This window comes from Chionomys nivalis, chromosome 8 (assembly GCF_950005125.1).
Source record: "Chionomys nivalis chromosome 8, mChiNiv1.1, whole genome shotgun sequence".
Classification (NCBI taxonomy): Eukaryota; Metazoa; Chordata; class Mammalia; order Rodentia; family Cricetidae; genus Chionomys; species Chionomys nivalis.
Window position 1 is genome coordinate 44,328,785 of NC_080093.1, and position 144,179 is coordinate 44,472,963.

Here is a 144,179-nt window from a genome sequence, read left to right on the forward strand (position 1 = left end):
TCTAAACAAGAGACATACTATTCCAAACCCCTCCCTAAATCTCATATTATCAACTTCCAGGTTGTGGTTTGTGTGATTGATTTGGATTTAGGTATATTAGCTGGGATGTCCGGAATTCTTCACTGAATACCAGGTTTTTGTTTTTGTTTTTGTTTTTTTTTAAAGAAATCGAGGATGTTTGGGGTGAGTTGCGATGTAATGGAGCTGCTATACATAGTATAGGAACTAGGGGCTCCTTGAGGAGGAGAAAGATAGAAGATATTTCTAAACTCTAGCTAGAGAGTGTCAGTCTAAACCTGCGGAAAAGGGAGAAAAGTCCCTCACAGAAGTGGACATGTCTAAGGAGTTGCTCTGACTGCCTACCATGACACTGGCCATTTATGGAGAGATCACAACTACATTACTTAGAAGTAAGATATTGCAATGCCCTGTCTAATGTCCATAACCTTCTGAGTAAGAATGTCCACTATTAGGTTTCCACCTTCCAAGATGCCCATACATGTTTTACATTGGCAAATGTTAGCCCAGAAAATATAGGAATGTGGGGGAAATAGTTCTTGGCACTGTCAGGCAGTAGAAATACTACTGCTTATAGATAAGGAGCCCCCATGTGTTACATACACACATATACATAATCACAAGTTATTAATTTCAACATGTTGGTGATAGAGATTATAATGTATTTTCCAACTTCAGTAACCACTGATGCCAAACCATTTGTGAATTCTCTATCCCACAAGTAATGCTCTAAAAAAGATCCAACAGGCCGGGCGGTGGTGGCGCACGCCTTTAATCCCAGCACTCGGGAGGCAGAGGCAGGCGGATCTCTGTGAGTTCGAGACCAGCCTGGTCTACAAGAGCTAGTTCCAGGACAGGCTCCAAAGCCACAGAGAAACCCTGTCTCGAAAAACCAAAAAAAAAAAAAAAAAAAAAAGATCCAACAGTCAGTGTTTCTGTCAATCTGAAATGGGTGACTTTTCAAGTGCTAGAAAAGCCTGCTTAAGAGTTCCATATTAAAATTGGGCACAGATATGAAATTTCCAATTCTTTTCTACAGTAAACTCCCATGTTTCTACTGATGCTTGTGTTCTATCTAGAAATTCCAAGTGACCTTAAGACATTTGTATTTTCTTTTGACTCATTTTATTAATGAGCCTATATTTTGAGACTGGATTTCAGGTATTCCAGGCTAACTTCAATCTATCTATCTATCTGTCTGTATGTCTATCTATTTATCTATCTATCATCTGATATATAGCCAAGGTTAACCTTGAATTGTCTTTGTCTTTGCATTTGTGCAAGAGTACCTATGTCTGTGTGGTATGCGTGTTTATCTTTGGTTTGTGCCTAGGTACATGATTGAGCATATATGTCTATGTGGGCAAACAAGATGTGTTGTGAGTGTGCAAAAGCCGTAAACCAACATCAGGCCTCTCATACATTCATTCTTTGCCTTAGTTTTTGAGACAGTTTCTCTCCCAGGACCTGCAGATTACTGATTTGGCCAGGCTGACTGTCCAGCAAGCCCTAGGATTATCTTCTTTGGCCTCTTCTGTAGTCGAATTACAGGCAACATAGGGATCAACTGGATTTTTCTGTTTACTAATTATACAATTCTGGTGTTAATGCTCATGCAGCACTTTATGGACTGAAACATTTCTCCCACCCTGGAACTTCTGCTCCTCTCACAAGTTCTTGAAGTTCTGACCCATCTGCTTCCCTCTCTCAAGTGCTGGGATTACAGGAATATGCCATTACATCAGGTGCATAAGGGGCCAGGAACCAAATTCAAAGCATGCTAGGTAAGCATTCTACCAAATGGACTTAATACTCAGCTCTCTAAAGGCTGTATTTTTTCATTTATTTTATGAAAACCAGATTTCTTCATGACATTTTTATGTCATGAAGTTTTGGTTTATTCTGCCTACCATCCACTCCTCTCTCCACCCATCTTACTTGGTCTCCATCCTACTCCCAGAATTCCTCCTTTTCTTTGATGCCATGTTTTCTGATGATCTCCTTGACCATCTCCTCAAAGCTTTTGCAGATCTTCTCTGTCCCTTTTGTCTCAAGGGCCCCTTTCTAGTTCCTGCCTCGAACCATGTTTACTTCCACCCAAACTCACATCCAAAGGCTTTCAATGTGGCCTTTTGCTCAGTTCTCATTTCTGCAATCATTCTTTCCAAAATATTCATTCTATTTCCCATGGTGTTTGTCATAAGTTCTTCTCTAAGTGTTAAAGAATAACAAAAATTTTGAATTCAGATTTTGAAAATTACTAATCCGTGTACATAGCATGACTTAAAAATCTTAATTATGACTTACAAAAGAATATAATATATTGGTGATGGGATTGCACTGTCATAGACACTTAAAATGGGATTATTTAGTCCTCATATATGTGAAACTCATAGTCCAACCCTTTCTTTGAAAAAAGATGGAAGTGTGATCAGGAAGCAATCTGACAATCATACCAATGGGTCAGAGAGAATATTTTTGCTGAGGGCAGGCAGCTATGATGTGTCTCAGAACCTACAGAAGTCAGAAGGACTGAAAGCGGTGGTGTGGGAAGGTTGAGAGCAGACGCTACTCACCAGCAATTGCGTCGATTCTTCACTCTGCCAGAGCTGAGGTACATGCTAGAAATTTCTGTACAGCTGGCAGTAGAGAACAAACTAACAACACTTTCTCACAATTCCCTTTTTTCCTCCAGATGCCCAGCAGAAATGATGTCAACAAGCATGAAGTAGTACTTGAAGTTTGGAATTCGAATCTGAACAATAATGAAAAACATCGATGCATGTTTCCCTTAAATGAAAGCTCCATCTAATTAGAGAACGCTGTACTTGCAGAATGGGGTAAAGCCATTTAGATGAAGTAACACTTTCAGAAGATGTAGAGAATCATTTTAATATGATCAATGTTGTTTATAGATACAACAACTCAAGGGTATATAAACCTGAGGCTGCCTTTGAAATGGCTGGTTTGCAGTGTGCACACTTCTATATAAAACTTCTTAATATAGTGGGTATTTATGTTCTCCAATGAAGGAATCTGGAAAGCTTCCTTCTGACATGATTGGATACTTTTATAAATGCCAATATAGACTTCATACCTTTACTGACTTTTAGTATTCTATTCTTTACAATATTAAATAGAAAAAAATGAGAGATTAGTTAACTTGTTGAATGAAGACACAAAAGATAGTCACAGTAATTAGAAAACTAACAAGTAGATTTCATTTCAGATATTTCAAACTGATCTAGGGAGTGTTAAAAAGGAAAAGATATTGACAAGTGGACCTGTTACCACAAGTTGGTAATGGGCTACTCCAGAGGCTAATGAGTGAGAATCACATGTGCCGAGATAGCCTGGGCTCCAGAGTATGCTAAAGGCCAACCGTGAAATTCTACCCCAAAATCAGAAATTAAAAGTGGGGTGGGAATGTGATTCAGCCGTAAACCATTTACCTAGCATACACAAAGTCTTGAGATTAATCCCCAGTGAAAAATACATATTAGAATTCAAGTCAATAGTTAAGATTTTTCCTCATTGTTTTTTTAAATTAGAAACATCTTAATCCTTACTGAAAATGCTCAGCTCATGAACAACGTACCTTACAAAACCCTTTGAATTTGTTATTCTAAACGCTTGGGATGCTGCATCTTCATAACTGGCTGAAAGATTCCTACTGTCTGACAAGGTTTCAAACTCCTTTGGTAATCTGAATTTTCTTCCTTTTATATTATCTGTGGCACCAGCTTCTACCGCCAGTAGAATGTTCCAGGTTTTCTGCTCATTTCTCTCAGCTCAGCATCTACTATCCCATAATTGGCAGGTAAGAAAGTCACTCACTGTCTGCCGCATTCTTCCCATCACATTCAGAGCTTTGAAAACCAAAGGCTGACTCTCAAGCAATTAATTTGCAAGTAATAGAAATCAGGGTCTTCTGTACTTACTACTCTGAAAGACAGAAACAAAGTGGAGGACATCTCGCTTCTGCTCCACTTCCAGGCAAGCTAAGTCAGAAAGGGTGAGTGTGCAGAAATCACTGCATAAATTACCTCAGTGTCCATGTGTAGCAGCCAACTTCATTCATAACTGGAGCGCTAGAAGCAGCAGTTGGAGGATCTGGCATTTGCTTTGATGCTGAAGGAGGCTGCTTTGATAGAACCTGTTTCCTAACGACTCCCAGGTCACCACCGACCTTATGTTCTCGAACTTAGTGATGCCACTGCTGCCCCCTGAACCCACTGCTCTGTGCATCCTAAATCCTTCCTGCACACGATTCTTCATTTTGTGTTTTATCAACCTGAACCTGACAGTTAACAGATAGTTGGACTGTCTCAGTATACGCATGGTTCTTTATGAAAGAGACACCAATACCAAATGATCAGCCTTAAAAACAGACATACCATGATTTGAACTGAACAAATTCTGCACACACACACACACACGCACAAATACACGAACACACACACACATTTTGGTATGAAAGAGGACAAGGTGGTCATGGTGGGGTACATGGGAAATGTTAGAAGGACAGAAGAGAAAGAGAAATGGTGTAATTACATAATTCTCAAAAACTAAAAAGAGTGAAAGTAAGAAGGGTACTCAGCACAGTAGTGTAGGAGCAAAGAGGAGAATCTTCCTCCTCCCTGCCCTTTTATTCTTCTTAGTCTTTTTGTACTATAATTTATTTAACTCAATTGCAAAACATTATGATTTCAACACGTAGTAACTACATGTGTTTGGATATCCCATGTTTTCATACCAAGTTCCTTTCTATACAGTGGTGTATTTTTGTATTTATATCATGTCTCAGTTGATACTAACACATGGCAAATGCTTAGCAGCATGTTTGTGACCTGTGTTTCTGAAGTGGACACCATGCTCCTCATCAGGACTGAAAACATCAGCAGGCACTCGGGTTCCTTTGGGAAACAGATTCATGATAAGTGAATTTGCTCTGAAGGCACCTGTTGCTTCTTCCTGATTCTCAAAGCCTTCGCCTGCCACCTGCAAGCGCTGTGGCTCTCTCCTTCCTGGAACTCACTCACATCCCTAGCAACAGTGATTATCTTCTCCGCAGCAGATGTCCTTGTAGGACCCAGTTCCCGAGGACTCCCGCGGACCAAGTTCCTGCCCGGGGCACTTGCCTACTTAGGTTGAGCTGGGGCAGGGACCCTGGCACCCTGGTTCCTCCCCTTAGCTCGCTGGTCAGATCAGCATCAGGCCCTCCACCCACAGCGGGGGATGTGCAAATACGAATAAAGAAGAATCTTACAGAGGAAAGGGCAGTTCTCCTCTGCTGCAGCCTGGCTGAAACTCTCAATCTAACAGGAAGTAGGCTGCTCAGGGGCCGGGAGTGCTGTGTTGCCTTTCGTGGTAGCGTCACCCGTTTCCCGCCATCAGCAGATGGCACAAGCGCAGCCAATGAGAGCTGGGTACACGCCCTCCCAGCCGGCTATATTTTAGCGCGCTTTTCAGACCTGAGCTGCTGTGGCAGACATCTTCGCAGTACTAGACGGAAGCACGACCAGTAACTGTGCCGCTTGGAGAGAAAGCTTCTTAGGTGAGTTACTCTTAGTTTGGGGGCTGACTTGGAGGATTTATTTGCGGTGGAATAATGCAGAAAAGCCTCATTCAGATGGGCGTCAGGGAGACAGAGAAGTGCATCGGTTCGAGAAGAGAGCAGAGAGCTAGGCCCCACTTGTGCACTATTGGCGGGAGTAAAAGAACTCCAGGGAAAGCACTCTGTGGTGTTAAAACCTGGCCTCTGTAAACCTGGTGGCTCACTTTAAGAAACCTAAAACAAATCTCTCAGGATCTAAATGTGTGTGTAGTAAATATTCACAAATATGTTTTCTTGAGTGGGCCTCTTTCTAGAACAAGGATACAAGACGTAAGTGACAAAAGCTGATCTCGTTCTTAAGCATGCCCAGTTTATAGAGTGAAGCCATCGGTTCTTGCATAGCAGTCTACTCCCATCACCTGACGTATTCTCCTGCTCTTTAAATCATCATTAATGCTGGGGACTGTTCTGCCAGGGGACTACAAAGTTGATAATGTAATCGTTATTAATTCTACTACCAGTCATTCTTCATAGACGATATCATAAAACAATTTGCATCACAAGTTTTTAATCCTGACCTCTAAATCCTAGGTTTGATGCAGCCTCCAATCCTAACCACTCCCCCGATTAAAGCCTGAGTTAAACAAAAGCTCAAAGTCCCACAGTGCTACACACTTTCTCAGCCTAACCATGTTCTTCTCTCTCAGTACTGCTACCACTGTGTGAAGTGATTGCTCTCATTACCCAAAGAGCAGTAATCCGAGGTTTGTTTTATCACCAGGATTCCGGGAGCCCAACCTCAAGGACCTAGGAAGTCAACATCCACAGTACCCGTGTGTGCTATCGAGACCTCACTTCAACCTTTGTGGCCACTCTCAGTCCCAGAGGTAAGAAAGCAGACGTTTTATTAGTCATTTTGCTTCTGCTGTGGTTTGTGGCTATTTTTGTTTCTACTGATAAAGATAACATTTAAGGAACCTTTGCAATTATATAATCTACCTGTAAGCAGAAACATTGTAGTTTGTGTCTGTCCTTTTTATTTTTGTTTGTTTGGTTTTGTCCTTAAGTCAAACAAGTCCACAAAGAGCAGACCTGGGCTCTTGGGAATCTGATACTCAGGCTGGCTGTGTGTGCTGTGAAGCTGACCATAGAGTGGAATGCTCCCTTCTGAGAGCATCTCTCCCAGAGAGACTAGGACATCATTCTTCCTGAGTAGTTGAGGCTGGGGTGGGTAGGTGTGTTAAGAAAGGCCTTTCAGGTTGGCAAGGGAAAGAAAATAGCCAAAGTTTTATTTAAATTTTTCTTTATTTTGGGAGGCCACAGCAAAGGAAAATACTTGGGGTAAAACTTATTTAAAGCAAATGGAACATGTCTTTAATTCCAGCACTTGGGAGGTAGAGGCAGGTGGATTTCTAAGTTCAAGATCAGCCTGTCCATAGAGTGAGTTCCAGAACAGCCAAGGCTACATAGAAAAATCCTGTCTCTGAATTAACAAACAAAAAAGAAAAAAAAAACAGTACATTTTCTAAATATCATTTTGCTTGCATCTTTTCAGAATTTTTATAACTCTTGCTAAATTTTGTTTATGTTCAGGGTACTATCCAGTTTTCCCTTTCCTATGTCCCTAGAATCTGTTATCACTCTCCATCTCTATCTTCAGTGAAGATCAAACTTCCTTACATAATTATTACCTTTATAGATTATAATATAAATGTATCATTTCCCCTTCTTTTTCTTCCTTTCAATCCTCTCCTCTCTCTCTCTCTCTCTCTCTCTCTCTCTCTCTCTCTCTCTCTCTCACACACACACACACACACACTCTCTCTCTCTCTCTCTCTCTCTCTCACACACACACACACACACACACACACACACACACTTCAGGTTGCCCTCATTTCAAATTCTTGGAATACTGAGAACGGGAGAAAGTCTTTCCCATGAAAGAGCATCCCAGCTGGTTATCCGAAAGCAAATGGTCAGCCCTGAAAACATACCCACAACTAACAACATATGCTCATATACATTCAAAGGTTAGCTTTAGCATCTCTGTTAGTAGAACACACTATTTATTTTCCCTACTGGAAATTTCTTTGTGGGGTATTGTTACCAACATTAATGTCCTCTCTGTTTCAGGATGTGGCCTTGGGCACTTCACTTTTTTTTTCAAGATACTCTGTCTGAACAGACAAACAAAACCATCCAGATAAATCTTGTATTCCGTGGTAGTTCTGTTGGTCAGCCATTAGAGACAATTTCTGTTAAGATTCCGATAGTTTCTTATGATGCCTGATATATAGTGATTTGTTTTTACTACTTGGCCCATTATGTTTGGTGGATAAACTATCTGCTTGCTAACACCATCCTGGGGCATGAAACCTGAAGAGGAAAGATATCATTTGGGACTTTGGGTCATTTTATTTCCTGAGTACACTGTGAAGACATTACTGTAATATGAATGTTTTTGAAGTTTCTGCTTCAGTTGAAGCATCTGATTAATTTCCAAGCCACCATGAGCTATAGCAAGCAAGGGTCGCAGAAGGTCCTTCCCGATTTAAGGAACAACATGACAGTCAAGTACCGTTTTTCTCCGGTATGTGTGTAAACATTTGTGGATTTGTGGGATGTCTTCAGAGTAGACTATAGAACCCTAGATCCTAGGCCACCTAATCTTCCTGCTAAGACAAGGACTCATTAGTATTGGAAGTATTGCATACACTAAATTGTGTGGTTGCAGAAGCTGGAAGATGGCATCTAATCCCCTAGAGCTAGAGTTACAGACAGTTGTGAGCTGCTATGTGGGTGCTGGCAACCAAACCTGGGTCCTCTAAAAGAGCAGTGCGAGCTCGTAACCACGAACTGTCTCTTCAAATCCTTGAAACAAAAATTTTTGCAAGGTCATATTCAACATGTTAGATTAAGCTGTAGAAATAACAGAACTAATAGTACTTAAGAACATGAAAATCTTACCCCGAATGTGGCTAATCTTCTGAATCCTAGCAATCTACATTTACATAGTGCTTTGCAGTTTATAAACATGATTTTCCATATGTCTATCCTTACCCTACCTTTATTAAGTGGGTGAAGGCGATTCCACCTCCAATTTCTGTATGTCAAGAAAGGAATGATAATAAAAGGCTGAGAAGACCAGTCCTTCAGCTTGTTTCCTCTTGTTCAAGTTCTAAAAAGGTTGATGATTCAAAACATGAGGCTTTCATTTCTAGGTCTATTTTTTCTCTATCCTACTCTATGACAGAGCAAGTAAGGAACCACACATAGTACCTGTCTTTCCCTTTCAAAAATGCCAAACAGGCAAAGTGCCTCACACCTGTAATCCCAGCACTCTGAAAACAGAGGCAGAGGATTGCAAGTTCCAGGCCAGCCTGGTTTACAGTGTCTCAAGTGTACAACACAAACCCAAAAAAATTGACAAAGTGTCTACATTTGTCCAAGAAACCTGCGTAGAAGAAAGTCTGACACAGCATTCCACGAGGTAGTGCACAGATATTTCTGACAGCATTTAGACTGAAGAACTGGTTTCTGAGATCATGTAGGTCATGCCTACAGAACCATTCTTTTGTATGTTTAAAACAGAATGACAGTTATGACAGATGACGACAGGCTTAATTTTTACAATACCCCACTACTGCTCCTTCTATACCCGTGAGTATACTGCTGGCCAGTGAACCCTCGCCAAGATAAATGTGATGTAGGACCACGGGGATAAAAAGCTTTTATTTTTGTTCACTTTTGCTATTTGATTATTAACCTTGGTTCTCCCTTCCTTCTTCTTCCTTGAATCTTAACATAGTGGCCTATAAGAATAGAAGATATGGGTACAAAGTTTACAAATATCATGAGTAGTCTAATGGGAAGAACATTAGAGTATTTACAGTTTAGATTGGCTATTATGTGACATTAGGAAACACACTTAGAAGATAAATTTCTGATCCTCAATTTCTCCACCAAAAAGAAAGAGAGGCCATGCATAGGATTTGTGAATTTATGTAATAAAGGAAATACATTGAGTTTTTTGCACAGTAGTAGTGATGGGTGAATTAATGTATTAATTTTTAACGAGTATGTAATTAAGTTAAGTAATGATCAAGTTGTTTAGCTTTCTACTGCATAATAAATAAACCATTAAATAGCACTTGGACAGATGGCTTACTATGTAAAGCGTTGGCAATAGAAGTGTGTGGGGCAGAGTTAGAATCCCCAGGTTCCATATAGATTGAATGGGAATGGTAGCCCAGCTGTAAATCCAGCATACAAGAGGAAGGGTAGGGGAGCCCTGGAGCATGTTGACTAGCTAGATTGGTTTAATCAGAAAATTACTCAGACTCAATATATAAAGAGTAGAATGATCAAAGAAGACACCCAGCTTTCACCTCTTATCTCCATATACTGTGGAAACATGTGCCCACACACATAGGACTACCCAAAAAACACACACACCCAAACTCCACAAACAGATGCAAGCACAAAGAAAATAAAATAGAAAATAAAAAATAAATCACATTACCATATTCCTGCTAAATTTCTTTAAGGAATTCATTAAAGCTGGGCATGGTAGTGCATTCCTGGTTTCTGAGCACAGAGAGAAGGAGGAACGAAAATTGTGAGTTTGAGGCCAGCCTGGGCTAGATATTTTATTCCAGAGTAGGCTCAACTGCAGAGCGAAATCTGTCTCAGAGAAACTGCAATAAGTGACTCGAAAGATGGCTTGCTTTTTAAATGAATGGACCGCTCTTAAGGAGAACTAGAACTCATTGACCAACTCTGACATCCTGAGGCTAGAACTGGTTGGAACTCTAGCTCCATGGGATATGATGCCCTCTTCTGGTCTCTGCAGACACGGCATTAACATGCACTGCTTCCATCAGCACAAATGTTCTGTGCCAGGAATTTTCTACCAGAAACTAGAAAATTGTAAGTACAATTCGTACCCAGTAGGTTCCTCAAAGATCCAGCTATCCTTCAAAAGAAAACAGAAAACACCGGGCAAACCAAGATTTCTTCACCCTTTGTCTCAAAATCTCAGGCTTCTTGTGTCGTCTATAGATCTTACTCAGCTACCAAGTCCTAACCAAGCTCCCACAGTAGCCAGACCAGCATTCCAGGGCTACTCCTTGTTTCAGCCCAGGTTTACCTTTCCCCTTCAATCTTATAAAGATTTTATGAAGTGATTTTTATCACTACCCAAAGAGCAATAAGCTGAATTTTTTTAACAACAGATTCCCGGGAGCCCCATTTGATGTTACCAACACCCAGCTAGAACCAGTACAGGGTTCTTAGATCTTCTCTATGGGTGTCTACCCTCAGAGGCAAGGAAAAGGACTGTGTGTGTAATAGTTTCAGTTTTCTTTAGTTGAGCTTGGCAAAAGCTGAGCAAAATGGGTAAATTGTTAAGGATTTTTTTCTCTGTCTGTCCTGGAGCTTGCTATATAGACCTGGCTAGCCCTGAATTTACAGGGATATCCACCTGCCTCTGCTTCTTGAGTGCTGGGATTAAAGGGGTGCACCACCATGCTCTGCTGAAGTCTTTTTTATTATATGATTACATTTTGAAACACTTTTGTTTTTGACAGTCAAAATGAGCCCTTCGTTAGCAACCCAGGAAACAGCCAGGCTCCTCTCTCCCACAGTCATCCAAAGAAGTAAACTGAGGCATGGAAATGCTGAGAGGTGGCAGGAGGGTGAGCAGAGAAAAAGCCTGGCAGGTTGGGAGGAGAGAAAATAACCAGTTGGATATCATAGAGAAACTGAGGAGTTTGTGAGATAGTTTCCTTCCTTTCTAAAAGTTAGAAGTAAAATGCAGAAAAAGGAAAAGCAGTAATAACAAAGAAACACACCGATTGGCCAGAGTCAACAATTTTCTAAGGGTTTAGTTTCCTTCCACCCACGCTCATATCCCCTTTCAAGGTCCAGGATGCTTTCTCATTGGTCAGACTTTCTTTCTGGGAGATAGCTGATTGAGTTTTCTTTCTAGAAGAGCTGACCTGAGCCAGGAGCTGGTGCTGGCTGTGAGCAAGACATCAAGAAGATAGGTGAGTGTGCGGGCTCCACAGGTCCTCTCCTGGGTGGGCGGGAGCTTGGCAGCACTGGAGAGCTGGGCTGGAAAGAAGGGAATGGGTGCTCTTAAGCACTGAGCCAGAAGTGTAGTTCACTTGGACGACCAGGAAAGCAGTTTTCAGTGACTGCTTCTTGTCCCACTGGGTCATGGAAGGAACAATGTGAAGGGTTAGGGGAAGGCATTGAATAACTGTTCGTCTTGCTTCTGAAAACTCTGGCCTGGGAAATTGAAACAGAGAGCGAGAAATCAGGCAGCCAGGAAGCTTTAAATATCTTTAAGATTGGTCAGGAAATGGTGGGGGAGGGAGGAGGGAGGCAGAATGAACTAGAAGTACGAAGGGTGGAGCGTAGAAGGATGGAAATGAAGAAGGGTGAGAAAGAGTGGCCAGGAACAGGAGAGGGACAAAGAGAAATTGTGGCGGACTGACAGGGAGCTGTAGGTGCTGGGGGCTGGAGGGTGTTGCAGTGGGGCTGGAGAGGGGACTTTTAACAGGTTCTGTTACCTTGTTACTTAAAGAAGAGACAGCAAGTTCTTTATTAAGGTCAGTGGAATTTCAGCTTCTCCCATCACAACAAAGATTGGTTTAGGATACCGGCAAGCATTGAATACCTTGCTATAATATGGTTCTATCTGAATACTGGAAAAGATAGGAGATGAGGAAACAGATATGGAGTCTTTGCTTAACCTCTTAACTCTTCCTCAAAAACTTGTGAAGGAACTGCAAACTTCCCATTGCTCTCTGTGTTAAGGGGAGCCCACCAGAGATGACCACTCAGTCTATAGCCAATTGAAAGTCTTTATTCCAACCCGCTAAGACTAGCTTCAAGTATTTGGGACCTAAGTGTAGTAGCCTAGAGCATTTAGACTAAGGGGCTTTTAAAGAAAAGAACCACAACCCGATATACTGTTCAGCAGCTGGAAGAGGAAGTTTGCACAAGCTGGCAATTTAACAGAAGTTAACAGAAGTTAAGATAGCTTAGCCTTGGGTCCTAGAATAGTTGGGTAATTTTCCATAAAATTCTTCATCAAAGAGACCAGATTTGAGTGAAATCTAAAATGGCCTCATCAGTAATACAAGATGGAGGAACCTCTGCACTGCCTTGCCCCTCACATCAGCTCACTTTTTTTTTTCTGAGGGAGTCCATTAAATGAGTCATCAGCAAAAAACAGTAATTCCCAAGATGTCTGACTGGCTGAGTAGGAAACTTGTGCCCATTTCCCCACTTACTTTCTAACTTTTACTTTCTCAGAATCTCCTCTGTTCTAAGAGTGTCCTTGGTTATGAGTATTGATTACAGCACTAGCAGTGGTGTGGCCAGAGCAATCTGTAACATATGACCATTGCCTGAAGCCTTCACCTACATTTTTATTAGTGTTTATTTACTTAGGGTATTGTTTGTTGTTTGCTTTATTTTGAAGACACGGTTTCTAGTATAACAGCTCAGGTTGTCCTGGAACTCCCTTTGCAAACCAGGCTGACCTCAAACTTAAAGAGATCCACCCGTCTCTGCTTCCTGAGTGCTAGGACTAAAGGGGTGTGACACCATGCCAAACTACATGACATATTTTTAATCTTCATAGTAGTACTCAATGTTGAGTCTATATCACTCACCTTAGGGTGAGGAAGAGGCAGAAATTATCTATTGTGCTCTCGGTCAGGAAGCTGTGGTTGGCAGTCTGAGCTGAGCCCATACTCGTTAGCACTGAGACTGCTGTGCATTTTTTCATAGGGCGTCCTTGTCATTTACAGTTGCTGCTGCTTTTCACAAACTGGAAACTAGGTCCTGAGGGGCTTCATAGATTTCCATCATGGCTCATTAGTCATAGTTATTGACAGAAACCTAGCCCTCAGATTCCACAATGGAGGGGTTAAGATCATGGATACAGCCTTTGGATGGCTCCTACTTGATGTAGTTCATCAGTTACACAGCAATGTGAAGAAGAAACCCACGGGTGACAATTCTTGAGACAATTGTTCTGTTCTTTTCAGCAGACTAATATCTTTATTATAAAAGACTGCTAAAGTGCACAGTTATGTCATGTTGCTGGTGTGCACTTATAATCCCAGCACTGAAGATGAGACAAGATGATCACACGTTTGAAGTCAGATGGGGCTACATAGCAAGATCCTGTTTAAAAAAAGAAATTAGGGTTTGCTCTGTGGTTAAAAGCACTTGCTGTTCTTATATGGGATGAATTCATTCCCAGCACGTATATACTGGCTCAATCACCTATACCTTGTGTTCCAGGGAATTGTCCATTCTTTTCTGGCTTCCATGAGCCTTGCATTTAGGTGGTGTAATGCTTACCCAGGCAAACACATGCAAACAAAAAAGATAGATGATAGATAGATAGATAGATAGATAGATAGATAGATAGATAGATATAGATGATAGATCCAAAAATAGTTAACTAAAGGTGGTTTTTGTATCTCTGCTTATTTTTATTTGAGTAAATAAATTGGCATTGTGAATATAGAAGATAAGGTCCTTCATGTCTAGAGATGGAAAGTGACTTGGGTTTAAAATGTCATGATGACTCTGTTGCCTATTAAAATGAAAGACAAAATAAATGTTCAAAAAGACAGAACACTGTGTGATACATATTTGGAAATTCACAATACCTTCCTCTGTCTTTTCTATCAGAAAATGTTCTATTTTATGGCTAATGTGGGACTATCCTTACCCATTGCACAAGGTAGCAAGAGCTGTATGACGTCTTTGGGGGAAAGCCTTTGGAATATGTCCTCGCCCACCATAGGTCTCATTCCATTCAATGAATGTACCAGAAGGGTCTGCCTTCTGCTGGGTTTTGTCCAGATGGTGAGGTCTTAAAGAAATATAGATCCTTCTGATGGTATTAAGTATTAATGAAGGTTTCAATGTTTAATTCAAAATGTTTTCTATTGGAGAGAGAGCAAAAGAAAGATACAGGGAAAAATACATCTTTGAACAGAAAAAAAAATCCAAAAAACTAAAGCAGTATTTAAACAATCATTTTGGATATTTTTTCTAGATCTCATTTTGATATTTCTCTTATTTCTTTTGTCTTTAGGGTATTGACAAGTTCTTCACCTACTTATTCATCTGCAAATTTACTATAGCTTTACTACCTCCATCTTCAAGGAAGACCAGGGCTTAGCATCAAGGTAAGTAGAAAACTTTTGAATTCCTGGACTGCAAGCTGCTATGTGGGTTCTTTGTAATTGAATTCGGTCTCTGCTTCAGTTTCTAGGCTTGGGTATGTCTTATCTCTTGTCAATGGTATACTTTCCCGCCAAACAAAATCTAAGGAAAGCCTGTTTTTCATGGTAATTGTGGGACTAACAATTAGAGGTCATTTCTGTTAAATTTTTAGGGTAGTTCTTGACTCAGAATGCTCTCGCTCTTTTTGTTGTTGGGGTGATTATGCTTGGTCAGTTGCTTCCTAACTTAGCACACTGGGGCAAACAAGGCCAGAATTGAAGAGGCAGATGGGACCCCAGTTAATCATTTCTTCTCTGCAGATTCTGCCGTACATTGACTCATTTTCAAATTAGTGTTTCAGGTGAACCATCTCTTTCATCTTTAAGCTACCATGAGCTGTGAGAAGTGCAAGTCACAGGGAGACCATTCTTCTCGGGTATGCTGCTATATTCTGCTATGAAATATTTATATAATAGAATTGGCCATTCTTGGTCCTAGATTGCATAGTTCTTCCTGCTAGGAATCTGCTTCATTGTGTATTGTGAATTCATCCCCATTTACCTGTTTCTTCTTCCTTTCTTTTCTTTTCTTTTTTCTTTTTGATTCTTTCTATTTTAGTGCACGGAATTGGAGAAGACATTTGTATATCAAGTCTAAATCATATTAAAGTGTTTTTTTCTTAAAGAAATTTTTTTTGTAATTTTGCCTAAAACTATAATAATGATGATAGTAAAAATGTCAAATGCAATCTGTTATGGTAAAATTTGGGGAAATGAAATCAATAGTATTTCACAGCATGGAAATATTCTGAGTGTAGATGATTCATTCAATCAGAACAACATATATTCTTAAACTACTTGAGTTTATAATTGTTTTGTATATTGATTCTTACTGTGACCTTGTCAGGCTGATGAGGAAGACTGTGTTTCTTATTTGCTTATGGAAAGAAAGGAGAGAAGGGAGTTTCTGGAAGGAGAAGTGAAGACTTGTTTCAGTTTTCTGATGTGAAATCAGAATTCTTTCTATTCTGTAAGCTTGGTTATAACAATGACCCTTTTCTGTGTCCATCCAGCTTTCTGAATATATCAAAGAAGTTGAGTATTGAAGGCATTTGAGGATACTACTTCAAAGCCTCTGCCTTGTTTCTTCTTATCCAAGTTCCATAAAGCTAGAAGACCTAAATAGTTAGAAAATTCATGCAAGCTTGGATCTGTCTCTGTCTTACTCTATTATAGAGAAATAATCTGATAACCACATACACTGCTTCCCTTTCCTTAAAAATTTCAAGCCAAGCAAGACCCGTAATCCCAGCACTCTGTAAGCAGGAGGGAAATTTTCACATTCCTGCTGATTCAGGGAGGTATAACATTCCAAAAACCAACAATAGCCACAACACCACAAATTCACAGGGAAAAGTACCTAAATTGCCCCCAATGTCTTCACATAATGAAAATCATTTCCAGCACTCCACACAGCGTGGCAAGAATGTCGCTGGTGAGAGCATTTAGATTGCAGATAGACTTCAGGATAATTTCTAGGGGTGGCCCGAGTAAGTTTGTTATTTTACATTCTTTTTAATCTCTAAATCTGAGAATACTAGTGTCATCTCAAATGATAACAGGAGTGACCTTTACCATGCTCTGTCATTGTTATCATTGTTATCAATTGCTACCAGTGTATAGCACTGCTGCAATGACTGTTGGCATCATTTTCATGAAAACATGACTTAGGGAAAATGAACTTTTCTGACACAGGAGGCAGATGCTTCCCTTTATATTGTTTGAGTCAATCCTCCTTAATCCCCACCACCACACTTTCCTGGTTCTGGAGATAACATCCTATAGAAATGGAAATTGTGGATACAAAGTTTACAAAAGAAGAGTGCATAGAAGAGTGGGAAATGATTGGAAACTGGGTATTAGCCTTCACTTGTTCAGTTCTTTGCTGGTTATTATGTGATAACAGGTAAGGCACTCATAATGAAAAATGTTCAGTATATCACTATGTCTATCAAAACATAAGAGAGGCCATTTTCTGTCCTACCGACCTATATGATTTTGGTATTGATGTAATGGCAGAAATGGTCGGTTCTTGTATGTTAGATGCTAGGGAAATCAATGTATCTATTACCAAAAATAACTATCTTTATGAGAAAATAATTAGTTAAATAATGATTTTTTATTGTTAGCATTGAATACCTGGTACTAAATCATTGTGCTATACTGTTTCTAAATTTAAAGCTTTTTAAATTAAAAATTTTGAAGTATGGTATGGTGAGGTGTCTCTAAAAATCCAGTCCTAGAAGACACAAACAAGACAATCATATATTTGAGGACAACAGGGACTAATTGAAAAGTTCCAGGGATGCTTAGAGACATGATGAAAATCTATAATAGAAAAACAATAACAAATAAGCAAATGGATACAATTGCCAGTGCAATATACCACTGTAATTGGCAAATATGGAAATTATATTGTTTAAAATAATAAGCAAGACCTGAAACACTGTATCAGGAAGTTGGGAGATTTAAAATATCTGGATAACACTTCTTTCTCCTTTATTGGTTGGGAAATGTACCATATGTGATGTCAGGAGATTATCTGACTGATTTGATAGGAAGCTGAGCTTGTATTTCGGATCCCAAGTTAAACTCAGATTATTTCTACTCACTGATCTTCTGAGGTTGGTACTGAAATTCCCACAGGAACTCTGTGAATACACACTAAAAATGGAAATATTATACTATCTACCATTTATTTTTAGGTCCCCAAAGAAGAGAAGAGTGATGGCAATGTTCATCAAATTGAGATGGAATCTAGAAAAAGAGAAAGTGAGAAAACCAACCCCCACAATCAATGTCCACCTAAGAAATATCGAAAAGATCAGCCTACTTCCTCAAATAAGACAATTAGCATCACCATAGATGGAAATCTTGAGACCACTCTCAATGCTGTCAAAGAAGAGATAGAAAATCAGCAAGGCAAAGAAATGCGGGGGTGTGGCAAGGAAGGAATCAAAGGGTACATAAACCTTGGCGTACCAGAAGTCAGCCACATGGTCATTACACTCTCTAACACTGAAAGTGAGCAGAGAGAAGATAAGCAAGTGTTTGGTTCGCAGCACCAGGTGTGTACAGACTCCATCAAATTTTACATTCATGCAGCTGGGAAGAGAAACGAAAGGATTTTCAAGTGTAGAGAACCTCACCAAGAGGGGGAAAAACTCTGTGTCTATGGCCTCAAGGGAGAGTCCATCAAGGACACTCTGAGGAAGGATGGCAGGTTTAATTCCTTTGTAGAGAGTGACCATTGGAAGCTCATTAGTGACCTGGACACCATTATAGAAAACACTCAGCCAATTGATGAGTTGGAAGGCAAGCTCTTTCAGGTTGAGGTTGAGAGAAAAAAATGTCCCCAGGCAGCAGATTCCACTGATTTGGAGAAGCCATCTTACTATGAGTTAAAAGAATACATTGTGAACATGTACCCCACTTTAAAGAGAGAAAGTGAAAAAATCAGAGCACACATCAAGGAAGAAAGTGAAATACAAAGTGAGAAAGCTTCCTCTTTTGAAATGCACAAAGCCAACTTTGAGAAATTGACAAAAAACTCCACCCCAACTAAAGTGCTCAAACTTCTCTCCCAGTTCAGTGATTCGGTTGGGCTCGTAGTTTGGAACAACAATGGAAATGAGGGCTATGCCACTTGCTTCGTTTTTAAAGGATTGTATGTTCTTACTTGTATGCATGTGATAAATGGCATCGTGGGGAAAGACACAGAGCAAAGTAAGTGGGCAGAAAAAATTAGTCAATGTGCAAAAGTCGTTTTTGATTATGAAGAGTTCCAGGCAAATGAAGAGAACTGCTTTTCCATTGAGTCTTGGTTCATGATCTATGATGACACACTTGACTATGCTCTCTTAAAACTGGAGGAAAATGAACAACCAGAACCTGCAGGGCTGTTTAATGGAATAGCTCCTGTACCGTCGAGTGGATTAATTTATGTTATTGGTCATCCTGATATAAAACAGAAGCATAGTGATGGCTGTGCTGTGGTTTCTCAAGATGAGCTCATTCAGAAAAGAAAAGCAGTGGATGACAGTAATCCTACACAGTATATCTATATGTACACCCAAAGAAGTTTCCAAGAAAAAGTCCATGAACCTGGTGTGTCTACCTGGAATAACGTTTTTTATTGTGGGTCTTCGGGATCTCCTATATTTGATTCTAAAGGATCACTGATAGCCATGCACACTGCTGGCTTCATTTGTGAGTATGAAAGTGGGGTTTCCAGTATCATAGAGTTTGGCTGTGCTATAAAATCCATCCTCACCCATATTAAGACAAATCATACCACGTGGTATGAAAAGGAATGTGTAAATCAACAAGATGTAGAAATGAATAGTCTAGAGTGTTGAGGACTGGAGAGAACTTAGTCTGTTTTCTTTTTCCCTTTTAAAGAACAACATTCGGCCGGGCGATGGTGGCGCACGCCTTTAATCCCAGCACTTGGGAGGCAGAGGCAGGCAGATCTCTGTGAGTTCGAGACCAGCCTGGTCTACAGAGCTAGTTCCGGGACAGGCTCCAAAGCCACAGAGAAACCCTTTCTCAAAAAACCAAAAAAAAAAAAAAAAAAAAAAAAAAAAAAAGAACAACATTCTTATTCTTACAATTATACAATATATTCCTATAATACCTTTCTACAACGTATTCTTCTTACATTATACAATATTATACAATGTATATTGATCATACCCATCTACTGCCATCTTCTTTCAAGTCTTCTAGGACCCCAATCTCTATCTCAATTTCATGGCTTCTTTTTTATTTTTTGCTATTAATAAGTTCCTGAGCCCGATTTGTACTGCCCATATGCACATAACTATGTGGCCACTCACTGGGGCATGAACACCCTACCACCACCATGTCCCCAAAAGAAAGCGACTTTCCTTGCGTCAGCGGCCATCTACTGTCAATAGCTGCTCAGCAAAGTGTCCTTGAAGGCCCCACTTCATCCTTGCAGGACTTTTGATTGACCTTGTTTAGGTAACCATGGCTTCGGTGAGTAGGCCTGCAACATCCCTGTCATGTCTAGATAACACTTTCCACAGCTCTCCTCCCACTCCTCTGACTCTTTTGTGTCCCCTTGACCATGAAGTTTCATGACCTGATCAGGGTTGATACAGATGGCCCATACATAACTGAATACTCAACAACCGAACGTCTTCGTAAGTCTTCTCTAATTTTGAGTATAGCACAAATGTCCCCATGCCTGTAGCCTATTTTTCACTTTTTAAAAATATAAGATGCTCATTAATTCTTTTAAATCTAAAGCATGCATATAACGTATTTTGATCATGTTTGTCTCTCTGTTCCTCTTCCTAACTTCTCCCCATAACTTCTCCCAGATCTACGCCTCCCAACTTAATATCCTCATTTTTCTTTGAAAAGTAACATTAGTCCAATTTGTGCTACCTATATATTGTCGGGTATTGGGACATGTACTGGAGCATGGTTGAACTACCAGAGCCCAAATCCTTAAGAAAACTAACTTTTTCTTCCCAAGTCAACTGCCCAAAGCTTCTCAGTGAAGGGTGGGGTTCCTAGGTCCCTTCCCAACCCATTCCAATGGAAAATTAGATGATAATATCTACTTTTATAATGAATCTTACTTAAAGACCTTATGATTTTTTTGGGAGTTCATTAGTTTATACCAAGTGTCCCCTTTCTGTTCCCAGATTTCATCCACACTTAATTTAGTTATCCTCTAGGTTTCTGACGGCTTTTCAGAGCTGCTGGTTTGGATGCCCTGGCAGTTAGAAAGAGAACTGATCAGGCAGTCTTTAGGATGCCCCTGTATTGGAGTCACCTGAGCCTTTCTGATGAGTAGACGGAGGTGTGAGTTCTAAGGAGGCCGAGCACAGGCAGGTATCATTTTCATACTATCACATTCACTTGATTCGTGCCTACTCATGTCACCTGGCTGAAGTGGTATTTGCCAGGTTTCTCCATTGTGAAGACATACCCCTTCTTCTCTTTCCACTTGCGGAGAGTGCTGTGGGAAGGAAGCCGCTATGCACAGTCTTTGTTTAAGGAGTGGGGACTGTTTCTCCATCCTGGAGTAGGTATTCCTGAAGTATCTACATAATCCATTGGGACGATTCTGCAATGGGAATTTCTCTCTTATGCACTAATTTACACGGTTATTCAGAAATATCAATAAGAGCACAGAAACTGTGCCCTATTGTTCTCCCTGCTCCAGTTTTCTGCACTTGGGTCCGTGCATGCCTACCTCAAGGAATGCACTGTACCTAACATAAATTCTTTGTCTGAATTTGAACCCAGAGTTTTATGAATACTAAGTGTGTCTGTAGTCTGCTGGCCCCCAAGAATTTTAAGTAATATATTCTTTTCTTTTGTATCTGTGTCTCCTCTATTAAGGGAAGAAGTTCTTTATATATGTGAGTGTAATAACCTGGATAGATAGATAGATAGATAGATAGATAGATAGATAGATAGATGATACATAGATAGGACCAAGAAATATATATGTGCAACAACCTGAATAGATAGATCTATAAATATTTGCATCCATAACCATATGTATCTACAATAAATTACAGAATTATCATGAATGTCATCAAATCTGACTCCTAACTACAAAGACAATTTCTATCTCTTCTCAGTCCACCTCTATAAATTTCCATTCCAACTGTGAAAAATATGGATCTTACCATATCTCAGTCATTTAGTTAATTGATTAATGAGTATATATATAGATAAATTCAGAGGTTATATAGACAGACGGATGATAGATAGATAGATAGATAATAGATAGATGATAGAAATATGTATAGGTATAGATCATATGTAAAACATACATATATACAAGTATAGATATATAGATAATATATAATAATATAGATAATAGCTACATAATATATAATAATATAGATAATAGCTACATAAGTAATTACATAGATACATAGGTGATAGATACATAGGTAGATACATAAATGCACATAGAAGGTGTGTAGATAAATGCATATATGTAAACTCATAAATAGCCAATACAGATAATGTATAGATATAAAACCAGAGACATAAAATCATAGATACATATAATAAAGACTTATAATACTTAGATATTGTAGCTACACACACACACACATAAAATAGATTCAGAGCAACAGCATATATGGTAAAATTGTTTGTCTGTACTTGAATGAGGAATAACATTTTGTCATCTAAATAATGTGCTCCTGTGCAGTTCCTTTTGCCTTAATCTGACATATGTGATTCTCTTCTAAAGTTGAGATGACTTCTAGCCATTCCACCTACACCTGACACACACTAGGTAAGATTGCTTAAACGTTTGAAGTGGTTACACAAAAATAACTTCTGGAAATCCCACATTCATGCTGTCCTGTTAGCCTTTGAATTCTGAATGATTTTGTAAAATTGTATAACTTAAAGTTCACAATGTGACGTTTACTGGATTTAGCAGATGTGTACTGTCCCATGCTTGTATAGAGCATGTCTCTATTCATTACCACATAGTGATACATGGATTTGCTATAATTTGTTTAGATGTTCTCTTTTTCAAGAGATCTCAGTTGCTTCCCGTGTTCAGTGATTATTAATAAACTTCTACAAGTCTCTGTGTTTTGGTTTTTATATGACACACATTTTCAACACTGTTGGCCAAATACCAACCAACCAAAGAGTATAATTGGAGTCTACACTAAGAAAATGCTTAGCTTTATAAAAAAAATACCGTCCAAAATTCTTTCAAAGTAATTACTATTTTGTATATTTCAGCAATAACAAATGACAGAAGTCCCATGCCCCAACCCCAACATTTGGTATCATCTGGTTCTGTGTTATGGTTTATTTGATTTGGATTTGAGGCGCAACACTGGGAAGGCTGGAGGCTTTCTGAGGATTACAAGGTTTGTTGAAGAAGTTGAGGCTAGTTTAGCCTCATTCATTCTTGATTAAGGCTAGACATTACAAGAATCAGAGGCTCTTTGAGTGTGAGAGGAGCAGGAGAAGAAGGCTTCTACAAAACTGCAGCCGGGGGATGCCACCCTAGCTCCCTGGAGCAGGGGGAGATTGTGACAGAGGTGTGGATGTCTGAGGATTACATGCAAGCTAGGAGACACCTAGCTTTTGTATGTATGTATGTATGTTTTTTAAAATGGGAGTTTAAATGGTGAGTTGAAATTAGGCCCTCATGCTCATACAACAAGAGTTTACAAACTGAGCTATTCCTCGGCCCTTGAACTTCCAGTCTTTCTGCTTCTTCACCAGTACTTACCTTCTAATCCTCCTAGTACCTACCTTCTAGTCCCTCCTAAGGGACTAGAAGACTGTGCCACCACGTGCAGTTTGTGAGATGCTGGGATCAAGTTCAGGGCTTCGTGTATGTTATGCAAACATTCTACCAACTGAACTGCATATCCCAGCTATCTCTAAAGGCCTGCTTTCTTCTCTTCTCTTCCCTTCCTACCTTCCTTCTTTTCACAAAATAACAAATTTTCCAATGACATTTCATACATATTAAGTTTTGGTTGATATATCCCCACAAACCTCCCTTCTCCCTGCCCTGTTGCCCTATGGCTTCAATATTTCCCTTTGCTTTCATATTTTGTTTTCTTTGAAACCTATTTTTATTTCACACACATATGGTGGTGTGTATGTGTGTAACCAGATCTATTCAGTGGCTGGAGGGTGGGGATCAGAGGGCAACTTTGGAAGTGGTCGATTTTCTTCTTCTAACTTTTTCATTCCAGGGTCTGAACTAAGGTCTTTATGTTTGGTGACAAGTGCTTTGAGCTACTGAACACTTGACAGGAGTCCTCATACCACATTTTCTATTACTCTCCCGGCCCTCTTTCCTAAAAGCTCCCCTTCTTAAGGAGCCCTTTTCTGGTTTTCAGATCTCTGTCCATGTTTATTCCCACGTAATACACAGACAAAAAATTTAAATATGGCCTTTTTCTCTCATTTGTCATTTCTGTCAATATTATTTCAAAAATATTTAGTTTTACTACTTTATCGCTTTATACATTTCATGCAGAGTCACAAGCTTAAGTTTTTACCAAACTTTTTTATCCTTATATGATTTTTAAGAACCAGAAAGTAAGTTGAATTACAAAATTTGAAAACAATCCCAAACTGTGTAACTCATATCACTTAAAACTTTTATCTATAATTTTCAAAAGAAGACAACAACAACAAAAACAAAATCAAAAGAGGTAACTCGTGCAGCATGTTTATACGGTAGGCACTTAAAAAAATACTTCACATGTTTCAGCTTGGAGTCCTCATGTGTGTGTTCCTCAGGAATTGGGGTTCCTTGAGGAAACTGGAAGGAAGTGTGATCAGGAAGCAATCTCACAACCATAATAAAGCATCAGACGGCACGTTTGTTTACACTGCGGGGAGCTGCTTGTTTACAAACCTCAGAGACAGTGGAGGAGTACGTGAGAAGGGGCAGTAAGCTGGGAAGGAGCTAAGACTCACGCATTGACAAGCTTACAGAATCCTCTCCCTCAGTTCTGTTTTCAAGATGTCTGCCAGTGTATGGTGAGGTGCTTCTCCTACTCTCTCCCATCACCAGAGGATGTATTCTTGGAACACAATCCAGAGTGCGACCATTGTGGCACTTCGTGAAATACTAGGCAGAACTCAGCCAGCGGATTGTTGGTGTTTTCACTTCAGATCACGTATTTTTAAAATGACCCATGTCCTAACATTAATGTTAATTAGTTAATTAAGCTTCCTAAAGTCACCCAAATCAAATCCTTCTCTCAGCGTTTTTCCTCACTTGAAATTTTACACATAGAATTGAAGACTGAGTCGCCTAATGCAGTCTCCCAGGGAAGATGAAACAAGGCCACATTCTGAGTTCCCACTAGGAACAACTCTCCTTCTCCTTGTAGATTTTGTAATGCATTCTTTGGATTGCTTTGATGGTTTGGTTGATGATTTTACTGTTTAAGTGGCTTTCATGCATAACCCTAAAATTTTGTCTGGTGTTCCTAACAAAATGATGACTTATCTACCTTATAGTGAAATACATATGTGTTGAAACACCTCACTGTCATGTACACATGCCCACCCAGCTGCACACATATAGCCATAATTAAAAAGATAATAAATATTAATATATAAATTAAAATTTTAATATATAAAATATGTATATTGACATATGTATAAATACATAAATAAATCAAGATAGCAGGAAGGAAGGGATTACATCAGATAGAATCATACCCACTCTGAGGTTTTCCAGAGTTCTAACCCAAGACTGTCCACTTTAGGCTGACCTATGTGGATCTTGTCTGCTGAACCAGCAAGAATGGGGAGGACTATTATCTAATTCTGTAGATAACTATACTGCAGCTTCAGTGTACTTTATACGGGAATGTGACAAAGAGAGCAATGATCCGAGGATGGTTGTTGGAGTTCAGAAAAGGCATGTAAATAAACAGCAATCAGCACATACTAAATATTAACAAGAGCAGCCCTTTCTCAGAACTTTCTCAAGACAGACCAATGTAAATGCAATTACCTGGCATGGACTATAGATTATATCTGGGGAAGCACAAAAGAAAGGCAGAGGGTCATAACCAGACTCAAGCTACACTGCCCAGATTGGGTTCTATAGCTATGTTCTCACATCCAACACGAGTAAACTATGTCTTATAAATTGAATTTAGATGTTTATCACAGGAGGCATGAAACCACATCCAAAAACAACCAGGAGAACAAATGCACCTGAGGTAAAAGGCACTCTGTCTTCTCCCCTGGATCCTCTCTCACAGTTCCCCAAGGCCTTGTTCACCACGTTCCAACATCAGTTGTAAGTGAGCTTGTTTGGATAAAGGGGATTTGCAGATATAATTGAAGATCTAGAAATTAGAATGCCATGAATTAACTCTGTGATGATAAACCTAACCGAAGGCACCCTCTCAACTACAGGAAAAACAAGAGAGACAGAGGAAGTCAGGAATGAGAATGGGGTAGAGGTGGGGTTACATCCTGATGAGTCTGCCCTAAATTGAGAATGCTGGAAATGCATTCTGGTGCTTGGGTGCCAACTCTGGGGCAAGGAGCTAAAGAAGGAAAGAGCCTGTTTCCCTCTCCACTTGTCCGTCTTACTGTACCCTAGCTGTGCTTTCGCAGCATCTCTTCTGTATCCTCTGGCCTGTGCAGGGGCATTGTTCTAAGCTTCTGATTTTTCCAGTGACCCACTTTGGGTAAAGAATCAGAAGTCAGCTGGCTTACTTGAGATTTGCAGTAGGGAAGGAAAGCAGTAGAACTTTGCAAATGGGACCACATGGATGGATTCGAGTTGCTGTTATGGGATTATGTGCGCCACTCCTCCATCTCAGAAGACATCCTCCTGTTCACCATTGGCTTCCTGTGGATGTGTAGATCATCCACTGCCTCTCTGTGAAAACTCTAAAGTGGAACCCAGCTACAAAGGAAAAAGGGAAAAAGGCTGCAAGTACATTCACATATTATTTATAGCACAATATCGCCCCCTGCGGGAGATAATCAGTAAGTACACTCTTTAAAAAGAGCCACCCTCCTGGAGAACAACCTGTTGAAGCTGACTCCTTTTTTCCATGCATTCTTTTCTTGGTATGAAGGAATGCATCCTCACTAACTAGCACAAGGAGCATTCAAAAGGCCCTTAGCAGTTAACTTATTGAATCTACTCTGAAAAGAAAAAAAGGAGGATATAGATATGATAAAATAAAAAGGTAGGTTATTGAATCTAATTTTAAAAAGCAACTACTAGTTTTAAATATTTTACATTGAAGTATACCTTTATATATTATATACAAATTTTGTCTATTGATACAAATTTGTGATTAATTTTTTAAAACATACTGTACATATGTTTCTAATCTTGTTCAAGGTATTATAACCTATATAGCTCATTTAACAATGTAATGCAAGTTCTAGTTCTTTAATGTTATTATTAACAACTGTTTAGGATAATAAGGAAATGCAGATTAGTGATTAATCATCTTCTTCAATTAAACTTGTAGTCACATTAGGTATGTTTTCAAGGTCAAGAAGAGATATTTTAAATAGACAGCTCATCTTCAAACACCTCCAAGATCTATAGAATATGGCATTTAAGATGTTTTTTAATAACATAGGTTCTTTTTTAATGAGACTTGTCTGCTTCTGGCAACACCAATCTACTTCAGAGGTGATAATAGGCATCAAAGAAACTCCACATGGAATTTACTTTCTTTGTCCCAAAAGTAAGCCATTGAGCAAGAAAATGCCCTTGCCTCAACTGCTGACAGTATATTGTTCTAATTGTACAAGCAGGACACCAGAGAGAGTGACTGCCAAATCTTGTCAGCGGACAGCCCTTCAGAATATCCTACTTCACAGAAAAAGTCTGTCAAATATTTCAGGCCTTTGGCCAAAGATGGATGCCCCAAAGTTGCAGAGGAACTTTGGGTGACTGTCCAGGAAGCCAGCTGTTTCTGCCATTTCTCACATTTTTTGTAAATCGCTTGCTTGCACTTCCTGCTTACTCAGTTAATAATATTTTATTATTGGATCTCCGAGGGAGTTGAAGACTAGATAGTTATAGTTTTCCTTGTTTATCAGACTCAGAAAAGAAACTCACTAAAGAGGTGTAAAGTGTAAAAGGTTGAGAGACATTAAAAGATAATCTGATAATGCAAATTGGAATAGAAAGTGAATTAGGTACAACCTTTTTGGACTCATTGAGATAGGTTAGATATGGAGTATTTTCTCTGAATTTGTCAAGTGCAAATAGACTAGACATTGTTGATGCATTTATTGCCTGTATATATTGTATATAGTTATTATACTTACTGTATATAGTTTTTCTTATAGTTATAGCCTTATTTTTTTATTTTAGACAAGAAAGGGAAAATATAGTAGTATAGTATTTGTGTTTTCATAAATAAAGCTTGCCTGAAGATCAGAATGCAAAGCAGCCACAATAGTCAATCATACAGGCCAGGCAGTGGTGGTGTGCCCCTTTAATCCCGGCACTACAGAGGAATATAAGATGGGAGGAGTCAGATCTCATACCCAGTCTCAGTCTGAGGATTTGTAGAGGCAGAATCACCCATTTTAGTGTGACATGGAGGTAAGAGTCAGTGCCTTGCCACTTTGCTTTTCTGATCTTCAGACCAATATCTGTCGCTGGGCTTTTATTATTTGTTCCACACACATATGTGTGAGGTTTTTTAAATCTAGAATATTTTCTAAAGCTCCAGGGCTTCAATAGTAAGAAGAACACAAAAAGGAGCCTAAGACATGAACAGATATTTAATCAAAGAAAATATGCAGATGGCAAATAGTCACCCAGGGACCTGGTTTAGCATCCCTACTATTCAGCAGACATGGGGAGAGGTTACAAAAATTACACACCTACCATAAAGGTTAAAATAAAATACTCTGGCATTACATGATACCGATGAGGATGTAGAGACATGACAAATACGTTGTTAAGAGGAAATACAAAAAGGAAAACTGACATGGTTAAAAAGTATATATGAATGGCGCAGCTACGGCAATGGAGCTTCCTGTTCACTCAAAATCCTGTATGAGAATTTCATAGAAGTTTTATTTATGATAGTCCAAACTATTGTGGGTAAACAGAAAAACAAACTGGCATACTGGTACCATTGAACAGTATTTGTCAATAAAAAAAAGCACATAATTGATAAACATTAGCTCAAATAAATTTTCAGAGAATTGAGCTTAGTGTAAAAATCCAACCCCTCAAAGACTAGGTGCTCAAATTTCCATTTACGTAACATTCTTTTAAAACAAAACAAAACAGAAAACCAGAGGTTAGAGAGGTGACTCAGTGCCTCATAGTAGCTGCTGCTCTTTCAAGGGACCTGAGTTCTGTTTCCAGTATCTGTGTCAGGGGCTCACAACCGTCTAGATCTCCGGCTTCTGGTGTCAGATGCCTCTAGACACTTTTGGCACCTGCACTCTCTTTCTCTCTCTCTCTCTCCCCCGCTTTTCTCTCTCTCTCTCATACACACACACACACACACACACACACACACGCATAGAGACACACAGGTGTGCACGTGCAAGCACAGAGACACACATACCTACACATATTTAAAATTAATAAAATGAAATGTTTTTAAAATCACAAAATCGTATACACGGAGAGTGTGTTGACGACAGTCACAGACAGGATGACAGTGGAAAAGAAATGGGTGCGTTTAGAACAGGGCAACATGGAAGAAGTACAAGCTGGGGGATTTGCTGCATATCGTGTGCAAAACAGACAATGTATAACACAAGGATAGACCAATGAAGAATCATGGCGTAACATGAATATTTTAATTGTTGTTACCAGTAATAATGCCTATTATTGTTTTGTACAATTGGATATTTATAACTTGATAAGCAAGAGGTAAGGAGATACCTGGAATAGCTCTGTCTCTTCAACCAAGGGCTTCTATCTGGCCTTGTTATCTGGGGTCTCACTTAGCTGGAACCCAGATTTTTGCAGTGAGGATGCCATCAGCATTGCTTAGGTCCTTGGGCAGAAAGCTATATGTGAGTAATCAGATGACAGCCTCTGTGAGTAAGGAAGCCCAGCGGACTCCAGCCGCAGCCCTCTGATTTCCAGCTGCCTGGAGCTAACTCCTGTGAGCCAGACTAAGTGCCCTCAGACACCTCCCTCGAATGGCAGATTGGATGCAAAGGAAATGCTTGCTGCTGTTTTTAGCCACTAATTTTAGAGTGGTTTATTACACAGTGATGGATGATGGGGAAAAGGTGACGGTTACTTTAATACTTCATGGGAGAAAAAAGTTTATATTCTTTGAAATTTGTGGGAGCAATGATGGCATTCCAAAAAGCATCACCAAACTGAACAATTCAAGCCTGATTTTATTCCATTAAATCTCAGGGAGGTTTCATTATTACCACCATAACTCCAAATTACATATTGAGTATGTCATTTGCTTAAGGAGTTTTATACCACTGATAGCTATAAGATGTAATTTTGGTGATATATATATATATATATATATATATATATATATATATAGTTTGGATGTTCAAATGGAATGCTGTTTGAATTTTAGGAGTTTGTGGCCCAGATTAGCTGAAGTTGGGATATCTTTGAAATACTTTTAGAGTACCACACATATATAATTATTATTGACTTATAATTAGAAATTATTACTTGAAGACTGGAGAGATGACTCAGTGTTTAATTGCTCTTCTTGAGGACCCAGGTTCAACTCTTAGCACCTACATGCCAACTTACAACAGTCTATAACTCCAGCTCCAGGGGACTCAAAACCCCTGACAAAACACTAATGCATAAAGCAACAAAGAAACTCTTATTTGAAAATACTATTTTTGCAAGCATATTTTTGCAAGTGTATTTGTGCCAGTTGCTTGTCTCATTTCTATAATAACATATCTGGAAGAAGGGAGGAAGCGCTACTGTTTGGTCAGTTCCTAGCTCAAGGTACAGTTCATCATGTCAGGGAAGTAACTGAGGGAGCTGGTCGGGTTGTGACGAGTAAGGAAAAAGAGAGATGGATACTGGCACTCAGTTCTTGTTCTCCCTTATGTCCCAAACTGCAGCCGGTGAAATGGCGCTGCCTATAGTTACAGTTCCCATCTTGATTGACTTGGCTCTAGCTAAGTCCTTACAGGCATGCCGGGACGGTGTTCTCCTGAGTGACTCTAGATCCTGTCAGGTTATCAATCAGTATTAAATATCTCATCTAATTACTGATGGGAACTCCTCTGTGTATTCACACCCTCTAGCAAATTACCCAGACTGCGAATTCTCTCCTTAAAATTCTGCTATAATCCCTGCTGTGTTAGGATGGCAGACCCAGGAAGACTATAAGATGGACACAGAAAGTAGGGGTCTATGCTGGGCGGTGGTGGCGCATGCCTTTAATCCCAGCACTTGGGAGGCAGAGGTAGGTGGATCTCTGCGAAGTTCGAGGTCAGCCTGGTCTACAAGAGCTAGTTCCAGGACAGGCACCAAAGGAAGGAAGAAAGAAAGAAGGGAGGAAGGAAAGAGAAGGGAAGGAAGGAAGGAAGGAAGGAAGGAAGGAAGGAAGGAAGGAAGGAGAAGGGAAGGAAGGAAGGAAGGAAGGAAGGAAGGAGAAAGGAAGGAAGGAAGGAAGGAAGGAAGGAAGGAAGGAGAAAGGAAGGAAGGAAGGAAGGAAGGAGAAAGGAAGGAAGGAAGGAAGGAAGGAAGGAGAAAGGAAGGAAGGAAGGAAGGAAGGAAGGAGGAAGGAAGGAAGGAAGGAAGGAAGGAAGGAAGGAAGGAAGGAAGGAAGGAGAAGGGAAGGAAGGAAAGAAGGAAGGGGGTCTATTTATTTCTTTCTGTTTCCTGTTTATCTTTCAAGCAGTTGGATATTTCTTAATACTTCCTTCACACACACACCCCACGCCTAGTTTAAGTGTGTTCCACCTGGGAATTCCTAGTTTATCTGTTCAGGAGTAGTTTTTTGCTTGTCTCCTCAAACATAAAAAGAGCATATGAAAGTCTGAAAAGGCAATTCTAAAAAAAATTCACAATCTCATTACCAATATAAAATTATTCCAAATCCCATCTTCACTTTATCAGAATGAATTCATTGTACATGAGGTTTCACCCACAGAGAAAGGAAGTGTGTGTTCCCTGACAAGGTTAATATGTAATTCTCTTAGAAATGCTAACCTTTTTTTTTTTGAGACCTGGTCTGGATATGGGTATTCTCATTTTCTTGCTCAGTCTCTCAAGTGCTGAAGTTACGAGTGTGGGGTACCATGCCCAGCAATAATGTGCAATCCAGATCTCAATCCCTAACTTTAGTCAGAACGCACTTCAGAATATTTTCCTCTTTAGCCGTTAATGATCAAAATAAGCGAGTCTAGCTTGTGTTTGTCCTGCTCTCTCCTGGTTGATTCACAGAGACACTGCAGGATGAACCAGTTTAGCCTGTGCGTCCTAACTCTAATAGAAATAGTTCTTGCTCTCATTTGGCTCTGGCTCTCAGTGGTCACCAGTGTGTGGCCTTTGACCTGTACATGAGGTTTCCGACCAGCAGGGGGCGAGAAAGCTCTAGCGCTCTGGTGCGAGCGGCCAGGAGGCGTGGCTTCTTCATCCTTGACCGACAGCTAAGGAAGGATGCAGGCGAAGATGAGGTAATAGCAGGCAAAACGAGGAGGGCGTGGGGTTGTTCGTGTGTGTGTGTGTGTGAGTGTGTGTGTGTGTGTCTGTGTTTGTGTGCGAGTGTGAGTGTGTCCGTGCGTGCGCAAGCCGGAAAAAAATGCGACCCTCGGAGCTCGCGCCGCGGACTCAGTAGGCGCTGCGCTGAAAACAGAAAGACAGACAGAAAGTTCCATTTTCGAAGAGATTGCAAAGTTAAGGCCCGGTCGTGGCCGCTGGGGTCGGGATGGCGCGCGTGCTCTCGGCACCCGGGGACTAGGGAAGCGTTCGCGGGAGCGAGCTCGCCCTGGCGCACTGCCGGGGAGGGGCGACTCCTTCTGGAAGGCACTGAGCCGAGCCGCAGGGAGGGGGAGCTGTGCCGCCGCGGTCGCCGCGCTCCGCACGGAGAGAGGGCGGAGGGCGTGACCGTGCGGCGCGATCCACGCGGACGCCCGCGGAGCCCGAGGCGCAACTGGTGCGAGGCGGGTGCAGCGCCGCTCAGGCCGCGCGCCCCCGGGTGGCTTTGCAAGGAGGGGCAGCGAGGGCGCAGGGCCGGGCCTTTGCATGAAGCCGCTGGACCCTTCGGAGCAGCGGCGGCAGCAGCGGCGGAGCCCGGCGGAGCGCGGTCGGAGGCAGGCGGCCCCGGGGTCCGCGTCTCGGGGCCTGCGCGGCTGCGGACTCCCCCATGGGCCGCTGCTGAGGCTGCCCGCGGCGGCGGGGCGCAGGGCGGGGGGCGCGGTCCAGGCCTGGAGGCGGCGGCGCCGGAGGAAGCGCAGGAGGCCGGGTCCGGGAGACGGGCAGCGGCGCGCCACAGCCCCGGGCTCGCCATGCTCCTGGCCTCGGCCGTGGTGGTGTGGGAATGGCTGAACGAGCACGGCCGCTGGCGTCCCTACAGCCCCGCCGTGAGCCACCACATCGAGGCGGTGGTGCGCGCGGGTCCCCGCGCCGGGGGCAGCGTGGTACTGGGCCAGGTGGACAGTCGGCTCGCGCCCTACATCATCGACCTGCAGTCCATGAACCAGTTCCGTCAAGACACGGGTGAGCCGCCCACAGCCCTTGTCTATCCCGGGAGCTACCGCCCTCGTGGTCGTGCGTTGTGGGCAGTTTCTCTTACTGGTGCCAGGGATCGGTGTTGAAGGCAGGTGCTTCCCTTCCCTAGATTCTCTCAGGATCCCATGACCACCTCCAAATAAATGTCCTTCCAAGTAGTTTAAAGTGTCTTGATTAAGCAAACTCAGCTACAGCTTAACAGCAGGAGACCCCTTTATACCCCCTTTCAGCCCCTAGTGCCTCTTTGTGCAGGACCTCTAGGACTTTGCAGCCCCCCAAGCAATGCTTAGCAAGCAAAAACATTGCTGCAGCCCCTTGGCTGCTCACACCTTGGCTGACCCTGCTTTGTCTCAGACACCCTCGTTGCTACCACATGTTCCCCTTTTAACCTTGCTGTCTCTGTCCCTCCTCTGTGAACCCAGCTTTCCCAGTGTCTACTCCTGAGTGTAAGACTTGGGGAGACAGCGATCCCCTCGCTCTAATTGCAGTCTATTGTGTGGAAGTGTGGGAATGTTACTGGGAAGAGAGAATGGAGCCAGGGGTTTCAGGGCCGGAACTTCCTGGATGTGGTGGCATCCACAGACGCCTCTACTTGTATACTCCAAGTACTGAAGCAACAGGCCACAGCAGATGGAGAGAGGAGGGGGAAGGACTGGGCTCTGGAATGCCTGGCAGGGAAGTTGCTCCCTTTGTCCGTGGAGGAGGAGGGAGAGAGTAGGTGGAAGGCTGAGAAGAAACTGTCCCCAGTTTTGTTTTTCTTAAGTAGCATACAAGGGCCACTCTGGCCTCCCAAGGCACTGAACTCTCGTCTTTACGTAAAAACCAAGTTGCCAGCAAGACCACAGGAATCTCCCAGCTGTGCAGCCTTTAGCCTGGAATGGAACTGCAGAGGTTAGAATATGGGTTTGGAGCCAGGAGGGAGAAGGAAATCACAGTTGCTCTTTCCCCTGGGTCTAGTGTGTTCAAGTTTAATTTAACTGATGACCTGGGACAAGTTCCTGTCTCCAGAGAGTAATCTTTTTAATTGGGGGTCATTTCTAAATTCTGGCTGGCCTTTCCCAAGGGGGTAGCTGCAGAGCCTGGAGAGCAGGTGTGGTGGGGAGGGAGAAGGGGAGGAGGGCCCTGTGGCTCAGGGAACAGCTGCTGGACAGGTCCTCTGAACTTCCTAGGAAAACCCTCACATCCTGTGTTCTAATTGGAATTGTCATGGGAAAGAAGTATAGTTCCCCCCTCTCGTTATCTGCCGTCACAACTCTGAAAAGCCTGTTTGCCAAAAACTGAATGACCCTGGCCAGTGGAAGAAAACTTTCGGGGGGGGGGGATCAATGTTCCAGAAGTTTCAGCATCTGGCGGGCTTGAGCCTTCATGGAGAAAGTGGGGAGGAGGAGCTGAGAGGAAGAGAGGACAAAGAGGAATGCAGGGAGGTGGGGTAAGAGGATTAAGTGTAGGAATTAGATGCCATTGTGCATTGGGTAGAGGACGCAGAAGTAAGGCATGGGGACCTCAGATGCAGGGCTTGTGTGGGGCTGTGATGGAGGAAGCAGCTGAGCCCTGGAGGTGGGATCAGCAGACCACCTGACAGGGAGTTCCAGGCCTGCTCAAAATAAAACAGCAAGTTTAGCTCTTCTATTTCAGACTAAGTCTTTGCAGCATATGGAGAGCCATTCTAGCCATGGGCCGGCCCCATCCCCTGCCCCACTGTTAGGAAGTCAGAGGTTTAATCTGCATTGGGGGCTATTTAAGATGGACACAGGTCTAGGAGCAGTCATGGCCTGGACGTTGTTCTAGACAAAGTAAAGTTCTAGAGGACCTGGGGTGAATGACAGTATCTCCTTCCCAGGTTTTGGCTGCTGGGGGCTCTTCTTGGGGCACACCCTATTGCCCACTGGTTATGGCAGTCACTTAGTTTCTTCTGTTTTAGGTCTGAAGCTGAAAAATAGTCACGGTCCTCGGCAAGACTCTGCCGCTGAGCTGTTTCTTATGCCTCTGAACCCCTTTCAAAAATATGATCTAGGTATTTCCTTCAGGCTGTCCTCAAACTGGCCAACTCTCTGTCTCAGCCTCCCAAGTGCTGGGATTGGTTACAGATATGCACCACCTCCTCCAGCCTGAATCCTTTTAAAGTTTGCCTTGTGTGTTTCATATCCACACTGCTCTGGCGTCATCCCTCTTTCCTGCATCAAGTTCACTTTCCTGGGCACCTCTCTCCTCCATGCCAAGTGCTAGGCTGGGATGCTAAAGGCATCCATAAGGCTGAATTCCTAGAAAGGCTGGGCCTGCCAGGGAGCTTGTCAGTGCAGATTAGAATTCCTTCATGTCAGCGCTGACCCCCTTCTGCTGCCTCCTGCGTCCACACAAGAACTCGGTTCCTCTCAAAGAAGACCATTGATGAGACTGCGACATGTTAGGAACTTTAAGCCACCAGCTCCCAGGCAACCTTAGCCAAGCCCTGGCAATGTTTAATTAAATTACTCACTGTCCTCAAGCCACACTGTAAAGCTGGGAACCAGAAAAGTCCCTATAAAGCCAGACAAGCTGGAAGTCCCCTGCCTGGAGGCAATTCCTTTCCCTTTGGTTGTCTTGTTTTATAGGCATTTGACATGAGAGCTTTCTCTTTTCAGAGTTGTATGCCTGGATACCTAGTGAGCTTGGTCTCTTCATTCCTTCGAGCTCTTGACTGCATCCAGACTGTCTCCAGGGAGATGGCTAGGAGGGTTGCAGACACCCATCTGCCCACTTCTGTTTGCCCTGGGTTTTCCTTCCTCAGACTTTTGCAAATAGGAGCTGATTTGCATTCTAGGTTACTTTTCTCTAGGCGTTTGGGCTGGAGAATATTTAAAAAGGTAAGGAGGGAAGGGGTTCTGGACCAGTCTGTATGCTTTAGTAGAGTCCTCTCTGTGCAAAGTCCTCTGCTGTCATCTTCCTTTTCTTTTGTAGTCAGTCCTTCCCATATCTGTCGCCGATTGAAGAGAAGCCTTCAGAGTCCCTTTCTTCCAGCATAAGTATCTGCACATGCATACCCGAGACCCCCGCACCAACAACAATGCTATTGATAATAAATTGACACAAGAGTGAAGTATTTCCAGCGCAAAGCTTTTAGTGCTACCTGTCTCTTTTTATCTTTATGAGAAGGCCCCGATGGAGTGAGTGGGACTGCGAGATCTGACGGAATCTCTCCTATCGCATACTAGCTAGTGTGGACACAGGAATGGAGGGGTTAGACATAATGGTTACCAAGTGGGCACTAGAGATGCGTCATGCCAAGATAGTTGCACGGGTGTCTTGTTTCAGCTTCACGAGGATTATATGAAGACTACTCCCGTTTTATGGAAAGAGGAGCAAGTTGAAAGAGCTTAAATTGCTCAAGAGTTCAAGTTACTTTGTCAGTGACAGAGCTAAGAGTCCAGTGAAGTATTCCATGTATGCTTGCTGCATTTGTGGGCATTGTGGACTAATTTCACGTGCAGTGTAGGTGTGGGGGGCCTATCAGGAATAGAACATCCTGGAGCGTTCTACACTGAGGGTGAGCTGAAATCGTGCTGGTAAGAGAAGCTGAGAGTTTGACAGTGTAGACTATAAAAACACAGGTGTGGGTCACATGTCAGAGATCTCAGCCCATGCCTGGAGCAGTCTTCTAGTTCCCAAAGACAAAGCATCTCCAATGCTTTGAAGTGAGAAGACCATTTTTCCTTCTTTTCCTTCCTCTTTGGTTTGTGAACATCCTCTGTGCCTAATGTATTGGAAACCTTCTCCCTGGGTCCTCACACCATAGGACCCAGGTAGATGGAACTTCTTCAGATTGTCTAATCCACCTAGAATATTCCAAATAGAGAAGTCTCTAGGAATAAAATATCATCTTCTCTCTTCTCCCAAACTTTTTGTTCTGAGGTTATATATTTTTGATGACTATCCTATAGGGCTAAACCAAATTCAGCAACTTTCTCTCCAAAATCCTAGCTCATCTTTACATTCCTCTGTTTGCTATCATCTTGTACTCTCCTTGTGGTCAACCTCAGGATTCTTTGACTCATCCTCTTATTCAGAGCCGGAGTGGCTAATATTTCCAGGAATGCAACATGTGTGCCCCTCTGGCTGAAATTTTGATATGGATAAAGAGAACTGGATTCCCAGACCAAGGCTCTTGGGTCTTGGGGTCATTGCTGGGTCCCTGGAGGTTGTGAGTAAGTGGCCTTGAAACCTCATTTGCAGAGTGTTCAGCTGCCTGTGCCCAAGTCCTTCCCAGTCCTCTCTGTAGGGTCTCCTCACCTCTTTTTGCTTTCTCTGACACTTGTCCACCCACTCAGAACTGATCAGGAGAGCAGCTTTGGTCTTATCACTTAATACTCTTCACTAGCTCTTCCTCATCGTAAAACAAAGCCCATCACAGCTTGGTGTTCTAGACCTTTTATGCCCTGGCTATAGCTTGGTCCTCTGTGCCGTAGGTTCTCCTGGTAGTTCTGTGGTTTTCTCCACCCCGCCTGTTCATGTGGTTCCCCTTGGAAAGAAGCCCTTTCTTTCCATTTGACTAGTGAAAGTCTCACGTCAGCTGTCATCTGTTTCTTCAAAAGTTCTGCAAGCCATCATTACTTCGGTAATTAATCACTATATTAGTGACTCCCTCAGGCTCGATAAATGTCAAACCTGTGGGACAGAGCTAGGGTAAACGGTTTGATGCTCTGCTCGCTGTCATCAGATTGAGGATCTAGGGAGAGAGGCGGATCCGCATCTAAGGAGCCACTTAGGTAAATATGCAAACTGCACGCTGAGATCAGTGCTGTTAAAAAGTGGGAACAGGATTTGACTTGGTCACAGAATTTTCATTGGGGTGAAATGAGTTTTATTTAACCTGAAAGAGCCAACAAAGAATTTGCTGAGTGGTTAGGAAGGAGGACCTAGCATGGTGAAGGTTCCCAGAATCAGAGACCAGCAGCGGGAGAGACTGAGGCCAGCCTGAAAGAACTACGTGGAGAGTATGTGGGGGGGAGGAGCTGTAGAACTGGGGGGAGGAGCTGTAGAGCTGGGGGAGGAGCTGTAGAGCTGGGGGAGGAGCTGTAGAGCTGGGGGAGGAGCTGTAGAGCTGGGGGAGGAGCTGTAGAGCTGGGGGAGGAGCTGTAGAGCTGGGGGAGGAGCTGTAGAGCTGGGGGAAGCAGGGGGTTTTGGTCCTGGCTGAAGAAAAGAAAATTGAAGGAAGATTTAAGCAGAGAAAGTGTCCAGTCATTTTTCCTGACAACTGGAGTTCCCTTGATGTCCTTTTGGCTCATTTTGCATCATAAACGATCCCTCCCACATTTGCCTTCTCACTCCCTTTGCACGCTGCTTGCTAAGGAATGCCGGAGTTTTGCATTTTCCATAGCAACTAATGGAATGAGGAGCAACCTGCGATCAGTGAGTAAATCTGATAGTAGCCAGAGTGTTCAGTCAGTCATGGCACAGTTTATGGTGTTTTAATAACGCCAGACCTTGCCTTAGGGAGTGGACTACAAAGAGCCACACAGCCGTATCCCTGCCAACACTTAGCACCTACAAGGAGAGTAAGCCTAGACATCTAGTGTAGACATCTGAAAACTGTCAGTCCAGTTCTGCACCTAAAGCTTCCTGAGGTGTGGGGCTGGGACTAGTGAGCGGACAGTGGCCTAAGAACTAAGAGAGAGGGTTGCAATAGGTGAAAATTACAAGGGCTTGCCGGTAGAAATGGAACTGCAGTGGAAGACATGAGGATTAGGTCTGTATCTGACAGAGATAGTGGAAAATACAAAGGATAGAAGAAGATAAACTAGGAATGTGTGTATGGAGCCAGGACGTGGCCTAGGGAGTTCAGAGACAATGTTCAAACTTTTACAAGATTGGTAACTTTATTGGCTAAAAATTAATTGATCAAACAAACAAAGTTACTGCTTTTTAAGTGTGTTTGGAAGCTCTAAACAAGTGCATTGCCCCTGTTCCCTGGAGGGCATTTTCAAAAGTGTCATTAAACTCTCTGAACTTAATTTTCTTATCTGTCAGTGGTTTATAGGATTGCCATGGAAGTTGTGTCTGTGAGCAACCAAGAGTAAAGACTGAATAGGGGCAGGGTGATTTCATATTTTTTCTTTTTCCCCTGTGTCTTCCCCCTACACACACACACACACACACACACACACACACACACACGTCCTCTTACCGCACTATAACATCTCAAGGGTGAACTGCAATAATAATCACTATTTGATTGAGCAGTTGCTGCATGACAAGTTCCTGCCTGTCTTCAAATCCACCTGTTACAGCTATGCATAGACCTAAGAGGTGGGGAAAGAAGACTTCCCCCCACAGCAGGAAGGAACCTCCTTCATGGACCCTGCGCTTTGTTCCCCAGAAAGCAGACCTGCTGCTGAGGAAGGAAATGGAGGCTAACCCGGGAACTTCCCCCTCCATCCTGATACCCTAGGGCCCCTAACAGAGTCCTGGCCCTGAATGGAGAATTGTTCTGCTTCTCCCTCCTGCCTCTGAATGTTGATGTTTTGGGTTATTAAGGGGCTTGGAGATGGGGTGGGGAGTAGGTTATGACCCTGGCAAAGGCCTGAATAACCATTGTTCCTTTCTTTCCCCCTTGAATGGCATTCTGTCCCCGTCATGGTGTCTCCCTCTGGATTGGGGGAAGGGGTGGGTGAGAGGCCAGGGAAGGGGAGCCTTTTCCCACCACAGCCTCAGATAGAGTGTAAGCTGGCAGATGCAGGGACCCCTAGCATCTCAGAGCCCCTTCAGCCTTTAGCCTTGATGTTGATGCCATGAAATGAGTCCTGGTTGGACACAGAATTTGTTATTAGGGTGGGAGAGGAAAAAGGTGTAGAGATTCTGGAGTCAGTTCTCTTGTGGGCCTGCTGGGTCATCCCTGTGATCGCGTTATCTTGTTATCCCCTTGGTTCTTCCAAACCCATAGGGAGACTATTAAAACGAAGAGGATGCTATTTTTAGAAGGGTTGAGTTTCTTGGAAGAAAACCTTAGATAATTATGAAATTATTCTCATGACCATTGAAAATGTTATTACTGCTGATAAAAGACTCAATTCCCGGGAAATAGGTGAGAGTTCTCTCAAGATGATGCCCTATCTCCCAATAACACGTTTTCATCTTAACTTTTGTTTTCGTTTTTTATTTTGTTTTGTTTTTACATTTATTTGTTTGGCAGAGTAGGGGATGGGTTGAGCTGCGGCGTGTGTGTGGAGGTCAGAGGGCAACGTCTGGGAGTTAGTTTTCTCTTTCCACCATGTGAGTCCTGGGGTCCAAATTGAGGTCATCAGGTTTAGAAGCATGTTCCCTTCCCCTGAGCCATCTCACTATCCCACTTTTTCCTTCTTTTTAAATGTGCTCCAAAAGAGCCATGGTCAGCTTCATTTTCACAACTCCTGACCTTTTAGATGGAAGCAAAGTTGTCTTTTTCTTCTGGACTTCTATGGCTCTGTGTTTTTTCCTCCATAGCCCTGGGTGCAGGGCTCTTCAGAGGGGCCGGGATGACATATGAACTCTTCTCTGCATGAGGGCATTTCTCCCCCAAGTGAGAGTTACCAGATGGTCATGGAAATTCTGGCACCTTTCTTTAGTGTTTGTTTGTTTTTTGCAAAAACTCCCAGGGAGAGTTGCCTTATTCTTCTGAACAAGAGTTGACTGAGGTATTCTGTATTAGCTGGAAAGTGAATTGATTTGTCTCCAAATCAATATACCTGAACCCTGAGTTTGGAGGTCCATTCTGTTGCCTGGCAATGCTTCCTGTGCCCTCCATGTGGCTTCATCTGCTTCTACCTTGGAATGTTGTAGACTCCTGAATGAGTCTTATTCAAAACCCTACTAGGTAGTGCAGGGCCTGCCACGCAGTAGGACTGCAGTTATGCTGACCTGTGACTCTAATACACATCAGTGGTGTTCTCCACTAACCCTGACCCCTCCCTCCTCTGTCTTCGGCAGGGACCCTACGTCCAGTTCGCCGCAACTACTACGACCCATCCTCAGCCCCTGGGAAGGGTGTCGTGTGGGAGTGGGAGAATGACAATGGTTCCTGGACACCCTATGACATGGAAGTGGGTATTACCATCCAGCATGCCTATGAGAAACAGCACCCCTGGATCGACCTCACTTCCATTGGCTTCAGCTACATCATTGACTTCAGCACCATGGGCCAGATCAACAGGCAGACCCAGCGCCAGCGCCGCATCCGCCGCCGACTAGACCTCATCTACCCCATGGTCACAGGCACTATGCCGAAGGCTCAGTCCTGGCCAGTCAATCCTGGAACGACCACTTCCCCCCCTGCACCACCCTGTTCCTGTCCACAGTGTGTTTTGGTGATGAGCGTCAAGGCTGCTGTGGTCCATGGGAGCAGTGGGCCCCTTCAGCCTCCAGGAACTCGCAAGAACATAGCTCCCTCTGGAGTGGGCAAGCTGCCCCCACCACCTGGCCCTGTGACGAAGCCACTAAATACTTCCAGCACCATGCGGGGCCCAGGGAAGACGGCTCCATCACAGGTGATCCAGAGACAAGTCTCTAATACACCAGCTGGGGCAACTGCAGGCTCCCCCACCAGCCCACAAGGAAGCAACAGGAAGCCTGGAAGGGTGGCATTGGCCACCTTGAATCGGTCCAACCTGCAGCGACTGGCCATTGCCCAGTCCCGGGTGCTGATTGCCTCGGGGTAGGTGTTCCCATGGCTGCCACAGCGCACTTACCCACCTTAGAGGTAGCCTGTGACTCACCTGTGGGTCAGACAGCAAGATGGACTGGCTAAGACATGCATGCCTAGTCTTGTCAGACTGAGCTGCCCCTGGTAGGCGGAAGCCAGCCTGGTGTGAACAACGAGCGATTTCACATTAGGGCACCAAGAGGTCTGGATCTAACTGAGGTCTTGCCTGTTAGTTGCCGTGTCTGAGGCACGACCCACATGTGAAGCTCTGACTTCATCATTAGTAAAACTGCAAACATACCCATGTTACAGTCCCAGCAAGTACAGATGACGGTGCTAGGAAATCTTAGCTGGCATTAGTTGAGCTTCCACTGTGTTTTGGTTTAATGGTTTTAGCTTTTCATTTATAATCTTTATAATGACTGGAGACATTATCCCATTTCACAGATGAAGAGAATCAGATATGTGGCAGGAGTCTGGCCTTGCAGCACCCCCCCCCCCCCCCCACACACACCAGGTATTCCCATCCGTACAGGCATACAGTAGGTGCCAAGCAGGGATTGCTTTTCCCATACTCCATTTCAGCATGCTTCTGACATGCTGGGGCTGTTGTAGGCGCCATTAGTGTTTCTTACTTTCTTGATATCCCTCATCCACCAAATGGGAGTGCTCAGGTCCCTACAGTGCCCGCAGCAGTCTTTGCGTGACCTGTTGACTTCTTGTCAACTCATAACACCCAGCCACCTTCCTTTTGTCCCCAAAAGCCTGGCCGTGCTGCTGTCCTGTGCCCGTGGTTGAGATGGCTTGAAAGCTGCAATGGGTCCCTAAGACTGAAAATCCAGGCTGCCCTGAGGCAGGGCCATAGATGCTTAGCTGGGTCTCCAGACATCTTAGCATAGGGAGGTCTTAGCTCGGGGGAAAACACGCAGCAGAGGGAGGAGCACTAGGCTGAAACAGTCTCTCTTCCTGCCTCTCACTAATGGAAACCCTAGGATCTTTGCAAGGACCAGTGTCCTTGTGTGTCAAATGACAATTCCCGGTTTACACAACCTGCTTATGGGATCATTCTGAAAACCTCAATGGATTGAGTTGACTTTCTGACAGGTCCCAGGTGGGCTTGCCGCTATTATCCCATTTCTGTCACTGTTGTATTCCATGTATGGGCACTTTGCTAAGATTTACCTTTTTTTGGAGGGTCACCCAGCTCATGTGGGGCAGAGAAGTTGGAACACAGTATTGTGCCCACTGTTCCGTCGTTGTTTTGGCTACAGCCGCAGTGACTCAGAAGGCAGCGTATAATGCCAGTTGGAGGCATGGAAGGCTCATGACTGCCTCTAGGGTGATGGATGGGACGGAGGGCAAGAGGTGCCTGGATCCTGCTGCTCCTCAGCTCCTCTCTCCTGGATTGCAGCAGTGTGCTAGGCACTCTAGCAGAGTTCGGGGGTGATTGCTGGCACACAGGAGGAGGCTCTGTGTGCACACGGGAGCCCTTGAATGTTGGGCTTGAACCCGAGTTCCTTGCTGTGCTACTTGGAGTAAGTTTTGCATCCTCTGTCTTTAGTGTTTTTGGCTGTTGAGTGACATAATAGTACTTTTATCCTTGGATTGTCTGAAGGGTTAAATGAGGCCTTCAGGTTAGAGACTGCACAGAGTCCCGTGGGGGTTAGCTGCAGATGATGATGATGATGGTGTATCTAATGGCTAAACACTTGTGTTGTTACTGAACTGACATCAAAGCTGAGCTGATCCAATTTACACCTTGTCTCTGTCCCCCTTGAGAAATGTCCCGGTGACCTCATGCCATCACGGAGACAGATAGCCCTTGAGCTGCAGTGAGTCTGAAGAGGTCAACAGGCTTCATTTCTTTCCTTTATTCCTCCACCAAACTGCAGAAAGGAGTTCAGTCCTGGCAGCACACTTTGAAAAGGGCTATAGAAATGAGTTGATTTTGCTCTGTCTTCCCGAAAGGGAGCCCCCTCCCACCTCTGTCTGCCTTCCAGCCCTTTCTTCTCACCTTTTCCCACCTCCCACACCGCATTGCCATCTTCTTTTCCAGCTTTTCTTGGCCACTAATGAGCGTGTATTATCCGCTTTGTCTGGCATTGCCATCAACCTTCTGTCATTACACAGCCCGTCCCCATCCTCCCTGCCTATGACCTCTTCAAACAACTTTCCCACAGGAAAGAAAAAGAAGATCAGGGAGGGCAGGCAATGTGGGATGAAGAGAAAGTCTTGGCAGGGAACAAAAGATGCAGTGAATTATTCAGACACAAGCAGGAGGTTCTTAAAAGGGGTGGGGAGGTCTGTGCAGGGCAGCCATCACCCCTCTCCCCTCAGAGTCCAGGTTTCTGTACCTCCAGTTAGGCATAGTTTTTGGTTGCCTTAGAGACAAGGCCATTGTCCTTCATGAGGTTTCCTGGTTTGGTGAATACGTCCGAAAACACAAGCTTTCTCACCATAGGGTCTGCAGGGATATCCCCTCTCCCCAACCCCATTCACGCCCCCTTCCCTGCACTCTGTCAGCTCCTCTCTTTCTTTAGTTTTATTTTATCAATGGAAATAAAAACTTGGACCCTCCCATAACTGGTAACAACCCAGGATGTGAGAAGCGGGCTTGTAATTGGATTGCTGTTTCCTAGGAGGGGCTCTGGCTCAGAGAGCTGAGGCCCCAAGGGCAGAGGACAGGTTTTCTGGGGTTTTCCTTTTAACCTGGAATCATGGGGGAAGGGTAGGCAGGTGTTGCCTGCTCACAGTCCCCAGCACTACTGGGCTTTCTTCTCTGCCCTTTATACCTGATACCCTGTGCTCAAGAATGTGAGAAAACTGGATTAATAAAGCAGGAAGTGGCAGATAGCAAGTCCTTTGACGATTGGAAAATAAAAGTGTAAACAGTTGCCCAAATTTGCACAAGGCTCTGCTGTTTACCAGCTACTTGACCTAGATCCTACAGCCTCATGGGGACCCCGAGGGAGCAGACATTTATCAGGTCCCGTTTACAGCTGAGGTAAAGGCAGACAGATGTGATCACAGAATACAGAGGAGCTGGCCAGCACTGCCAAAGGCAAAGCAGGCTGAATACAGATGGGGCATCCACTGTCCATTTCTCCCTCCCTGTCTGGTGTTGGGGAAAGCACACAATCCTGGCTCCACTGCTGTCCACGTTGCCCGTTTCCTAACTCACCGGGCCAGGTTGGCCCCACCGGTTGATACAAGTGTTTCTGAGTATTCAGGGGTTCCACAAGCAGACTTCCCCTATCTCTCTTTAGACCCCCACACTCCACAGTTCTTGGGCTGCTCTGAGGAGTGGAGTATTTCCTGGTTGACCAGATAGCATGTGGAAACCTGCCAGTCCAGTTTGTGGGAACAAAGGTGGCCTTTGTCCCTCGGATCACAGTATTTTATCAGCTGAGGTGGAGGCGGGCTGGGGAGGTGGTGAAAGGGGGCAGGTGCAGGGCTGTAGTGTGAGTGCTGCCCCCCGGTGGGCAGCCAGGGAACATACCACAGGAGGCAGGTTCTTCAAGCCTTTGCACGTAGAGTCTGGAAGGTGAATCTGCCTAGAGGAGGTCCAGGGCTTTTGAGTCACCTTCCTCTCAAACAGTTGAAGGGGAAATTGCCCAGGGGACACATTCTAACCCTAGACCACTGAGGCTCGAGCAGTTAGCTGACTTCTTACTGTTTTCAGTGTTTGGTCATTTACAGAACCTGGAATCAAGTCTACTCCTTTTTCCCTGGTCTAGTGACTCTCATTTAAAGACATCTTTCCCTCCCCATATCCAGTCTTCCCTTATTCAGGGAGCAGTTCAGAAAGAAAAGTAGCTTTTTGGTTTGGCCAGATATATAAACAACATTGTTTTATGAGCTTCACCGCATCTGTCTTTGTGGAAAGTGGCTTCATCATACTAGGCCTATGTAGGATAGAGAGACCTGGCTGTTAGGCCTCTCTTCTGTCCCAGTGATGGCTTTGTTCATTACAGCATGGGCTAACAGAGTGCTTGGCATTATGGGAGGCAGAGTGGAAGGCTCTGAGCCACATACTATGTTGCAGTCTTAGTCTGGTTTTCCTAACCTCTGTGTGCCCAGCCCTGTTACCTTTGCAGGGAGATTGACAGTCATGCCTATTACATAGATTGTTGGGAGAATTGTGTGGGTTTTTTTGTTGTGGACAGTTATGGTTGCCCCCTAGTATGATGGAGAAAGAGCTGCTGCACCCCCAACATCAAACATAATTGTTCCAAAGTGGGTTCAACAAGTTCTTTTCAAATAGACCCATAAATAACTATTGAAGTCTTCTTTCTGAATTCCCAGAACAGCCCCACCCCAGCTGGATTCTCAGGCTGCCTGGCTCCCAGAGGTTTCTCTCACCAGTCCCGCTGGCTTCTCTAAGCCAGCTGTGGAAGCCTGGGTGGCAGAAGTCCCATCTCTGTGTGTCCTGTATTTTCTCTGTGGGTGCTTTCACTGTGGGCGGCCTGGCTTTTCTCAGGCAGCTGTGTGGGCTCCTCTCCAGAGCTGGGGAGGACAGGACAGGGAGCAGAGGAGATTCAGCTTGTGTTTATAAGTTTCTGGGACAAGGAGAAGTGACATCTGTTCAAGCAGTGGTTTCCAAGTGCTGGACCAGGGATTGCAGCATCTCCACTCTGAGAAGCTTTGTTGGGGCGCGGGCAGATGGGGGGAGAAGGGGTCAGGGGAATGCAGATTCCTGTGGTGCATGCATTTTGGGGGAAGGGTTATGGCTCTGATCTTGGCTAAAGGTCTGTTTTAGCCAAGGCTGAGTGTAAGTGGAAATGGACAGAAATTTAGAAGAACATCTAGGTAGAATAACCGACATTTATGAAGGTTCTCAGGCAGGAGCGTGACTGGCAGGAACTAGGATCAGCAAGAACAGAGAGTAAAAAAACGCCCAGGAGAGACTGGAAGAAGACAAGGAAGTTAGGGCAAAGGTGTTGGCAGCTAGCGCAGGACCAGGAACCCTGGCATTCACTGGACCCATTCTACATTCTCAGATTCTAAGTGGCGGGTGTTGTGATCTGAGTTCACTTTTGAACCTCTTACTTCCCACTGATGTGTGAAGAACCTAGTGCACTTTGGTAGGTTTGAACACTGGTTCATTTTGTTATGTTCGTCAAAGCCATATTACATATGCCCTTTCTTTCCACAGGGTCCCCACTGTGCCTGTGAAGAACTTGAATGGGTCCAGCCCTGTCAACCCTGCCTTGGCAGGTAAGAACTAGCTGACCCGGGCTGGACTGGCTGAGGATGAAACATCAGTCATGGAATAGCTAATGGACACCCATTTATAAAGAGGAGAGAATTTGGATGCTAACTGAAGAAAATGGGAACTTAGGAGTTGAACAAGAAGACTTGGGGTGGTGCTAAAAACTGAGCATGTCAGGGGTTTTATGAGGATAGCTCATGTAATAAAGTGTTTGACAGGCAAGCATGAGGGCAGAACTTTTATTCCAAAATCCCTGGTTTTGGAAAAAAAAAAAAAAGAAAGAAAGAAAGAAAAAAAAAAGCAATTTGGGAATAGTGATGTGTGCATATAATCCTACTGCTTGAGAGGCAGAGATAAGCATATTCCTGGAGTTTGCTGGCCGCCAGTCCCCTGGTCCAGGCCAATGATATCTTGACTCAAGAAACAAGGTGAGCATCCTCTCTAAGGTCCAAGGAACATCATGGAATGGGGCAGGGGGGGAGGGGTGAGAAGAATGGATGTGGAAGATAGAGAAAAGGCTGTACAATTCTACCTTCTCAGTTTAGTACAGACAGCTCAGTTATGATCTTACATTAGCTGTGGCTGCCTACATGGGGCCTGCATGAGAATGGGCTAGCCATTGGTCAGGCGTGGACTGGGGAGGGCCACAGAGAGAGCCCTGCATGTCCCTGTTGAACAGGTGGCTGTTGATAGATTCTGGGGGAGGGGGAGTTGTTGCCCTCAGTTATGCACCCCACTGAACTCTAATGGATAGTTCTGTACCCACGGTCACACAGAAGTCCCTGATCAGAATTAGTGATTCCCAAAACAGAAAGATGCAAATGTGGGACCGAGGCTTTTAGACCAAGTGAGAGGGAGTTAAGAGGTGGGGGTCAGAGCAAAAGTACATTTAATTCATAATTTTTAAGTGAGATGGTCGGCCTCTGAGGAACAACTTACAAAGCAGTCTTCCAGCCTTTACCCACCCACACACCCAAGCGTGCATACAACTGTGTATGTGTGTATAGGGAACACATGAATTAGGAAAACTGCTCAAGAGGAGAAGAGTGGGTAAACGGGAAGGGGGGGGTGTGGGAATCTTGGGACCACATTCTTCAGCGCTTCCTCACCCCTGCCCTGCCCCTTCCAGGAATCACCGGGATCCTCATGAGTGCAGCTGGATTGCCTGTGTGCCTCACTCGGCCACCAAAGCTGGTCCTCCACCCACCCCCTGTCAGCAAGAGTGAAATAAAGTCCATCCCAGGGGTCTCTAACACAAGCCGCAAGACCACCAAAAAACAGGCCAAGAAAGGTATAGGCCTCTTTTGATTAGATACATGGAGTGAAAGTCTGGGCTTCCAGTCCTGTCTCTGTCTGCACTAAGGTCAAAGTCATGGCTTACTCCCCTGGGCTGTCACTTCCTCCTCTGCCAAGCAGGCCTCATTGGTAGATTTTGATGAGTCAACCAAAGTGGGTTGCTTGGGTCAGAAAGAACTACCTGGAGACACATAAACATGAAAGGCAACAGTAACAGAAAAATAAAGACGTGAAGTGTTGTACAAAGACAGTATGTTAGAAGAGACACAAAGCTGGAGTCAGAACAGAAACCCTTAATCAAGAAGTCCTAACTTTGTCACTAGCTAGCTGGGTACAACTGTTTTCTTGTCTTTGTAGTGCCCAATGCCAGCAGGTATATCCTGGAATGTGCCCGTGAAAACAGAAAAGCAACCACTGTCTTATGTCTCTCTGGGCCTTAGGCCCAATGAACTCTCCTTCACAAATCTCTGTGTCCTGTTTGTAATCCAGCTACTAAGGGAAAGGGTGCCTTCCTTGACCACAGAGACTCTGGCTTGATTCTGTGGCTGATCGTCCTGCTGGCTGCTCTTGGTTATGAAATAATGTACTTCTCCTCCCACACCTCCATCATACAAACTTCCTGTGAAATTTGAGTCAGAATGTCTGTGTGTAGCACTTAGCCCAGGGTCTGGCAACAGGTAACAGGCTCTCAACTAATAGAAGCCCAATTCTTTCCAGAGAAGCAGGGCATTGGTAGGGAAGGGCCTGCATCTCAGCTTTTGGCTGTTTTTGGCTGAACTTCCTCAAACCCTTGTTCCACTTTCCCTGTCTGTTTCAATGTCCCTGCTCCAGTGAACCCGTGTGCCTTGTTCTTCGTCCAGTCGGTCAGGGTAGGAGTTTACACTTCTGCCCTCTTCCTGGCACTATTAATAGCACATACGGTCTCCTTATGCTGGCCGATTGCTGTCGGGCTGTACATACATCAGCTCTTCAGTCGTCAAAGCACCCGCTGCAGTAGGTGCTATCAATTGTCCTTATTTTATGGGTGAGAAAACAGCTTGCAGACATCAGGGGAGTAGCCTGAGATTTCATGGATCTCTTTGCTCTGTGATGACTTGTAGACCCATGCAAACCTATCCTCTGCCTTTGGGTTGGTCAGCTTACTTCTCAAATCCAACTCCTGAAGATCCTTAGTTCCTGTGGCCCTTAGTATGTTTCCCAGAGCCTTAACCTCTCTCCACTGCTGGGCTGCATCTGCTGGCAGCAGCAGCACTATCTGAAGCCAGGGAGGATTGTCCTGAAACTGGGGGTCATAACTTCCTGCTTTCCCATAAAAATAATTTCAGTGTGACACCATGTTATACAGCTGAGCTAGGGCTTAACGAGTTGTAAGAGAAATGCAACCCGACTTCTAGTGTTTGTGGAGCGATGCAAAGTGTTTGCATTTCTGTTTTCTCCAGGGATCATTTGGGCAAGTCTAGGCTTCTTGATTATCAGGAAGGAGAAATATAGTTTTATCTCAGTTATAATGTGGATTTACTGAAATAGACATGTCACAGAGTGGAAGGGAGGAGGGCAAGACAGACAGGAGCAGCTTGTCCCTCCTCAAGCCATTTGGATTGATCTGGGACAACCTCTCCTCTGTTCACACTCCTTAAACTATTGCAAAATAATTTGACCTCCTTTTCTCGTGTGTATTGGGGGGGGGGCGCAGGGAGGAGACTAGAGGTCAACCTCAATATCATTCCTCAGATACCATTTACCTTGTTTTTGAGATAGGGTCTCTTACTTGCTTGGGGCTTTCCAGTTATGCTGGTTTGCTGGCTGTCAGCAAACCCCAGAGGTCTGCCTGTCTTCAGTTCCCTATCTCTGGAATTATAAGCATGTTCCACTACACTGGCTTTTTCATCTTGTTTCTGGGGACCAAACGTAGGTCCTCATTCTTGCAAGACAAACACTTTACTAACTCAGCTCCTCCCACCCCCTTTTCTCTGAACTTGCACCTCACTCTCCTCTCTGAAGAACATAGAATGGCAAGGCTGGTTGATCCATCTTCTCCGTCTTGGTGACATAGTGATTGTCCTGTCCCCATAGGTAAAACCCCAGAGGAAGTGTTAAAGAAATATCTGCAGAAGGTCCGGCATCCCCCAGAAGAGGTGAGTTCAGGGGACATAGGGTAGGGTTCACTTTCTCAATCACCAAGTGCATGTCCTCTGTCCCCATGTTCCGCAGGATGTGGCAGATGCTGTGTTCTCAGTCCTGGCTGGCACAGATTTAGCTGATGCCATCACTTCAAGGTTCAAGGTTTCCAGCTATAGCCACGGTTTAACTTGCCCCATTTAGCAGAATTCTAAGTGATTCTAAGCTGCCTTCCTTGCTTGTCTGAGTTTAAGCTAAACAGTGTGCCAAGCCATGTGAACTCCCTTTAGAATGGATTTGATATAGACCAGTGATTCTCATCTGAAATGACTTGCTCCTGAGGGAACATGTGGCCTTGTGTGGGGATTCCCTGGGTTGTGGCGATTGAGTAGGGAGTGTGTTGCTAACATTTAGTGGTAGAAACCAGAGAAACTTCTAAGCACCCTGTGAGGCCTGGAACAGAACCCACAGCAAAGGCTTTCCCTGCCACAGTCAACAGTCATAGATTTATTTAGATACAAGCCCCCTCTAATTTGAAATATAATATCCTTACAGACATGCGGCGTAAGCAAAGATTGTCATGGTATCTTTTGACAAGCAGCTGGAAGACACCAAGTAAGGGCAATGTAGCATCAAGATTCTAATGTAGTCAGTGAGCCCAAGTTGTCAGGTATAAGAATTATTTGAGGAATTTCTCTGTTGTGTAAAGCAAGACAGCACTATATTTAGAAACACTCCCCCCGCCCCCCACACACACACCAAACACAGCATCCCTGATTTGTGGACTTTCTAGAAGAGGAGTGAACCACTCGTCTGATGCCTGCCATCATACAGGAACTATTATACTCTGGTTGTCCTGGCTGGGTAAGAGTTGATGCCTCTCTGTTCTTCACCTTCCAGGACTGTACCATCTGTATGGAGCGCCTCACAGCCCCGTCTGGCTACAAGGGCCCGCAACCTACAGTCAAGCCTGACTTGGTGGGGAAGCTGTCCAGGTGTGGCCACATCTACCACATCTACTGCCTGGTGGCCATGTACAACAATGGGAACAAGGTTAGTGTCTGCGGGGGCGGGGGAAGTCAGCCACGGTTTGTTCCTAGGTGTCCTTGTTCTCCCGTAAAATGGTGTAGATCATGTAACAGGTACTCCAGGTATGTTTGATACTTATTGCTGTGACGAACTTCTGGCAAAAGCAGTTTAAAGAAGTAAGGGTTTATTTTGTCTCACAGTTGAAGACAGCCTTATGGTGAGGAAGTCGTGGTGGTGGGAGGAGCTTGAAGGAGCTGGTCCATGTGTAGGTAGGAGGCAGAGAGTGACGAATGCTGGTGCTCAGCTCACATTCCCCTTTTTATCTAGTTCAGAACTTCCGCCCATAAAATGGAGCTGTTCTCATTTAGATGGCTACAGCACATTCTAGAAACATGTCCCTCACAGACATGCCCAGAGGTATGTTTCCATGGTAAATCTAAATCTCATCAGGTCGACAAGCAGGATTAACCTTCCCATCAGGGCAACAGGAATGAGCATTTTCCCGGTTTTCTTCTTTGCTGTTTTCAGGATTAATTAGCCCCCACATTGCAAAACCTGTCTTCATTTTCCCTTTGGGCTAAGCGTCTCCTCATCTCCTGTTTGGGTTTTATGTATGGTGGTCTAGCAGAGGTGAGCTTTGTCCATGAAGATTCTTTGGAAAATGGTCCACAGCTGAGTGACGTGGGTTCCCATCAGTAAAGGGGGCCTTCATCACAGTGCCGCACCCAGAGTGAGAATTTGTTCATTTATGACACTGTATGTGGACTCCCAATAGCTTTTATTCTTCATGCGAGTGACTTAAGTTGAAATTCATCTTTGAACAATGGCAAAACACTTCGATTGTCCCAGCAAAGGCATTGTCAGTGTACCTGGTAATCCCTGCTGCTAGCATCGACTGTTGGAGGATGAGGCTAGGCCTCTTCCACTGTCTCCCACCATAGTTTCACATATGTGGGTGCTTCCCTAAGTGACAGTTTTCCCTTTTCAGTACCTGGGCTATTTGAAGTCATTGACTTGCATTCTTGCATTCTGGACCCACCATCACCCGCTTCTTTTGGGTTTGAGAACTACTCATGTCTCTGGACTCATCAGCTCACAAGTCTGAGATTTCCATGGTGTCATTCAGCTTCTTACTCACCCAAGAACATGTCTGGATTTTTTAGGGGTCTTGTGTAGTGGGGATAAAACAGTAGCTGATCCCTGCCCCGTGTGTGTGTGTGTGTGTTCACATATACATGAGGAGGCTGGAGGACACCCTCTGGTGTTATCTCTAGAACACTACCTACCTCTTTTGAGACAAGGATGTCTTGTTGCTCACGAATTAGGCTAGGGTGGCTGGCCACCAAGTGCCAGGGATCCTCTTGTCTCCATCTTTTCAGCACCAGGTTACAAGTGAATGTCCCCACTTCTGGCATTCTAGGGATCAAACCCAGTGACTGTAAACAAGCTGCTTTCCTTCTGTGCCATCCTTCCAGAGCAATGACTACTTCACAGATGTTATGACTGTTATTATTAAGAATGCTATCTCTGTTTTATTATGGCTCTCATTTCCACCTCTCATCTTTACATAGGGTTGGATGGCTAACCTTGTCATCTTGCTTGGTGTCCAGATGTCCTTTGTCATTGGTGAAGTGAAAGAGTCCGTGTCCCCTTTCATAGCCCAGGGCTGAAATCTTTTATGAGAGCTTGACCATTTCAGAGATCTTTTGGAGATTTTGGGGTGTCTTAGCACATTCATTCCCCTTCGGATGACTCTCCCCAGACTGCCCAATCACTTCATGTATGTCTGGAGGGCTCCAAACATGTTTCTCAAGCATGCCCTTTGCTCCCCCTCTCAACAGTACTTTGAAGCATTTTTATTCTCTTAAGCACATTGAAGCATGGGAGAGAATGGACTCATTCGCCCTAGGCCTTAAAGCAAATTAAGGCTAATGGAGAAAGCGGGGCCCTGGTTTCAGAGGGTGGTGACTATGAATATTAACTGTTATTTAAAGCAACCGTTGATGGAAACGTGCCTAAATATCTCTGAGAGTGTCTCATCTCCTTATTCCTAAAGACTCCAGGTATCTGTCCACCAGGGCCTTGGCCCCAGCTGACCAGCATCATGTTCTGCATGCATGCTTGCTGCCCATGCTTGCTTCCTTCCCAGTTACTCCCCTGCCTTCTCTTGGAACCTGACAGTTCCCTATGCTGCCTGGGACCTCTTGCAGGTTATTATCAGCCCTACCAAGTGACTCTTCACCAGATCCTGCTATGAAACCACAACCGTTTACATTACTGTTTTCACAACCAACATTCAAATCAGTTTTTTTTTTAAAAAAATTGATTTATTATGTATACTGTCTTCTGTCTGCATGTACTCCTGCAGTCCAGAAGAGGGCACCAGATCCCATTATAGATGGCTGTGAGATGCTGAGAATTGAACTCAGGACCTCTGGAAGACAGCCAGTGTTTTTTTGTTTGTTTATTTGTTTTGTTTTGCTTTTATTTATTTATTTATTATGTATACAATATTCTGTCTGTGTGTATGCCTGCAGGCCAGAAGAGGGCACCAGACCTCGTTACAGATGGTTGTGAGCCACCATGTGGTTGCTGGGAATTGAACTCAGGACCTTTGGAAGAACAGGCAATGCTCTTAACCTCTGAGCCATCTCTCCAGTCCTCAAATCAGTTTTTATGGCTATGACAGAAATACATGGGAAAACAACAGAAAATGAAGGAATGGTTTTGTTTTGAGTTTTTGTTGTTTGCTTTTGACTCACCATTTCTGTGGTTGACAGAATTCTTTGCTGTGGGTTTATGATGAGGCAAACCATGGCCACAAGCACATGAGGTGTGAATGGAAGAAGTCTGTCACTGGGGCAAGCCCTGCTTGGGGATATCATGTAGCCTCTGTGTGTGTTCTCCTCTCTCCCTCCCTCCCTCACCTCCCTTTCTTCCTGCCCTTCACACCTACTGGCTGCCATCACATCCTTCCACTTAATCTAGCCAGTCACTCTACAAAAGCTCCCCAGAGAGAAACCAGTTCCTTAACCCATGAGCCTTGAGGGACAAACCTGTCATGACCTGCTGTGTGGTGTAGGGCAGAGACTGGGGAGATTTAGGGACTTCACTGGAATCCCAGGCCCTTGCTGGTGGCAAGTACTTCCCTCTTGATGTCCCTCAACTTCCTTTTCTCTGGGGGAATCTCAGTTCCTTCCCCGCTGGAGCCAATTTATAACTGTTTCTAAGAGCCTTGTTTTTTTTTGTGTGTGTGTGTTTGTTTGTTTGTTTTTGTTTTTTGTTGTTTTGTTTATTTACTTGAAACAGGGTTTCTCTGTGCCTCTCTGGCTCTCCTAGAACTAGCTCTGTAGACCAGGCTGGCCTCAAACTCAGAGATCCACCTGCCTCTGCCTCCTGAGTGCTGGAATTAAAGGCGTGCACCACCACCGCCCAGCAAGAACCATTTTCCTTAAAGTCACTTTTGTTCTTTTCCAGCACAGGACCCAGGCATTAGTCTCTCCATGGATATATGCACACTGATAGCATTTAAATATGACATAGGCTAAACATTTTCTCTACGTATCTCACTTAACTTTCATTAGCCCAGTGAAAGAGGAAGTTTATATTTCTTGTTCTGCAAGGAAATGGAGACAAATTAACTTGTCCAAGGCTACAAGGTAAAGTTGAGACTCAAATCTAGGAAGATTTACTTTAGAATTCATACTCTCAACCTTTACACTTCTAGGCTGCCAGTTCTGACTCAGTGGGCCTGATGTGGGGTCCCACAGTTTCCTGGGTGAGTCCGGAACTCAGCTCTAAAGCAGTTACCATGTGTTCTACCCACATAGGTATTAGTTAAATCGCAATTCCCCGTGTAGGCTTCCTGACCTGGTTAGCGCTTCCTCTCAAGGACCGGTGTCTCATCTGTGCGCCTCAGCTGCTTGTGCCATTTTCTTCCTTATATTTTAGAGAAAGCCAAAATGGCCTAGGTAGCTTGAGAGGGCTTCAGGCCTGTTCTCCATTGGGTGAGTTTTGTCTCTTGAGACCTTGGTCTCTGGTGCCTTAAGGGGCTGAAGGAAAGGTCATGACAGAAGCAGTTTCCTAATTTGACTAAAGTGCAGCTTGTTTCCTTAGGATGGGAGTTTGCAGTGTCCAACATGTAAGACCATTTATGGTGTCAAGACAGGCACCCAGCCTCCAGGGAAGATGGAGTACCACCTCATCCCACACTCCTTGCCTGGCCACCCGGACTGCAAGACCATCCGAATTATCTACAGTATCCCACCTGGCATTCAGGTGAGTCCACCCTTGGATGGTGCCGTTTATGATTGCAACTTTGAGTGTTTGTGGGTAAAATGTTATACTAGAAAAAACCTCCTTCCCATCCTTGTCCCGGCCCTGCGTCTCACCCCCCTGGCTCCCCCTTCACCACCATTGTTCTTAATTTTCTGTATCCTTCCAGCATTCTTTGTATATACTCAGTGCAGACCACATCCTCCCCTCCCGTATTTGCACAAAGAGCTACATTTAGGTGCATTGTTTCACACTCTGCCTCTTTCAGCTAACAATATGGACTTTAGATTTTTTTTTTCTGTGTTCATACAAAATGTCCTCATTCTTTCTTATGTCTGTGTAATAATCCAGTGTATATATAATTTATTTCAACATCTCCACTCGCTGTTTAGATTGTGGTCTTCCGCTACAGCAGATAATGCTATCACTAATAACCTAGTACGCTGTGGCCACGTCTGTAGGATAATTTCCTGGAAGCAGAATTTCTTGATCAAACAGTTATTTGCATTAAAAAAAAATGATGGTTGTGCTGGGCTTTGTCTTTGGTGGCATCTCTTTCCTCTCTGGTTCAGGAACATTCTGGGTAATAATCCCATGAGTCAGTGCGATGTGGCCCTTCCCTCATACAGTGGAGCCTTTCCTCGGTGTTCTTGGGAGCAGACCGGACTCATCCCTTAGCAAACATTGCTTAGCTCACCCTCTCTCACTCCCACCTATGTCTTCCTGCTTGTCTTTTGCCTGACAATGTTTGCTTGTGGGTTACGCCCAGGTGTGTTAGGTACAGCTGAAACAGTGTTAGAATTGGTTCAGCCTTTGATCCTTTGAAGCCAGTGGCCAGGAGGCCAGGAGGACGGTAAACAAATACATGACAAAGTGCTTCCAATGTAATGTCATGAGGAAGTAAAGCAGGGAAGTGTGATAGTTCACAAAACACGCATCTTCCCCGGGGCACGTGGGAGCCAGGAGCAAGATAGTATCCTCTCCCTTCTGATCTGGAGAGCAGAGACGGATCTGCACCACTGATGAAAGTGACACAGATGGGGGTGGGGGGTGCGGGGCTTCAAAGTCTTATGACCCCGGGTCCCACTTCCTGTCTTTCAGCTGCCTGTGTTTTTTTTCATCTCTACTGCTGGGAATCTGCTAGGCAGAGAGCCAAGTGGGGGAGATCTATGTGAGTGCACATCTCAGGACCCACTAGTACTAAAGGGCGCAGGACTGGCTTCCTGCTCTCTGATTGGCTGAGATGTTAGGGTGAGGAAGAGGTGCTTATGTGTGGTCTCTCTGGAAGCTGGGAGGAAACTTTCTGGTGCAGGGCACTCTCTAGTGAAGCCATGAAAGACAAAGAATTGTCTGCATCTGTACTCTGTCGATTTTTATCTGGAGGAGGTAACAACTGTTGAGAAAAACTGCATGTTTATGAACAGTAGAATATACTCAGGAGGTTGGGAACTGAGACTTATGAAAGGCAGGGAAGAAGGAACCTGATGAAGTTGTAGGGGACAGGTCACGAAAGGCCTTAAATGTGAGGGCCACACACGGAGACTCGCTATGAGGAGCCCCTGGAGACTGCTTGTATGATTAGGGTTATGAAGCATCATGTAAATTTGTAGTGGCATTTCAATTGTATTTAATAAATAAATCTTGCCTGGGGATCAGGGGTAAAACAGCCACACTGGTCAGTCTTACAGCCAGGCGGTGGTAACACACACCTTCAATCCCAGTTATCTGCACTAGTTACCATAGAAACCGGGCAGTGCATGCCTTTAATCCTAGTGGTGCACACCTTTAATCCCAGAACTAGAGAGGATTATGAGGCAGGAGGAGACAGCTCTAAGTCATATTCTCATTCTGGATCACCACTGAGGTTGAGGTAAGAGCCAGTGGCTAGCTGCTTTGCTTTCTGGATCTTCAGGCTGAACCCCAATTTCTCTCTGTGAGTTTTTATTAATTGTGCATCATTAGTTGGCATTATGCTTTAAGAGGCCAGTGTGAGTTAAGAACAGGAGATGAGAAGAAATAAGACCACTGCAACATTTCAGGCTCCCCCGTAAGGGGAGGGCCAGCAGCGTAAGAAAGCAAGCTGTGGTTGGCTATTGTTCAGGAGAGACTTACAGAATGATTCTGGGGCAGCTGCCGGAGTGGTAGGGAAGAATGGATATGTGGGAGTGGGCTGGCAAGATGGCTCACTTGTAAGGATGCTTGCTGCCAGTCCTGACTACCGAGAGCCAGTCCCGATAAACCAAGTTCAGTCCCTGAAATCCATGAGTGGAAGGAAAGAGCTGACTCCTGCAAGTTGCCCTCTGACCTCCATACACCGTGGAACACACACACACACACACACACACACACACACACACTAAAAAGAAAATGAAAAAAGCCCAGCAGGGGTCAAAAGGTCAAGGAGGTGGGGCATCCATTGAGAATGCCACACTTTTAAGTATCCAGAATCAAGGGAGAGAGAAAGCCTCTGCAGAGGGGCCAGTGCTGCCTATTCAGGGCCCCAGCACCTCCAGTAACACTCTGGCTTGTGAGAGGAAATAATCTCTAAACGGTCAGATGCTCTGCAAACTCACTACTGAGTCAGTGGCAAGATGTTCAGTGTTGTGTCCCTTGAAGGCTTCAGGGACAGTGCGGGCTTGGGCTTCGCTGAGCTGAGATCTTCAAGCTCCACTTTCACTGCAGAAAGTGAGTCCCTTTGGGAGAAGCTTTGGGCCCGGCTGAGGCAGAGTCGTGACTGCTTTACCTGGCGACAGGCCCAGACTGCACAGCCTTACTGGGTCAGTGCCACTCAGGCTGAGCTGGACACACACGCAGCAGCCCCAGGCATCAGAGAAGCAACTAGAGCTGTCTGTGGTCAGGCTTGGTCCCTCAGTGAGGAAGCCTACCTTAGAGGAGTGTGGCCGTGGGAATGCTGCTCATTTGTAGAGATTTATTCTGAATGTGAAGTCATGTCTGTCAGACTCTTTTACTCCGAAGGAACTTCACTGCTTCCTTTGGCTCACAGTGACATTTGTTTATCTTTTAACATTTTTTTTTGTATGATCAAAATAAACTGTATACAGATACAGCATTCCAAAGCAATAAATAAAAACATACTTTAAAAATTTTTAGTGTTTTTACTCTTTGGCATCTTTTATACATGTGCACACTGAGCTTGAGCATTTTCAATCCCTGTTGCCCTCACACCCCTCCCTTTCGACTACCAAAATCCTTCCCCCCCCCCCGACAGCCCCTCTCCTTTTTCTGAGCCAGTGAGTTTAATTTCATTCATTTGCTCACCCAATACCCAGCTGGCAGGCGTTTATCGATCTGCGGGAGGGCGTGTGCCAACAGCTGTGTAGCACTGTCAGTATTGTGTGGCTTGCACTCACAGTGAGCTTTAAGTAAGATTCTACCTCCAAGGGGTCAGGAATGTTCGGAAATGATAGACGGGCATGTGTATAGGTGGAAAGTTGTCATATCAACCTCCGTAAACTTCTCGAAGGGACCAGTGACTCTGATGGGCCCTGTGATAGCTCTGTCAGTGTCGCACAATTTAGAATCACCCAGCAAGAGAATCCTGTGAGGGACTGTAGAGATTGGTTTGGTTTATAGATGTGCCTGTGGGGGATTTTCTCGATTGCATTAGTTGAGGTGGGAAGACCTGCCCACTGTGAGTAATGTCATTCCCTAGGAAAGGGGGCTCTGTCATGCAGAAGAGCAGAGGGGGTGAGACTGCTGTGCATGTATTATGTTATTGCTCTGTGCTCTTGACTGTGGGTCATTGTGACTGCGTGCTTCAAGTTCTCGCTACTTTGACTCTCCCACAAGGATGGACTGTAACCTGTAATTGTGAGCCAAATAAGCCCCCTTTCCCTTAAGTTCTTTGGTCGGGATATTTTGCCATATTAACAAAAATGAGACTCAGACAGACACTAATTGGGAAGCCTCTTACCTTGTTCTTTTTTGCTGTAGCTATAACAGAATCTCTGAGCTGAGTGATTACTTTTTTTTTTTAAAGAGGTTAATGTAACTCATGGTTCTAGATCATGGGAAGTCCAGAAGTTGTGCCTGGTAGCATTGGGCAAATGGGAGCAAATAGACAGCAGATGTGTTCCGAAGAGGACACAAGGAGCCGCCTTGCTTTGTAAGCAGCCTGCTTTCACATCGGTCAGTCCCCTGAGAGCAAGACGAGAACTCTCCGAAGAAAGGCATTCATCCCCTCTGACAACCTCATCGTCTCTCACACGCCACAGCTGCCCACAAGGCGCAAAGGAGGCCAAATTCCAGCAAGAGTACCCTGGCGTCTGGGTTCAGACTCCGTTCTCTGTTCATGTCTTTCCCAGTCGGTGTCCCGAGATGACTTGCATAATAAAGTATTGGGTGATGATAGTTTAAGTGCCTCAAGATTTTCGGTCCTGAACATTGCACTCGATGTTGTTGAATAAGGAAGCAACACCATGAAGACCAAGGAGAAGATCATGGGAAAAACTCTGACCGCATGGCTTGTAGCTCAGAGAACTTTATTATTTTGAGTAATTGGTTTGAAAGTCCGGTGCACCTGCCTTAGAAGACATAGGATTAAGTCAGTTTGGGCAAAGGCAGTAACATGCTTCTGTGGGCTGTGGTCTTCACTATTCAAAAAACAGTAGAATAGATGGTATTGGTACTGATGCTGATAAAATTTCCTGTGCTCTTTCTGAAGATGGGCCCCAAACTCGCTGGGCAGCACCCCTTAAGGGAGTGCTCCAAATCAGTCCTGCCAAAGGGGAATTCCATGTTGTCCAGCAGGGAGCTAGCCGCTGCGGGCCAAACTCAGGTCGCATGATGTGTGACAACTTAGACTGAGCATTTTTTTTTTAATTTGTTATTATTATTTTGGGGGTGGGGGGGGTTGTCCTCTGCCTGAACTCTGTGGCTCTTGTTATTGTCCCACCAAGCCTGAACTAGCTTCTCATCAGAAACGTTTTGCAAGATGCCTTTGTTTTCTTTCTGCTTTCAGGGACCAGAACATCCAAATCCTGGGAAGAGCTTCAGCGCCCGTGGCTTCCCACGACATTGTTACCTTCCAGACAGCGAGAAAGGGAGAAAAGTAAGATGTTCTATAGTAGGGATGGGGATTGATTTTGTTTCTGCAATGCACAGAGAAGAGGGACCTGGTTTAACTGTGTATATGCTGTAATGAGGTCATATTGGAGTAAACCATAGGTAAGAATTGGTATCATTAGGATGTTTTATTTGATTTTTTAAAATCTCTGTGTGTGTGTGTGTTACATGTGTATGATATCTGTGGGATTGCAGACACGCATATTCCACAGTGTGCATGTGGAAGTCCAAGGACAGCTTTCAGGAGCTAGTTCTCACCTTGTGCTTTGAGGCAGGGCCTCTCTTGTTTCTTGCTGCTGCATCGCCTACTCCAGACTACCTGGCCTGAAAGCTTCCAGGTGATTCTTCTGTCGCTACCACCCATCTCTCCACAGCAATGCAGGGATTATGATGTGAACCACTGCATCCAGCTTTTAACGTGGGTTCTGGGGATTCAAACTCAGGTCATCAGGCTTGCATAGTGCTTTCACCCACTGAGCCATCTCACCAGCCTGATTAGAATACTTTTGCAGATAGTTGGGAGTGGAATGGTTTCTTCTCTCCTCTGAGTAAAACTGGCAATAATTCACCTATGTTAGGATCTTTATCTAGAGCCCTGCTGTTTAAAGCTGGTCCTGGGGAAACACTAGTGTTAACTCCTAAGAGCATAACAGAAACTCAGAACTGGAACCTATTTCATCTTCTCGGGAAACCTGGTTGATCTAATCTGAGCACTCCTGAAAGCATGAGCAGAGTGTTCTGGGATCTTTGTTGGTGGGAAATTATTTTGTTGGTTTTCTGGATTCCTTGTAATTCATCATCAAGACTTCTCAATATTTTAGTTGGAAGGACTGGATTTCAGAGTCTTTCCTGATGTCAAGAGGGCTAAGAACATTAGTCTTGGGGATGTATTGGGGAAATGTAAGAGGCATGGGTTTTTAGTCAGCCTACTCAACACATGTCTGTCTTTCTACATTTCGAGTGTTAATGGCTATGTTGCTGTGGTGGGTTTAAAGTTTGAGCATATGCAAGCATGTTTGAGTTCCAGCAAACTGCCACAGACCATAGAGTGGTTCATAAACAGCAGATGTTTATTTCTGTAGTACTGGGGTCTAGGAGGTCCAAGATCAAGGTGCTGGCAGAGTCAGAATCTGGCAAAGGTTCACTTCCTGCTCATAGACAAAGCCTCTTCTCTCCATGTCCTCAACAGGGAGAGAGGGCAAAAATTCTCTTCCCAGTCCCTTTTTATTAGAGTGTTGATCTCATTCATTGGCATTAATTTTTGTGACTTAATGAACCTCAAAAAGCTCCATATTCTAATGCTTACTTTGGAGGTGGTGATGAGAAGTTCACATGAATTTAGGGGGTGCATAAGCACTTACCCCCAGACTCCCCATGTGTCTTCCTGTTTTGGAAGCCATACTGAAGAGTTTCCAAGAAATGTAAATGAGACCATGGAGTGGTCCTACAGGACCTCTGACAGGATTCCAATTGATAAGGAAAACGCTAGACCACAGGGATACAAGAAGGCGAGATGTCTTCACAGTAAACAAAATGAGCAGTTTGAGAGCCCCAGAAAATAGGAAGATTCCTGCTCAAGCTTGTGTACATCCACCCCTTAATTCTGGCTTATTGCTATTTTAAAATTCTTATTTGAAAATATGCCTGTGTAAAAGAAATATCTCTGTGTGTGCAGCCTTTACACCCAATGTAAATTGTCCTGGAATTATTCATTCTCAGCTGCCCAGAGGTTTCAACCCGACTCCAAAGTGGAGGCTTCCATTTCCCTCTTCTGTCTCATAATACGCCCTGTCTTTTCATACTGCTTCAGTGTCGCAGGCTGTGGATATGTTCTGTCCTTCCAACGAGGAAAAGAACAGTTTGTAACAAGGACAACACCAAGAAAGATGCACGAGAGCCCTGTCCTCAAACTGAGAGTGAGAATTAAGGAGGCAACTGTTCTCCATCAAGAGACAAATTTCTGTGCCTCAGCCTGAGATCTGCAGCTGAATGTCTGTAAAGTCTGCTGTTAAGACTGCAGTCATGGGCTGGGAGTGTGGTTCAGGGGGTGGAATACTTGCCTAGAATGTGGGCAACCCTGGCTTTCATCCTCAGCACTTATAACCGAGCACCTTACACTTGCCTGTAGTCTCAGTGCTGAACCTGTTAAGTTTGAGGCCATGCAGGGATGCGTGATATTGTCTCAAACAAGCACCAGAGTACACCCGCGTGGCTGAGGGCTACCCTCTTTCTAGACCTTCCTCTTTGTGTAACGGCAGACCTCAAACCCTTGGAAGCCAGGCTGTGCACAGTCACTATCTTGAATTCTTGCTTTCAGTGACCAAATACAGCTCATTCCTCCCTGCATTGCCTTCCCCAGCCTCTTACTCCTCTGCTAATCCTACAGAAGGCTGCCTCATTTTTTTCTTCTTGACACCATGTCAGTTATCCCAAAACAGTTTCTGGCATAACGCGCCTTTGTTTAAAAGTAGTTAATTTTTCAAGCAGCACATGATGCTTCAATGGCCTTTCCCTGTCTTCTTTACAAGGAACACTTGTCTTGACTTAACCTAAGTCCCCACCGTACGGGATGCATGTAAACCATCTCCTCTCACCTAGTCCTTTAGCAATACTATTTTAGTCAGCGCCACAGCTCCATGGTCCTAAACTTGGGCTTTGTTGCGGGTTTTTGCAGCTGCCCCATACTTTTTGTTCCTTCCTAATGGTTCAGTAAGAGACCCTGTCCCAAAAAAGAAAATGGGTGGAGAGCCCTCCAGTAAAACACAGCTCTTCCGGTGGTTTCTGAGTGCACACATATACAGTTGCATGTTCCCACACATGTGCATATGCTTACGCCACACATGCACACAATCTTTGGGGTGGGTGATCCTATTGGCATTTTATAGATAAACAAATTAAAGCTCAGAAAGATGTTTGAAGTTGTCAGAAAGTGACAAAACTGAGATTCACTATAGAATGCCCAGATTCCAACTTCAAATCTCTTTCTCTTCTTCTGGGTTACTTAGAACATCACAATGAAGGGACAAGGGCGGTTGGGGACGTTGGGATGAATCCACCATCTGAAGACCAATACGGAACAACTGCCTGTGGTCTCTCCACTCTGTTGCCCTAGGTTCTGAAGCTGCTTCTGGTGGCCTGGGATCGCCGTCTCATCTTTGCCATTGGAACCTCCAGCACCACGGGCGAGTCCGACACTGTTGTCTGGAATGAGGTGCACCACAAGACAGAGTTTGGCTCTAATCTCACTGGCCATGGCTACCCAGATGCCAATTACCTGGATAATGTGCTGGCTGAACTAGCTGCCCAGGGTATCTCCGAAGATAGCACTGCCCAGGAAAAAGACTGAGGTGGGGCGGGGGGAACTGGGGGACTACATGGCAGGAAGTGAAGAGAGTCCCATGGAAGTTGATGCCATGCCTCCTGACTCCCTTGTTTTCTTTCTTGTTCTGTCTCCACCTCACACCCCTCTTGGTCACAGAAGGAACTAGATTAAGGTGATGCCATTCATAAACTTTATCCAGTACAAACAGGATGTGGGATGAGGGCCACCCCCCTTTGCCCCCATGGAGTTTTCAGTGCCGGGAAGGCAAGAACCTGCATCTCTTTTTTTCCCCTAAGTAGGGGATGTGGTCAGCACACTTAAGGTATGGGCAGTGTCGAGGCACCCCATACCCTGGCCTTGTGAAGCTGAGATCCCGTGCCTCAGCTGGCTTCTTGCTGCTTCCTCTCTGCTTTGATAGCAGAGTTTCTGCTTTTGTTTTTTCCTCCACTGGAGTGAGGGAGCTCTCACTGTGCAAGACTGGGGAGAGGTATAGACTGCGGTGACATCAGAAACTGGATGTCTTGGTGTAGGTTAAAGGATGTGATTCATGCTAAGAGGGCCAGAGTCAAAAGCCTCTGGGAGCATGTTCAGCTCTCAGTGTAGTCCCTGGCTTCTCTGGGCCCTGCCCTCTTCTTCCTCCTGCCATTGACCTGTTCATAGGCATCTGGTTCTCTCACGTGGATGGAAGGACTCAGGGATTGCTCTCTGGGGTGGCATCGTGTGATGCTGTTTCCAGCCCCTGTCTGATCAAACCAGAGCCTGCATCCCACTGAGCATCTGTACTATCCTCAGGGAGGGGAGCCCACAGCCTTCTTCCCAACTCATCTCAGAACCAGCTCAGTTTCATCAAGTCACTGTGAGTTGGAGCCCATACTGGTCTCTGTGTTGTCTGTGTAGGCACATATGTTTGTGTGGGTGTGTGTGCATCACTGGGCTAGGTTGTTGGGAAAGTCCCATCATGTCTCCGAGTTCTCTTTCACAGATCAAATCCCAGTTCTGTTGGGGATCCAACGTGAAGGTGTGGCCCCTCCTTTGAGTTTTCCCATCCTTTACCAGCCCATCTCATGATAAACTTGCCCCCTGATGTGCACAGACCTGCACATGGAAAGATGTGTTGATGCAAGAGCTAGATTGACCCTTCTCTTTCTTATTAATATTAGATCAGAGCCAACCTCCATCCAGTCTTGTTTCTATAAGAGCTCAATTCATCTCCATGCAGATTTGCTAATTCAAGGCCAGAGATGCTACTGGTCCTCTTCTTCAGCTCCCATCTAATACAGGTTGACCAAAAGCATTGTGGTGGGAACCTCTTTAGTTCATTCCTAGCATGGTTGGGAACACATTGGAGTCTTCTCTAACCAGCATCTGGGTGTTGTCCCAAGATCCAGTCTGTCCCCAACATCTTCTCACCTTTGACTCCATTAAAGAATGGACTAGGTATCTGGTGAGAGAGAATGAAGAATCAAAAAGGGAAATCAGTGTCCTCCTTGGAAGTGGGTTCTGTGAACTGTGTTTGGGGAAAGTTCCTCTGAATACTAATTCGAATTTATATAACTCATGTTGTGGATTTGATGTGTATATGTATATGTGTATATATATATACGTATATACATCAAATATATGTATATATATTCATATATAACTCGTAAGATTTGAAAGGTTTTGAGGCTTGAAGAAGAAACAGAGAGAGGAATAAAGCAAGCTTCCACAGTGGTACTTAAGTTGTAACTGGAGTCCACACTTTCACAACACCCTGCTCCAGACATACCTCCTTTGGGGCCTCCAGCATTGTTGATAAGGCTGTGGCCAGGAGAATCAGTCCAGTTCCCTGGAACATACTGGTACTGAGTTTTCTTTCACTCTACAAATGGCTAATGGAACTGTAATTGCTTCCCACTAGGGGGAGCTGAGGTAGGGGAAGTGTTTGGCCATCTTATTCCAAGGCCTTCTATCAGTGGGAGGCCATTTTGTCTTACTAGAAGACCATGAAGGAGACTGTTGAATTCACTGAGCTTGGGGAAAGTTTCTGCCACAATAGAGAAAGAAGCATCAGAACTAAATGGAAGACATAGCTCATGGAATTTAAAGTCACACCCATGCCTTTTATCAGGTTAACATATTTCAGAAATTATCAGAGCCTCATTCAGGGCTTATGTAGTCATTTTTGCCTTCAGTGCCCTTGGTCCCTAACTGCCCTGCTTCTTGGCAGCAGGGATAGGAAGATAGATGGGAGTCCATGGGTAGGAAAATGAGGCAGTGGGAAGCAAAGAGATGGAAACAGGCTCTGACTGTGGAATTGGGCAGTGGGGGATGTTCTCACAAGGCAGAGCAGAGGGGTAGCACAAGGCAGAAGAAAGAGAACCCAAGAGGACTTCTAAGGGAGCGATTGTTCTAGGGGGGGAAATGAGAGTTAGTCTTCATGCCTTCAAGAATTCCTGCAGGGGACTTTGGAATGGCTGTGCTTCATTTGCTTTTGCTCTGAAGGGCTACCTCACCCTCATCTTTCAACTTTCTGGGCTGAAGGAAACTTGGAAATCTCAATAGTGTACTGTCAGTCAAAGCGATTGCTTTTACCATGTTCTTTCTCTTATGCCAACCTAAAAAGATACAGAATGGATTTCAATGAGATTATGTCATGGGCACCAGCTACATTGACTACAGTTTTTACCCCGAGAAAAGCTCCAATGTGCTCTGCTGGGCCAAGCAGGGGACCCCATGCTTTTCCTTTCACAGTCTCAGCACCAGCAGCTATGTTCTCCCTGCCTGGAACTCCAGGGATGGCAAGTGGGATTTGTCACACCTCATGAGACGCTGATCTCTTGCAGTTCTGTGTTATATCTGTGGTTGTCTGTGCCTTTGTGTTCCATTCCCCTCTCCTTTCGTAAGACTCAGACTTCTCTGTGGTTTTAAACTTGGTCAAAAGTTACCAGCCCTGGTATTGCACTGTTGTGTGCATGAGAGGGTGGAGAGAAAGCTGCCTTGGCTCAAGAAATAATCACTGCCCCCTTTGCTTGTTGGTGGTCACTTATATCTCAGTGGGGGTTTCCGGGAGAGGGCTGGTGAATGTCCAGAGGTCAGGTGTTCTGTTTGTAACTGCTGTGCTTTTAAGTTCTTGGTGTAGCTCTACGAGAGGACATCGCCCCCTGGTGCTCATGAGGTGTATTGCAGAACAATAAACTGCACATGAACAAGCACAAACTGTGGTTACTCTGAAGGGCCTGCTTTTGTAGAAGTGCTTTGGCACCTGTCTCAGAAGCATGTGGGTTACTTCCTCTATGTGTGAGCAACCTCAGTCCGACTAGTTAGATAAAGGGAAAACCCCTTTATTTTCTAAAACTTTCCACAGCCCTTCTACCCACACATTTGACCTGGCTTGACTCTAGGCTCCTCTCAAAGAGACAAACCACATGGCAAGGGAAATGAGTGTATGAACTTTGGATGGGGGGAGGTTATTCAGAAAATGGACATTGGCTTCCTGTGTGTGAGGGGTTGTATGTGGGGAGTACATATGTGTGAGGGGATGGATGTGTGTGTGAGAGAGGATTATGTGAGAGTGCATATGTGTCAGGGGATGCACGTGTGAGAGAGAAGATGCTTGTGTGTCTGCGGTGGGGGATGCATTTGTGTGTGAAGGTGTGCTGGAACTCACATACTGAGGTCAAAGGTTGACATTAGATATCTTCTTCTGTCTTCTGCCTTATAATTTGAAGGAGGGTTCTCTCAGTGCATCTGGAAATGACCGTTTTGGCTGGAATAGTTTGGCTGACCAGTGAGCCCCAAGAGTCACCTGTCCCTACCTGCCAGTTCTGGGGCTACAGAGTCATGCATCTTCTCTCTCTCTCTCTCTCTCTCTCTCTCTCTCTCTCTCTCTCTCTTTCTTTCTTTCGGAGCCTCTCCTGGAACTAGCTCTTGTAGACCAGGCTGGTCTCGAACTCACAGAGATCTGCCTGCCTCTGCCTCCCGAGTGCTGTGATTAAAGGCATGTGCCACCACCACCCGGCACCATCATGCATCTTTTACATGGATGTTGGGGATATACTCAGATTCTCATGATTGAATAGCAAGCACTTTACTGAACAGTCTTCTTGTTCCTGAACACTGACTTTCACTGTCAGGCAGTTTTTTTCTCAAATAATTATTATTAAGCATCCGAGTAATCACAGGAACACAAAAATTAGAATCAACTGTCCAGCCTCCTTTGTCACCAAACTGTGGCTCCATCTCTGAAATCTTATGGAGTGTGACTTTCTCAGAAACCAGCCCTGGTGTTTATATAGACCCCAGCCTTAGAAAGTCAGAACCCAGCGGAACCCCAGAGCCCCACCCAGGGCTTCGTGAAGTGGCTTGAACCCCAACATTCTGGCTTCATACAGATGAGCACCCAAACAGAAGGTTGCTGAGTACACATTTTAATGCATATTTGCACACATTCTTGTTAGTAGAACTACATATTTATAGAACAGATAATAAACATTTCCATAGGAAGTTGGTGCCTTGGGTCTAGGAGTCTCCTGCTGTGCTTTGCTGTACAGACTCAGTAATCCTTAAGGAATTCACAGAGGAAAGTCAGCACTTTTAAACTAAAATCTTACCTTGACCGAAGCAAAACTCACTCAGAAATCCACAAGGAATGGAAGAAAAAGTTTTAATATTGAACATTTTAATACTGAAAAGGGCAGATTTGGTGAAAAGGTTATGGAATCAACCCCCCCCCCCCGGCTGGGCAGGAGGGAGGGCAGAGTTCAAATTCAGCTGTTCAAGTTCATCTCAGCTGGAAATGAATGAGTCATTCTTCCCACATTACCAGAGGCTGAGACACTCAAAGCTCTTCAGAAGGCCTACTGTGTGCACAGCCCTTGACTGTAGACAGTGAGGAGAGAACAGGTCTTTCATAGAAGGTAGCTCACTGGTCATGTGCTGTAATGAATAGGTACACAAGTTCTGAGGTGGCTGTGAAGTAATTTCTATGTTGTAGAGAATTAAATCTGATATTAAAATTGAACAAAACCGCAACTATTGTCCGGTGTCAATCATGTACCCTGCCAGATGCCCCATGGAAGTCATCCTGCAGCTGAAATAAATGTCACAGGTGGTTCTGGAGGCCTTTTGAAGTTAATGATGTAAGATTTTTGTTTTGTTTTTAATCACATCAACCCTGTTTCTATCAGTGAAAAACAGCAAAGCCTAAAGGGGTGAAAGATGATGCTTTCTGTATAGTTTTAATTTTAGGGAGGAAGTAAATGCTTAAATGGGGACTTATTTTGACTTTTGCATTTTTCACCCCTAGGAAAATAAAAGCTTCTTTTTGGAATATAGGGGTATTAATGTTTGTCTGCCCCACACACGTGATGTGAAGATGGGAAGGAGAAAAGTAGAGAGGAAGAATGAAGGAAAGAGAGGGAGGGGTTATATTTTTGAAACATAAACATGAAAGCATATGCTTGATCTATCCAAAGTACAGCACCATTCAGGCCCTCATTTATAATGCTTTTAGTTGACAGATGGAAGAATTCAATTCTGGAATAGTGGCTTTGTCTCCAGAACCCCAGTCTTTATCCTTAGTTACTTGTTTCCCTATAGGTCCTTTATCCTTCACTCCCTAACAGAAAATTGTAAGTTAAAACCTTGTCTGAGGACTTGTTAACACTGTTCAGAAGCCCAAGACTGATCTAGATTGAGTCCTAATTCTGGGGGCAGTTGGGGAAAGTGGGAGAGGACAGTCTGTATATCAACACAGACTCCTTAAAGCTAAAAAGTAGTGGCCACTGAGGCCTCTGGCGGCATGTCAAGGTCACGCCTGCTGCATGGTTTGTGAAACCCAGAGATCTTCTTTAAAAACAAAACAGAAGTAATAAGGTACTCAAAGCATAAACCCCTTCTGCTCACAAACAGGAAAGTCTTTCGAATTCAGACTAAATTCCTAATCTCCAATCAGTCTCTTCACATCTCTACTTTGCAAACACATGCATTCAGGTAAAGACAACCATGAGAATGGATACACACCCGCTTCATGCCTTGGTCCCAGTCCATCCAGCTTTTTCTGAATGAAGCATCCCCCTCCCCCCACATAGCCTTTTAAACAGCCCTTTTAATTTCCTGGTGCAGAGGCCTAAACAAGAAGTCCCACAGCAGTAATACCTGCTTTTTGTGGCAACAGTCACTTCAGTACTTAGGAAGGCAGACATAGAGAAAGCCGAGTAAAAACCATGCTTGAAGCTGTGGCTGGAAACGACGAGAGACTGCTTTCTTTGATGACAATCAAGCTGGACTGGGATCCTGTCCTCTGTTGGAGGCCGATGCATCTGTTGCTAAGCTTTCAACCAAACTCTCTCGCTCATCAATTGCCTGGTATTCCTTCTTCTTGTACTTCCGGGTGCTATAGATGGCCAAGGCAATGACAACTCCTAGTGCCACGATGACTGCCAAAGTGATTCCAGCAGCTTCTCCTCCTGACATACCACTGCTGTCCCCATGGATAACTGTCATGGCTCTATGCAGCTCCAGCGGCTCTCCCAGCTTCCACTGGTTGGTCTGGGGGTCTTTAATCCAGGATCTGGCAGTCTCACTACTGGTCACTATGACGGTGTTGGTGGCAGCTTGGCTCATGAGGGGTGGTTTGGTGTAAGGTGGGAGTCTCACAGGGAGCAGAGCCCCTCCTGTAAAGACCCCAGCCTTGACACAGTAGGACACTTGGCACCCATCACTGATAACAGCTAGGTGTTGACTGAAGCCCCCAGGACATTTCTTTAGAGATGGTGCCCCTGCGTTTTTGGATGCATTGGAATTAACCAAAGGGTTCCCCGTTATACAGCTAAAGAATCCACCAAAGGGGACTGAAAACCTGTACCCCAACTCATAATCCAGAGAAACACATACCTTGAGATTCTCAAAGAGGCTCAGTGGAATATACCCAGCTGGGCATGACTGTGCATTTGTCTTTGGGTTGATGTTCTTGTCAGTGAAGACTCCTCCAAAGAGAAGTCCTGAGTTTTCAGGTACCTGGCCAGTGGCTGCACACCAATAAGCCCTGAATTCAGCCTTGGCCACTCGGAACACATCTTCACACACTGTCTTGCAGAAGATTTTGAGGGTGCACTTCTTTTTACATTCCAAGCGACTGTAACCCTCCTCGTGGGTCTGAGACAGCAAATGGACAGGGGTGTAGCCAGAGGGACAAGAGAAAGCACCAGTGAGCAGATTCTTCTGCTCTAGGTATTGGCAGAGAACATCTCCTGACAGTTCAGTGCATTCCTGGTAAACACCACCGAAGGTGAAATTGGTTACTTTCTCATCACAGGAGCCGTCATCCATATTGGCTTGAAAATCGAAGTTGGGGGAATCGACATTTGTGCAGCCAGGGTGGGTGTTAAAAGTGTAGTAGTGTCTTATAGCGGTTTCCACTGTCTTCGACAGCTTCTTCACCAAAGGACCTGGCAAGCCAGGCAGCTTGTCAGGTTTGATGAAGAAATGCAGAGGCAAACCCTCACGGTCTATTGCCACCAAGTGGTTAGTGATGCCCTTCTGCCAGGTTTCTAAGGTGATACCTGGGTAGAATGGAACCCCACCCATGCTCTGCATCCTGGAGTTGGTTCTGTTAGAAAGATAGCTCTTGGTCAAAGCATTCTGGGAGGTGTAGTCTGCCTCAAGTTTGAAGTTCACGATGTTTAAGAAGGCAATCCCAGCAGAGGCAGTCACTGCGTTCTTGCTGTTCTGGTTGTCCAGGAGGAAGGAGGACCTTATGTGGTCCTCCTGAACAAGTGCGGCCCCAGCATCCACACTGGTGATTACGTGTGTGCCATAGTTGAGGACCAACAGTTCTGCCAGGTAGGTGGCCATCTTTGTCTGGTTTTTCTCTAGCTGGTCACAGATGTCCATAAGTGCTTTCATAAACCCCAAGCTGAGTTCTGAAGTTGGGCTGTTTTTGACAGTGTAGACCAGGTTTCTTACCTGAACCCTGGTGGTTACAGCTTGGTCCTTTACTTGAAGGTTCTTCATCCTTTGGAACTCAGAAGAGAACTTGCCGTTGACTTTAGAGAAAAGGGAGAGTTCTGTGTTGATGGAAAATGAGGTGGTGCTCTGGTAATTCACCCAGGAGTCCAGGATTTCTGAGTTCATGTCCAGGTTGCTCTCTTTCTGAGGAATAGTAAAGACTTCATCGGGGATGATGTACTGTCCGTCTTCTGTGGTCTTACAGTTGGTGTATGTCAAGTCCATCACCCGTCCCATGTCTATGTTTCTCAGATTATCCCAGCCGCCTCCTGGTAGGACCTCCAAGACAGGTAGTTTCAAGGTATCCTTGCATGTTTGAAATCCAGTCTTAACTGTCTCTCCAAGAGGCTTGTCTGTTTCTGCATGTGCTGTCATCATCCAGATGATGACCATGGCCATGAAACGGTTCATGGTGCAGACAGTTCCAGCCATGTTCATGCCCCAGGCATCCACCAGCCAGACTGGAGAAAGCAGAAAGATGGGAAAGAAAACTGTTGCTGAAATAGAAATTTCTATAGTTCTCCTAAAACCATCAGTTCCTCTTTATGCTGCTCTAGTTACAAAATAGAGAAATGAAAGCTGGTTGGAATATTAGAGATCATTAGGATCTTGTAAAAATTATTCTATACTGGATAAACAAAGATACCCTCCTTATCATTTAGTTCCCTGTGTCCCCCACCTTGCCTTTCTTTGACTGAAGTGACAGATAGCCAGTAAAAGACACCTACCTCTTCTCTATCAGAAGGCTCTGGTCTGGTTTGACTGGTTTCAAAAGTGCCTGACTGTTGGCTCTTGTAATCACTTTACTAGTTTCTTTTTACTGGAAATGCCAGTTAGTAGCAACACTGCCCTTATTTGCATACCCCGCCTCTACTAGACAGGGTACTCCATGTCAAGGACAAATCATAAGAACCTCCTTGGCACACTGGAGTCGAAGGCTGTCCTCTGAGGAGAAAAGGGAAAAGTAACTCGGATACTTTTGTTTTGTGAGATCTCATTGTTACAAGTTACCACAATCTTGCTTTGGATGTGGAGTTATCTGGAGCTGAGCTCAATGATCTAGAAAAGCATTCCGTTTGCCTTATGTTGTGAAACCTCAGTCTGAGCTGTCCTGAGCAGTCTGTGTGACGGTGATGGCTCCCACACTGGGCTGTCTTTCTGCTTTCAGATCGAAATATTCCAGAGGAGACAAAGCCACACTATAAATTTTGTTTGGCTCAAAGCATATAGTGTCCACACATTTGACTGCTTTTCCCTGTGTATGCGATTTTAAAGTAAGCCATAGCTGACCAAGCCTTTAGCTTTTCCAGCCCATTATTGAGTGTATATACTCAGAAAAGCTGTTATTTATTACTCGGGTTAAAAATATTAACATTCATTTCTTATATTTCCAGGAAAACGTACCCTTAGGCGTTTTCTTTTCTTGTTCTCCCCCCTTTTGGCAGGTACTGACACCAGCTCCTTCAGATTTATAATTCAGAGAGATGTGTTCTTTCCCAGTGATCAAGTATCGGGATTAAGGGAAGCTCAGATGAATTACATAGTTGGGAAAACTGGTGTGGTCTCAGTACATTTTGCTGGCAGCCAGGGACTCCATAACAGATTAAAAAGTTTCACATGGCACCCTCATGACTCCCCAGATGATTCTATGAACAGGATACAAGGCTAAGACTTTTAAAACAGAATCCTGTTTCAGCCACAGGTTGGTACTGTCACCTGTGTACAGACTATGAAGATCCCAAGGAACTGAATTTTCTCAGGCTGCCAGTGAGACAGCAGAGAACACTTTTAGAAGGGACAAGGCTGCCCTTAACTGACTGAGTTTCTATAGTCATTTTTCAGGCTCCGGTGGTGCTCTGTAAATTTAGAAAGGCCTCTCTGTGGGTCCGTTTATGCCAAGGTGTTTGAGGAAACCAACTCACACCAACCTCCAAAGATGACTGAATTTGCAAACAATGTCCGAGCAGTCCTAAGCTGGAGAACACAGCCCAGCCACTGCAGAGGATGCTCTGGTTCATAAAAGTCGGGCTATATACACCTCAGAAGAGAGCCCAGAGTTGAATGTTCTTTAGTACTTGGCAATAACTCGGCATTTATAATCCCTTTGTTTTTAATTGTTTCATGTACACTCTTTTGAAGAAAGGCTAGCCATTTCTCCTTATCCTCTCTTTTCTAGATCTCATGGAGAGCTAGATTGTGGTTCTGTGGGTGCAGGGTATTTTGTGCAGGTATGAGGACCTGAGTTTTGATCCTTAGAACCCACCTAAAATGTGGGTACAGCAGTGCATGCCTGTCTCCTCATGCTGGAGGATCCCTTGAGCCTCTAGCTAGTAAGTCTAGTCAAGATGGTAAGCTTCAGATTCAGCGAGAGACCCTGTCTCAAGAACTGAAAGTGGGGAAGCAATTCAGGAAAGATCCTGATGTCAACCACTGACCTTCACATGTACCTGCATGAGTGATTTTATCAACACATACACCTGTATATCACACTCGCAAACACACACACACACATACACACACACACACCTGTTGGGACCTTGATGTCCTGAAGGGAGAGGACAAGCAAAGTAAACACAGACAGTTCTACATTCAAGTCTCTCTAAATTACTAAACATTCTACCACTTTTTTCATCCTTTTTACTATTAGCACAGTTTCCCACTCAACATTACAAAAAACCTGAAGAAATTATACGACAATATTCTACAGCTAACACAATTTTTTCAAACTGTTTTGATTTAATGAGAGATCATTGTGTTATCATGATGCGTAAAAATGTGACTAGACCTTCAGCGTGACTCCAGTTATGAACAAACAAAATTAGAGGCTTCAACACCAACCCCCTGACAGCAGTTATATCTGCTCAGGAGAGGTTTTTTTTTAATCATATTTTTAAATTTTCCAGCGATTCTTTGGTTTTCAACAAGGGAATGTCTTACCTATTTGGGTTTTTTGTTCGTTTTGTTTTTACTGAGTATTTGCTAAGTACCAAATAACTGGATATAATTTTGTACTAAGTAAAATAATTTGGGATGTAAGGATATATACTTTTAAAATTTGTTTTTGTGATTATAATTAAAACATCTCTCCATTTTTTCCACTAATTGTTATAATATAATGTCTTGTGTTTATGTTTTCAGGACTGACCATTTGGCACTGACAAATCAATTGGTGCTCCCCCCTTTTTAAACGTTTCCAATGATTTTTGGCATTTTCCTATGCTAGGGGCAGTTTGAACACATGGATTTATTATTCCTTTGCTCAAGGAAGTTCTCTTTTTAGTTGGTGGGGAAGCACTGAAAGGAGAAGTGAAAATGGCAAGAATCTGGGACACAACCTCCACTTCTATGCCGGGGCTGGAAAGTGGGGCTCAGAATAGGCAGGTGAGGATTTGACTGCTGTGTCTCACCCCCATTTTTCCTATCTTACTCCTCCCAACAATTTCCTTGCTTTTTTATGTACTTAAATAGGCATGCAAACACATGTTCTCTCCAGATGGCTGCCTGGAGGGACTGAGGACTGAGGCTAACCACTGAACTCTGACCTCTAGCAGAGAGAGGCAGTTCTCCCATAGAAGGTATGCATCCGCGGTGCAGAAAATCAATTTCGCTTCCTCCAACATGCAGCAAGGGGGAAGTCACAGAGCTTCTCTCTTCCCCAATCTGAACAAGTGTGCCACTTCAGACACTGTCATGAGTTAAGCCGTGATTCATGTCTGAGGTTCACTTCTGTGTGGGCTTGGAGCCTGTCCAGGTGTTTGTGCCGTGTGTGTCACCAGTGGCCTAAGGTGGTTGCGCTAGCCGGGATCAGCACACTTGGTTTGTTAGGGATCTAAGAGACAAGCCTGAACCCTGACACACAAAGGATTGCTAAATGGAGCCAAGAGCCGTGACTTGTGCAGACCCTGGGGTAAATGCTGGTGAAGACAAAGGACCTGGGTGGCACAGAACACAGTGAGATATATATAATATATATCATATATAAAATATATATATTTAATATATATATATATATTAAATATATATATTTTATTTCTGACCAGTTGACTTCTAACCTGATATTCTGAGCACTGCTTTGTCATCTTAGAAGAAATTCTTTGCACCAAGTTTGTCCACTAACCACAAAAAACAAGAACTCACAGTGTGTCATGCTCCCCTTTACTCTGGAGGGCAAAACCAGAAGCTCCGTGGGAAATTCTGCATAGTCATAGTCAACGTGAAGCCAGAATTTGGCAGCCCAAACCATTTTCTTCTGTTCTTTTCCTGAGACAGGGTCTCACTGTGTAGCCCTGGCTGACCTGGAATTCTCTATATAGGCCAAGCTGGGCTTAAACTCACAGAGCTTCACCATATTAAAACGGGAGGAAATTTCGATGCAGTTTATTGAAGCAGAAAGTACAGCTCTCACCTCAAAGAGAAAAAGACATAGTTTATTCTGGGTTCAAATATGAGTGACCTGGAAATAGATCCAGATTAGCCAACATGGTAACAATTTCATGAAGTTTTTCTAGAGAAAGAACGAAGACATTTATTCAGGAGTCAAGGTGTTTCTAAAATGCTTTGGGGGGAACACCAGGTAGTGGGCTTTGGCAAAGCTGCAAAGTCTGGGCTCTAAGGCTCTGGTGCTGTCTGATGACACCCTTTCGGTTGGTGGAAACAAGGGGTCTGTTTCTACCTTCCTTAAAGGATTTTACCTGATAGCCAGAAGGATTAGGTCAAACATGAAGACAAGCAATAAATGACTGTTAAGGAGACTAGAGATAGCTCAAGATAATCTGACTCTAGACAGGCAACTTTGCACTGCTTACAATTAGAAAAGTCAGTCAACTATGTGGGCTCCTCAGTGCCACCAGCTCAGCCTTTGTTCTGGGAACTTCAATTTACTGTTTCTGGTTTTGACCAAATGTCACATTTTTGCGTGGAAAGGCCAAATACGGTGTCATGCCCCATGGGGCTGGGAACACTGATGCCTAAGAGCTTATATAGACGAGACTGAATAGCCAGGAAGGCAGACTTCTAGAGAGAGGGGGAAATAGTTGGTAAAGCCATGAAGAGAGAAATCCCTGGTCATGTCAAATCCAGCCATCACGATCCAAGTCTGATTTTTTCCCTCTTTTTTGCCTTGTGTGTCTGATACTGATTGTATGTGATACACAATAGACATACTACACCTAAAGATAAAATAATTAAGAACACAGGTTAGCCCTAAGATGTGATGAGGGAAATACTTACTTTAATCAATTGAAAACCTTCATTTAAAAAAATTTCTTTTTACCCACCATGAGTGTGTAACTGCCCAAAGAGTCAAGAAGAGAGTGTTGGGTCCTCTGAGTGACGTATGTGCTGAGAACTAAGCCTGGGTTTGGTGCAAGACCACCAAGTGAATGCTTCTAGCTATGGAGCTCTTGCTCCAGCCCCACAGAATCTCCCTTTTAAACTTGATTGATTTTCCTCTTGTGTCTACAGCTGTTTGTACGATGTGACATGCTTATTTGATATTTACAATATTTGGTCTGCTTCATTTTCTTTCAATTTCAGTTTTCTGTTGACAAACTTGATTTTACAGCTATAATCTCATAAGGAGTGGCCTGTCTTAACTTTAGAAAGTATTGATCTTTGATCTGAGTTGCTATAGTTGTACCTTGTGGATAATAACTAGATCTATCTTTAATATCTTGCTATTGTGCCAGATTTTAGTTTGAGAAAGGAAATAAAAAGTCACATTATGGAAGACATCAGTAACAATGTACTTCTACTTTAAATATTTTTTTTAACAAATGGCTATTCCACATACCAAATATTATCAGTAAGAGGGATAGAAACAAGAGGTCAGGCATGCTAGAAAAGAGGATCCAGAAGTTTTGTAGGTAAACCAAAGATTATTTTTTATTTTATAATCAGAAAGAAAAATGTTGAAGTCACTTCATAATTTTTCTCTCTTTTATTGGCAAAATACTTTTTTTGTGGGACTGAAGAGCATGCTCAGTGGTTAAGAGTACTAGCGGCTTGATGTGCCAGGCTTTGTCCAAGCCCATGGGAGGCCTCCCCCTTTTTGAATGGGGATGGAGGAGGACTGGATGGGGAGGGGGAAGATGGGAGTCCAGGGGAGGGAACAGGAAGAGAGAAGGGAGGGAAACTATGGTCAGTATGTAAAATAAAATTTAAAAAGTACTAGCTGCTCTTTCAGAGGGCCTAAGTTCTTTTGCCAGAATGCACATGACCGCTCGTAACTGTCTGGAAATCCACTTTCAAGGACTCTGAGTCCCTCTCTGACCTCAGTGGACACTGCATGCTTTTAGTACATTTACGTAATATAGGCAAAGGCTTCATACACTTAAAATATGTAAAAATACTGTTTAATTTTTTAAAATCCCTTGCTAATTATGGTATAAGATACCTTAAATAATCCATTCAAAATATGTGTTGCTAGTGTGTAGCACGAATAATAATCCTCTCATTTTATATTCCCTGGTATTAAAGGCACATGACTCCCTAGGACTGGGGTTAAAAGCGTTAGCCACCACCACCTGAATTTGTTTCTGCCTTGATCTTGTGTAGTCCAGGGTGGCCTTGAACTCACAAAGCTTTGTCTGACTCTCTCTCTCTCCCAAATCCTGGGTTTAAAGGTGTGTGTCACCATTACCTGACCTCTAGTGGCTTTAGCTTTGCCTCTGATCTTCAGGCAAGATTTATTTATCAAAATACAAATAATATACCACTGCATTAGGGAAATCCAAGAGACATAGATTATTGCCATTGACCTCAATTATCTTCCAGAAAAGGAAGCTAAGACTCTATTGCTAAAGATACCACATGTGCTGGACACACAACTTAGAGGAACTGATATGGATACGACCTGAAAGACTCCACCCTGAGGAGTATAAAGCTCTTACAGCAGTAGAAGGCACTGCAAAGGCTGACAGGAAAGCAGTCAGTCATGCATAGCTGTAACAGTTACAGACCACAATGATCATCATTGCAGGATATCCCAAAAGGTCCAATAGTGGCACTTATGTCATGGAGGCAACCAGCAGTCACCTGATATGACTTAAGGCTCACTCAATAGGAGAGAATTAAGATCAGATTTAAGGGTTTTGAGTCAAAATAGAGGTCCTTACCCTGGTGGTGTTCCTTTTGGAAGATTTAGAATAAGTAATCAATGAGAAAAAAACTAACTAAAAATTTAAATCCAAATTATACATAATAATGAGAGACACTACTTTAGGAAGGTTATGAAAATTCTTGAGTCTTTTCAAACTTTGTAACCTTGACCAACTACCTGGTCCCTGGTGAAGGCATGGAACCTGAAGGGGAGTTTTTTCTCTTGGTATTGTGACACACTTTAGTTTGGGAAAAGAAAAATCACATTTCCTCTTTTCTAGCTGAATCCTAAATACTTATCTTTATACCCACAGATAGGTGTAGCTCTCATTCCTCATCTAAGAAGCTTCATTGTGCAACAGGTAGAGACCATGACAGAAAGCCACAACTGGACAAGACACAAAAAACAACTCTAGGGAACCCAGCAGCCCCCCCACCAACCCCCCCCCCCCGTTGATACACAACACTTACACCTCAGGCTTGGGGACATTACAGAAGAGGGAATGGAAAAGCGTTGTAAGAGTCAGAGGGCCAGGACGGCTGCTGTAAGATAGTGTCTCCCAAACAGGAAGTAAAAGAGCAGTGGGAGGAGGGTGTGTATCTGAGAGAAGTTGGGGGAAGTATAGAGGTGGAGTATGATCAAATACACTGTGAAATTTTCAAAGAATTAATAAAAGTATTAAAAAATAAACAAAGGGGGGCTCTTTTGAGGTATGAAATACCATGAATATTGTGCCATTGGACATTGTAAAATTTGAATAAGAAATGTTGACTCAAATTCAACTGTACCTAACAGGAGTCAGTTTTAAAAGTTGAAGCTATTTTAAGGTACTCAAACATTTGAATATATTGCAGGGTTTTTTAGCGCTTTCAATTTGTCTTATCTTAATGTCTTATGCTCAATTTGTATTATCTCAATGTTTTACCTCAATATTAAGGATTTATAATCCAATTAGTTGGATTCAGTTAATCCTCTTTTTTTTTAAAAAAGTATAAAGATTTAAGAGTTTTGAGTCAAAATAGAGATACTTCCTTTGATGGATAAAATAAATTATCAATGAAAAAGAAAACTAACTAAAAATTAAAATCTAAATTATACATAATAATGAGGGACACTGTTTTATGAAGGTAGTGAAAATTATTGAGTGTTTCCAAACATGGTGGCTTTCTTCCAGTAAGGTAGGAGGTCTGGGTAAACAACATTCTAATAAGAATATTATTAATGTAAAAACAGCAGCACCCTTATCAATAGCTTCACTAAAGCCAATGTTAATAAGTATTAATTATATCACCTAGAATTATACCAAGTAAGTTCAAACATCGCAGACAATTCAAAATATATCTAAATAAGAAAAGATTTAACAAATATAAAATAGAAGATTGGTAAAAATACTGTCCGAGAGGGTTGAAGTCCAGCCACCTAGAGCACTCAGTTGCTAGTGTAGGCAAAGATGGGTGTCACCTTTTTTGAAGTCTCTGTGGATGTGTTCTCAGAAGTTGGCATGAGTTTGAGATGAGACATATGAGCTTAAGAATTTATCTCTTGAAGGTTTACAGCACAAAAGTTAATTAAAAGTACTTAATACATCCCGCCCCCAGGCTAACGGAGATCTCGATGTTATTTACTTATTTATTTATTTATTTTTAGCAAATTGATTAAGTTGTTTGGTCTTAGTTCGTTTTCTAAATTCTTCATCTTTCAGGAGTTCACAGTGGATTGAATTTTTAGGGGTCACCTTGGAGTCCCTGATACAATTTTATGATGTCACCTTTTAGTAGAGGTGGCTCAAGATTCCTTTAAAAATTCTATAGGCCACCAGTACGTATTCTATAAGTAGACATGGCCTCCTTCCTTCCTTCCTTCCTTCCTTCCTTCCTTCCTTCCTTCCTTCCTTCCTCCCTCCCTCCCTCCCTCCCTCCCTCCCTCCCTCCCTCCCTCCCTCTTTCTTTCTTTCTTTCTTTCTTTCTTTCTTTCTTTCTTTCTTTCTTTCTTTCTTTCTTTCTTTCTTTCTTTCTTTCTTTTTTTTCAGGACAGGGTTTCTCTGTAGCTTTGGAACCTGTCCTGGAACTAGCTCTTGTAGCCCAGGCTGGTCTAGAACTCACAGAGATCTTCCTGCCTCTGCCTCCCAAGTGCTGGGATTAAAAGCATGCGCCACCACTGCCCGACTACATGGCCATCTTTCAAATGGGGTGGTGGTGGTAAATCTTAGCTTCTTCAGAACTAAGAGCAGTGTCTTCAGCTAGGCTGAAAGCTTTATTTAATTTAGACATTTAGTGACGTTTGTTTATTTATCCATCAATACAGAAGATTTAAGATAATAAACATAATAAAAATTTTGTGTAATAGTCCAAATTTTACAAATAGATTTAAACATTTGCTCATAAAATAACTTATGATCATTATGTAAAGGAACACCCCAAGTGGGAATAATTTTTAATCAAATTTTCCTATTGTTAAAGTAATGTCTATCCAGCTCTCCCCAATAGGAAAACATACAAACATAGCCTTTGGATACAGTCTAATCAAATTTTAAATGGCCCATTCAGTAAAAAAATGAAACATAAAAGCCTTGACTATGAAGAGATAGCTAAGTGGTTAAAAGCATTTGTTCATAACGTGGATTTGGTTCCTAGGACCCTAATGGTGGCTCACAACAGTTATAGCAGATCCAACACCCTCTTCTAGCCTCTGTGGAACACATACGTGCATTCAGGCAAAAATACTTGGAAAATAAAAATCACTAAATCTAAAAATTTGTAAAGAAATTATTAAGAAAACCTTTGATCTCTAAGCTAGTTTTTCTGTAAATATCATTAAGAGGAAATCAATATTTAAGAAAACATTATTGTTTTAAATAGAGAATCAGGCACCAGTTTTACAGAGTATAGAGTTTTGACCTTAGGAATTTTTAATGACCTTTAATTACAGCAACTGAAAACATACGTTATATCTTAAATATCTAGAAGTTATAAATAAAGGCAAAATAGTGGGCCTTTTCTGTGTTGTTGTAACAAATTTAAACGAGCTATTTCTTAAACATTTAAATCTTATAACAGGCATTTAGAAACTGCTTTTGTTTCAAAAGATGTGTGTGGTGTGGGGGAGGGGTAATCAGGCATTTCTGTCCCCACCCGGTTATCATCTCTTTCACTTTAAGTCAACTCTCTTCCACCTTTGTAGCAAACATATTAATCGTTTTAACAGGCAGTCTACTCAAATGTTTCTTTTCTTCCTCAAAGCTAAAGGTGGCATAGAAATTAGTTATTGTCCCAAATACATTGTAAAAGACAAATTACATTTACGAAATATTAAAACACGTTGGGATCAACTGTAAGCCTTAAGATACATTCGTAAGCCTTTATGTAGGTTAAATAAAGCTTGAAATGATCAGATTTTTTTTTTGTTTTTTTTTTCAGCCCCCAAACTTTAGAGTTATATCTTAACTAGGTTTGACTAAGATAAGGATCTTGAAAAACCTGTTTTTAAAAGAGCCAGCTGCAGTCAAAACACACCCTTAAAAGTCTACATTCTCTCTCTCACACACACACATACACACACACACAAACACACACACACACAAACTCACAAACACACGCATCTTAAATCAGACATGCCTATGACAAGAGTGGTAATTCTAGAGCAAAATAACTTTTAAAATGTAAGATAAAATGGGCATAGTTTTTTTGTTTTTTGGTTTTTTTTTTTTTTTAAAAAAGCTATGTTTAGGAATTTTAGAGCAGGGAGTTTCGTTCTTCTTAAAAAACAAGTAGATTATCATGAACACGTGTAATACAGCCAGAGACTACGTCTTTGACAAGACACAATAGTTCACACCTCTACATCACCCAGAAGAAAAGCCTACCCAAAGGAAAAAGATCAAAGGGAAGTGTGTTGTTGAAATTGGATTCTTGTATTTCTCTGTTTATGAACAAATAAGCCAAAAGACACTTACACAAGTGAAAATTGTCACTATAGCATGGAACTTTCCCCCTCTAGGTTTTATGTTAGAGGCCATAATAGTCTTTTCCTTTCATACAGAATTTGTCCTGCTTGGAGATAAGAAAAAGGCAACATTCGAGAGTGCACAAGAACAGGGAGCTAACAGTTAGCCATCTCAGAATTTGCCTTTGGTTCTGACAGAACCTCTAAGATTTTCCTGATTTCCTACCTTGTTTTAACATCACCTTTGAACTTATAGTTTCCAAAGCTCTTTTTAAATATAAATTACAAATTTCATTATTTCTTTAGATATTTTAAAATTCTAATTAAGCTGTCCAACTATAGTTCTAGTGTCCACCGAGGACTTCTCACAGTTACCAAACAAAGGCACACGGAGGCCCCGGAACAGGTTTTCTTTAGCAGTTCTTCTTTAAGTTTCAGTTTCCAATTCTCTCCTGAAAGCTGCCAGCTTCCCTAAGCTAGCTACGGGATCTTAGTTTTGTTTCAGATTCTTGTGCTGCCTGAGCTGAAGACAGAGAAGTGACATTAAGCAGGGGAGGTGGCAGAAAAATGCTAATTAGATATTGGAGTGATGGCAGGAGAAAAGAACAAAAGCCATCAAGCCAACAATCAAACATTCTAAAAACAAACAAAAACAGATGCTCCCAAACAGAACACTCTGAAACAAACAAAATACTACAAAGAAAGCACACCCTGCAACCCCCTCCCCAAGTATCAAAACAGAATCCTTCCAACCAGCTCAGAATAAACCTATTAGGTACTAACCAAAAGACGGGGAGGCCCAGGCCCGAGAGAGAAGTTACCAAAATCTACCAGAAGAGACAGTGTGTCACAAGTTGGGCACAAGGGTCCTTCGATGGTAAGTAGCTCTGGTTTGGGTGACTCTTCCAATGAAAATGGACCATCCTTGAGTTTTCATATTCAGGTACTAAAATTATCCATGCGTAAACAGAGCTCTTACATGAAAGATAATACAAGAGTTTATTCTGAAGCTAAATCCAAGTTACCATGTTCTGGGGAAACAGATTCAGCTTTCCTTAAGTTCCATTATGATAATGATTTCATGAGCTTTTTATAATGACCGAACAAAGAAAGTCATAATTAAAGTTGTTTTTCAGATACATTGGTAGGAACATCGGATAGGTAGATATGAGGGTTACAACAGCTTTAAGCTTCAGATGCTGTCTGGAGATGGTGACGTCCTTACCCTCTGAGTGGTTGGAATCTGGTGCTCTGTGTGCACTTTCCAAAAAGTATTGTACCTGATAGCCACAAGCATGTTAGGTCAAAAGCAGAAATAGATGATAAATAGGAGCTGAAGAGACTAAAGATAACTTGGATGTGGACATGTAGCATCATGCATATTCTTACACAGTCAGCAATGTAGAATCAACAACATGGGTCCTTTTGTTTGTTTTTGTTTTCTAAGATCTTAGGTTCGCAGACTGACGATTTAGTCTTGATGGTCACTCTGTGATTCCAATAGCACATGTTGCTAACTAGACTTTTGATTTCCTCTGAATTCTCAGGCCACCTCAGCGCAGTCTCAATACAGATTTCCATAACATTCCAATGGAGACCTGTTTCATTGCTTTGTGAGGTAAACAGAACTGAGTATCTGCTGTTGGCCAGGCATTCATTGTAGGTGCTATTGCGCAATAGCCAATGTCAGATTTAATATTGTTGCAAAAGTCAGAACGATGGGACACCCTTAGGGTCTCCCCTTACCTCTATTTTTTCATATGTATGTATGTGTGTTTGTGTGTTGTGTGGATACATGTGTGGAGAGGCCTGGAGCTGACTTCAAGTCCTTTCCTTACTTGCTCTCTACTTAGTTAGTATTGAGGCACGGTTTCCTTTGAACCCAGAGTTCACTGTTCTTGCTACGCCAGTTAGCCAGTTGGCTGTGATGAGTCCTGTCTCTGGCTCCTGCTAGGATTACTATGAGCCTCCACATTCTCTCAGCCTTAATGCAGGTCCTGGGGGTGGGAATTCTGGCCTCACACTTGTTAGCGCTTTACTTGCTGCTCTCCCTCCCCAGCTGCTTCCTTTTCGTCTCGGCTGCAAACTCAAGTATACAAAGTTTGAGCAAGTAAGACTAGCTCTTTCCTCCCACTTTTCTTCAGGCTTCTGAGGATGAGTCTACTGTGAAAGGCCTGTTGTATCTTCCTTCATCAGGAAACAGGACCTTGGCCTGAAGAGCTCAGCACAGAATTTTATTCTGTCTTCCTTTCTTACTCATCATATCTTTCTGGCTATGTAACTTCTTATTTGAGGAAGATTCAAAAGATGTGATTGAATGGCTTTGGTTTTCTCTGAGTTAACTGTTGTTAGGTTTCATCATTCCATAATTGTTTTATCATCAGGTAATACACAAGAAAATTCAGAATAACAGTCAGTGCTTCTACTAAATGAATTTTTTCATTTATTATAATCAATATGTTTTGAAATATATAAAACAATTTTTGATTAATATATGGAAATACTCTGAACCATAGTAAATCTGTTTTGTTACATCCCTTGTTGCTATAAGATTGTAGTTCTTTGCATTTTACTTGTTATAGTTTTTTTTGTTTTAAACAATTTTTTATTAATTTTTTTTATTGAGCACTGAGTCCTAAATGGGGCATCGCTGTCAATACCACTACCACCCAGGCCCAAGGAACACTGTAAGAGAGTGGGCAGGGAGAATGTAAGAGCCAAAGGACAGGGAAGATGCCATGAAATACCACCATCCAGAAATGACATAGCCTTTGCAGTCCTGAACACACACCAGAAAGAGATACCTGCATAAGACTGGACCCTTCAACATTCCATCATGGGTAGAAATGCCCATGAGATTCCACCCCTCCCCAAAGAGCTATTACTGACAATTAAAGGTTCCTGTAGAAGGCCGGACCATTCTCTTCCATGGCACCATTTTGTTCTTTTATCGTCGTCTTCCAATGGGTCTTCAGATGAAGCAAAGTCAAACTTACCACCATTTTTCTTTCTGCTCAAAATATTCATGATTAGATCAAGAAGAAAACACGAGCATTCGCTTAGGTTTTCCTAGGTGTTTCTTCCATCTCAGGATATACGTACTTGGGAGATTTGAGCCCTCTGTTAAAATAGAGGTGTGTGTGTGCGCGCGCGCGTGCACACACGTGCGTGTGCTTATGTATGCACACTCACACGTATGCACATATATGCACGTAAAACAAAAATGAACCTAACAGTATATGCTGGGTTGAGGGTTTATTTGACTTCTAGATTTTTTGGGTTTGACATAGTTACTCCAGTTTTTTAATCATTATTTCGACAAATTGGGATGTGAAAAAGATTTTAGAACTGAAACAACATAAATATACTAGGGCTGCAGCTGCCATCACACAAGTTCTGGGTTTCCTCTAAACTTTCACTTCCACAGCAGTGAAGTAAATAATAGCACCTACTTGCAAGGAATAGATTGCTCAGAGGACTGGCTTTGGGCGCCAGTGAATGTTCACATGGTGTAGGCAGGAGCTTGATGGATATCAGCTTTTGTTTTCTAACCTTGCTAGGAACTCTAATGGTTGTTTTAATAGCTTGTTCCTTCTGTTAGAGGATCTGAAGATCCTACCTTTTTTGGTCATGACAATATGGGGAGCCATGTTAACTCAGAAGAATGCGTGACGGGCGGTGGTGGCGCACACCTTTAATCCCAGCACTTGGGAGGCAGAGGCAGGCAGATCTCTGGGAGTTCGAGGCCAGCCTGGTCTACAAGAGCTAGTTCCGGGACAGGCACCAAAGCTACAGAGAAACCCTGTCTCGAAAAATAAAAAAAAAAAAAAAAAAAAAAAACAGAAGAAGAATGTGTAAATATTTTATTAATATCCTAAAGAAAGGGAAACGGTGAGACTGCGGTGACATTTGGGTTAATGACACAGGTTGAGTAAAGTGACTGATGGCTTGCTTTTTCAAGTAATTCATTCTAGGCTTCCTTTAGAAGGGAACAAAGTTGTCCTGTACATGGCCAACCAGCTTGTAAGTATTTGGACTGTGTCAACAAGTGGTCTCTTCAGCTTTATCTTTTTGGGCAAATGTAGGTGATATGTAATCGCACAGTCACGGCTGTGTTCTAGGAAGTTACTATTTTAAACACTGCATCAGAATGGACTTATCCTGGGTTCTGTTGCTTACCAACCCCTTATTAAAAATAACAGGATTATAAAATACCAAGATTTGAGCATGAGAAAAATGTTCAATTCCACTCATCTATCATGAGAGAAATGAAATGAGTCAAGGTCTCATTTCGCCCTCGTGAGAAGGTTATCATTAAAAGACAAGAAAGAAATACTGACAAGGACTCAGAGAAATGAGACTCTTGTGCTGTGGAATAATAACTTAAGATGTGTTACATTTATGCTGTGAAATATTTGTTTAATGATGCAAAGATGTGTTGCATTCTTTTATGTTGCATTTGTGTAGCTCTGTGAAGCTGTGTTAGTTTGCCTGCCTAAATCTAAAACACCTGATCGCTCTAATAAAGAGCTGAACAGCCAATAACTAGGCAGGAGAGAGAAATAGGTAGGATTTCTAGGCAGAGAGAATAAATAGGAGGAGAAGTATAGACTCAGTAAATAAATAAATAAATGATTGAATAAATAAATAAATAAATAAATAAATAAATAAAAAAGAGGGAGAAGCAACGAGCAAGAAGAGAAGAGGAGGCCATCAGGGACCAGTCACAAGCCAGCCATGAGTAAGAAGGAAAGAAATATATATAGAATAAAGAAAGGTAAAAGGCTCAGAGGCAAAATATAACTAAAGAGAAACAGCTAATTTAAGTTAGAAAAGCTGACTAAAAACAAACCAAGCTAAGACTGAGCATTCATAAGTAAGAGCAAGTCTCCAAGTGTTTATTTGGGAGCTGGCTGGTGGCCCCCAAAAGTAAAAAAACAAAACAAAAACAAAACTAGCACCATTAGTGAGAACAGAGGTTAGTACAGCTACATGGACAATAGTATGGGTATTTCTCAAGAAATTTGAAGTTCCTCGAGCAGACCAAGTATACACCCAAAGGAAATAAACTCTTTATACCAATAAGATGCTTGGGCCCCATGTTTGTGCAGCACCCCAACCATGATCAAAACACGGAGTAAATCCTGATGCCTATCACTCAGTGGAATAAGAAAATCAGATAACTCCTCAGATAGCATGAGATCGTGTCCTCTGCAGCAACATGATTTGAACCAGAGAACGCTGTAATGAATCTAGATGGACACAGAAAGATGAACAGCCTAAACCCTCAGTCATTTATGAAAAACAGCAAGCTTGTAGATGCACAGAATGAATGGTAGACACCAGGAACAGGAAGAGTCAGAGGTAAGCAGGGTAAGTGGACATTAGCAGGGCCTTTATCTTATTTAAAAGTTTTACTCTTTGCCAATTTCGTACTCGTATATAACCCATTCTGGTTGTATTCATCCCTATACCCTCTCTTGTCTTCCATCATCCTCCCGCTCTCCCATCAAGTTCCCATCCCCATTTTATGTTCTTTTATTCTGTTTTTTTCTTTTGTTTTTTGACCCACCAAGCTTAACCAGGGCTACTCATGTGGACTTGGGTGCAAAAATAATCACTGCAACACAGGAACTCACCAGTGGTTCCTTCACGAAAGACAGCTACTTCCTCTCTTCCAGCAATCCTTAGCTGCCCTTCGTTCCTTTGGTGAGTTCAAGTGGGGCCCATGAGCTCCTTCCTCATCTAAGACTGAATATTTACTGTCTCAGTCTTGTGTAGTTCCTGTGCTAGCGAATGCTGCTGTCATAAGTACATCAGTGCCTTGGTCATGCCATGTCCCTAAGACTGTTTCAAGACCCTCCTCCCCATCGTTCAGCTTTTCTAGGCTTGTCTCCACAAGAGGAAGTTATAGAAATGGGAGCAGGTCTAGGGAGAGGGAGGGTATTAGCTTGGGAAGGTACAAGGACTCAATATATACAGTGTAAAAATATCACAGTAGGTTGGGGAGATGACTGTCAATAAAGTGTCTGCCATGTAAGTATACAGACCTAGGTTTGGCTACCCAACACCCATTATTATATTGGTCAGACTGGGTAGCAGAGGGGCACAGGTCTTTAGTCTCAATGCTGAGTGAGGAGTAGGAAACAGATGCCTGGAACTCGCTGGCCAGCCAACCTATCCAAATGGTCAGCATCAGATTCAGTCAGAGACTTGACTCAAATAAATAATAAGAAAGAAGGAAAGAAAGAAAGAAAAAGAAAGAAAGAAAGAAAGAAAGAAAGAAAGAAAGAAAGAAAGAAAGAAAAGAAGGAAGGAAGGAAGAAGAAAGAAAATGAAGAGAGAGAGATTACCCAACACCCTCAGTTGGTCTCCACACAGGCATGCACACTCATATACACTTGAATGCAACCCCTCCCCTTAATACACACACAAAGTAACACAGAGCTAGCTGGAAACCTGGAGACTGGATTCAATTCCTCATTCTGCCACTAAGCTGCTGGTGCCTTTAAGAAAGTCAGTTCTGTCTTTGAGTCTCTGTTTTCCTATCTGCAGAATCTGCTAATGTAGGTTCCAGCATCTCTAGGACACACTGCCCAGGATCTGTGAGTCAGTTATAGGAATCTTCTTGACTCCAAATTATGGCTGAGATAGTCCACTCGGTCAAATTAAGGATAGTCTTAATTTATGTCATGCACATCACCGTTAGTACACCTGCTAGGGCTTCCTCTTGGTGACTTGTCCTTTGTGTGATGTGTGATTTATGCATCATACTTTTATTTCCACCAGAGCCGTTTGTGGTGAGGTGGTTTGCCCAGCTTGTGGTGGTAATTCTCCCTGAGTTTTTAGTTTTGCCTCTTGCTGAGAGGCCTAAGACACTCACATGGTGTTTATGTTAATTCCTTGGTCTGGGTTAAATGGGAACTAGAGTCACATCTGTGTTGTAACAGGTCTTCGTGACTTTGGGGACAGTTCTTAACCCCTAGAGCACTGGACGTAAGATCAGTGGCCTGTGTCCCTCCCACATCATTTAAGGCCCCAGTACCCAGGCTTGGGCTCAGAAAGCCCCTTAAGGTCAGGGGAAATCTCTTGTCTCTTCTCTTCTGCCAATAGTCACGATTTGAAGGAGGGCAAACCCTGGGCACTAGCCACTTTGCTTTCAAAAGAAGCTCCAATGTGCTCTGCTGGGCCAAGCAGGGGACCTCATGCTTTTCCTTTCACAGTCTCAGCACCGGCAGCCATGTTCTCCCTGCCTGGGACTCCAGGGATGGCAAGTGGGATTTGTCACACCTCATGAGACGCTGATCTCTTGCAGTTCTGTGTTATATCTGTGGTTGTCTGTGCCTTTGTGTTCCATTCCCCTCTCCTTTCGTAAGACTCAGACTTCTCTGTGGTTTCAAACTTGGTCAAAACTACTTTTTCCCCCATCTTGCCCCGCTTCGTGCTCATGTTGTGCAACCCTGTTTCTCATGCCAGATGTGGAACTGGTGACCAACCACGTTCGGATACCTCCGAAGTACCTCCTGGTGAGCCAATGAGGTTTTTGTTTGTTTGTTTGTTTGTATTTTGTTCTTGTTTTCTTGTGGAAATATGGGTGAGGGGTTACTTTTAGAATCAGAAATGACACAAAGGCAGTTGCATCACCAACAGCCTACCCTAGCATGGGTAGGCTCACAGAAGTTGGAAACCTAAAGCACACTGTACAGCCAGAAGGGGGCTCAACAGTTTGGAGACCATCTCTTCCAGCCAGCTCAGGTAATGTGAACTCCTTCCAGGTGACTCTTCAGGGATCATCTTGCGTCTTCTAGGCAGCTTGGCTGGTCTGAGCCTCTTCTAGGCAGTTCAACTTATCTGAGAATGTCTCTCAGCAGTCCTTTCTATTTATACATAGCTAGTTGTCGTAGGGTTTTGTTGCTGTGAAGAGACACCATGACCACTGCAACTCTTGTAAAGGAAAGCATTTAATTGGGGCCGACTTACAGTTCAGAGGTTTAGTATCATGCCAGGAAGCATGGTTGCACATGTTGCACATGGGCAGACATAGTGTTGGAGGGGCAGCAGAAAGAGAAAGAGACACTGGGCTTTTGAGATGTTTGTTTCCCAAACTTAGGAAGTGTCCTAGTGAGGTTTTGTTTTTTTTTGTTTGTTTGTTTTGTTTTGTTTTTTTTCCAGTTTGACATAAGCAAGAGCCATGGGAAGAGGGAAGTCAGCCTAGGAAAATGTCCCCAACAGACTGGCCTGTGGACAAGCCTGAGGAGCGTCTTCTTGGTTAATGATTGATGTGGCAGGACGCACATTGATGTGACTGAGCAAGCTATAGGGAGCACAGTAATGAACAGTGTTCCTCTATGCCCTCTGCTTCAGCTGCTGCCCTGAGTGCCTGCCCTGATGCCCCGAGGCATGAGTGTGGCATACCAAGATGGAATGTTTGCTTTCCCTTGAGAACATTCTGGGTCTTGAGAAGCTTCCCTCCGAGATGGAAAGAGGAGCTTGGTATGCAACAGCATGAGAGCTTTGAGAACATTCACCCAGCATAAGAAACAATTGCTGCCCCCTTTGCTTGTCTGTTACCAACAGCATCAGAATGGGGGTTTCCGGGAGAGGGCTGGTGAATGTCCAGAGGTCAGGTGTTCTGTTTGTAACTGCTGTGCTTTCAAGTTCTTGGTGTAGCTCTACGAGAGGACATCGCCCCCTGGTGCTCCTGAGATGTATTGCAGAACAATAAACTGCAAATGAACAAGCACAAACTGTGGTTACTCTGAAGGGCCTGCTTTTGTAGAAGTGCTTTGGCACCTGTCTCAGAAGCATGTGGGTTACTTCCTCCATGTGTGAGCAACCTCAGTCCGACTAGCTAGATAAAGGGAAAACCCCTTTATTTTCTAAAAATCTCAGCATCTCTTCTACCCACACATTTGACCTGGTCCCAGTCTAGGTTCCTCCCAATTAGACCACATGGCAAGGGAAAGGAGTGTGAATTTGTGGGAAAAATGGTTCTCTTGAAAGCCAGAAATGTTAACTTTTTCTTAATATTAATTTGTTTTGATTTTATGTGTATGAGTGTTTTGCCTGCAGCGGGTCCCCTGGGACTGGAGTTGTGGAGGGTTGTGAGCTGCTATGTGGGTATTAGGAATACAATCCCAGAGAGCAGCAAGTGCTCTCAGCTGCTGAGTCAAGTCTTAGGCCCTGAATACCAACTTTTTGAAAGTGACTTTACGTGACTGCAATGGAGTATAGTCTTTAATCATTTGCAGGTGGGTTTTCCCCTTCAAATAAATATTTAGTTTTAATGATTCTAACACTGATTAGAACACAATAAGAACGTAATGAAGGCTTCCAGTACACATTTTAACAAATATTTATATGCATCTTTGTTAGTAGAAATATAAGTTAGTGAGATACTTTTGTCTCAATGGGAGGTTGGTGCCTAAGGTCTAGGAGTCTCCTGTTGTGTTGTACAGGCTTAGTAATCCTTAAAGAATTCACAGAGGAAAGTCGGCACTTTAAGACAAATTTTTAGCTTGACTGAAGTGTAAAACTCACTTAGAACCCACAAGGCATGAAGGAAAATGTTTTAATACTGAACCTTTTAATACTGAAAAGGGCAGGTTTGGTGAAGAGGTTATGGAGTCAACCCCCTTTGACTGGGCAGGAGGGAGGCAGAATTCAAATTCAGCTCTTCACTCTTCTCTGCATCTCAGCTGGAAGTGAATGAGTAATTCTTCCCACATTTCCAGAAGCTGAGACTACTGTGCACCCAGAAAGCCTACTGTGTGCACAGCCCTTGACTGTAGACAGTGAGGAGAGAACAGGTCTTTCATAGAAGGTAGCTCACTGGTCACATGCTGTAATGAATAGGTACACAATTTTTGAGGCAGCTGTGGAGTAATTTCTATGTTGTAGAGAATTAAATCAGATATTAAAATTGAACAAAACCCCAACTATTGCCAGGTGTCAATCATGTACCCTGCCAGATATCCCATGAAAGTCATTCTGCAATTGAAATAAATGTCACAAGTGGTTCTTGAGGCCTAACTTTTTTTTTCTTTTTTCTTTTTTTTTTTTTTTAAATCACATCAGCCCTGTGTCTTGCAGGGAAAGCAAGCCAAAACTGAAAGAACAGGACATAATGATTTTTGGTTTTGGTTTTAGTTTAAAGGAGGAAGTAAACTTAAGTGGGAGCTTATTTTGACTTTTGCATTTTTCACCCCTTGGAAAATAAAGACTTGTAATATGGGGTGTATGTATGTTTGTGTCTCTGTATTTGCTCCCACACTTGCGGTGGGAAGACATGAAGGGTGAGTGTTAGTCACAGAAGAAGAAGGAGTTATATTTTTGGTAACATAGAAGATTAAACCATAATAATTGACCTATCTAAACAACAGTCCCTTTCAAAGTCTGTCTGAGGCTGGCGAGAAGAAATCAGCCAGTTCCTGAAACACTGGAGTCCTCTTGAGTTTTTTACGTTTCTTGATTTATTTCCAGTTTCCCACCACCCTTTTGCTTCTGACCTCGTATGAGAAGTTTGTAAGTTAAAATATTTCCTGAAGATTTGTTGACACTATTTAGAAGTCTAAAATTGATCTGGGCAAAGGAAATCCTAACTGTGGGGCAGACATAGAAAATGGGCTTGCTATGAGTCCGCGGTCATTTGGGGTGCATGGGGAGTTGACACAGCCATCAGAGTTCAGGAGGCTCTACAGCACTGACTGAACAGGACTGTCTGTGTGGTGGCATTTTATTTGTATTTTAATAAATAAAGTTTGCCTGAAGGTCAGAAAAGCAAACCAGTCAGTCACTGGCTCTTACCTCTACCTCAGTCCAAAACAGTGATCCTGTCTCCGGGAATCTCAGAATGAGACTGTGTGTGAGAGCTGTCTCCTCCCATTGTATAATCCTCTCTAGTGCTGGGATTAAAGGTGTGCACCACTACTGCCGGTTTCTATGGCAAATTAGTGTGGCTACTGGGATTAACGGTGTGTATCACCTGGTCTGTAAGGCTGATCAGTGTGACGGTTTTACTCTCTGAACTTCAGGCATGCTTTATTTATTAAAATACAAGTGAAATATCACTACATGTCTGTGTCTTTTCAGAGTCCTGACTGCCTCTGGGAGCATAAAACCCCAAACAAGATACAGGGATGGTAAAATCTTCTGACACACAAATTGGAAACTTCTGTCGACTTCAGACTAAATGCAGTTTCATCCCAAAGCTCTTGTTGCTCCCTGGCCTATCTCTTTCCACATACAGAGATTCAGGTGAAGGCAACCTGTGACTTGTTGGGAATGCACACTCCCATTATGGCTGGGAACCAGGAGCTGGGTTTTGCTGGATTAATTGGAATCTTTCTTCCCCTACCTTGTTCACATTGATCCTTTAATTCCCAATGCAGAGACATGAGCAGAATCACAGCATTATAAAACTTTCTTTTTATTGCAGCTCTCATTTTACTCCTTAGGGAGGCAGAGGTGAAGGAGAAAGGAGTAAAAGAAATGCTTGAACTCATGCTTGGAGGTGAGAGAAACTGTTCTTTCGGGAAGAATTAAGCTGGAGTTGGATCCTGCACTCCATCGGGAGTGGCTCTAGCTCTTGCAAGAGAAGGAAAAGGCGTCGGCAGTTTTGAAGTTACTTTGTATTCACTCTTCTTAGACCTCCGGTGGCCATAGATGGCCATGGCAATGAAAACACCTACTGCCAGGATAGCCCCAGCTGTGATTCCAGCAATGGTTCCTCCTGACGTGCTACCCCTGTGCAGTCCCGATGGCTTCTCTAGCCTCCACTGCTGGGCGTAGGAGTCCTTAATCGAGGGTTCGGCACTATTGCTACTTGTCTCTTCATCAGAGCTGGTGTCAGACTGACTCATGAGAGGAAGCTGAGTGTAAGGTGGTAGCCTAACAGGGGCTAGGGAATCTTTTGTAAAGATTCCAGCCTTGACACAATAGGACACTTGGCATCCATCATTGATAACAGCTAGCTGTTGGCTGAAGCCCCCAGGACATTTTTGCAGAAATGATTCCCCTAAGTCTCTGGATGTTGAAGACTTAACCAAAGGGTTCCCCTTTGTGCAACTGAAGAACCCACCAAAGGGGATTGAAAACTTATGCCCCAACTCATGATCCATAGAAACACATACCTTGAGGTTCTGTAACAGACTCAGTAAAATGTACCCAGATGGGCATGACTGTTCATTTGTCACAGGGTTGATGCTCTTGTCAGTGAAGACTCCCCCAAAGAGAAGTCCTGAGTTTTGGGATACTTGACTACTGGCCACACACCAATAAGCCCTGAATTCAGCCTTAGCCACTTTTAATACATTTTCACACACTGTCTTGCAGAAGATTTTGAGGGTGCACTTCTGCCTGCAGTCTGTGTCCCTATAACCCTCCTCATGGGTCTGAGTCAGTAAATGGACAGGACTGTATCCAGAGGGACAGGAGAAATTACCAGTGAGTGGATTCTTCTGTTCCAACTTTTGGCAGAGAATTAGTGAACGGTACGAGAGTTGTTGACACACCTGATAAACACCTCCGAAGGGAGAGTTGGCTACCTTACCATCACAGGAGCCATCATCTGTATTGGCTTGAAAATTGAAGTTGGGGGAATCGACATTTGTGCATCCTGGGTATGTGTTAAAGTTGTAGTAGTTTCTCACGGCAGTTTCCACTGTCTTCGACAGCTTCTCCACCAAGTGGTATGGAAAGCCAGGCAGCTTGTTAGGCTTGATGAAGAAATGCAGAGGCAAACCAGATCGGTCTACTGCCACCAAGTGGTTAGCCATGCCCTTCTGCCAGGTTTCTAAGGTGATGCCTGGGTAGAATGGAGCCCCTCCGATGCTCTGCATCCTGGAGTTGGTTCTGTTAGCAAGGTAGCCTCTGGTCAAGCTATTTTGGTAATCAAAGCCTACTTCAGAGTTGAAGTTCACAGCCTTTGCGAAAGTGATTCCAGCAGAGGTGGTCACAGCGACATGGTTTCCTTTGTGGTTCTTAAGGAAGGAGGACCTTATGTGGTCCTCCTGAATGAGTGCGGCCCCAGCATCCACACTGGTGATTACGTGTGTGCCATAGTTGAGGACCAACAGTTCTGCCAGGTAGGTGGCCATCTTTGTCTGGTTTTTCTCTAGATGGTCACATATTTCCATGAGCTCTTTCTTAAATCCCAAGCTGAGTTCTGAACTTGGGTTGTTTTTCACTGTGTAGGCCAAATTTCTCACCTGAACTCTTGTAGTTACAGCATGGTCCTTCACTTGAAGAGTCTTCATCCTTTGGAACTCAGAAGAGAACTTGCCGTTGACTTTGAAAGGAAAATCGAGCCCCATGTTGATGGAAGCTGAGGTGGTGCTGCGGTAATTTACCCAGGAGTCCAGGATTTCTGAGTTCATGTCCAGGTTGCTCTCTTTCTGAGGAATAGTAAAGACTTCATCGGGGATGATGTACTGTCCGTCTTCTGTGGTCTTACAGTTGGTGTATGTCAAGTCCATCACCCGTCCCATGTCTATGTTTCTCAGATTATCCCAGCCCCCTCCAGGTAGCACTTCCAGAACTGGTATATTGAAAGCCTGTTGGCATTTTCGAAAACTAGTTTCACTGGTCTCTCCTAGGAGCTTGTCTTCTTCAGCACATGCTACTGTGGTCCAGATGAGGACTGTGACAATGAATTTGTTCATGGTGAAGATAGCCCCAGTCACACACTAGTCCTGGACATCCGCCAGAGAGCCTGGGACAAACTAAAAGACAAAAAGAAAGCAATTGCTTAAACAGTAGTTGCTTGAAATTTTAACAATTCTCCTAAAACTGTAAGCTGCTCTTCAGCTTGTGTTAGCTGAAAAATTGGCAAAGGATAGTTGGTTGGAAGACTAACGATCACTTGAGCACGCAACAAAATATAGTAAGTAGAACATACAAGTGAACACATACTGTGCATACTTCCCACCCGTTTTCTCCAACCAAGCTGTTCACTCTGCGGTAATGCATCCTCAGAAGAAGCAGATCCCACATCTCACCTGTTCTTTACCTGGGGAGCCTGTTTTGGCTTTTTGTTCGCTCTCTTGGCCTTGTTCCAAACTTGGCTCACTGTTCTGTTCTCTTATCAGTCTCCAGTGCCAGATTCTTTTGCTGAATATGAAGAGGTCAGTAGCAACATTTACCCTTCTTGACATGCTTTTATCTCCACCAGGTACAGGGTATTTCTACCTCGTGGACAAGCCTTAGGTTTCTCATTGGCTTACTGAGACTGGGGGCTGTCCTCTTAGAAGAAAGGGGGAAGAGTAGCATGCACGCACGTTTTGTGATGTCTCATTGCTACAAGTCCTCCTATTCTGATGTGTATATGATATTATCTGGGGCTGAGATGAAGAATGAAGACAATTCTGTTTGCAGTATCCTGGGATACTTCAGTTTGACTTGCCCTAAGCATTTCATGTGAGTGAGTGAGTGAGTGAGTGAGTGAGTGAGTGAGTGAGTGAGTGACCTTGTTTCCTTTCAGATAAAAATATCACAAAGAAGACAACAGCCACTCTATTATCTCAGTTTTAATTTTTTAAAAACATAGAGTGACCAAGAAGTATGTGTGCCTGTGTACAAACACATACCTTCTTCTGTATATTTAATTTGCAAGTGTTCATTTTGTACTTTTAAGTTTTCCAAACCACTGTAGGTGTATAAAAATAAATGTGACTCTTCCTTACAAAATTAAAGAAATTAAAATTTATCTTTATATCATTTGAAGAACATAGTTTCATGTCCTTCCCCATCTCTTTTTCTGTGCTGATACCAGTTCTGTTAAATGAATGATTTAGAGATACATCAGACCCAGTGATCAAGGATCAGGATTAAAGAAAGTTCATCTCTATGAGTTATTTAGGGAAATTAAAATGTGTCTTTGTACATTAACTAGTATCCAGGGACTATAGAGAAACCAAAAACAGTTTGAATTGCACCGTCATGGCTCCCCAAAGCATACCATAACCAACATGCCGCCATGTTTCAATTTATAGATCAATGTTGTTACCTGTATGACTTGAAGTTTTCAGGGAAATGAATAATGTTGGGTCATCACTGATATAGCAGAGGAGAGAGTTTAGAAGGAATGAAACTAAATGAGATTTTAGAAGTTCTGTTCCTGGTCTTCACAGACGAGTTTCTCTGGTCACTGTTGAAACCATAATGGTGTTCTGTAAATACAGAACTACCACAGTGTGGCTCTGTTCATGCCACAGAACCCTGCTTAGGGAAACTGACTTATACCAATCGACAAAAAAGACTATTTGTTAACAATGTCTAGGCTATGCTTAGCTGGAAAACTTGGGCACTTCTGAGGACACTGTTCCTTAGCTTATAATTGGATGGTTATATGCTAATACCTCAGGAGAGGGAAGCCAGAATTAGAAAACTGAGCATAGAAGTAGCTGTAATGATTCTGTATTTGAGTCCTTCTCTTCAAACTGTTTCAGGGATGGCTGGCTGGAAATGGAATACTCTCCCTCCTACATTCATTTGCAGACAGACAAGCAATTTCTCATTCTTTGTTGCTGTTTTCTTGAGCTCATTCTTCTGAAAGAAGAATAGCAGCAGCGAGGTCAGTGTAGGCAGCTCTAAATCTAGATGTTTCTAAACACTTAATGTCTGCCTTTTTTTCTTTGCTACAGTCTTCCTTCTCAATTTTGGCATAGGAAATGAAAATTAATATAGTCATGGAATTCATCAAGGGTTATATAGCAAAATGTTTTAGTAGGACAAGGACAAGAGAGGTCAAGGAGAAGTGAATATAATCAAAATATATTATGCATGAAGATGCCATGATGAATCCCATTATGGATAATTGATACATGCTAGTAAAATAGTTAAATTTTAGAAACATAAACACAAAGGTTTTAAGTTTTTTTAAATTCATTTTACATACCAACCACAGTTACTCCTCCCTCCCCTCTTCCTGCTCCTCCCCACCATCTTCCCTCCAACCAACCCTAAAAATAAAAACATTTTATAGAAAACACAATTCTTTTAAAATGACTTATTTCTCTCTCTTCTCTCTCTCTCTCTCTCTCTCTCTCTCTCTCTCTCTCTCTCTCTCTCTCTCTCTCTCTCTGTGTGTGTGTGTGTGTGTGTGTGTGTGCGTGCGTGTGTGTGTACCCATGAAGGCTAGAAGAATATGTCAGATCCCTTGAAACTGGAGTTACAAATGGTTATGAGCTGCCTGACCCGAGTGCTAGGAACCAAACTCAGAATTCTGGGAACACAGCAAGCCCTCCTAACTGCTGAGCCCTATCTCCAACCCTACAGCATAATTCTTTCAAACAAATTTAATAACACATTAAATAATGCTGAAATTATTCGGTGTTACCAGATATTTACAAATACCCACTACAAGAGGCATCTACACCAACCCATTGATGGTAGTGACATCTGGTTGGTAAGAATTATTCAATTGCTTTGATTTTTTCTTATTAATTTTGTTTTTATATGTTTTAGTTTTTAATGATGACCATTTCTCACTCATTTATCAAAAAAGTATGTCGTAACTGCCAAACAATGCTCAGTAAAATAATCAAGAAATGCATAACTTTTAAAAACAAAACAAATCACTTTCGGAGTTTCCATATGCCCGAATATGTTTAATGCCTATGGACTCTGTGATTCTTTTGCTCAATGAGCTGTGTTTTTATTTCATGTAAAAGTTGGGGAATTTAGGGCGCAACCTCCATCTGCACACCAGGACAGTAAGTTGGTTCTTTACAGGCATTTTCCTGCTTTTCCCCTTCCACCAACAATTTCCTCTTCTCTCTTGCATTGACTTCTGTGTACAAGAGCATACTCTTTCCAGGCTGGTCATCGTGGGTGAGGAAATGCCCGGGGCTACACACTAAACTCTGGCCTCAAGCAGAGAGAAGTGGCTCTTCTGCACGAGGTGCACTAAGGTGCTGAAAGGCACTTTCACTTCCTCTAACAAGCCACGAACCGGAAGCCACATCTGTGTGACCACATACAAGCTTCTGATTCCATGTCATGAGGAGCCGTGATTCATGTGTGATGTTCATCCTGTGCAGGCTTGGGACCGGATCAAATGTTTCCAACCCCTTTATTCTATCATCCATCTGGGATAATTTCATGCGCCAGGATTATCCAATGTTTACGTGTTCCACGGGAATCTAAAAGACCCATTAGAAACTCAGCACACAAAGCAAGGAGCTGAGACTTCTGCAGTCCGCGGAGTAAACTCCAGTCTGGACTGTGGAGGATGTACCAGTGAGACAGTGACATTTTTCTCCTTTCAGTCTCCTAACCCGATGTTCTAGGACTTGCCTGGTCCACTCCTTCCCCTTAGAGGGAGTTCTCCCATGAGGATTGCTTGTCTACTAAAAGAAGAACCCAGTGGGTGTGCAGAGAACGCTGATGGGAAATGTCTCTGTGCAGTCATATCAAAAGCTAGGCCTGTTTCCAGAAGATAGCTGATGGCCAGAAGTCTAATTTAACGTCACAGTAAAAAAAGGAGACTTACAAAACAGAACATGAAGAATCCAGTCTGTCCTGGATGGATTTACATGGTCTAGGGAACTGGCCCTCCTTTCTCACTAAGAGTGTAGCTGGAGCTGTGGCTTAAGACAGAGGGCCTCAGGAAACTGACACAATACTCCCCAAAACAGACATTTAAAGAGAAAGGAATGAAAAGAGACATTGCACTGAATATTAGAAAACACTCCAAAACCCTCTCTACTCAACCCTCTACCGAATCAACAGCAAGACACCGGTTCAAAAAGAACCCTACTGAGTCCTGGCTTGGCAGGCCCAGACTATAAGTTTCAGCAGAGTTAAAAGCTAAAGAGTATCCAGAATTACTCTAGACCATAGGAAGAAATTTCACATCAGAACTGCATAGTATTCAGTGAGATAGAAACCTGGCTGGAGTCTTCGGGGTAGCACAGATTCAGCTGCTGAGCATCAGTATGCCAGACATCAGGCAGCTGCCTAGGGCCAGGGCCAGCATTGTCAAACTAATAGTGAAGACTAGAATCTGAATCTGGTCTTTCAAGGGACCACACAGGAGTAAGAACAGAATTGGAACCTGTCCCCCCTGAAGGCAGCTGAGGTGTGACCCACACAGATTCATGACTTGAGTCTGTGAAGGACCATAAATTGATGGACTCAAACTCTATGACATGACCTCTAAAGGGACAACCAGAGTTGGGTCCAGCACTCACTCCTGAAGTGTCCACAATCAGACTGTCCAAAGGTGTGACCATCATCTGTGAAATGATTTGTGAAAAACCGTTCAATGAGGGACCAACATCTGTAACCTAACCTTGCAAAGGTCTACTTAGGGAACTGAGAGGCATCTGAAACTCATGTTGGAAGTCAAGGCTAGGACACTGGGTTTACATAACTTTAATGTTGTTTAATGATTACATCTAAGTAGCCACTGGTTTATCCTAAACTCTTGCTCTTTAGTTGTCTTTATGTTTTAATTGGCACATAGTAACTATGCATTTTCATGAGGTACTGTATGATAATTTAATGCATATTCATAATTTGTAATAAATAAAACGGGCTATTTTATCCTTTCAAAAGATATCATTGCTTTGTGTTTGGGTTTTCAATAAAAGGGAGTAAGACATAAATTACTGCCACCTCCACACATGCTGTAGGGAACTATAACTTCCTTCTATTTGACTTATTATCTAACTTCCTTTATCTATCATTCCCTCTTCCCTGCCTAGCCTGTAATAACCCCTGAAGTACCCTCTACCTGGATCCTCTGAAAGAACAGCAAGCACTGTTAAGCCCTGAGCCATCTACCCAGCCCTGAATTTTTTAACAAAGGGAATTGTGCATGTTATTGGATCAACTTTTAAACAAACTGTATATAATTCCTGGCACATCATAGGCTTCCGATAATAGCCCTTCCCTTCCTTTGGTTTCACATCTCTAGATTACCTACCAGGTAAACTTGAATTTGATTGTTTATCAAACAGACATTAAGCACATAGTTTGTGGAAGGATCTGCCCAGTGCTTTGGAAGGAAGAGTGAAGGACAGCTTAGGCATGGATGCTAACAACTTAGGAGAAGACTATCAGGAAAAGTATCTTGTCAGATGGAGTTTGGGGGTTCCTATAGTATTTTATAAAAATATATTCATAGTGATTACCTGGTCTGTAGGACTCTAGAACCAATGAAGACTTGACAGAGGAACATCTAACTAAACCACCCCATAGATATTGCTAATGATTCAGCAAGGCATAGAGATGATTAAATGAGAACAATGGAACACAAGAGTACTATGCAGAATAGTGATCACCAGGACAGATGTGCTTTAGAGTTGGTTGTTGCAGCTCACCATGGTTTATTTATACAATCATTAAAGAAACAAGAAGTCATTTACCATTTACTCTAGAATTATCTTGAAAAACACGGTTGAAGATGATTTTAGTGACAGTCTGCAGCAAACTCTCTGACGTAGATATCTTATTTCAGATCATGCTCTGGAATGAGGACATCACTGGAGTGGTGGCACCTCTTAGAGAAAACGTGGAAACTGAGGCACGGCTATCAACGCAGGAAGAAAGTCTGACATCAGAGTTCAGAGAGGCTGCAGACAGGACACGGACTCACAGCCATATAAGGTCGAGAGTGAAAACTGATCTCGTGAATAGATATGAAATCAGAATGTCTCAGAGAAGTTCCTCTTTTCCAGCTAGTCATATCTGGTCACAAGATTTTAGGCATGAACTTCATGCCATTCTGTTTACAACTATGTCTAAGCTTTTGATATTGTAACATGACACCATCTACAAAATCCATGGTTGAGAACTCAACTGAGTATTTTAAAAAATCCCCCAAAATATTCTATAATATTTAAGCAGATTTATAATTTTGCATTGGATCACATTAATTACTATCCTTAGTTACAGATATCCCCAGGATACCTCGGTGTAGGGCCTGCTCTTTCCTCATCATGACCATGTAGATACACATTATGTTGGTCTTAGCTCCTTGTGTTTGGTCTCCATGGTCTTTATGACTGCACACCCATTATCCTTGGTTCTTTCCAGGCATAGTTTACAGGTACCCTACCACTCTACTGCCTCCGAGTCATCATTGTTGAATTCATGTCAGTGGGAACTCTTGAGTTCCTAATCCAAAATTAGTACTTCTGATGAGTGCCATTTCTTGGATAGGTTTAATCCAAGGCAAGTGAATATATCTCAAGAGGTAAGTGAATTGACAAGAACCATGCTTAACTGTTTTTTAGGAAGACATTGACGAATGATATGCCCCTATGACAAGGTTTTGGCTCATGTCCCTAAGACATAGTATCTTGAATTTAGCACCTGGTACCCTATGGTAGAGGAATACCATCAAAACCATATTTATTTTACCTTCCAAGTGACCAAATTTTAAATCTAACATCAGTCCATGAAAAGAAAGTAAAGTAAAAAAAATTCATTAAGTACAATCTTCCAGTAGATTTGTCAATTTGATGTAGAAGGTTTTTCTTGAAATTGTTTCTTTTTCTTAAGATTTATTTATTTATTATGTATATAGTATTCTGCCTGCATGTGTCTCTGCAGGGCAGAAGATGGCACCAGATCTCATTATAGGTTATTGTGAGTCACCATGTGGTTGTTGGGAATTAGTAGTCAGTGCTCTTAACCACTGAGCTAAATCTCTAGCCTTTGAAACAGTTTCTTTAACTTACTACCAATTTTCTGAGTCACACTATTATTTTAGTATTTATATTTAACAAAAGGCTTAAGTTGGTTTTTGTTCTGTTTTTTACCTAAGGAACTGTAGGACAGAGACAGGACATCTGCTTCTTCCTCTCCTTGAGTTTCTTCAATGCTTCTTTGATCTCCTTGTTTCTCAGACTATAGATGATAGGGTTCAACATGGGGATCACTGCACCATAAAACATGGACACCACCTTATTTTTGTCCTGAGAGTAGCCAGCACTAGAATGGAGGTATGAGAAGAGACCAGAGCCATAGAAAAGAATCACTGTAGTTAGATGAGAAGCGCAGGTGTTGAAAGCCTTCATCCGCCCATGGATTGAATGAATCTTCATGACAGCAGCAATGATGTAGCCATAGGAGATCAAGACAACCAGGGCTGATGCCCCACCAACTGTACACACAACCAGAAAATTTACTACTTGACTGAGAAAAGTACTAGAACAAGACAAGGACATCAGGGGTGGCAAATCACAGAAAAAATGGTTAATGATCCGAGACCCACAGAAATGAAGCTGGAATATGGAGCAGGTTTGGACCAAGCCAGTGATGAGCCCTCCTGTGTATGCTGTGTTGGCCATACCCACGCAGGTGGTGGGTGACATGATGGATGGATAGAGTAGAGGATTGGTGATAGCAGCATATCTGTCATATGCCATGGCTGCCAGGAGACAGCACTCAGTGCCTCCCATTCCAATAAAGAAGAAAAACTGTGTGGCACATCCTACAAAGGAGATGGCCTTCTGCTCCCTAAAAAAATCACAGAGCATCTTAGGGGCTATGGAGGACGTGTATGAGACATCAACAAAGGACAAGTTGCTAAGGAAGAAGTACATGGGGGAGTGGAGGTGTGAGTCCATTCTGATCAGGAAAATGAGGCCCAGGTTCCCAACCATGGTCACCATGTAGATCCCCAGAAACAACACGAAAAGGACAACCTGCAGCTGGGGATGCTCTAAAAATCCCAAAAGGATGAAATTGGTCACCATGCTAATGTTTCTTCCCACAGCCATGTATCAGCTCCGCTGTCTTCTAAGTCCCAGAGATAGACTCCTGGGGTCAACCAAAATCCAAGTGAAGAAACTCCTCTGCTTTGTCAAAGAATCATAGACTCCTACAACCAGAAGACATCCCCCAAAATAAATATCTTATGTCTGAGGCAGAATTCCCCTCCACAGTGTATGGAGGTCACCATGCTACTTATCTGATGGACTCGTTAATGCAAAATATGTCAAGATAGTAGTTATCACATTATCTGGATCATCACCTTATTGTCAGTAGCAACACCATGATAATGGAGGGAGTTACTTATTAGTGGTACTTGGGTTGACAATCTTTCTCTTCTTCTGAATTACTCCAAATGTTGCACTATTAAATCACTTAGATATAGACATGTATTCTTTTCTTTTTAAAGAGAAGAAATATAACAAAATTCAAAATGCTTGCAGAGGTAATTTTGTTTCTTAGTTTAGTTTAGTTGTTTTAATTGAAAATTCATTCATGCAGTATAATCTGGTTACAGATTCCCCTCCCACATCTCCTCCCAGATCCTCCCCACCTATCCAATCCCACACCTTTTTGCTCTCTTTCTTTAGAAAACGATAGGTAAAAAGATAAATAATTAAAAGAACAATAAAAATCACAAAACACACACACACACAAAGACAAAAATAAGTAAGATTTTAAAAATGCCCAAACAAAGCAATATAAGAAAAAAATCTACAAAGCACCATTGAGTTTGTTTTGTATTGGCTATCCATTGTTGGGCATGGGACCTACCTTAAGCTTGGTTTATATGCCAGTAAAATTCTACTGGACAGAATAATTTTCCTGTTGTGGTTGTTTTATCATTACACTTTTAAGCAGGTTTCATAGACTGAACCTCTCTCTCTCTCTCTCTCTCTCTCTCTCTCTCTCTCTCTCTCTCTCTCTCTCTCTCTCCTCTCTGAATGTATGTATGTGTGTGTGTGTCCCACTTTTTTTCTTTTTTCATCCCAACAGCATGAAGCTAATAGAGATAAAACTTGGAAAAATACTGACTAAACCAGAGAGTGGAAAATGTCTAACCATATGAACTTTGAATACTTTTCTTGCACCAAGATTATCAGCAAGAGACCATGTTGTACTATGTGCTTGTTAGAGCTAAATGCTGATGATGTGGATATTAATAATACATTAGGCAGTGCAGAATACTCATCAGAAGGCATAGAACAGACAGAAAACCAGGTGATCATTAGCACAGCATAACAATTGCTATAGAGAAACCTTTATACAGTGCCCTGGAGCCTGGAGATAGTAGGTAGTGTTTTCAGAGAAAAAAAAAACTGTGAGGACAATTTCAAAGATGAATAAAGCAGTCCTGGGATGGGAAGACACTGTGTGAGAGGCTTGGGGGCTCATGACTGAGATCTGAGTTGTTCATTTTAAGCAGGAGAACATTTGCAGAAGTCCTGGGGAGCAAGCTTAGTATTTAAGGCATATAAAAGGGTCAGAGCACAGGGAAATGGGAGCAGAAGACACATAAGTTCTGAAAGTCAGAGGTGGGGAGACAAATTGTGAAAGATCATTGAAAGCTTGGGGGAAAGACACATTTGTTTCAATCATACAAAACCAGAAACATGCATATACATACATACGTAATCATATAAAGTGTATTAATATTTTATTTCAGCCTCTCTCCACTTCCAGGCTTCCAATCGATTTATGTGGCTCCATTTTCAGACAGAAGCAATCACCTTACAATGTTGCATAGATTTGATTTGTTTCTTGACTTTTCTGTCCTTCACTAGAACAGAAGTATAACAAAGACAGCTATTTTTAGAATTCTTTTCTTTTTGTTAACTAAATACACAAAGCACTTAAACCTACACTTAGCACAGAGCAGGCTCTACCAAATATCTAGTGGATAAATGCCATGTTAAAGTGTTTGATCTTCTCCCTGCGAGCAAGAGAGAAAGCAACAATCTTAGTTTATTCCTAAATGTTCTGATTCCTTACTGTAAACAAGTAACTAGATGGCAAATACACAACTAAACACTGTTACCTTAGTGTAACTCACAGTGTGATAGACTTACAGAAGTAGTAAGAAGGATGACTGGGGATTAAAGGGGGCAAAGAAAGATCACCAGAAAGTTGCTTTGAAATCCATAACTAAAGTTAATGACAGTTGGCTAGAGACAGGCAGATTTACAAACTAATGCACCTTTAAGCCTTTCACTGCAGAAAAGAAACCACATGGGGCTGGACCATTGGCAAGGCTGGCCCGTCTTTATTGTGGAATGTTTGCTGTGATCATCAAAGATATGTTTTATCCAGATACATATGATTCTATCCTATTTCAGCCCTGAGACCATGGTTTCTAGGTTTACACTTTTAAAATATGGTAAGAGCTAATCACTAATTTATATAATTCCTGTGTAGGCAGCTTAGTTATTTTGACCTAAATTATTGTCAGCTAATGATATAGGAGATTATATGAGTTACTCTACATTCATTTATAATATGGCTTTTTTTTTTTGTCACGGCTTGAATACTACCATCAATTGTCAGTTTGTTTTTGTTGTTGTTGTTGATGGTGGTGGTGGTGTGTTTTTTCTTTCAGTGATTTTTGAGCTGATTTATCATCTCTGCAGCCATTTTTCTATTGTGGTTACTCAAAGCAGGGTTCTGTAGTCAAACAGAGAAGAGCTAGTCTCTAATCTTTGCATCTTCGTTCATCAGTTTTTTCACATGGGACAAGCCAGTGGTGCTGAGACTTGGGTTTGGAGCCTACTGCACACTAGGTGGGTTTTCTATTAGTGAACTATATCTTCAATCCTGACACATCACACATCAATCTCTTCCTGTGATTTCCCTTATCTTTAAAATACGGGAGGCAATAGAAAAGGAAATAACTTCATTATTTCACTAATGATCAGTCCTATTGGGATTCTGACCAAGATCATTCCATCTCTACATGATCTGCGTCTCATCTGCACCTTCAGACTGAATGCATGTGTGTGTGCGTGTGTGTGTCTCTCTGTGTGTGTGTCTGTGTGTGTGTGTGTGCACTTGTACAGCACAGCAATGGTTACACTGGCACTTCCTCTCATGTTACCATCAATCTTTACAGCATCATATTGGTTCATTTCACAACACTTAGCATGCTTTGTATTTTGTTGAATCCCTTCTCCTTAACTATAAGCTATGAGATGTTTTATAATCCAAGTTTCTTGCAACTAGTAGACCTAAATGGCAGTGATTTATAACTTTAAAAATATATATTGCTGGCATGAACTATATTGAAATTATGGAAGAACAAGAAATTATTAAGCTGTTGAGTCAATATTTAATTTTCTAATTCTTTAATTCTTAAGTTTGTTGTCTGTCCTGATACCTAACCCATCCAGATGTGGCTCTGAGCAATTGATGGTACTCTATCATTGATACAACTGAATGAGGTGTGATCTTTAACGCAGCCCATGTGACTGGACAGGACCAGAATCTGAAAATGATTATGAAACATTTTCTTGTCCTCAATCCTTGCAGTGTGATTAACTTTTAACAATCAAGTTAATGTGTCAAGATAAAAAGGAATAGATCTCTGATGTAGTTATCCCCATATAAATGATGTCTGTGCGGGCCACATAGTATGCAATGGGTTCTGTAGGATGTGGTGAATGAACCAAAAAGACTGACATGAGGAAAAAGTGTTTTCATGGCTCACTTTCCCTCCATCATTTATCAGAGTGCTTGGATTTTACAGATGCCCAGTGGATATTTTATTCACTGGCCGAATAAGGGTTACCACATAGACCCTATAAACTTTCTATCGCCAAGACCATGGGAATTTCTCTATTTTAAGTACTTCCTGGATACTCAAAAAATACTGAGAATATATTTAAACTAATAAAACATCACAGCTGGAAATCAGCTAGCTTAGACTTTCCCAACTATGATTATAAAACTAACACCAAAAGAGACAGGGAGAATATCAATATAGTTGGTTAGACTAGAGGCGAAATTAGATTCTGTATCTCATTCTTTGAGAATAGCCCTTGACCCTCGACCTTCTTCTGAAGCCTGGAGTCTCAATGGGAGACACAAAGACATTTTACTTTGCAGGCACACCATGCTTTCAGACCCCTGAGAATCTAGAGCAACATAAAAAGTACTGGCTTTTAAATCCTGGCATTATTATTTTTCCTCCTTTTCTGAAGGTGCAAAAAATGATTAATTTAAATCAGTATTGGCTTAGTTCATTTCTCTTCCCATTCCAAATGCTAAGTAATAGAAACCTTTCAAACAATAATACATTCTCCTAATTCTACCACACAGTTTCCCTTATTAAATTCAGAGCAGCGAGGGCAAAGTTCCCAGCATTATTCCTGCTCCACCTTTCCCTTTCAGTCACTGGTTTTATCGTTCAAGGATTAACGAGTAACCAGTCCAAGGAAGTGGTGAAGGCGACTCACCTGGAACACCTACAACTCTGTGCTTCAGTTAGCTGGTTGAGGCCAGACACTCAGAGAGAGAGAACAAAGCCCTTTCCTGACAGAACCTGGAAGACAGGTCATTTTGGAGGAGGTAAGTAAGGGTTAGATGTAGCCATGTTCAATTGACTGTGAAGAAAAGGGCTTGGGGTGAGGGATATAAGGAAACTCAGGTTGTCTCCAGGTGCCGTTGAGTCTCTCTAGATGGTGATATGTCCCCAGGAGTCCTGATGGGCAGTGTGGCTGGCTAACTGGACTCAGGAGTAAAAGGAATGCCAGTGTTGCCTGAATAAAGTTGGTATCAGTAACTCTCCCTATTTTCTTTATATTTCCAGTCCCTCATCTCCAGTGAGAGCTCCCTGGAGTCAGGGAACAGAATTCTAGTTTAGCTTTACAATGGGCAACAGCCCCCTATAGTAACAGTTACCTTTGTAGACTGGTGAGTGTTTTCCATGACAAGCTTGAATTATGCAAGGTTAGAACTAGGAGTAAATTAGTGCAAACTTCAGAAAAGAATCAAAGGAGAGAGGTAAAAGAAAGGAGAAGGAGAAGAAAAGAAGTAGACAAGGGAGAGGGAGAGAGACTGATCTTAGGACAACAATAGCATAGTCATGAAGTGGAGTGTGTATCCCAGAAAGGGATTAGTATACACTGAGAGAGTGACAGTGAAGGGGTTTAGCCTTCAAGAGTCTGAATCAATTGACTTTGTGGCTTCTTTTCTAAATTCTGGGATTCTGGTTCACCAAAATAAAAAGGAAAGGACACAGATGGCTGCTAATGTTTTTCATTGCATGGACAGAGCCTCTTACACAGTTTACTTCATAATATCCTCAGAGAACCCCAAAGAAAAGCCATCTGCAGTGGATTTTCACATGAGAAAATGGAATTTTGGAGAAGTAGCTTCAATAAGGTCACACAAACATCTCTTGGCAAAGCACAGACTTGAGCAACATCCTTCCAGCATCAAAAGGCCACACTTGGTCCTCTGCACCGCACTGCCCCATAAAAAGATAGATGGCAACAGGAAAAAAAATAGCTTTCAAAAATCCCACAAGTGGTAGTTTTAAAGAAAAGTTTTGGGTTTTGACCAGAACAGGATTTCCCTTCTGTGTGTATTTTGTTTTTGACTTCTCAAACGTCTAGTTTGAAAAGATTTGAGTGTGTCCTATGGGGAGGAGCACGCCAGGATTGAAGTGGGCACTGTGCAAACCCACAGAACTCTGCGGCTTCTTTCATGGATTTCTGCCTCATCCTATTTGTGTTGGCTGAGCTTTGACTTTGAGAAAAGCCTGTTGCAACTTTGCCTTTCTTCCCACAGCCTGAGCGGCTTCTCCTTGCTTGGGCCAGTATCTCATACTACAAAGCCAAACAAATTATATCCTCTCCCCAAATTCCCAGCTCTTGGCCCTATGCCTACATTTTTGGGTACTCTCTCAAACTTGACATTAAAGAATGGAGCATCATGGTTAAAGTGATAGTTTCTATGTAATTAAATCTTTTCTAGGAAAAAGAAAGCCACAACAAAACTAAAACAAATTTCTGGTTTCTTTGTCTTATTGCAGAGTGAAAGGTGAATGGGTGGGGCAGTAGAAAACTGGTGTTTACAGGTCCTGTCTCCCTTCCCTTTGTAAAAATATTCTTGCTCTCTTACTCTCTCTCTCTCCCTGTTTTTTTTTTTCTTTCTTTCTTTCTTGTTTGTACCACTCTCAACCAAGGAGCTCTCTTCTCATGCAGTTTACTCCAAGTTGTTTGAGAAGATCAGGAGATTTTAATTGTCTCACTCACAAACTGCTACAAATTTGCTCCCTAGTCTCTCTCCATGCCTTCTTGTTCTTTCATGAAGAATTTTCATTAGTCTGTTGCATGTGAATGGCCCAGAAGCATTCTCAGAGGCCTCAATCCTTAGTACACTTTAGGAAATCAAAGAGGAGAAGTATGAACAGACATGGGAAGGAGGCAGGAAATGGTGGTCTTCCCACCGTGTGGTGATAGACTCAAGAGTGAACCTAGGCAGTTTCAAATAGGGGTGCAGCAGTGGTCTCAGGAATGCTTGAGTAAGGACGGGTACTAAAGAAAGTGGCAGATAAGTTTAGCAAGAAGAGAAGGGAATGAAGAGGCTAGAACAATGCCCCAGCAGTTAAGAGTACTTGCTTTCCTTGAAAACTGGGGTTTGGTTCCCAGACTCAGCTCCAGAGGAACTGATGCCGTCTTCTGGTCTCTGTCTACTAGCATCCATATGCACATGGTAGACACACATACATCTAGGTTAAAAAAATTAAAATCTTTTAAAAAAGGAAATCGAAAAGTAAGTGCAGTCGGTTGCTGTAGGAAATCCTTCAACCAGTAGCCTTTAAGTTACCTGCTCACTTGGGCATGGCCTCTTATACTATAAATGCTGATGTATGCACTCTCTCTCTTTTCCAGCTGCTGGATTTGGTTGCTGTTCCCAATCAAGTAGAGGACTGTGATCTGTGAATCTATCCCAACATAAATACCCCTTTATTATACTCAATTCTGAGCTAGTGTGCGATTTCTTTTTAGCATTTGGCACCCACTGGCCAGCCAGCGAGATGTCTCTGTCAATTCTAGAGTTTTGGATGTTGCTTACAATACACTTTTTGTTTATGTAGGTGATTTTATATTCTGGAGTCTTTGATGGAGTTGAAGAATAGTTATAATTTTTCTTAGTTATGATAAAAGATAAAGTAGATACAAATATTGTAACTATAATTCTTGCTTAATAACTGTTTTGTTATATGCAATTTTACTATGTTAAAGTTAAAATCTTCCTTCTTATTTAAATAGAAAAGGGAAAATGGTGTGGGAGGTCCTTCTGTATATGTGTTGTTTATATTGGTTAATAAATAAAGAAACTGCCTTGGCCTATTGATAGGGTAGAGTAGAACTAGGTAGGGAAAACTAAACTGAATGAGAGAGAAAGAAGGCTGAGTCAGAAGATGCCATGTAGCCCCACCAGATACAGATGCTGGGGGTGGAACTATACCTGGTAAGCCACAGCCATGTGGTGTTACATAGATTAATGGAGATGAGCTAGTTTAGGATATAAGACCTACCTGAGAGGAAGCAGTGATTTAATTAATACAGTCTCTGTGTGATTATTTCGGGAGTATGGGCAGCTAGAAAATGAATAAGTGGCCTCATACAACAGCGGGCAGTATGTGCAGATTGGCAAAACCAGAGCAAGCTTGAAGAAAAGGACAGGGCACACATAGAGGAACTCTTAGGCATGGGTCAGCCCACACTGCTCAGAAGGCCATATCCCATCACTGGCAGGGCCAGACATTCCTGTGACTTGGGATATATAAGAATATGACTGTCTAAGAATGGCCACCAACAAAAACAGAACACAGAATCAGCAAGGACCTAGAGCAGTCATACAGAGGAGGCGTCTGTCGGCTGTTACAGGTTTCCTCAGAGCGTTGCCTCTCTTGGGTCATTGAAAACATGCAAAAATTCATCTATGTATTTTGCTGCATTGAAGGGAAAAGGGAGAAAAGTTCCATGAAACTGTCTCTGCCCTAGAACAGTGCTGCAGGCAGTCGTGGGAACACCAAGCCAAGAGCCGCAAGCCACATCTGTGAGGCATCTGCGGCACCACACACAATGTGCCTATTATCCGTTCTCCAAAGAGACTCTGTTCCTTTGATCCTTCTCAGAGGGAAGGTGAAGAGCCTCTTCTGGAAACCCACAATGCTGTGGAATCCCCAATGACTGACCACCCTCCACTTTCTTTTGCTTGTGTGTAGAAAAATGCATGTAAGTGGATAGTGTGTGTGTGTGTGTGTGTGTGTGTGTGTGTGTGTGTGTGTATGGGTGGATGCATGGGCACATGTGTGTACATAAGGCCAGACATTGAAGCTGAAGAGTCTTCCACTATTGTCTTGCACCTTATCATTTGAGACAGGATCCCTTACTGAACCCAGAGTTCACTGATTGGCTAGACTGATTAGCCTATGAACTCTAGTAATTGTTTTGTCTCCTCTGTGATCATGCCTACCCTTTATGTGGGGGCTAGGAAATCTAAACTTAGGTCTTCATACTTCTGCAATGGGTACTTTACCAACCTAGCCATCCTCTAGCCTGCTTAACTTTCCTTTAAAGAGTCATTTGGAGCACAACAAGCACGTGACTATTGGGAATTGGGCTTCCATTGCATAGTTGACATTACAACACTGGATTGTCCCCTAAAAGAAAGCCGAACACCATGTGTCTCGGAAAAGTACAGCCACTCTCAACTTGCTTATCTTTACAGGGACATTGTGCTGGTGGGACTCAGTTTCAAGAAGAGACAGCTATGATTGGAGGCAGGCATTAATGGATGTCCCTGGAGAGGCCTGACCAGCTGGAACCCAGATGGTGGGAAAAGCCTTGTCTATAGAAATCCACAAAGATCCAGGCAAATGGAAGACATTTGTGTTGGCATGGAGATAGATGGTTTGGGAAGGCTAGTAGGAAAACAAAGATACGGCGTCTGTATGTTTGCAGCATCTGTTTATTTTATTGTCATTAACTAGCACTGAAAGCACAAAGTGAGTCATCATCTTTTTAATGTGTGTGTGGTGCATGTGTGTGATGTGTATGCAGGGGTGTGTGCACAAAGGCTACATGTTCAGGTATCTGTTCTATCATGCTCCATAATTCCCTTGAGACTGGGTTTCTCACTGACCTGGAAAACCACTTGCTAAGATCTCAAAGTCCAAGATGTCTCTCGCCAGAGTGCCCGTTTTCTATCATGTATATCTCCTTGAGCCCAGTTTTTGCTTTCATGGCTTCTTGTGCTGCAAGAGCTTCCTGCCAGGGGCCTTCACACTTTTTCCATTTTCTCAGGAACTTCTTAAACTTTGTCACGATGTTTTTTTTTTTGTTTTTGTTTTTTTGTGGGCATAACAGTTAAGATACTTTAACAGTCTCTCAACTCATAATAACATTAACTACTGCATACAAGCCCTTTTGAATTTCTGATTGACTTCCTGTCATACCCCATAGCTATATTAGCACAAATATTCTTCTTTGTTCACTTGTTTTTTGAGACAAGGTCTCTCTATGTAGCCTTGGCTGTCCTGGAACCAACCACTTTATAGGCCAGGCTAACCTCAAACTCAGAGATCCACCTGCCTCTGCTTCCTAAGTGCTAGGATTAAAGGTGTGTGAAATTATGTCCAGCATAACCATTTGCTTTAACTGGTTTGTTTATTATATGAAGTGATGAGCATCATAATGTTCTTTATCCAAATATAACATTTCCCTTGATTGTATTCGTTCCTCCTCCTCATCTCCTGCTCCTCCCTCCCCCACCTAACTCCTTCCTTTCCCAGATAGTCCCTCTTAGATTTTCATTCCGTACTTTTGTGTGTGTGTGTGTGCATGCATGTGCGTGTGTGTGTGTGTGTTTGATATATTCTAGGTTCCACATTTAAGAGAAAATAGGAAATATTTGCTTTTATTGGTCAGGGCTACTTCATTGAATACTATTGTCTCTAAATCCATTCCTTTTACTTCAAAGGACATCATTTGATTCTTTGTAAGTGGAGAGCCCTCTACTGTGGGGATGGAGCAATGACTCAGTAATTATAAGCATTTGCTGCTCTTCCAGAAGACCAAGCTCAGTTCCCAGAACCCACACTGAACAGCTCACAACCACATGTCACTCCAGTTCAAGGGGATATAACAGTCTCTTTTTGCCTCCAGAAGCGAAAAGTGCTGCCTAACTAAGGATGATCCCAGGGTAGCCTTTCTTGGCCCTCCCTCCTTGCAACTAGCTATGCCTTCCTTTTCCTTCCAGTCCTAATTGGCACTTGTCCCCTCTCACCACTTTCTGGCTCAGATAATAGTTGTGTCTCCATGCTTCTCTTTGAGGTCTTTTAGCACTGATGGCTCGTCACTGCATTTCAGTGTCTGCCACAGTATCTGGCATCAGGCAGACATGGAATTTAAAAGAATTTATAGAGGGTCTTTCCACCTCCCTGCTACAGTAGCTATTCCCTTACTCACTGTCATGCCCTTTGTATTCCATGACCCTCCCACCATTCCCTAAGATTTCACCTTCCTTTATCGTGGCTACCTGTCTAGACTCAACACACACACACACACACACAAACACACACACACACACACACAAATCTAAGATTTGCATGAGAGATAACTCACAGTATGTGTCTGAATCTGGCGTATTTCACATAACCATCTCCATTTGGTCCACATTCCTGCAAACATCACTGCTTAACTTTTCTCTGTATAAAACACCATTGTTGTGCATTTTTGTTTTTCATTCATAGGTGAAAAATAGGCACCGAGGCTGATTCTATTTCCTGGCTATTGTGATTAATGTAACAATAAACATAGCTGTATAAGTATTTCTGATGTATGTTGAGTTCTTTGCAAATATGCCCAGGAGTGGTATAGCTGGGTCATATGATACTTTTATGTTCTGTTTTTAAAGAAACCGCCATACTGTTCCCCGTAATGTTGCACCAGTTTATACTCCCACTTCAGTGAACAAGAGTTTCTTTCTCTTGCCATTATATTTTTGGATTTGATTTGTTGATGATTTCCATTCTGACTGAGGTGAGGTGGAATCTTGAAACAAATTTTAATTATATATGAATTATATATGAAGACGTTCTATGCTTTTTAAATTCATTCATTCATTTATTTATTTGATTAATCATTCTTTGTTTATTTTACACATCAACAAGTTTCCCCTCCCTCCCATCTTCCCATCTGTGGTCGGAGGCTACTCATTTGTTTTTGGCCTCCTCCTCTTTCTAGTCTACACTTCTACCCATCTACTCCTCCATCTCCATTCAGATAGGGACAGGTCTCCCAGGGCTTAGCTCATGGACAGTGGATAACAGTCAAGGAGCCTGCATGGATTGGCCTAGGCCCTCTGCATGTGTGTGACAGTCATGTAGCTTGGTCTTTTAGTAAGGTTTCTAACAGTGGGAGCAGGACCTCTCCCTGGTGCTTAGCGGGCTTTTGGTAACCTGTTCCTCTGCTGGATTACCTGGTCCCACCTCGACATAAGGGGAGGAGCTTGGTCCTGCCTCAACTTGATGCTCAATGATTTTATAAATATGTATTGTTTGTTTGTGTTTCTTCTTTAGAGAATTATCTAGGCAATTCATTATTTTATTAAGTCAGTCCTTTGACAATTTCATGTATGCATATAGTGCATCCTGATTACTATCTTCCCTACTTGCTCTTCTTATTCTCCCACCCCAAAAATTGCACTTGTCCCTGCCAGTCCTTTCCCCAGATGAATGACTTTCTGTTTTGTTGTGTGAGACACCCAGTGAAGCCCTGTCTATGTAACCTTTGGATTGGGACTAATGGAGCCTGATAGTATCATCAGTGGGTATACTACTGAAGTCAATGACTCTGTTTCCCTGACTCTATCTGTAGGAAATAATTCCTCTATCTATGCATGGCTATTGGCTGGCCTGTTCTTCTGCAGACCCAGTGAAGGCATCTGCAGTTATTGAAAGTCATGATTGCAACAGCTGTGTAGTGCCCTAAGGATGATGTTTCACAACCATTCTCCCTGGCTTCTGGCTCTTACATTCTTTCTCTCCCCTCTCTGCAATGTTCGCTGAGCCTTAGGAGAAACAGAATAAAAACTCTCAGCAGTCACTTATTGGTGTGGGAAGTCCTTTTGTATATGTGTTGCTTTTATTGGTTAATTAATTAAGAATCTGGCTTGGCCTGTGATAGGGCAAAGTAGAGCTAAATGGGGAAAACTAAACTGAATTCTGGGAGAAAGAAGGTGGAGTCAGGAGATGCCATGTAGCTCCGCCTGAGACAGATGCCAGAACTTTACCCGGTAAGCCACAGCCTTGTGGCAATACACAGATTAATGGAGATTGATTAATTTAAAATATAATTAACTAAAATATAAATATTGTAACTATAATTCTTGCTTGAGAACTTTTTTTCTATATGTTGTTTTACTATGTTAAAGTTAAAACCTTTCTTTTTATTTAAACAGAAAAGGAAATGGTATGGGAAGTCCTTCTGTATATGTGTTGCTTTTATTGGTTAATTAATTAAGAAGCTGGCTTGGTTTGTGATAGGGAAAAGTAGATCTAGGTGGGAAAAAAGAAACTGATTTCTGGGAGAAAGAAGGTGGAATCAGGAGACACCATGTAGCCCTACTGGAGACAGATGCTGGAAATTTACCCAGTAAACTACAGCCTTGTGGCAATACTTAGATTAATGGAAATGGGTTTATTTAAAATATAATTAACCAAAAATATGCTTAAGCTATTGGCCAAACAGTATTGTAAATAATATGGTTTCTGTGTGATTATTTTGGGTCTGAGCAGCTGGGAACTAACTCGCGGCCCCCTACAACAACTTATTCTCCAAATTTTGTGCATCCACGTATTTCAGCTTTTCCTGTAGTTCACTGAGAAAGCAAGGCTTCTGTAGTTAGGACTGATGTTGGCAATTACTTACGGGTATAGGCATATATTTTTCAAAGCAGTTTGGTGCTGTGTCAATTCAGGTAAACAACTGAATTCAGTTCTACCCTAGTAATTAGCTCATTTGTTGACTAGACGATTTGGGATGAGAATGTTGGTGTTTAATTCGGGGAGATTTTATACATCCTAAATGTTAATTCTCTGTTTGACATATAATTGACAAAAGAATCCCCCTATGCTGTAGATTTTATCTTCTCTCTGGTGAAGATTTCTTTTGCTGTGCAGACGTTTTTAATTTCAAGCAATTCCCATTTGTCAAGTTTCAGCGTTATTTCCTGTGCAAATGGAGTCATTTCCAAAAAGTTCTTGCCTTTGCCTCCATCTTGAAATGCTTCCCACTCACAGCTTCAACGTTTCATGTCATTGACCCCATTTTGTGTTGATTTTTATTCTGCAAAGGAATAAATGCAATAACTTTAGTTATAATAGAAGCTACAAACTTGGGAGGGAGTTGTTTTTGAGAAGAAGAATCAGAAAATGTGCAATGAGGGATATTCATTTTCTATGACTTTATAATGAATTAGCATACTTCAGCAGTTGAAAACAACAGAGGAGCACTAGTCAGCTCTAGCAGCCATAAGCCCATTACAGCCCTGATGTTCCTCAACAGGGCAGCAAAGGGTATTGAGGTGCTTCGATAGCAACTACAAGAGCAACACTGCCTCCTTTGGCATCTTCTGCGGTGGAAAAGGGAGCCATTTTGATTTCACTTTGCAGAATTGGGGAATGAACAATGAATGTAAATTAGTTCAAGGAGGATTTTTGTTTGTTGTTTGTTTTTCAAGACAGGGTTTCTCTGTTGCTTTGGAGCTTGCCCTAGAACTTCCTCTCTAGACCAGGCTGGCCTCAAACTCACAGAGATCCATCTGTCTCTGCCTCCTGGGTGCTAAAATTAAAGGCGTGCGCCACCCAGCAAAGATTTTTTATAGCTAGTGTTTTCATACTTATTTAAAAGTATAACTCAGATCCCCATGCATCTGTCTGTGCTGTTTGTGAGTGCAGAATCTCAGGGTGGACCTCTCTCTATTGGTTAATAAAAGCTAAACATGGTTTTGAAATAATTTTTAAGTTAGTTTTTTTTAGAAATATCATATATGCATTCAGTCTATTTTTAGCATATTTCCTTCCCCTTTCCCCCTCTCTAACTCCTGAACTCTTCCCATGTCTCTTTTCTAACTCCATGTCTTCTTTTTTCATATAACCTACTGAGTCCAAAAAAAACTGCCCATCAAGGCATGAATGTTGGGCCATCCACTAGAACTTGGTCAACCTACCAGGGACCAGACCCCTGAACAAAACTGAGTTTCCTTCCCCTGGTAGCCATCAGCTGTCAATAGCTCCTCAGCCAGGAGTGGGGGCTCCAGTGCCCCTCCCTGCTCTTGTGCTGACATGTTGGGGGCTCATGCCCCCCTGCTCTGTGCTGACATGTTGACTGGCTTGGTCTTGTTCAGATCATGTGCAGGTGACCACAGCCATCTGTAGTATCAGGGGGCTGCTTGTTCGTTCCCCGCTGCCCGGCTAGCTTAGCCCCGAAATAATCACACAGAAGCTATATTAATTAAACACTGCTTGGCCCATTAACTGTAACTTCTTATTGGCTAACTCTTACATCTTAATTTAAGTCATTTCTATTAGTCTGTATATCACCACGAGGTTGTAGCCTACCAGCAAAATTCCAGCACGCCTATCTCCAGTGCCAGATTCATGGCATCTCTCTGACTCTGCTTTCTTTCTCCCAGAATTCAGTTCCATTTTCCCCGCCTACCTAATCTCTGACCTCTGCCCTATCAACAGGCCAAGGCAGTTTCTTTACTCATTAATGGTAATTACATCACATAGAGGGGACTCCCACATCACCTTACAGTCCTGTCATATCCAGAAAACACTGCTTTTTCTTCAAACTTTGGCTCTTACAATCTTCCTCAATGGTTTCTGAGTCTTGGGGAAGATGGTGCAATACAGACATTCAGTTTATGACTGCACATTTCACAGACACTTGTGCCCTGTATTTCGGTCACTTGTAACATTCTGTATTATCTACTGTCTACTAAACAAAGATGTTTCTCTGATATGGGTTGAGAGAATTTCATATTTTGATAACTCACTATGTCAAATGCAGAAGTTGTAAGAAGTATGGAAAATCTTGCTTTATTTTACATGGTGCTTCTCATTCTGTGGTTAATTGTATCTTCCTCAGAGTCATGCATATTTTATAGATAGCCCAAAAGTAAACCAAATTTGGCAAGTCAAGCTATGTTTTAAACTCATAAAAAGCAATGACTATTTCCAGGGAACTTATGTTGACTTCATAATATCTACTTCTATTTACTCTTGTCTTCCTCGTTTGGCTCAGTTCTATGGCAGAACATGCTTTTCCAATGACTGATACATACAGACTATCAAACCCCACAGTCTTAGGTGGTCATACGTTTTCTGAGGCTCGAGGTTTGAGATTTCAGAGCCCCATATGTCACACAGAAAAAGTGGCTTGTATACCTCTCTGAATGGTTGATTCAAATGTGTCTTCTGCTGGTTTTATTTTTTGATTTGATGGTTGAAGAGTTAGTATTTTTCTTAATTTTAAAATTTTCTTAAATCTTTTGCTTCCACAAATTACTTCTTTTTCTTCCCTTCATTACTATAATTCTAGGGATATTCACCTCAGGATAACACCTACTCAAGCTGGACACCTTTGTTCTAATAAAGGTTCAATCTTTCCTTTCTCCTTCTCCCTCTCTTCCTTCCTTCCTTCCTTCCTTCCTTCCTTCCTTCCTTCCTTCCTTTCTTTCTTTCTTTCTTTCTTTCTTTCTTTCTTTCCTTTCTCCTTCCCTTTCTTACTCAACTTTCTTCTTTCCTCCTTTCTTTTTTTTTTTTTTTTGTTTTTTTTGTTTGTTTGTTTTTTTCGAGACAGGGTTTCTCTGTGGTTTTGGAGCCTGTCCTGGAACTAGCTCTTGTAGACCAGGCTGGTCTCGAACTCACAAAGATCTACCTGCCTCTGCCTCCCAAGTGCTGGGATTAAAGGCGTGCGCCACCACCGCCCGGCTTCTTTCCTCCTTTCTTTCCTTTGCTCTCTCCCTCTCTTCTTTCTTACCCGCCATTTCTTTCTTTTCTATTCTATTTCTTATTTTCTTCCCATTATGAATATATACTTTCCTGTGAAACTCCATTGGAGAAAACTAATGTTTCTTTTGCAAGCAGGCATCAATTGAGGATAGTTTCTTAGTTAGGAATGGGAGACTGATTCCACTTCCCCTTCTTATGCTAGATCTAGCCTGAACCTGTGCAGGCTCTGTGCATGCCACCAATCTCTGTCAGTTCATATGTTTGTCAGTCCTATTGTATCTGGAAGACATTGTTAGAGAAGGTGAGATTTTTAGGAGATTCATTTTATATTTTCAACTGCTTTGTTCTCTTTAATGGTAATCCCACTATCTAGAGATTTTTAATAACAATTTTTGAATTTAATAAAAGAGTACTGTGTCTGAATAATTTTCATTAAATTCTTTCATTTACTCTTCAACTCCCTCTCAAATTCATAATGTCATCCTTAATTATCATTACTACATATAATATATATGTATATGTAGCCTGCTAAATCCATTTAGTGTTGCTCATATGTATATGCGTTTAGGGACGACCCTTTGGGATTTAATAATCTATTAGGGAGCTTGTCTTTAGAGAAGACTGGTTCTCCCTCTCTTGGCAGCTACTAAGTGCATGTAACTATCTAGGAGGGGTCCTTGTGAGATTTCCCCACCCATGTTGGCATGTCAACTGGTATTGTCATTGTCTATGTCCTGCTTAGGAAACCATATTTTTGAGATTTCATGTGCACAACTCTCCCCCCCCTCTCTCTCCCTTTCTCCCTCTCTCCCTCTCTTCCTCTGTGTGTGTGTGTATGTGTGTGACACTACCTCACAACAGAGATCCTGATTCTCTGACTCTTAGTCTTTCTACCCCTCTTCCATGATGCTTTCTGAGCTTTAAGTGTAGGGTCTATGTTGCAGATACATTATTTGGGGTTGGGCAACCCACTGCCAATTGTTCTCTGCATTTTTGTCAATTGTATGCTCTTGTAATGAGCTCTGTTTTCTAAGCAAAGAAGTTTCTTTGACAAGTGGTGGCACCTATACTTATCTGTAGAAATGAGGATAGTATTTAGAATGCAGTTAGAAACTAAACTAAAATGGTTTAAGGCAGCGGCAGTAGTAGGCTCTCCTTTATGGTCGATGACCCTACCAGTCATGCATAAATGGCTGGAATTACAGTGCCATGCATGAATTCCCCCCTGTTGACTGGGCCTTAAGTTCAATTAGATGGTTGTCAGCTACCTCCAAGATTTAAGTACCACTACTGAACCAATTTGGAATAACTTACTATACTGGTCAATGTTGTGGTTCATAGGTTTTACAGCTGGGTAGGGTAGTGTTTGTTTCTATCCCTTAACAACTTGCATGACACCTCAAATATTCTGAGAGCTAATCCTTAGAAGGAGGCTTCTAGGTCAGTTCCAGCTCAATTCCTCCAAGTCCTGTATCTAAAATATGTGTTGTCTTCAGTAGGGTCTTACCTTCAAATTCTGGGAGGAAAACAAAGACAACAGAAATAGATTATATTCTTTTGGGAGTTTTGTGCACTACCCTGATCAACAACTCCAAGGGAGGTTTCCTATGCCTGTCATTGATGGCTTTGATAGCTGGTCTATGGCTCTTGGGGTTAGCATTATCACTCCAAGTGATGTAACTTCATTTAAAACATGTGCATTTTAAGTCAATATAAAATTATGCTTCTGTATGGCTTGTGCCAAACACCCTTAGTACTATTTCCTCCTTCCTCCTTCTCCCTCTGTGTTGGTCTTCCCTTCTGACAGTTAAGGTCCTGCAGTTCTGTTTGTATGGCTGGGTTTCTACCCTGCAGTTCTTGTTTATGAGCATTTGGATCTGCATATTGTACTTCTTTTTACTATGAGCCATATCTTTTTTGAACACAACCTATAGGATGTCTAGGATTTCCAGGAAGGTGATCTTGCAGACCCATTGGGTCATATTCTGCTTTGATGTTGAACCCTTCACCACTAAGACAGTCCACACAGTGTGTTCAGTCTAGCAATCTACAGCTTTGTCAGAGCTCCCTCACATCCACTCGATAAAACCCAGTTGGCACTTGTTTACTCCTTTGTCGCCTCATTGGCTTTATTTGGGTCTAGTTTATGCCACATTTTCACAAAGTGAGAGGACATATAATGCTTATAAGATGACTTTATTTCAATCCCAGTACTTGAGTTATCCTACATATGAGGGCCATACATACATATATAAATATACACACAAGCTACCAAGTGCAGAAATCTTTAGTAAACCTCACTTTTTCTCTTAACTATATATTACATTTTATCTTAAGATTTAAAATTGTTTACTATTATTATTATTCAGGTGTGTGTGTGTGTGTGTGTGCGCATGTGTGTGTGTGTGTGTGATATACATTGATGAGTGCAGGTACTTGCAGAGTCAAGAAGAAAGTGATTGATCCTCTGAAGTTAGAGCTGCAGACAATTTTGAGTTGCTCAGTGTGGGTGCTGGGAACTGAACTCAGGTCCCTCTGCGAGAATCCTGCACACTCTTTACCACTGGGCCACCTCTTCAGCTCGTAAATGTTTTTTAGGCCTAACATGCATGTCTTCTTGGTCTTTATACATTTTGAGATTTGCAAAATCTAATTTTCTTTAGAAGATTATTTGTGAAAACTGTTTTTATTCTCAGCTTAGAAAGTCTGTTAAGAATCTTAAGAGATGAGGCTACAGAGATGGTTGTTCAGTGTTTAAAAGCACTGCTTCTATTCCAGAGGAACCAAATTCAGTTCTCTGCACCCTTGTAAAGCTGCACCCAACCATATGTTTCAGAGGATCCAGCATCCTCTTCTGTCCTTTGCAGATACCTGCATAAGGTATCATCACACATACAAACACATAGATTAAAAATTAAAATATGTCTCCAAAAAAAGAATCCTAAGGGGAGGATTTAGCTGAGTTTTTGATTGCCTTGTATTTAAAGGTGTTTGCCATCAGAGCCCCTGTCAAATAGTTCTGTAGTTACAAATTCCATGCACTGTCAGGTCATGTGACATTAGACTACAAGACTCCACTATGGAGCATGGTTACAAAGTCTAAATTTAATTTTCTTTGTACCCAAATCAAAGCCTTGAGAGAATCACAATTTTCTTTCTTGTGGGATGCCTTCTCTTAATTCTGTATCACACTGAGGTATAATTCCATTGAACTCTTAGATGTGTGAATGGGTCGCCTATCAGGTTCTCAGGTAGTCCCATTTTCCATATGATCTGTCAGAATCCAATATTTTTAGAGATAAATAGATTCCTCCCATGTGTGAAAGCTATCTTCAGAGCTATGTATGTTCTTAGGATTGTTGTTTTTACATTATGCAAATTTATATGCTGTAAATTTCCATTTTTGTTTGCTCAGAAATATATTTTAAGACATTTTCTGAACATTACTCCACCCAGTACCATTTGTTGCATTATAGAAGTTATGGTATATGAACTTTGCCTGGAGAAGATGAACAAATACCTTTTCACCCCAGGCAGAGTATGTTGCAAGATCAAAATACCAATTTTACCCAAGTCTAAGTTGGTGAATCAATGAGCTTAATAAGGGTTGCTTGCAGGATCAGGGGTGAGGATTATTTACAAGACTATGGGCAACTATGGGCAGCTACAATACTGAAGAAAATGTGGCTTTCATGCACTGTTCTCTCAATAATGCTTGTTTTTCACTTATTGCTCTCTAGTCCCTGATACCATGAGTACCAGGGTCCAGTTTCAGCTCAGGTTCAGGTCCTGAGATGGAGAAGGGGTGTCGGCACAAGGTGCATATGATAAAACAATATTTGGAACATTAGCCGTGTCTCACAGTTCTGAAAAGGCGAGCAGGAGCCGGGCGGTGGTGGCGCACGCCTTTAATCCCAGCACTCGGGAGGCAGAGGCAGGCAGATCTCTGTGAGTTTGAGACCAGCCTGGTCTACAAGAGCTAGTTCCAGGACAGGCTCCAAAACCACAGAGAAACCCTGTCTCGAAAAACCAAAAAAAAAAAAAAAAAAAAAAAAAAGGAAAGAAAGAAAGAAAGAAAGAAAAGGCGAGCAGGGCATGCATACACAGAATAGGCAAAAAGCCTCAGAAATACACATATTGCTACTGTTGAGAGTACGTTCCCTAGACACCAGCATAGAATCATTAGTTGGATCTGGTATTCTCCAAGAGGAAAACTACCATGCAAAATGTGGGATGGACAGATCCATCTTTACTATACAAAGGAACTTATCTTAATTAAATTCTGACCACCAAGTGGATTGAACTCAAGTGGCCCCGAATAGCTCAGGCCATCTTTATTTATACTTAAACAGAGCTTTTTTTTCTTACCAGGCTTACATGAACAGCTTTATTATTGGCTCCTGTTTTTGACTTTAAGAAAAACATCACAATTTAAGGAATATGTCATGATCATTATGAAAGCCTCCATCATTCCCCTTTGTCTGGGGACCAGTCTCCAGCAGTATAGGACTTTGACGGGAATCCACAGTGTCAGCTAGGCTAAACTTTTCTATCTGAGAGGGGTTAGGGAAAAAGGCACATGCAACTCTCTTGGTGTTTTCTTTCTTTATTTCTATTCTTCTTTTTTCTCTCTTTATTCTCTCTCTCTATCTCACATTGTTTTACAGTTTTTATACCCGAACAGAATCTTTCAGGCAGTACAAGAGTCAATAGTTGCATTCCATTTTTCAAGTGAATGATTACAGGTAAAAAATGTTTTTAATCTCCCTCATATGATTAAACATTTTATGTATTTTAGGTGAAAAACAAATTATCCCAGGAAGAACCCAGATACATTCATACCCAAGCAACTTGTTATAGATTAGCCATGTGGCAAGCAAGGTATTTTTGTCAGGTTGTTTACTGTCAGGCTGCATTTTTCAGTTACAAGGAAAGGGCCAATTACTTTATTACTTATCTTGAAAGGTAATCTTATAAGGAATCTTAAAGAAATCACAAACCTAAAGTTTATATACAAAAAAGAATCAGTCTGCTCTATTTTAAATCGTTAGGGTACATATCCATTCATTAATAGTTTTTTACCAGGAGATTGAGGATATAAACAGGTAAAAGGAATTAATCATCACCTGTGGTCATCAAGCAAACCCCCAAGTAGAGTACGTCAGCCAGTAATAATTGGGCTGCTTTGTTCCCTGACTTTAAAGAGTTTCACATTTAGCTATGTCCCTTTCTAAAACTTTAGATTGTCTTCTTGGGGTTTTCACCTCAAAGTTATTTAACAGAAACATCTTAGTCTAACTTTGTTATTTTCAAACCTTTGTTTCAGCTGTGATGCAGTCTGAGACCTATGAACACATCCCCCAGCATTAAGGTTAAAAGAATTTACACTAGCTGGGCTATAGGCACTCAGTTGTTAGTCATTAACTTGAGCTACAATCCATGCAGCTCCTTAGGTGAGACTCACAGACCCTGGCTATGAAACATATTCTTGTATTTATTTTTAATCCTTGTATTTATTTTTACTTCTCAAACCCTGTATAAGTATTATCAAATTAGACAGTACAGCTTGGGGGGATCATCTTGAAATACACAGGTAAAAATGCCCAGTAGAACAGGATATTTCCAAGAGAAAAACACACTATATTACAGGAAATGGAGATCTCCCCACATCCACTCGCGTCATGCTAGGTACCAGAGAGAGTTGCAGCAAACATGTAAAGGTGCAGCAGAAGCAAAAGGCATTCTGGGGTCTGCAGTCCCGTGGCCTTGCCTAAATGAGATTGGCTCATCAGAGGACCCTTCAGCTGGGCTGACACCTGGAACTTCAATTGTAACTCGCTGCTCCTCTGGCATGGTCCACGGCACTTTATGATCGCCCAATACATCGCCCCACCCCCTGTAAAACCTTATTCTAGACCCAGAGTTCAGTACTTTTGCAGGTTTAGCTAAATATCGAGCCAGACACATCCTGCTCTCACAGCACTTATGTCAGTTGGCAGCCACTTGTGGTTACAAATTCAAAAAATAATATGGTCACAATGCTTTAAAAGGACAACAGTATTCAAACTCAGATAGTTCTTTCATGGCTGTATGTTTTTAGACAATTCCCTTTGTCATGAGAGTCCCATGTCTCAAGCTCTCTGTAAAAGCACTCCGCCCATCTCACTATAATGTTTTAAGTGTTGTTTTTTCACATGTACGTAGTTGTCTGCATTGAGTCAGAAATGCAAATATTTGAGAAAAAAACAGAATTTCCAGGGAAAATTACAGCTGTTTCATGTATAATTGACAAAGTAAACCTCCCCCCCCCCCGCCAAATCACCAATATAATGCCAAGTGAGAGTCCATTTTCACAGGTGCTTTGCCCTGAGGAAACCCATCGGACAGGTAGTCACATACTGATCTGAGACTAGGCAGTCAGACACTGACTTCCCTCATGTTGACTCATTATGCAACCCTTGTCTTTGGAGCTTTGTGTCATTTCCACAGCACTCAGATTGATCCCATCTATCCTCATGATTTTCACCTACAATATGCTACGAGAGCTTCCTTAATTTTCTGCTTAAAGTCTATCCCAATTCAAGCCATTCAAATGCCAATAATCTCTGAGTATCATAGTTTCTGGTACCAGGCCATCTGCATGCTGTATCATGAATTTCCCCTTTTTACATTATCTTCTATCACGTCTACCTCACTCTCTCTCTCTTCACTATCCAGTTCTTCCTATGGATTGTGTGTCCGTGGATCCCAGGAGGATGTATTTAGCATGGATCTAAGTTGTGTTCTCTTTCTCTTAATCTCCCAGAAAGAACCCGTGAAGCCAACATCTCCTTCTCATCTTCCCTTTCTTCTGTAAATTCAGAGGCTACTGTGGAGGGGAACATCTGCATATCTTTTTCTCTTTGCGATTCTTCCCTTACCCAGGCAAATTATTATTCTTTTGTTTTGTTTTTCGAGACAAGATTTCTCTGTAGCTTTGGAGTCTGTACTGGAACTAGCTCTTGTACACCAGGCTGGCCTTGCACTCACAGAGATCCACCTGCCTCTGCCTCTTTAGTGCTAGGATTAAAGGTATATGTGCCACCACCACCTGGCTAAGCAAGTTCTTTATGAGTGCATAATTCAGCCTTAGTTGCAGCCATTATTTCCAAGAGTAAGGACCATGTAATTGTATCCTCTAGTCCACCAGTTATTTGAGAGGACATCCACATATTCACTCCTCACACTCATGAGGGGTCTGGCCACTCCATTCCACATATAGGAAGCCAGTACTCTGGGCTTTCTTCCAATGGAACTCTACTTTTAGAGAAATTCATCTTAGTTACATGTCGTCTTATTCATGGCAGGGATGGTGCATCTACTACTGCAGAAAGGATGCATGCCATTCTATATCTCATTTAAAAGGCTGGCTACATTAAGATTGCCCCATGGCCATTCCACTCTTAGGAAGTTTAACTTCAGTTGCATGCCTCATCATGTGCTCTTGCTCACCCAGCTTTGGTTCTGTGGCGTCCAATGTTTGAATACCAAGGGTTATGTAAACATTTCCTGGGAAACATGAACAAATGTTATTGTGTGGCAAGGAAGTTCATTTAATATAGGAAGTAAACAACTCAAAATAGCCTTAGGAAGTCCCTGAAATTGACTAGATTCACTAGACCCCTCCCTTACTAAAAGTTGATGAGCAGTAAAAACAGCTAAAAGTCACCCTCAGTCAAGCCCAGGTTTCCGGAAGATGCAGAGACCAGCTGAGCTGCCTGGAAGAGACTTAGAACAACTATGCCACCTGGAAAGGACACTTACCAACTGTGTGAGCTGTGTGCAGTCTGTGCAGTGTGCTCCAAGTTCCCAGATTTTGTGATCTGACATCCATGCCAGAATGGGTTTTAGTGATACATCTCTCTTTGAGTCATTTCTGCTTCTGTAAGTAACCCCTCCCCTATATTCTTATTAGTCACCCCAATACAACTCATTGGTTCACCAAGTTGAACTTTGGTATCAGTACTTCAGTCTGTCATCAGTTCCCTATTCGAGGCGAGTAGACATTGTTCAGGTCTCCCTAGTAATGATGGCACACAACATCGTTCCAGATGTGATACCAATGAGAGAAACAAAGACATGGTCCATTCAAGTGTAGTGTATTATCAATAAAATCTGTTTCTTCATTTATTTGCAGGCTATTTATGTATGGTTCTGAAAACAAAAGCCTAGAAAACAAGTTCTAGAACAAAATATTACATATTTCCTTGGCAGATTATTTAGGTCAAAGTTTAGAATGACACTTTCCCCATGTTCTCATCTTCATCTACTGGAACTCACCTAATCACCTTGTCTTAGGGTTTCTATTATAATAAAACACCCTGACCACAAGTGACTTGGTGTAGAAAGGGTGTTGGACAATATGATTTTAAGATGCATTACATTTGTTTATGCCCTAGAATATTTGTTCAACGATGCAAAGATGTGTTCCATTCTTTTATGTTGCATTTGTTTAACTCTGTGAAGGTGTGTTACTTTTGCCTGTCTAAAACACCTGATTGTTTTAATAAGGTGCTAAGTGGCTAATAGCTAGACAAGAAAAAAATAGATGGGGCTGCGTACAGACAGAATAAATAGGAGGAGAATTCTGGGAAGCGAAAATGGAGGAGCAAAAAAAGAAGGAGCCAGCCACCCAGTCACACAGCCAGACATGAAATAAGAAGGGAAAAAAAGGTATACAGAAATAGAGAAAAATAAAGGTCCAGAGGCAAAAGATAGATGGGATAATTTAAGAAAAGCATGCTAGACACAAGCTAATCTAAGGTGGAGTATTCATAAAAACGAATAAGCCTCTGTGTGTATTTATTTGGGAGCTGATGGCAGGCCCTCCAAAGAGTCAAAGAGTAAAAAAACAACCAAACAAAGGAGTTTATTTCAGTTTACTTCTTATAGTCTAGCACGAAGGGAAATCAGGAAAAGATCACAAGGAATGAACCTGGAGTCAGGAACTGAGGCAGAGGTCATGGTGGAGACTCTGCTTACTGTCTCACTCCCCACCACTCACTCTCCCTTTTTCATAGTACATAAGCCCACCAACTCAGGGATTACCATACCTCCATGAGCTGGGTCCATCCACACCAACCCTTAATGGAGAAAATGCCCTAAAAACTTGCCTACAGGCAATCTGATGGATGTATTTTCTCATTTACAGTTCCTTTCCCTGGGTCACACTAGCTTGTGTCAAGATGATTAAGAAATCAACCAGGACACATCTCAGGAGTCTGAAATCTCAGACAAAGCAGTCGTTGTACTACTAGAGATATGTTGATTGAGAAGGACCATTGAACTTGTATTTGACTCTGTTTTCTTTGGTTTAGTATCTGAAAGAAAGTATGAGTTGAGATCTTAGAAACAAAAGACTTGTTAGAGTCAAGTCTTTTGTCTTTTGTTCTTAAGATCTCAACTCATACTCCCAAGGTCCAAATGAGAAACAGAAGGAGGGAGAACATGAGCAAGGAAGTCAAGACCGCGAGGGGGGCACCCACCCACTGAGACGGTGGGGCTGATCTATTGGGAGCTCACCAAGGCCAGCTGGACTGGGACTGAAAATGCATGTGATAAAACAGGACTCTCTGAATATGGCAGACAATGAGGGCTGCTGAGAAGCCAAGGACAATGGCACTGGGTTTTGACCCTACTGCATGTACTGGCTTTGTGGGAGCCTAGCCGGTGTGGATGCTCACCTTCCTAGACCTGGATGGAGGGGGGAGGACCTTGGACTGCCCACAGGGCAGGGAACCCTGACTACTCTTTGGACTGGAGAGGGAGGGGGAGGGGAGTGGGGCTTGAGGAGTGGGGGAAGGGGGAGGGAAAAGGGAGGCGAGGAGGAGGCGGAAATTTTTAATAAAAAAAAATTTAAAAAAATAAAATAAAATAAACAGACAGAACCTAAAAAAAAAAAAAAAGACTTACCACAAAAAAAGGAAGCAATGTATTAACTGCTCTGAGAGGCCATGCTGGTACAGGAGAGGAGTCTCAAGGTTAAGAGGAGATGGACACAGGGTTCACATAGCATGTGCCAGTCTTGGAATTCAATGGAGTGACTCACTTGAAATTCCACCAGAGCATCAGGATAATATAGTCATGTTAAATACCCCTGCAGAATATAAGGACTTCAAGCAACAGGGTCACTAGCCTGGCAGACCTTAGCCGTGACAATGGGAAAAGCACCTCTTCTTACATCGCTTAAGAGCATCCTTGATGTCCTTATTCCTGAGACTGTAAATCAGAGGATTCAACATGGGAATCACCACTGTATAGAAGATGGATGCCATCTTGTCATAACCCTGAGAATGATCAGAGCTGGGGTGCATATAAACAAAGAGTCCTGATCCAAAAAAGAGACTGACTGCTGTCAGGTGAGAGGCACAGGTGTTGAAAGCCTTGACCCTGCTATCTACTGAGCTGATTTTCTGAATTGTAGTAACGATATAAGCATAGGATGTCAGGATGACCAAGACAGAAGCCACCCCAAAAATCACTGCAATTACAAACTTCAAAACTTGCAGGGGAAAGGTTTCAGAGCAGGAGAGGACCAACAACTGAGGCAGGTCACAAAAGAAGTGGTTGATAATATTTGGCCCACAGAAATGGAGCTGAAGTATAGCACACAGTTGTATCAATGAACCAAAGAGACCAGTGATATAGGCTCCAACCACCATCTGCACACAGAGGGAAGGGGACATGATCGCCGTGTAGAGCAGAGGATTACAAATGGCAGCATAGCGGTCGTAAGCCATGGCTGCCAGAAGACAGCACTCAGCCAGACCCAGGCTTGAGAAGAAGAAGTACTGCATGGCGCACCCCATAAACGAGATGGATTTAGGCTTCTGGAAGAATCCCAAGAGCATTTTAGGTGTTGTAGAGGAAATGTACCAGAAGTCTAAAAATGACAAATTGCTGAGGAAGAAGTACATAGGTGTGTGCAGGTGAGGGTCAATCCTAATCAAGACGATGAGGCCCAGGTTCCACACCACTGTGGAGAGATAAATTCCCAGAAAGACAACAAAGAGAAGCAGCTTGAGCTTGGGAAAGTCTGAGAATCCCACCAGAATGAACTTGGTGATGGCTGTGCTATTCCTCCCTCCTGTCATTGTCTCAGAGCATCTTAAACCAGATGGATAGGTTTAAACCTTAGACCTGCAGGGAGATACTTGGATTAAAAATGGTTGTTTAACATTATGGATCTTCCTTGTTTTGAGTACAGTATTGGATGGAAAATTATCCACAATGAAACTAACTTTAAGAAAATCAAGATATAAGTATTATTCTGAAAATCACTAGAAAATCTTCTTCGAACCACTTCACAGTTTGAATTACATTCTTGCAATTCTGCCTACACGTACAAACAGATGTTGTCAAATTCTTGTCCAGATGCTGGTACTTATTCACACAAGTATAACAGCGTTCCTTGTTATTTTCTTATCAACATTGCCTATAATTGTTTAAATTCCATCTTTCACAATCTTACATGGAAAACTTACCTCATTGTTTTGAATTTCTATTTACTGCCCCCTTTCTACTAGACTTTTGTATGGAGTTTTGTTTAAAATAAATACTTTTATTTCACCATCCCCCAAACTTGACAACTATTTCCCAAGTTTACCATTCATTGTCAATATTAAGTTGCATTCAGTCTTTTAACATATCAATTAACTTTATTTTTACTTATTCAACTCCATGTGATAATTATGGTCCTTGCTTTGATGGTACACTGAGAAAGTATTTATTTATATAATTCAGTAAGATTCTTCTCTACATTTTCTTTTAGTTTTAGCTTTTGTATTTGCATTAATTTCTGGAAAAAAATAACTCATTCTATGAAGTATAAGTATGAGGTTATTTTGTTTTTTTTTCTAAATTATTGACACTCCTCCACTAAAATGAATTAAATGATTTGCCTGTTGGTCAAAATTGCCTTTATAACAGGATCGATTACAGAATCCCCATTTTGTTCCCTTTTTAATCTTAGTTTGTGTGCCACCCATACAGTTCCATGCCATTTTACAGTTACTTATGATGATATTTTACTAGTAAGTCATAGAGCACTGCAATAACTGGCAAGCATCCCTTCATTTCTGAGAGGTCACCTTGATGGTGCTCATGTTAATGCCTTCAAAAGATCTGTGTAATGTATCCATCAAAGGAAATAAAATCAGGATTCACACTGCATTTCACTTTTCATTAGTCTAAGGAGAGATAATGCATACAAATTCAGTTGATAAGTAAAGGTATAGAAGAGGCACTACTGACTCTTAATAAGTATTCATTACTGCTACACCTGATGAGAGGACCTGGGTCTAGTGACACCGGCTCTGGGTACCAACGTCTGTCTCTGTCACTCTGACACCTCCGGGATTCTGTTTCTCCACTTCAAAATGGAATCACTGTAGCTCTTCTCTTTACATCAAAGAGATGTTTTCTGTATAAAAATAATAATTGCGGTGGGAAATCATACAGCAAGAACTATGGTCTGATAGGCTACAGCAATAGTAACATGATTTCATCAACCAAAGAAGAGGATAAATTAGCAACCTCCAAAAAGAAAATTCCATTGACCCATGCTGTTCCTCAGTATACACAATAAGGACACATCAAGGTTCAGGTTGTCTTCTACTGTAAAATTGACTTATGGGCTGCCTATCTCCAAAACCAAAATAGTTCAAGTGTATTATTAAAGAATTTTTACTTCAGGAAATTAGGTGACTCATTGAAAATACTAATTGCTATGGTGTTTCTTGGGTTTGTTTTCTTGTCTCTATTCTTGGGACACACATATTCTGGACACCCTGACATTTGAATATTACGTTTAAATTATTAAGAAATACATTCAGTTTGTATCGTCCATGTGTTTAAGTGAATAGATCTTCTTAATGAAAACATCAAAACCACAATTTTTAACCTGTCAAACAAATGTCAAATTACCTCTACTTCATTGAGGAGCAAGAAAAAACAAAATAAAAGTATTCAGATGACAATGCTAAGGATAATACTATGTGAAAGACGGCGCAATTGGAAAAATAGGAAGGCTGTTTCCACACCAATTCCTGCAGTTGCTTTTACTTTATTTCCTCTTGTCCAGTTTTCAGTCACGATGAAAGCTACATTCTGGAATGCCATAGTCAATGCGGCTCCTTCACTTTACCGTGAGTCAATAAAATGGATCAGCCGGCCCAATAGCATGATGGTAACTTAATCACATGTAGGATCAGAGAGATGATGTCAACTGAGGTATAAACAGAGCATATTAAGGTCAGATTAGAGGGACCGGGGAAGGCTCGGCGGTTAAGAGGGCTTGGTGCTCTTCTAGTGGATCCAAGTTTGGTTCCTAAGTCGCAGCAGGTGACACCCAGCTGCCTAGAACTCCAGCTTCAGGAGACGACATCTTGGCTTGTCTGCATGAACATGCACCTATATTCACATACACACATGCACGCACACACACACACACACAAATAAAAATAAATCTTTTAAAAATGATCAAATTTACTGTTCTAAGTTTTCTTCTACTGCAGATACCATGTTTTCAGAGTACCATAAAAATAAAAAATTATGCAAAGCAATTTTTAGGAGTTGAAGAAAGGCACACAGCCAGTTACTCAGTACAGAAATGCCATTCCTATGCTTCTGAAAAAGTAACCAGCAGCAGCAATAAATTATTCATAGAATTATAGCCCAAGGGGTCAGGTGAAGGGACTGAGGGATTTAAAAGTGAGGTGACAAAGAATCACTCCTTTATTTTTGCTTGAAATCTTTCTCTCTTAATATAATAAAATGTCATAATCTTCTAAACAAAATTTCATATCTTATGAGCTAAATGGTTTATTTTTGTTTCTCTTTAATATTAAAACCCAAATTAAATCTTGATGTAGGAGTCACAGAAAATGTTTTCCTGTTGTGCAAATAATATGGTGTTTGTGGAAATCTAGCATCTGCAAGGTACCAATAAGATTATCCTTTGGGAAACAGCAGAAGGAAAATTAAATAAGTTCTCCAAATCACTCCAGGAATAATCCATCATTCACTTTTTAATACGTTTTCAGAAAGGAAGGCACATGAAATAGGCAATTTAATATGAAGAAGAAAGAACGCATTGTATAAACTGAAGCTTATTTTCTCACCAACTTTGGAAGCCTTTTCTATTACAAATTTGGAGTTCCAGCAACGGTCTGAGCTCTTAAGGTCCAAATGAGGAGCAGAAGGAGGGAGAACATGAGCAAGGAAGTCAGGACCACGAGGGGTGCACCCACCCACTGTGACAGTGGAACTGATTTATTGGGACCCCACCAAGGCCAGCTGGACTGGGACTGAAGAAGCATGGGTTGAAACCGGACTCTCTGAACATGGCGGACAATGAAGGCTGATGAGAAGCCAAGGACAGTGGCCCTAGCTTTCGATCCTAATACATGAACTGGCTTTGTGGGAGCTTAGCCTGTTTGGATGCTCACCTTCCTGGACCTAGATAGAAGTGGGAGGACCTTGGTCTTCCCGCAGGGCAGGGAATTTGGACTGCTCTTCAAAATCGAGAGGGAGGGGGAATGGAGTGGGGGGAGGAGAAGAGGAGTAGGGATAGGGGGAGGGGAGTGTAGGGAGGGGGCAATATGTGGGAGGAGGGGGAGGGAAATGGGAAACGGGGAGCAATTGGAAATTTTAATTAAAAAAGAATAAAAATTAAAAAAAATTGGAGTTCCTTCTAAACCTATTGTATGTGGGTCATTTTCTCAGGCACTGAAAATCTCAGTATTCATGTTTAAATTTTATGAGATTTTTTTATTATACCACAGACTATTGATATAATTTTAGGTAAGAATAATTTTTAAAATATTTCAACTTGTATAACAACTAATCTGTTATACATTGCTATGTTAAAACAATGACTCGAATATATTTACTTAAAACATCAATGGACTATTTATTGATCAGACAGTAAAAGCACCTGCTGCCAAGTCTTATGGCCTGAATTTGATCCCCCAAACCCACATTGTGGAGAGAGCTGACTCCTGCAAGTCCTTTCGAAGGATCCCCTGATCCTCACATATGCCCTGAGGCACATGAATACATGCATATGTGCATGCACACACAATCAATAAATGAGTTGCAATTTCTCATGGTCCTCCTGGCTTGCTGGATAGTTCACAATCTGACTGCATTTAGATCTTTTCACGGTCATAGTCAACTGACAGTCTGTGCTGTGTGATGGTGGGAGCACTCAGAACAATAGTCCTGGTAGTCAGTAATAAGAAATGATCTTACACAGGAAAAGAAAAACACACATAACTAAAATGGCAAGCATTCTTTTACTTTTTCCACTGCTGAGGGTCCAGCCCAGGGCTTGCACATGCAAGGCAAATGCTTAACACTGAGCTGCATGAGAGGGAGCTGGATGTCTATAAATTTTTGTTTTTAATTTTTATATTGAAACAAGGTCTCACTAAGCTGCCCATCTTGGTCTTAAACTTGAGATTCTCCAGAGGGATCAAATCAAAACCCTTTCTCTGAGTTATAATTGTATTCAGCGTGATGGCAAAATTATCTTTTACTAATTTTTGTATTTAGCAAATTTCTGTCTGTTGGGCCCTCATTTTGTGACAGGCATAATTCCCAATAATTTGCATATACCATCTGACTTGTTTTTACACAGTTCTATGAACATTGTTTCCTGTAAGTTGTAGATGAATAAACTGAGAACATGGGGAATCTGAGACACTGGGTGTCTAAGACCAACAGTCTCATTGCTGCTAAACAACAATGGTTATTTCCAGAAACTTCAATATTCTTCCTACTAGCATTAAATTAAGCAAATAAAATTCCAAAATACTACACTTTTTTCATTCAAGTAATTAATTCTTAATCAGTGCAGCTCTTGATTAACACAGCTTTTAAAAATGATACTGAGCGAAGGGGAGAGGATGATAGCAAAGGATATTATATCAAGGTTTACACAAAATAGATTTCTAGTTTCATTTTTACTTAACTAATTACATATTTTGTTTCTCTAGTGAAGGAATACATTGTTCCCAGTAGAAAAGATTCAGTCTCTTAGTATGTCTCAGGCAGAGGAGCAGGGGATTATTTTAGAAATAAGAGGTTACTGGCAGGCAAAGGTGCTATGCAAAGTGATTCTAAAACAGGACTCAGATCATGAACACTGACGTCATGTGCTGTCCCTGCTCCTGCTGACCAAAGCTCTCCCCCAGATGTTCCTGAAGAAGGTGTGTTGTTGAGGACTGTTTGCTTGCTCTCCTGCAGTGTGGAAAACATAATAGCACCCACTTCTCACCTCTTAATCTGGACTCTGCTGTAATCCTGGTGAAAGTCATTACCCTCTTGCTTTACACCGTCCTCCAAAGGAGAGTTTCTACAGGAGGCTCTTTTTCCTTCAAACTCTCCCTTGTCCAGCAAGCACCTGGCCATCCATGATAAGAGAGTTGCTTCCACTGGAGGTTCACTTAAATACCTCCTTAGACTCAAGAGTGTAAAAAATAGCACTAATTAACAGCCCAAGTAATTGTTCTCCAGTGTGATGGTAATGGAAAAAAGTGAGTTTCCCCCAAGTGATTTTACTTCTACTTGTGGATTCTTCATTCAGAAAATGTTTTTAGATCAAGAGGACACTAGAATAAGAACACGCCTCATATATCTTTTCTACGTTTTTAAGTTATAGATTGTCTTTTATCTTTTCTGTTACCTATAGGATGCTGCCTTGTGAATATTTTATTCAAAATATTATCAGGCACATTTAAATCTTCCACAAATGTCATCATAACCATTAGTATTTGTGACATAATAATATTCTACTTTTTTCTACTAGATTTTAAAATGGAATAAAAACTTTTGCTATGAAAACTAATCCTGAAGTTAATATCTAGATATATACCAATAAAGGAATACTTGATCTGTTATTACAAATCTGATTTCCTACATCTATTTTTACATAATTTTATAGTTTCAAAATATTGATAAATTTTAACTTTTCACATGAATTTTACTACTTTACTTCATTAACTTTAAGCAAAATTATTTCATGTTTACAGGCCAGATAATTACTTAACTATTTTTTTTCTTGGCTTGTCATTTTAAACTACTCAATCTATAACTTACTTTAACTTATGGTATAAAGAGTTTCTTATATACTTTATTATTTAATTGAAATCACAATGCTATTTTAATGATTCATAACCATGTTAGCATACATTATTTATTGCAAGAGATGATCACCAGTCAATTTGGATTTAATATGGTATGTTTTTACCTTGAATGTGATAGCCAGAATTCAAGGCTATTGTGTAGGTTGGTTGTATTTTAAATCTTACCTTTATCCATATTATACTGAAATTACTTCTTTCTACATCATATCTCTGTTGAACTATCAAGTTTCTAAGAAGGATAGCTATACTGTTAACCTCCCTCTCTGCCCACCAAAACGTACCTATTAATATTATTTACTTCTTAATAATGATTTCACATAGCCCAGGTTGGCCCAAGCTTAATATGTAGTTGAAGATGAACATGGATTTTTGATCTTCTTGCCTCCATATTTCACATGCTAGAATCACAAACATGTACACACATGTACACACACAATACCAATGATTTCTTGCTTCATTTTCCTCAGACTGCTTCTTTGTCATAATAACGTCATTTAGGTTATCCACTGAAAATGTTTGAAACCACCACAGCCTCACTTACTTTCATTTGTGACTCAATCCACTGATTGCAAGATTTCTATTTTATTCTTAATTTACAAATCTCATCCATTTATACTTTATGAGATTCCGTGATGGTTTCCATCTTCCACAGGTTTGTGTGTTGAAACATCTTGTACCCAGATGATGCTGCTCTTTGGGAGGCTGTGGAACTTCAGGTTGGGATCTAGACAGAGCAAGTGTGTTATTGGAGGAGAAGCTTTGAGGTTTATAGCCTGCCCCTCTTGGGATAGATCCCTCTCAGCTTCTTGGCAGCATCATACCCTTGCAACTCTAGTCATGAGTGAGTCCAATTGCTCTGCTGCTGTGCCTTCCCCATCACGAAGGACTATTTTCCAAAAGTAAACTTTTTCTACGTTAAGCTTTTTCTCAATTATACCACAATGACAAGAAAAGTAATAAAGACACATTCATTGACTTTATTCATATATTTTTGCTGCTGTGTACTACAGCTGAAATACATTTTGCTCATTGCTATTTGACCTCTAAGGATGAGTATTTCACTTATGTGAATCAAACACAAACGTTTATATATTGTGAGTTGTTACCCAATAACCAGGTCATGCCACATAATCTTTTTCAATTAATGTATGGAATAATAATAAATTTCCCTTACTTAAATTATTCTTATATGAACCAAATCATTTTCAGAAGTAAATTTTTGTTTCATTATTACTTGATTCTCAACATTTGTACACTTGCATATTATTGAATTAATGAGTTGAAATTTTTGTGTTAACATTTTTCAAAATTATTCTTTCTTGTGAAGCTTTATTCTCTGATTTTAACATGAGAACATTTTCACAAAGTCTTTCCCAATACCATGCATTCTTTTCACAAAGTCCATTTGAAATTTGGATTGGAATTAATTTTAGCAAACTGAAAATTTAAAAAAGCAAGTATTTTGCATTATTCTTTCAAATCAGTTTCTTAAAATTCAATATACTGTTGCCTCCATCTGTTTAGATTCTTATTCCTGACTATATTACAACATGTTGAGTCTACATAACAATTCCTCAAACCTTCCCATTGGCCCAATCCCACTCATCTCTTTATGTTCATCCATATTATTAACATATTCCAGTAACTAAAATTCAATGGTTAGTTTTACAAAATTTGTTGTTTTCTGCTTCCATGATGTAAACTTCTTGGATTTCAGATGCCCATTTTCCTGCTCATCAACTACTAATCTCCTGAGGTATCTGTGTATAATCCACATAATCCCTGAGACACCCAGAGACCCATTGAAAACTCCCACTTTTATCTTTAATTTTCTACCTTAATAGATTGAAAATAAAACTTTAGAGTAATTATATAAAACAGAGTATTAGACTGCATCACACAATTTTAAAAATTTAGAATATAAAATTAATGTTCTCTATACAGACATATTAATAATCTGTTATATGATGACAATAAAAACTCTGATAAGTCAGTCAAGTAAAAGGAATGGCACATATACACTTCTTTATCTTTTCAAATATAGAACAGATGTGAGCTAATATCCTCAATTTTAAGCTGATGTAAAGAGAAGCATAGATGGAACAATACCAGATGTTAGTACTGGTTAAGGAGACAGATGAGATCTGGTTTGAGAATCCAACTCTAACTTTCCTCAGCAAAATCCTGTCCAACAACTTTGTCAGCTTATTCTCATGAGCACTCCTTTCCATATTCATGCTGTTGATCCTTTTATCCTATTTCTATATCCAAAAGCAATCTATAGATTCAATGCAATGCCCAGCAAAATTCTTCACAGGCCTCAAAAAAGCAATATTCAACTTCATGTGGAAAAGAAAAAAACCAAGGATAGCAAAAACAAACCTGTACAATAAAAGAACTTCTTGAAGCATTACAATCCCTGACTTCAAACTCTACTACAGAGCTAAGTAAAATAGCCTTTTTCATTGGATTGTTTGTTCTTTTGATGACCACAGTACAGGAAGACCAATGAAATCAAGTCGAAAACCCTTATATCAATCCACACACCTAGAACTATAAAACTGTCCAAAGTCCCACAGCTAGGGATATCATAGGCCCTTGAGGGGAACCTATTGTCATTTTCAAAAACTGGTCATGTTGTCAAACTATCCTATAAATATTTATGTTTATTATCAGGCATCTGGGCTACAACCTTGGATAGAGGAGCTTACTATTTCAGTGGCAATGGATAAAGCAGAGACGGATCCAAGTGATGGTGAGTGCCTGTGAGTGCCCAGCCTTCAAAGGAATATCTGTAACAACTCTCCTGAGGCTCAGAGACCATTGTGAAAGAGCGAACAAGAGAATGTAAGAGCTAGAGCATAGGAGGAGTGCTATGATCTGCTGAATTCTGGAAGTGACATGGCCATTGTTTGCATGCACTCCCAACAGCTGTGGTTAACTGCAGAAGACCTATAGAAGATCAAGCTAGTCAGAGCTCCATCATGGATAGAAGGAGAGCTCCTGAGGTAACAGCCCTAGCAGAGGAGCTGTTGGGGATTAATGGTGGTTGTGGGCACCTTGTAGGCACCATGTTGCAGTGGATAGCTCCATACCCCTGCTGATACAGACAGTACTTATTAGACACAGTGAAATATAAATGTCTGCATGTATACATAAATATATATTATATGTAATAGTATACATAAATGAAATTCTTAAAGGAATATAAAAATTTAATGTATTGTAGCCTTTGTTAAATTGTGCTAAACATCAGGATTTTGCTGCATAATTTTTGCTGTGCTTTCCATAAAAATAAACTGGGTATTCTATCAGATGATGGCTATGCTACTTGCCTTCACTATATTAGTCATTTTTGCTAATGTATGTATCTCAGTAAACTGCACAGCCAAAAATCTTCATCAAATTTTATAGAAAGAACATCTGTTTAGTTTAAATAACTAGTCATCTTAATCCTAATCAGGGGATATAAAAGGACTCACCTAACAACAAGAATTAGATTATTAACATACTTCACTCATTTTTCCCTATAATTAAGTGTGGCTAAAGCAGATAAAATGGGACTGCCTGCATCACTAGTAGCTAAGACAGTGATGAACAGTCTCTTGCACATTCAAAAACTCCTCCAATTAAAGCAACAAAGTTCAGAGAATTGACTTAGAATTTTACATTTGTAATAGTTCTTATAGGAATTTGATACGTGGGCTCTACATCTACATTACTCCCTTTATTTCCCCATTACAACTCCTCCAGTGTCACCCCACTTCCAAAATTCATGATCTCTTCTTTATTACTGCTACTGTATATACATATGTATATGTGAAAGTCCCTGTGTGGGTGCACAACCCCAATGGGCACATCTGCAAAGCAACCCTAAACCTAAGGCTCAAAAAAAATCAAATAAAGGGCAGAAAGATTGTAAGGACCAACGGAGTTAATGATTTAATGAGTTAATGAATCCTGTCCCTTTATATCAGGGGACAGGGAAACTGTACCTATGATTTCTCAACAGTATGCTTAAATGAGCAAGATCAGAATATTGGCAATACAATGGACATGAATATGAATGTGGACACAGGAACATCCGTATGGCCTCACCACTAAATGAAGAGGTAGATTTTCACAAGGAAGGATTCTTTTCATCCTTAATTATGAGCTAGAACAAGAAGCACATACTGCTTACCAAGCATTAGTCTCTCTGTGAGCACTCTCTATGAACTAGTAACGACTGTTAGCTCCATCTAGTGAATGACAGCAGTGAGGCTTGAGAAGGCTAACAAAGTCACACAAGCTGTAAGTGACAAAGCCAGAACTCTGAGTCCTGTGACAGTGACATTCTAAGCCATGATTATACTAAGTCACTAGTGTGATGAATAACGAGGGCACATCTCAGTCTGTTATTGCCTCTCATGTGTATAGGAAATAATATTGTTAGGGAGATTGATTTAGGTTAGGTATTTCAGAAAACAAATGCTTGTATTCCTTTAGAAATGTGTTGCGAACAAGGTAGTTTAAGCAACTGCAACCGATTGTTTCAAGCTTTGTAACTAGCCAACTGTGCCATTGTGAGCCAACCCTATAATATCTCTGACCTCAGGATTGTAAGCTGAAAGTTGAGACTTTTGGTACTAGAAGATTTCCTATGTCCTTTCTAGCACATAGAGCTCTAAGGTTGGTAGAGTAACAACCCTGAGATCATTATAGGACCAGAGGAAAGTGAAGAATTGATACAAATGACAAAGTGGGCCTGAAATCACTAGGGAAATCTCCCTGGCAACCATTGCACCAGAGAGCAAGTGTCTATAGTGTATTCCCTATAATTGACTTTTTCAATCCATTTTAGTCTCAACAGGATCGCCGTTTCTGTCTCACTTACTGTGAGTGGACAGCTAAGTCCATGGTCAAAACTATCCACTTACGAGAGCAATCATGCTCAACTGGAAGATAGATAGGAAGATATATAGACAGTTTGAACCTTCCACGAGATCCATGTCTTCTTCCAGTACTGGAGTTGGGAATAAAAGACTTGAAAGGTGGACCCTGTGCTATCTCAAGACCCATGTAGTTTTAACAGTAGAACTTATGTGGGACTGCATTTTTAAAAATTAACACACCCATCCATCCTCCCTCACCTTTCTCTCGTTTCCTTGCCCTGAATGTCATTTTCTCTATCTTGACTAAGATTTCTGACCTTCGGTGAATAGAATTATCTCAGATGTAAATCTGGGGTGTGAGATGAACGCTGAACTGGAAAATATCTGACTGTGGAATCCATTGCCTTCTGTTTGCTCTTTGGTGTTAGGAGGATGAGGGGGTCGTCTAATGACAAATGAAACAGTGAGTGTAAATCCTGGCCGCAGTGCAAGGCAGTCACAGACGCCTGAACCAAAACAAAACACTTTCTGTCAGGGAAGTGGACTGAGATCAAAACATGTTTGTCTGTGTTTCCATATTTCTCAATATTCACAATGTTTATATTTAATTTTTCTTCTTCAGAATTCTTCTTTAAAAATAATTATTTTATCTCTGCTGAAATATGTGGCTTGATTAATAATTTTTGTTTAACTAGAGACAAAGTAAGTGTTACTGATAGGGCCCAGTCCTCATGTAATTTCTTTCTCCGTTTGAAAGGCTTCAAAAGATTTTGATTGTTCTCCTTCATTGTCCTGGCAGTCTGCAATCAACAGGATGGTAGCACAGATATTGGAATGCACACAATAGGTGCAGATTGTGTGGCTCTGAACGTCAGCCTTCTGGCTTCTCTAACTTCAATCATTTGTTATGCAGCAACATTCTCAACTTCACCTGGTTTTCTGCCTCACAGGCCCCAAACAGATCGAATATCAGGCCAGCACTGGGAAACATCTTGATTAGCTCCGGGTACCTAGTTAAGTCTCCGTTCAAGATTTCCATCAGTCAGCTTTCCTTCTCTGTCCGGAGAGGTGGCGAATACAGGGAACATATCTATTAAAGAGAGTGAGTATATTCAGAATTACCCCTTTGCCAAATTGTAAAGCTATCAAGAAAAATCTTACCGGGAATAAAAATAAGAATCCACATCTTCGCCATTCTCTTCTTTAAATGGTGGGCTACACAGAATACAGTGAAGTTTGTCTGCCCTTGTTACCAGAG

General features: G+C 42.2%; 6 protein-coding genes across 8 annotated transcripts; 2 read left to right on the forward strand and 4 right to left on the reverse strand.

Annotated features, from left to right (window-relative positions):
- The first annotated feature begins 8,084 nt into the window (after positions 1 to 8,084).
- On the forward strand, positions 8,085 to 19,250 carry LOC130879328 (serine protease FAM111A-like). The gene is made up of 2 exons (XM_057777673.1): positions 8,085 to 8,165; positions 17,598 to 19,250. Exons 1-2 carry the CDS (start codon positions 8,085 to 8,087, stop codon positions 19,248 to 19,250), a joined length of 1,734 nt encoding a protein of 577 aa, XP_057633656.1.
- Positions 19,251 to 31,988: 12,738 nt separating this feature from the next.
- Dtx4 (deltex E3 ubiquitin ligase 4) lies at positions 31,989 to 68,395 on the forward strand. Of its 3 annotated transcripts, none has more exons than XM_057777254.1 (9): positions 31,989 to 32,037; positions 41,030 to 41,753; positions 46,897 to 46,958; positions 48,083 to 48,244; positions 50,323 to 50,384; positions 51,268 to 51,420; positions 55,513 to 55,674; positions 60,653 to 60,742; positions 63,869 to 68,395. In XM_057777254.1, the coding sequence occupies exons 2-9, from the start codon at positions 41,137 to 41,139 to the stop codon at positions 64,100 to 64,102; spliced, it is 1,542 nt and encodes a 513-aa protein (XP_057633237.1). In that variant the 5' UTR covers positions 31,989 to 32,037; positions 41,030 to 41,136; the 3' UTR covers positions 64,103 to 68,395. The 3 variants fall into 3 exon arrangements, with proteins under 3 accessions (XP_057633237.1, XP_057633236.1, XP_057633238.1); XM_057777253.1 differs by lacking the exon at positions 31,989 to 32,037 and adding an exon at positions 32,119 to 33,079; XM_057777255.1 differs by lacking the exon at positions 31,989 to 32,037 and adding an exon at positions 33,926 to 33,982.
- An 84-nt stretch (positions 68,396 to 68,479) lies between these two features.
- LOC130879140 (macrophage-expressed gene 1 protein) lies at positions 68,480 to 72,875 on the reverse strand. Its single transcript, XM_057777252.1, has 2 exons — positions 72,796 to 72,875; positions 68,480 to 72,528 (listed from the first exon to the last, which is right to left on the reverse strand). Exon 2 carries the CDS (start codon positions 72,503 to 72,505, stop codon positions 70,337 to 70,339), a length of 2,169 nt encoding a protein of 722 aa, XP_057633235.1. The 5' UTR covers positions 72,506 to 72,528; positions 72,796 to 72,875; the 3' UTR covers positions 68,480 to 70,336.
- A 21,773-nt stretch (positions 72,876 to 94,648) lies between these two features.
- Positions 94,649 to 96,769, reverse strand: LOC130879833 (macrophage-expressed gene 1 protein-like). The gene has a single exon (XM_057778673.1). It carries the CDS (start codon positions 96,767 to 96,769, stop codon positions 94,649 to 94,651), a length of 2,121 nt encoding a protein of 706 aa, XP_057634656.1.
- A 7,107-nt stretch (positions 96,770 to 103,876) lies between these two features.
- LOC130879834 (olfactory receptor 5A1-like) lies at positions 103,877 to 104,839 on the reverse strand. The gene has a single exon (XM_057778674.1). The coding sequence runs from the start codon at positions 104,837 to 104,839 to the stop codon at positions 103,877 to 103,879; it is 963 nt and encodes a 320-aa protein (XP_057634657.1).
- Positions 104,840 to 131,045: 26,206 nt separating this feature from the next.
- Positions 131,046 to 131,993, reverse strand: LOC130879835 (olfactory receptor 1440). The gene has a single exon (XM_057778675.1). The coding sequence runs from the start codon at positions 131,991 to 131,993 to the stop codon at positions 131,046 to 131,048; it is 948 nt and encodes a 315-aa protein (XP_057634658.1).
- Positions 131,994 to 144,179: the final 12,186 nt, after the last annotated feature.

Excerpts from the sequence above, each read along its gene's own strand:
- Dtx4 (XM_057777253.1), top strand. The coding sequence starts at position 32,869 with ATGCTCCTGGCCTCGGCCGTGGTGGTGTGGGAATGGCTGAACGAGCAC. Across the intron at positions 33,080-41,029 it reads CCAGTTCCGTCAAGACACGG|GGACCCTACGTCCAGTTCGC; the intron begins GTGAGCCGCCCA and ends TGTCTTCGGCAG. Across the intron at positions 50,385-51,267 it reads TCCGGCATCCCCCAGAAGAG|GACTGTACCATCTGTATGGA; the intron begins GTGAGTTCAGGG and ends TTCACCTTCCAG.
- LOC130879834 (XM_057778674.1), bottom strand. The coding sequence starts at position 104,839 with ATGGCTGTGGGAAGAAACATTAGCATGGTGACCAATTTCATCCTTTTG.
- LOC130879140 (XM_057777252.1), bottom strand. The coding sequence starts at position 72,505 with ATGAACATGGCTGGAACTGTCTGCACCATGAACCGTTTCATGGCCATG.
- LOC130879833 (XM_057778673.1), bottom strand. The coding sequence starts at position 96,769 with ATGAACAAATTCATTGTCACAGTCCTCATCTGGACCACAGTAGCATGT.
- LOC130879328 (XM_057777673.1), top strand. The coding sequence starts at position 8,085 with ATGAGCTATAGCAAGCAAGGGTCGCAGAAGGTCCTTCCCGATTTAAGG. Across the intron at positions 8,166-17,597 it reads TCAAGTACCGTTTTTCTCCG|GTCCCCAAAGAAGAGAAGAG; the intron begins GTATGTGTGTAA and ends ATTTATTTTTAG.
- LOC130879835 (XM_057778675.1), bottom strand. The coding sequence starts at position 131,993 with ATGACAGGAGGGAGGAATAGCACAGCCATCACCAAGTTCATTCTGGTG.